This window comes from Lithobates pipiens, unplaced genomic scaffold (assembly GCF_037356315.1).
Source record: "Lithobates pipiens isolate NorthernLeopardFrog02 unplaced genomic scaffold, aLitPip1_a1.2 Scaffold_18, whole genome shotgun sequence".
Classification (NCBI taxonomy): domain Eukaryota; kingdom Metazoa; phylum Chordata; class Amphibia; order Anura; family Ranidae; genus Lithobates; species Lithobates pipiens.
This window is the reverse complement of record NW_027507758.1, coordinates 252,391,271-252,535,449: the sequence shown is the minus strand read 5'-3', so window position 1 is coordinate 252,535,449 and position 144,179 is coordinate 252,391,271. Positions and strand designations below refer to the sequence as shown.

General features: G+C 44.5%; 3 protein-coding genes across 4 annotated transcripts in view; 2 read left to right on the top strand and 1 right to left on the bottom strand.

Moving 5' to 3' along the window:
- The window catches only part of PDE7B (phosphodiesterase 7B), a 473,856-nt gene extending 471,725 nt beyond the window's left edge, over window positions 1-2,131 (top strand). For both annotated transcript variants that reach the window (XM_077486808.1, XM_077486807.1), the window contains one exon: window positions 916-2,131. In XM_077486808.1, coding sequence (XP_077342934.1) covers window positions 916-1,136 — 221 coding nt within the window. In that variant the 3' untranslated portion in view covers window positions 1,137-2,131. The remainder of the gene's footprint in view (window positions 1-915) is intronic.
- Window positions 2,132-72,459: 70,328 nt separating this feature from the next.
- Window positions 72,460-106,482, bottom strand: MTFR2 (mitochondrial fission regulator 2). Its single transcript, XM_077486806.1, has 9 exons — window positions 106,380-106,482; window positions 105,589-105,713; window positions 99,374-99,472; window positions 91,546-91,650; window positions 86,651-86,775; window positions 86,347-86,576; window positions 85,923-86,238; window positions 83,903-84,083; window positions 72,460-77,458 (listed from the first exon to the last, which is right to left on the bottom strand). Exons 1-9 carry the CDS (start codon window positions 106,468-106,470, stop codon window positions 77,384-77,386), a joined length of 1,347 nt encoding a protein of 448 aa, XP_077342932.1. The 5' UTR covers window positions 106,471-106,482; the 3' UTR covers window positions 72,460-77,383.
- A 68-nt stretch (window positions 106,483-106,550) lies between these two features.
- On the top strand, window positions 106,551-143,483 carry LOC143987785 (armadillo repeat-containing protein 1-like). Its single transcript, XM_077486805.1, has 6 exons — window positions 106,551-106,804; window positions 110,772-110,863; window positions 113,456-113,636; window positions 119,987-120,103; window positions 134,413-134,487; window positions 142,934-143,483. The coding sequence occupies exons 1-6, from the start codon at window positions 106,655-106,657 to the stop codon at window positions 143,123-143,125; spliced, it is 807 nt and encodes a 268-aa protein (XP_077342931.1). The 5' UTR covers window positions 106,551-106,654; the 3' UTR covers window positions 143,126-143,483.
- Window positions 143,484-144,179: the final 696 nt, after the last annotated feature.

Sequence of the window (144,179 nt, the reverse complement as noted above, 5' to 3'; positions counted from 1 at the left end):
GTCCGGCACACAGTGGGATCTGCGCAGGAGATCTGAACTATGGGAGCTACTAGGAGATAAGCTATCACATGTAAACCCAGAAGCTGGACTTCAGTGTTACCAAGTGTTAGTGGTGAGCAGGTAGCAGAAGACCTGAGCCAGAGGTGGTGGAACTGAGTTCCCCCTAGTTCCTGCTGAAAAAAGCCCCGGTCAACACATAACTGGTATTTTAGCAGCCTGATTAGCAAAATGGGATTTAGTACAATTGGGCAGTATGGTAAAAGTTGCAATAGGAAGACAGTTTTTTTAATAGAAAAGGTAGCAGCTATGATGTTGTTGAATCCTTAAATAAGGACTACGGCAAGGTCAGTAAGCAATATATATTTGTATGATCATGCTGTAAATACTTTCAAATTGATTGTAGTGAAAATGTGCTTAATCTTTAATATGTAGATAGGATCCCCCTTGCAAACCTGACAACCAAAATAATACGTTGTTGGCATATGAGTCATGATGTCTCTTGGCGTTATGTGAATCCCAGCACCCCAGAAAATCTAGGATGTGTTTTTAGTCCAACTGATCTGCAGATCATTTACTTTCTATATGCACAGCACCATCTGGTGGCCGAGGCAGAGTAGCGAAGACATGTCAAGTTTCATCTGTTGGTATATGAGCTGCCTGCAGTGATGTGCGAGAGGGGGGGGCACAGAATCATCTTAGACTTTTATGTTTCCTCCATCTCATTGAGCTATATAAATCCCAAAAACAGTATGCGTTTTTAGTGTGTTGGCATTTTTCGAACATTTCAGTGGATTGTTGTTAAGCAGATGGTATATATTTAAACACTGCTTCTATGCGTTTATTCTTTAACAAGTCCTACACTGTTATATATAAAATTCGAAATCACAGACTCTTCTTACTATTCATTGTCCACAGGCTTCATAAACTACATTGCAGAGCCATTGTTTTTGGAGTGGTCAAGATTTACTGGACAGACTCCCCTATCTGAAAAAATGCTAAGTCACCTCAGGAAGAACAGGGCCAAATGGAGGGGTCTCATACACAAGCATTGCAGCAAGGACAATGACCACCTGCTACCTGTAACCGACCAAGAAGGCAAAGAAGACCAAAAGATCAGTGAAGGTGGAGCCCTCTAGTGATCATCTCTTACCTGTAGCATTGCTGTTCTTTTTCTTGCTGCTTTCAGTGAAGAGGGATACATATAATGCTTAGATGGGCTGCTGTTGCTTTTTACAACAGGCTTAAGGAAAGTCAGAAGGAGGCAGAGTATAGATATCTAAGTGCGTTGGGGATCCATTGCTCACCGCTTGGTATACTGCTATATCAGCCCTTCCAACATTTCTGTCTTATCTCAGTATGAGCAAGACCAGCAACCCTACTTTCCAATGATGAAATCGACAGATGGAGAAGGAGGACTCAGATGTCTGGATATCCCTGAAAAAACTTTAAAAGCAGATGGTGTCATGCACAGAGTTATGTAGCAGGGTTGGTACTTTTTACTACTTTTCACAGCTTATTGCAGCTGCTCCCATCCTCTGGTGGACCGTCAATCCATGTTGCAACAGCGAATACATCACATTAAACAAGAACCACAGAAAAACACCAGCATCAACTGGACTTAGAAAAGATCTGTCTGAGAAGACAACTTGGTATTGTTGATACCTAAAGGATCACAGACAAGATATTCTTTTATTTTTACATTTTGTACTCGCTAGATAAGAGCAAACAATTTGATTGAAGCACTACCCACACTATACTACAAAACTTGTGAACAGTTTTACACCACTTTGGATTTAACAAGTAGAGTGATCCTAAAAAAGGGTTCACAGAGACTGTTGGATGGACATATTTGGTGCTTAACCAAACATAACCACTGTCTCCTTGCTGTGACAGAGGGTTCATAAATGTATTTGGAACAGATTTATTGTTGCATCTGTACATGTTCTGTAAATATTAAGCTACTGACTCCATGCCAAATTACTGACGCGTTGTGGTTCTTATACCCAGATATTGGCACTGTGAACAGAAAACTGTTACTTTTAACTATAAAAATACTATAGCATTTGTAAATATGGTTCATAGACTATTTCTAAAAGAGTGCTCATTTCCAGATAAAGGCCTTAAATTTTAACTTGTCATGTTTCAATTGTATTATCAACATAATTCACTATGCCTTTTGTCAAGTCATCACACTTTCTATGACAATAGTCACTATGAAAACGGACAGAGGGTATATAAATTTCTATACTTCACAAGCATTCCTAAAGGAATACGATCCACAGCTCCCAGGATTAAAAGACCTTAAATAACTCCAGCTGATCATCAGTCTACGTTGTGAATAAAAATAAACTTTAGTTTTATCTCTTTTGATTAGCAATGCAATGCAATCTACAAGACAAACAGATATGAGCAACTCTGCAGAATCTGTATATCAGGATATACTGCAGGTACTGTGACCTGCTAATAGTATAATTTGTAATTTCATAAACATCCGTTCCCCTATAGCTCACACCATCATTTTTGTGAGAGCAACCAAAGCCAGTGTGTTCATACTATGTTATGACATGAGCACGTTGAGCCATATTCGTTAGTGGAAAAGTGGTGAAAATCAAGCCACAACAGAGAATAGAAAAAAAGTCAACTGTTGAAGGGTATTTCTACGATATGCAGTTGGTTTATTATTTCATAATCAGTTGCATCATAGGTCCCTTATTTGGCAAGCCATACCAGCCATTTCAATTTTTAATGACAATGCAAACAAAAAAAAAAAAAAATGATTTAGTGTCACATACCATATTGTGTTTATTTTATTTTGTGATATGGTTTCTGGTTACTTTTTGCTTTCAGTGGTAGTAATATAATACTTATGTACATTAACTAATTAGAAGTCACAAATTATGTTTCTGTCATTTGTGTGTGGCTTAATTGTATGCATTGTTTGGAAGGTAATAATTGGAATATTGTACTAGATGTTTTAAGTGCTAAGTTAATGATTTTTGTGTCATTCACCAAAAGAGGAAGGACATTATTCTAAACAGGCCTTAAAATTACCGCATTTAAAGATATTTTAGTTTTCCGTACGCCTATCCCCAAATGATAAGATGTTTTACAAATATTTATTACTATTCTTTTAGCTATGTTATCAGTGGAAAAGCAGCCAGAAGACTGCATAACTTTGAACGTTACAGGATTACAGTGTAAAAAAACATGATTTCTCTTTTAGTGACCTGTAAACAATGTTTAAATTGATAGACCAGAGCTAATAGAGTATGAACAATGGGTACAAAAGTAATGATTTTATTTCACAAATGCATTTGATAAAGTTGGACTGTTCTAGGAAGAAAAATGTGTAAAGGGCACTTGTTTAGACATTTTTTCCATCCATAGAGGAATTCTTAGTATTGGCTGTCAGGTTTTAGTACCACATACACAAATGGACACTGGAAACAAAAAAACATTGGCTAGCACAGAATATCTCCATCTGCAACCATCATGCCTTGGTTTTTTCTTTAGATCTGCTGTTCTTTGCTGTTTAGAAGATTTTTTTCTACTATTAAAGGCCTGTACACACGATACGAAAATCAGATGGAAAAATTTGTACGACGAGCTGTCTGATGACTTTTCGATGTTTTTTCGCCAGACAAAAGCTGGATGTGCAGACTATAAAATTTTTGTCGAATGTAAACTCAACGTCTGATTTTCGTTTCTTTAGTACGGTTTTCATACGAAAAAAATTGTAAGAGCAACACTACGCATGCTCAGAAACAAAAGAACACATACAAAACGATTCAACACTTTACGTCACTCCTGACGTTGTATTCTGTCATACGAAAATATTCGGATTGTGAGTAACCACTTCACTTTCGACATGAGACTAGCATGCCAAAAAAAATTATGTTTGGTCATTCGAAAATCTAAGCTTGTGTATGAGGCTTAACAGTTGCTGGTAGATTCATGTTGGATGAGATAAAACTTGGAAGTCTCTCCAGTCAGTTAAGAAGCACTGGTAGATTTATCCCAGATAAAAAAAATCCCAGAAGTCTCTCCAGTCTGCCAATGAAGGCAGGTTTTCCCAGTTTTATGCTGATGTTTTTTCTCTCACTTTATCTTTATTGATGCATTATTGATCCATACTGTATGAGACAAAACTTAAATCACCATTTTTATCTGGTTTTCCAAAAAGCCAGATTAAGAGATAGCACCCAGTGTCATGCACTCCCACAAAATCAATAGCCATAGAGAACAAACTGTCAGCCATCCCAGAAAACATGAATTGAAACAAACCAATAAGGGGAGGGGGGAGAAAAAACAAACAATACATCTAGTATGGCAAGGATTATCCATTTCAGGACTATGAGAGTGATGCAATGGGAAGACCAATAGAAAACCACCACTAAAGTCTATGCACTTGTGAGCCCCTGGAGGAGGGGCATTGGTGGTTTGTACCACCATGCTGGTGTTTTTTCTCTAGTCTTCTAAAGCTAGGCCAAATATGAAAATCCAGGATAAGGTCACTAGTTAGCCAAGCGGCACAGATTCCTAGTTTTGGATCTATACTGTTGTTCTCTATTTCAGGTGGAACCTGAACCTTCACAAATCTTCACTGGAGCTGACTCATAAGCCCACGTTCGCATTGGGTAGATTTGGTATGCGATTTGACAAATTGTCAGCTATTACGGGCAATGCCACCATCCAAAACGGTGTATTGCCGACTTTGTGGCGCCTCACCGATTCCCAAATGTAGTTCCTGTACTACCATTAGCAAAGATGTCTGTCAAAACACCCTTGAAGTCAGACTGCATTGCCAGTTTGAAATTGTGCGAGTTCAGTTGAAATTGCACGATTTCAAACCCGTATCAATGTGAACCTAGGCTAAGGGTTGATTTGCTAAAACTGGACAGTGCTAAATCAGCTTCTAACTTCAGCTTGTTCAACTAAGCTTTGATTAAAAAAACTTAGAACCCAAGGACCATTTTTCCATCCAACTTCATGACTGATGTCCTTAACTTACATGGCTGCTGAAGCCCTGTTTTTTTTATTTCTTGTTTGATTTATTGAATCTTTGAATTTGTGTGTTCCTTTGATGCTAGCAGCTAAGAAGGCAACTTTTTGCATGGTCTCTCATCAGACATGGAAAGTGTCATTAACTTAGTGTGAGTCTCAGGGTATACAACCTAGGAGTTTCTCTATGACACAAATCCTCTCCTTCCTGCAGCTGTCTCTGGACCAGTGTTTAGCATTCAGCACTTTCAAAGGACAGGTTTTTCTTTCAAATCTATCTTAATTGGTCTTTCGCTCCTTCATTTGGACCTTTGTAGAGTTAATCTCCCACAAAGCTCCCTCTGTTCATTATTACCCTGCGTCTCTATAGGATGCAATTCTCTCTGGAAGTTCTCCCTCTTCTACTCCTACCTACAAGGAGGTGTTTCTCATAGCCATCTCCTTTAGAAGGCAAGTGTCTGAACTGGCAGCCTTGTTCTACAAGGAACCCTTTTCTAGGTTTACATAGGGACAAGGTGGTGCTGAGGTCTTTTTTCCTCCATTGTCTGGATGTTGTTCAAGCTGCGAAAGTCTCTTAGATGCTGCTTCTTCAAGAAAACAGATTTTTTTTTTTTTTTTTGTTATCCTGGATGGTCCCTATAGCTGTACATTGGCTTCTCATTTCACCATCTCTAGGTGGCTTAGTCAGGCCATTATTCAAGCTTAAAGCAGTATTAAACCCCCAAAAAAAGTAATATAGTGTGGCTTACCAATCCTTAGATGTGGTGGTTGCATCAATGTTAATTTTTATGCTTTTTTTCACCTGGGGCTCAGTCCAGTAACACACTTTCTGTATTGGAGTTCCCCCACTCTGGATGAAGGAGCACATGGGAACCTTTGGACAGTAGAATTGTTAATCTGGGGGGCAAGAGTGGAGTGTCAGATATACTAGCAGATTTAGATACACTAACAAATTAAAGCTGAACGCTAGCTAACAGTTTATGAGCAGATACAGCACGTTGTTTGTTCCTTTGGGGATAAAGGTTTTACATAAAGAATAAATAAAAACATGATCATTACAAGCACCTCTGTCAGTAGTAGGTTCTTTGTCTCAGACCTCTAACTGCTACACCTATAGAACAGCTTGTTCCGTTGACAAAAAGCAGACAGGCAAAAGCACCAGGTGAATATAAAGGAAAGGAAGCTTAGAAAAGAAAACCAATGCAGCAATCACATCTTAGAATTGATAAGCTGCAATTTAATAAATGTTTGTTTTTGGGTTTAATACTGCTTTAACTTCTCGAGGATCATGTTCCACCCTTTTCTGCAATTACATACTCTGTTAGATCTGTGAGTGCATCATTCGGCATCATGCAACCTATCCAAGTTTGCAAGGCTACAGTCTGGTCTCCTGTTTTATAAGTTCAAGCTGTCCCCAGGCATTATGGTTGTGGGAGGGGTTATGTGCTGGACAACATGTTTTCGTTATCAATGTCCATGCCTCCCATAGGCAGCCTTATAACCTGACAGTCTAATGCCCTGTACACATGGTCAGATTTTCCAGCGGAAAAGGTCCGATCGGATTATATTGTCAGAAAATCTGATCATGTGTGGGCTCTATCGGACTTTTTCCGTCGGAAATCCCGACGGAAAAAGTTTGAGAGCTGGATCTAAAATTTTCCGTCAACAAAATCTGATCAGACTTTTTCCGATCGTTTGTAGAGAATTTCGATGGACAAAGTGCCACTCATTCTCAGATTAAATTACGAGACCAAAGCTATTGGCTACTAGCCTCTACCTAGTCCCGTCGTACGCAACGAACGTCACCACGTTCCAAACGATCGGATTTTCCGACAACTTTGTCCGACCGTGTGTATGCAAGACAAGTTTGGCACCAAATCCGTAGGAAAAAATGGATTTTGTTGTTGGAATGTCCGACCATGTGTACAAGGCATTCCTGTGCCCCCAATCAAATTTATGGTCAGTACAAAACTCCTATTATTTCTGTCAAAGTGAAAAAAACATTGCTGAATGGTAAGTTCAGGATGATATGACCTTCCTAAGTGTCTGTTCTGATATTCAGATAATTGTCATTATAAAACAACACATTAATCTTAATGCACACTTCATAAAGATCAAACAATTCCAAAGATCAAAGATACTTGGTACTGTCATATACACTTATTTCTGATAGCAAGGCATACAAAAAAAAGATATCTTAAAGTGGAAGTAAACCCATCGATTTAAACAGTTTAAAAAAAGGCATGCCGGGAATGCTAACTGCACATTGGCTGTGCTCTCAGCCAAACTATCAAACCATCCAATGGCTGGTGTCATAATGAATCACATGTGCAGCACCATAGCAGTTGAAGATTAAACAGAGGCAAAGATGGCAGCTTCCTTGGCTGAAATAGGGGAGTTTACTTCCACTTTTCTCCCCGTCACTGAATGCAGAACAAGATGAAGTATACTGCTTCTTGGATGATTCTGTAAGTGTTATAGTGAATATTAGTAAATTCTCACTGTACAGATGGCAGTTTGTTTATGCAAAACAAAAAGATGATTCTGCTGTGGGCAGTATCATCTGAACAATATTCCAGATGTTTATATGGTACATAACATGACATAAAACTTCATTTTAACATGCATATTCTTGATAGAGATCAAGCCTCAAATTTATTTTTGTTGTAAGTGTGCTTTATACATTTCTACATGCACATCAAAAAAAAATAATGGGGACCTAAGTTTGGTTCCATGCTCCCTAGAAGTAGTATATTGGAGAGAAATTGTAACATTTAATAAAAAGGGAAAGCGCAGCAGAGTTTTATATACAAATTTTAAAATGCTTCTTCTAGTGGCCTTCTGTATTTAAGGTAAGATGATTAGCTTGACTAAACAAGAATTTAAGTATTCTAGGCCCCCAGTAGCTCTTGCCATAATGTGCAAATATGCACAAAACTATTCTTAGCTGCCCCCTTTCCATGACTGCGTTCAAAATACCTTATACTTGCCTAAATATCAGCTCCATAGAGATCTTCCCTTTGTGATCTGGCTAGCACCGCTCAATCTCCCCTCCAAAGCCTTCCCAGTCCTTTATCACAAATGCATTGCCCAAATTCCATTAACTTCATCAAAATCCTATCTACTGCGTGGTAACCTACATTGAATCCAAATGGGAAACCAATCTGTTGAAGTTACAGTGCAGAGCTAGGTAGCTTTTGGAGCACTAGCCAGGCTGCACAGCAAAGTTCTCCATGGAGCTGCTGTTTAGGTAAATATAACCTACTGCAAAAATGTTTAGCATAAGGATGGGAAGCCAGCAAAGTATAGTGGACTAAAGAAAAGTATTATTGTGGTAATATTGGTGCATTTGAAAAAAATTTAATGTCTAAAAATAAAAAGAAAATCTTTGAATTCCAAATGTTTATAGGTCACAAGTGATCATTAAAGCCTAACTCTAGGCATACAGTTAACATACCTGTTAATGAAGATGATCATGGAAAATATTAAGTACAAGATGTAACACATTGGGGTTGATTTACTAAAACTGAAGAGTGCAAAATCTGGTGCAGCTGTGCATGGTAGCCAATCAGCTTCTAGCTTCAGCTTATTCAATTAAGCTTTGACAAAAAACACATGGAAGCTGATTGGTTTCTATGCAGAGCAGCACCAGATTTAGCACTCTCCAGTTTTAGTAAATCACCCCCCATATGTACTGGTGGTAATTGTAACACTGTACTGGTATTCAGGTTGCAGCTACCACGTACTAGAGTACAGCTTCTTATGCAAGCAAAAAAGAATTACTTGTTTGCTCTCATGGTATGCGAATAAAGCAGTATGTACAAACACTGCAATTACCAAGGAGCTTTGTGATAACTATAGTATTATCAGGTAACTGAGCAATCATAACTAGGTGGCTGGGACCCATATTCTAACTAACATATGTAGGCTAATCCATATTGGAAAATAAAGGCTAGCTTTGTTTTAACTAAAGCATCCAATTTCTAGTAATCATGCATTGATCAGGCTAGAAAATAAGTGTATCTTAAATTGCTGTAGGTGACTACAACCAATTGCTTTAAAAGGGAAAATATAGTGTGCAAGAAATTTAGATGTAAAGCTTTATTAAAAAAAAATACTGTTATTTACATCAAGTCAATGCACTATATATCTTATAGTATATATCAGTATATCTGAAAAAGAAAAGACTACACATTCCCGTTCAGTCCTTAGTACAGGTTTTGTTATGTTTGGCTAACAGATAGGATATTTCATATTTGCTGATTTCCATAAGACTTTAAAAGGGAATGATAAGATAATAGGGATCACAAATATGGAAAAGTAGGCATTAGTGGCTTGATTTCATTCACAACAATTATCCCTGGCCCAAAAACAAATTTGAAGTAATGAAATGATTACTATTGCTTGACATTTGATTTTAGAATCATATTCAATTATATATTTCAATATATAAAAAAGAACTTCTAAATTATTACATTGTAGTAATATACCTTAGTAACTCTATTTTTTAGTAGGGAGACTGCTAGCAATTGTAATTGAATTTTACAATATACACATACTGTATAATTTAGGGCAAGAAGTATTACCTAGGTTATAAGGAATAATTACACTTAAATTGAAAATGATAAAATCCCAGTACTGAACATTTCCAAAAAACATACTGACAAATTTAAAGTAACTAAGACCCAAACTTTTAATTTTGGATGGAGTAGGGAATAGTGAAAACTGTCAGTTTTTTTCCATCTGTAACTCAATAGGAAGGTTTTCCTTCAGTTCCCTTCTGTAGACAGAACAGGTAGTGATAAAAAAATCTCCCAAAAGTGAGGAAAATCCTTTGTTGACCATTGTCACTGGAACAGGTGTCTTCATTGGAAGATCTCCCCTCTATTCCTGTTCCAGTGGCAGCTCAACATTTTGGTTCCCCCCCTCATTTTTAGTCCTGATGACAAGGGTTTCCAGGATAAAGTGAGAGATTGTATTTCCCTAATGAATGAAAACAGCAATAAAAACCTGACAGAGCTTCTAACTATTCTTTAACAAAAACTAAAATAAAAGTTCTGGTCTTAGATACACTTTATGGTTTCTTTGGGTATTTGTTAACTATGGACCTCTAAATGTGACTATATGTGTCCATAGCTACAGTATACAATCACTTGGGCTATTCGTTACTGGACAGCTACCAAATTGGACAAGTGGGGGGATTACCTCCTTGGGGTCCAGTTGCCCCCCCCCCCCCATCTTCTATAGGAACATTTATCTGTGACTTTAACAGGGACTTTATGGGAATATACATGCACATTATAGACAAATCAACAATACTGTAGATTAATTATAGGCAGTGCTTGCAGTTGACACTGTAGTGTGGGAACTACCAGTCTCAGACCTTGAAAATCTAGGTAAACTATACATGCACAGCATTCAACCCCCCACATTAGTCATATTAAGTAATTCAGCTCAATAAAGAATAGGAACAGAGCATAATGTACTGAGTCGAGATAAATGATATCCAGCATAATGTTCCCGTGATTTCAGTGGCATTATTACAGCAACGTGGTTCTAACAGGCAGATGTTTTGTTATTGGAAATTATAATGAAAAGGGCTATGTTTGTTTCACATTAGAAATGTGCTTTAACAAAATGTGTGAAAGGTTGAGCTTAAATCCATGGACTGTGTTTAAAATGGGTTTTAGGCAGCTTTAAAAAGAAATTGTATTTTCCTAATTATTATATATTACAAAAAAAAAATCATTTGCACATAACGAAATATAAACTATATTTCTTCAGAGACTTCAAAATATATTAATAAACTGTGGTTTTGCACATTTACATATCACTTTCTTATGACGACTTTCATTCTTTGTTAAACATGGGCATTCAATGTCTGTAAAGAAAATAAATATTCGTAATATTAAAAAATAGTTTTCATAAATCTTGTTTTATAACGCTGCAGTTTGATGAATGTAAAATATAATCAATTATTCATGCATATGCACTCATGGCTGTCACTTAAGTATGTCACTTGCATTAAAAATGTTGACAGATATCTGTATGGAAATCTCATACCAACACAAGGATCAGTACTGTCTTTGATGGTGCCAGTGATGGGGGCTTTATTAGTGGAGTGCTTTTTCTTTAAAAACTATAGAGTGCCAGTTTTAAAAAGTAATGGAGTGTCTGTGTTGTACATAGCTGAAAATAATATTCCTGCTGTCTGTATCAGAGAAACTAGTTCAAATAAACAATATGACTGATTGTTTTAAAGAATACAGATTTAACAGTATAGGTAATCGGCCAAATGATCAGAGAGAAACTGTAAGTTGCATTTTACTAAACAGGTGCGTGCAACGTTAGAAGCAATAATGCAAAACAGGTTCAGCATGGCAAAACCAATGTATACACTTCAGAATAATGAAAGCTCCACAGACATGAACACTTCACTGCAATGTCTCTGTGGCTCAATCAGGGTAACGTGGCTGCTTAACATAGTCACTGTAATGCCCCATACACATGATTGGATTTTCCGACAACAAATGTTGGATGCGAGCCTGTTGGCGGAAAGTGCGACTGTGTGTATGTTCCATCGAACATTTGTTGTCAGACGTTCCGCCAACAAATGTTGGCTAGCAGGTTCTCAAATTTTCCGCCAACAAATGTTTGTTGTCTGACTTTCCGATCGTGTCTACACATGCTCGGAATCAAGTACGAGCCGAAAGCACTCGGTCTTGTAAAACTAGCGTTCGTAAAGGAGATATCACATACGTCTTGTACGTCACTACGTTTGTAATTGTTGGCCAACATTTGTGTGATCATGTGTATGCAAGACAAGTTGAAGCCAACATCCTTTGAAACAAAAATTCACAGTTCTGTTGTCGAAAAGTCAGATCGTGTATACGGGGCATAAGACTCTATAACAGAGTCAAGCTGAGAATCACTACTTTATAAACAGCATCCCTCATAATATAGTCAACTATAACTCTGCTAACACAAGTGAACAGCTGGAGGGATCCAAGGACACCACACTGAAATTAAAGTACTCTGGCAGCAATCAGGGAGGGGCGCCCCAGAGTAGCTGGGTCTTCTGTAGAAGTTGCATTATATTATGCTCCACCCTGGCTGCCCGCACGCCATTTCTGACATTGGAGAGCCTCTCACCTGGCTGCAGATCACTTGTCCTCTGCCCCATCAGGTGTGGCCTCTCTGAGCTGCTGAGGGAGGGAAGCTGAGAAGTTGTGGGATATGGAGGTAAGGGGGACTGCACCTGCATCTGAGCATGATGAGTGAAGTTTGTCAAAATCCCTTTGAATGCCAAGACTCCTGGAAGAAAAAGCTGCTTAAAAAATGCCATGTATTGGACACTCATTTAGGTGCATACCATGTTTTTTCTGCTCTTCAGACCCTCCCCTGAACATACCTTTGGTGGGGGTTATTTTTCAGCCTGTAAATGCCCTGTTACACAGACACTTTACCAGGGGCGGACTGACAACCCATGGGGCCCCCGGGCAATAGGGGATCATGGGGCCCCCTTTGTCACCATCCACCCACGCACAAGCCACACCCTCACAAAGCCCCACATATATATTGCACTGTTACATTACATGCATTGGTCACAGAATTTCTCTACTGCATGTTCAAAATATATGTTTAAAGAGTTAAGAAGATAAAGAACAATAAACGCACATATAACCACGTCCATTTTCTGTGGGGCTGCGTCTCCTGTGAGCAGAATCACGCACAGGTATGGTACTTCTACACTTGTGGGTCTGTGCGCTGTTTGACCCACTGCTGCTTTGATTGGACACACCGAGAGCTAATTAGTGGGTCTGGTGGACCAGATGTCCACTGGGTCCAGACGATCGTTTCCATCAGAGGCAGAACGGTGGTCTGCCGATGTAAACAAGTTAGATCGCCATTCTATTAGTAGGGAAGACCGATATCCTGTGTGTCTGCTAAACAGGAACACAGATCTGTCTTCCCACATTTAAAGTACCTCCCCCACACAGTTAGAAAGCACTTTCTAGGAACACATTTAACCCTTTGATTGCCCCCTGGTGTTAACCCCTTCCCTACCAGTGTCATTAGTACAGTTAACCATTACTAGTAACAAAAAAAAAAAATTCTATAAAAATATCCCATAGCATATTGGGATTTTTACCAACATGTAGAAAATACATATAGGCCTAAACTGATGGAGAAATTAGATTCTGAGGCCTATAGCAGCAAAGTAAAGAAAGTATATAATATACATACACACACACACACACACACACACTGCAAAGGCTGCAGACAGGGTACAGGGGTCAGAGGCTGCAGACAGGGGTCAGAGGCTGCGGTCATGGTACAGGGGTCAGAGGCTCCGGTCATGGTACAGGGGTCAGAGGCTGTGGTCATGGTACAGGGGTCAGAGGCTGCGGTCATGGTACAGGTGTCAGAGGCTGCGGACATGGTACAGGGGTCAGAGGCTGCAGACATGGTACAGGGGTCAGAGGCTGCGGACATGGTACAGGGGTCAGAGGCTGCGGACATGGTACAGGGGTCAGAGGCTGCGGTCATGGTACAGGGGTCAGAGGCTGCGGTCATGGTACAGGGGTCAGAGGCTGCGGTCATGGTACAGGGGTCAGAGGCTGCGGGGTCTTACTAGGCTGTGATGAGAGGTGCGCGCCACTCCTGAAACCTCACAAAGTGCCACTGCTGCCTTACATTTAAAAATGGTGCTGCCCGGTGCCATTATGTCACTGCGCATGCATGTTTAAAAATGACTGAGCGTGTAAGGGCTTGCACACGCGGCAGCGATGCATGTGCAGAGGACACTCCAGCCCCCCTCATCATACCATACAGGGTTAATGTTACTTTATGGTATGTGATGAGGCTGGGGTTTTAGAGGAACAGAGCAGTGCAGCTGGCTGGAGCATGAAAACAGGTAGGTGAAAAAGGCCCCCCACCCCCCAAACACACACACACTGCAAGAATGAACTTTATCTTAATTTTCTGGAGATGGGCTGTATTTTGGCACCACATCCTTTGCTGTTATTGCGCAAATTCATGAATATGTTAGAAATATACACATTGGACTTTTCAGGTGCTACAGAGATATTCTACATACACATATATTAAAAAGAATTATTTTGTGAAAATACATCTGATGTATGTAGTAGGTGAAAAGTCCCAGTATATTCTTAACATATTCAAGAATTTTACTTTCACCAGGACCTGTCCTGCTGATGTACAGGACAAGTTTAAAGCACAGATTTATACAGCGTGGAAGGCAGAACAATTGTAACTCACAGAAGAATGCTGTCTGCCATCCGTCCTGTTATCTTGTCTTGAGCTCTGTTGACTACTTTATGGGTAGCAATGATCACTACTTTGTTATCCTGCTTGCTCTGTTCTCCCCCGGCAAGGGAGGGGGGGGGGGGGGGGAGGCTCGGGTGCTGCCTGACACACACAAGCATGGAAGAGATCGAGTTTCTCCTTTATCCATAGACTCGAGGGGTATCTTATATGAGCAGTGACATTGTCCAGGCTCCTGGGGTGGTGCTCTCCCCCTCCCTCACTCCGTCGGCTCAGCTCAGTGTCCTATGTGCGCTAGTTGTCAGCGCTGACATTTCCGATGCTTCCTCCAGCTAGCTCCTCTCCTGCTCAGGACTCAGATTTGGCGCCACAAATTCAGCTTCTCTGGAGCCAATGATAGATGAGGGGTGTGGATTGAAGGCGGAAGCCTCCTCCCCCAATTGGAGAATAGCGAGCGATTCTCTCTTTTGCATTTTCACACAGCCACAGCACCCGATAAGAAACTCGGGGCTATGAGCTTCTCACGGCCCCCTACTGGCCACGGGCCCTCGGTCGGCGCCCGAATGACCTAATGGTCAGTCCGCCCCTGCACTTTACCCAAATTTGTTCTTGTACTTATTTTTCAAATACTTATATAGTTGGCTTTAACAGGAACAGGAACATATTAGGGCAAGTGTATGAACTTCTGTCTAGCAATAGGTGGTAATGTGGTCATGTTCCTAAAAAAAAAAAAAAAAAAATTAACCAGTTGGCATTTTTGTTGCATCTTGCAGTAAAAAATGAATACTTTCCTCTCAGGCAAGCATTATTATCAACCTTCACCCTCTTTAAAATCTATAGTCACTAAAGAGTCCCCTACGTTGCCAACCATCCAGGAGTTCCCCCTGGACAATCTGGGTTTTGAATCATGTGTCTGAGTTTTTAGGCCGCATAAACCCAGTCACATTATTCAGACCATACTGTGGCTCAGCAAGTAACCCAAGGGCTGCACGGAAATAGCTGCAGATTGCGGATGACACTGGAGTTGTGAGGAGATGCGGTTACACTGCAAAACCACGTTAGAAGTTTGCTCTTCCCTAATCCTGTGTGTGTCCTATGGATTCCACAGGCAGTGTGGAAGGATACATAGACACACACACACACACAGAATTAATATTCTGTGTGCAGCCGGAACGTCTCCATTGGCAGAGTGGCATTGTGTTAATGCACAGAGAATAGTCCTGGCTTTGTAATAATGCTCAGGCTCTCCTAACTCCCCCTCATGAGGTGAGACTGCCTTAGCTTCTCTATGTGTGAACCCCCTAATGCCTCTGTATGATGCCAAGTGTAATAATCACCCTATCACCACACATGTCCTGTACACCACCGCTCCATAGGCCACCCAGTCACATGACTCCAATGTCACTGTCACCCTTTTCGATGCTGGTTGGGAAATGCCATAGAGATAAATGACAAGGACATAGTGCGGGATGTGAGAGGGTGAGTACTGGGGAGCTCTCAGCCTGAGCAGCGCTCACTGCCACACAGCTTGGCTGGTTAAACTACCATTGTGGTGTAGGAACCTAATATCTAGTGAGGATTGTTTATCCATGGTGCATTGTGGGAGTATGGCTGGGAAGAATCAGCATTGTTCACAATTAGAAATCTTCCGATCCCAAGTATGTCCAGGGCCACTTTACCCTATGCCTTAGGGTTGCCACCCATCCGGAATTCACCTGGACAGCCTAGGTTTTGAATTATGTGTCCCAGTTTTAGACTACCTGAAACATGGACACATTATTCAGACCGGACTGTGGATCACAAAGTAACTGAGTGCCACAACCATAGGCGTGCCCACTGGCACACCTTAATCAATTGGCAACCATCCGGAGGCCTTCCTGCAGTTGTCTAAGTGTCTATGATACTCTCTCCTACACTACCAAGAGCCAGCACAATTTCCCCCATGCACAGAAGAGAAAGGAGAAATGGATCGATCTGCTCCTTGTCCTCCCACCCCTACCCCTCTGGGACTTCCTGTGCACACTCCAATCCCTGGTGTGCTGTGCTTCAGATACAGCATCAGCCGGCAGATGCATTATGGATGAAAGGTACCGATGCCTGAGCCTCCATCCTCAGCTGAGTGAGCTCACCATCCACTGTCTGTGACTTAAGTATTCTCTTTCCTGTGTCAGAGCCACTAAGGTAAGGGGACTCAGATGTAAGGGGTGCTCTGTAGACTCTGATGTAAGGGGGGGCCTTTGGGAAACCTGATTTAAGGGGGAATGCTGGGAACTCTGATATAAGTGAGGGCTTTGGTGAGCAGAAACCCCCTTACATCAGAGTTACCCTTTACACCATAGCGTTCCCCCTTAAAAAAAAATTGCTGTGCACCTTTAAAGTGTTTGGGTTTGGCTTGCAGAACCCCTGCAGGTGGAAACCCTACCCCTACTGAGTGCAGTGGTTTTATCCACCAGCTGCTACACTACTTATGTGACTGTAGTCATATAGAAGCCAGCAGAAGCAACCCCAGAGTGCAGATGGGGACCAAAAAACTTTTGTGGCTGTAGTTCTTCAACAGAGTGAATCAGAGGTATTTAATGCATACGGTATATATATTTTGTAGTGTGATCTCTACCTCTGTAATAGACCAGTGCAGACACACTGACTTATATGAAGTGTCTGGTTGTCTGAAAAAGCCTTTCTTTTCATACACACACAGTATTATTATTTCCTTGCTGTACCCTCACATTTCCATATTAATTAGTGTCCAATTCAAGAAAAAATAAATGTAGTGCAATTTTATGCTCATGTATTTTTTTGTAGGGCCCTCTGCCTATCCCAGTAGTGGCTAAGCTCATCATTGCTGGGCTAGGCAGGAAAAGAGATTGAGTAAAGAAGAATTACGGAAGTAATTTCTTAACTGGTGTCTGACTTCCACACAATGTGTGTAGTCTCATGTAACCAAACAACAATCAAATGAAAAAAAGGAAAATTGTATTGGGTGGATATAGTATCCACCCCCTAGGAAAGTGGTTACTTACAGAGACTGTGCAGCATAAACCAGGTCTGTATATGAAAAAACGATTTTATTGATCATTTTAAAACATCACAGTATGCTGAATCAAATTGCAAAATATAAACCTTACATCCATCACCATCTAAAAAAAGACACTGTTGTCTTTCCCACACCTTATCTCCCCCCTATGATGTAAAGAAAAAGGACACACCTAATGAGTGGATGGGTCAAGGACGATGGTACCTAGACCTAAAGCCCATCAACACTCCTGTGGTAAAACACCTTCTAGAAGAGCAATTAAAGCAATAAGAGCTGCTATGGGAGGCTCACAAGCCCGTTATACGTGGCGTTCTCATAAAGCATGGGGCAAGGATTAAAAGGGACCGGAATGCACTTTTGACCACTTTATTCGACAAACTGTCCTTAGCGGAAGCTCAACACAAACATGCCCCCACGCAGGCCCTAGAGTCCGAGTTGAAGACCCTCCGGTCCCAAATAACGGACCTACTACAATACAGGGCGAAGGCAGCCCTGCAGTTCTGCCGCAGGCTGTCATACGAAGCAGGGGATAAATGTGGGAAGCGGTTAGCCCAGTCGGTTGGAGAGGTCAAGGCGGCATCATACATACCACAGATAACACGACCGGACGGGTGAATGGCCACAGCACCGACACAAAATTCGGACGTATTCGCCGAATTCTACTCTAGCTTGTACAACCTACCGAGCCCCACCTCCACCCAGCTAGCTATAGATAAATATGTCAATGACTCGCAAATGCCAACACTCTCATCAGAGACGAGCGCCATCCTGGAGGAACCCATAACTTTGGCCGAAATCCAGGAGGCGGTTGACTCCTTGAAGATTGGCAAAGCCCCGGGACCGGACGGCTTCACCGCTCAGTACTACAAGTCCCTGCTCCCTATTCTAGGCCCACGTATGGTGACACTCTTTAATGCTCTGGGTTCGGGGACTGTTTTCCAAAGGGACACTCTTAGGGCCCATATTGCGGTACTCCAGAAGGAGGGGAAGGACCCGAACCAGTGTGGCAGTTATAGGCCCATCTCCCTGCTGAACACAGATTTGAAGAACTTCTCGAAGATCTTAGCCAGGAGACTGACACAGCACATGCAGGACATAATCCACCTGGACCAGGTGGGGTTCATGCCTTATAGGGAGGCCAGGGACAATACCATCAAGGTGCTTAATCTACTTTGGGTGGCACACACTACTAAGACATCATGTGTCTTTGTGAGCACCGATGCCGAGAAGGCATTTGATAGAGTAAGCTGGGAGTATATGTTCTCTGTCCTCCGTCATTTAGGCTTGGGTGACAGGATGATGAGTTGGATAGGCAGCTTGTACTCCAACCCCTCAGCTCAAGTGAAGGCTAACGGGGTCCTCTCTAGCGCATTCCCTATCGGGGGGGATGCCCGCTTTCCCCCCTACTTTTTGCCATTTCACTAGAGCCATTCCTAAACACTGTCAGGTTACACCCGGACATCTCGGGCCTTGTGGTCAGTGACGCCGGCTACAAGATCTCGGCGTACGCTGACGATCTTCTCTTCTCCTTGACTAACCCCAGAATCTCTCTACCGAACCTGCTCCGAGAATTTAAGATATACGGCGCATTATCCCATCTTAAAATAAACTTCTCGAAGTCAACGGCTATGTGTGTAGCAACCTCTCCCCAAACGCAATGTGACTTACAGAACAACTTTAGTTTTCACGGGACTGACACAGCTCTACCATATCTGGGCACACGACTCCCTCCGGATCTGAACCGCACTTTTGACCTCAATTTCCCACCCCCTTTTGACAAAGACCCGAGGACTGTTAGAGAAATGGCATTCGGGATTTCACTCCTGGTTTGGTAGATGCAACCTTATCAAAATGAGCATACTCCCCAAGTTCATCTACCTTTTTCAAGCACTACCCATTCAGATACCGCCCTCCTTCTTTAAGCAAATCCAAGCCCTTTTTACCAGGTTTGTGTGGGCTCATAAAAAACCCAGATTACGACGATCACAACTGACGCTCCCCAAACATTGCGGGGGTCTGGCACTGCCCGACATCCGCCGATACTACCTAGCCTCACATTTGGGGCGCATACTGGACTGGAGACGAAATGAGTCTACCAAACTGTGGACAAAGGTTGAGCAAGCCCAATCCCAAATACCGCTGAAAGGAGCGCTGTGGTGTTATGACGACCTCCCCCCTGACCTGAAAACGCACCCGTTACTGGGGGTTACTTTGAGACACAGTCACCAGATTGCTATTCAGACATCCCTGAAGTCGGAGTGTTCCCCACTGTTTCCCATCCTGGGCAATCCAAAATTTACACCGGGTCTACAACCCACGGCTTACCCTACTCTCAGGGAGGGCGGACTTGACTATGCGGGCGGGTTTGTGGAGGACGGGCGGTGGCCATTACTAGCGAGACTGACCGACCCTGCGGGGGTCTTCTGTCTTCCTTTTTGGAAGGCACTGCAACTGCACCATTTCCTACATTCACTTCCCACCCCCCAGGCCTTTGGCCGACAACCAACGACGTTCGAGGACCTGTGCGCGGACGAGGGCCCTCTGACCCACATTCTGTCTCAAACATATTCTATGCTCAATACACCGAAAGAACAGCCACATTTGCTGTGCCTCGCCAACTGGGAGAAGGATTTATCGTGTAAATTCACACCAACGCAGACACAGCGTATTATCTCATTTGCCCTAAAGTCTTCACGCTGCTCAAAGACGCAGGAAACTAACTTCAAGCTGCTTACACGCTGGTATCTAACACCAGCCAGGCTGCAGCGGTGCTTTCCCTTGGCCTCGAATTGGTGCTGGCGCTGTGACGAGGAGGAGGGAACACTGCTCCATATTTTCTGGTCCTGCCCTAGACTGAGGGAGTTTTGGGGGGAGGTCCGTCGCATCTCCCAGCAATTCACGGAATATATTATACCTGATGACGCGGCATTCTTCCTCCTGCACCATTCCACAATCTCTACTAACATCTACAAAAAGTCGTTACTGCGACATTTGCTCAACGCAGCAAAAGCCTGCGTCCCCTTGCGATGGAAGCAACGAGCTCCCCCAACCGTGACACATTGGCTGCGGAAGGTGGAGGAGGTAAAGAAAATGGAGGACTTGGTCCTAACCGCACAACATAAACAGGAGGCCCACAAACAGACTTGGGACGTCTGGAATGCCTTCATCTACTCAGCAGAGGGTCAGCGACTACTGGGGCGATAGTGAGACCTACCCCTATTAGGGTCATTCTTGCTTATTCCTTGTCCATGCGCCCTCCGCCAGTCAATTTAGTGATTGATTACCACCGCCGTGTCTCAGCCCCATCCCCCCTGTCTGCTCCTTCCTCTTCTCTCTTCTGAACTTTGTCATCTTTTTCCTTCTCTGTCTCCCCCCTCCCAACCCTCCTTCCCCCCCCCCCACTTGCCTTCCTTCCCCTCTTGGTACTCCCCAATATGTCCTCCCTGTGGACTCACACCCACCTCCCTCTGGGGAAAGGGTGGGGATTGGGGAGGGTAGACCCCGGAATCTTATTCTCCAATCGAAGGGTTCTTTCTCCTTCATGCGGTATAATTGCCATGCTTGTGGGTCCATATAACATAGGAGATTGTTACTGACAGTTAAGCTGTATCCTGCAATGTACTTACCTTGCATATTTGATTTGATCTGCATTTGTTTTTGTTTTGCTTTTTGTTGATAACTGTTCCTCTGTCTGTATTGCGGGGTTCCCTCCCCAGGCTTGGGAGAATAATAATAAAATTTATATTTGAAAAAAAAAAAAGCAATAAGAGCTTGCCAGAACCATATCCAACTATTGTGGTTAGGATATAAAGACATAATTGCATCAATGTAGGATAAGTTATTGATTGCCAATGCACAGCTCTTGAAACAGGAAGTGTACACTTACTTTGCAATGTGATGGGCAAGCACCAACAGCTTCTGTGTCCAGCATTTAACCCAGGAAACTATATTTTAACAAATTGCTCAGTGCATTTAAAACTACTGGGAACCCTTGTTAAAAGGTGGACTTATGTGGCCTCCCCATTCCTGTCTGTCTCTAGGGAAAATACTACTCTGTTAGCACTGAACAGTTTGTTTGGAATTCTGCTTATGGATATGCATATGCCTTGAAAAGGTATTCATACCCCTTGACATTTTCCACATTTTGTCATGCTACAATCAAAAACGTAAATGTATTTTATTGGAATTTTATGTGATAGACCGACACAAAGTGGCACATAATTGTCAAGTTGAAGGAAAGTGATAAATGGTTTTCAAAATTCTTTACAAATAATTATCTGAAAATTGTCAGCCCCCCTGAGTCAATGCTTTGTAGAACCACCTTTGGCTGCAATTACAGCTGCAAGTCTTTTTTGGGGGTGTCTCTACCGGCTTTGTGCATCTAGAGAGTGAAATTGTTGCCCATTCTTCTTTGCAAAAAGCTCAAGCTCTGTCAGATTGAATGGAGAGCATCTGTAAACAGCAATTTTCAGGTCTTGCCACGGATGACTGGGCCATTCTAAAACATGAATATGCTTTGATATAAACCATTCCATTGTAACACTGACTGTATGTTTAGGGTTGTTGTCCTGCTGGAAGGTGAACCTCCACCCCAGTCTCAAGTCTTTTGCAGACTCTAAGCCAGGGATCCTCAAACTACGGCCCTCCAGCTGTTGTGAAACTACACATCCCATGAGGCATTGTAAAACTCTGACATTCACAGACATGACCAGGCATGATGGGAATTGTAGTTCCTAAACAACTGGAGGGCCGTAGTTTGAAGACCCATGCTCTAAGCCCTTGTACACACGGTCAGACATTCTGACAACCAAATCCGTTGGATATTGTCCGACGGATTTTGTCCGACGGATTTTGTCCGAAACTGTTGCATACACACGGTCAGACAAAGTTGTCGGAAAATCCGATCGTTCAGAACGTGGTGACGTTATTTCATTACGACGGGACTACGTTCAGGCTAGTAGCCAATAGATTTGGCCTAGGAATTTGATCTGAGAATGTGTGGCACTTTGTCCGATCTGAATTCTCTACAAACGATCGGACAAAGTCCGATCGGATCATGTTGTCGGAAAGTTTTAAAGTCCTGCTCTAAAACTTTGTTGGTCAGATATTCTGACAGAAACAGTCCGATGGAGCCCACACACGGTCGGATTATCCGACAACACGGTCCGATCGGACATTTTCCGTCGGAATGTCCGACCGTGTGTACAAGGGCTTACAGGCTTTCCTCTAAGATTGCCCTATATTTGGTTCCATCCCTCTTCCCATCAACTCTGACCAGCTTCCCTGTCCCTGTTGAAGAAAAGCATCCCCACAACATGATACTGCCATCACCATGGATGGTGTGTTCAGGGTGATGTGCAGTGTTAGTTTTCCTCCACATATCGAATTTTGCTTTTGGGCCAAATGTTCAGTTTTAGTCTCATCTGACCAGAGCACTTTCTTCCACGTGTTTGCTGTGTCCCCCACATGGCTTTTGCACACTGCAAACAGGACTTCTTATGGCTTTCTTTTAACAATGTCTTTCTTCTTGCCACTCTTTCATAAAGGCCAGATTTGTGGAGTGTACCACTAATAGTTGTCCTGTGGACAGATTCTCCCACCTGAGCTATGGATCTCTGCATCTCCTGCAGAGTTACCATGGGCCTCTTGGCCGCTTCTCTGATTAATGCTCTCCTTGCCTGGCCTGTCAGTTTAGGTTGACAATCATGTCTTGTTAGGTTTGCAGTTGTGCCATACTCTTTCCATTTTCTGATGATGGATTGAACAGTGCTCCGTGAAATGTTTTTCAAAGCTTGGGTGATCTTTTTATAATCTAACCCTGCTTTAAACCTCTGCAACTTTATCCCTGACCTGATGTTCCTTAGCCTTCATGATGCTATTTGTTCACAAAAGTTCTCTAACAAACAGAACAGAACAGCTGTATTTATATTGAGCTTAAATTACACATGGATGGACTCTATTTACTAATTAGGTGACTTCTGAAGGCAATCAGTTCCACTAGATTTTTATTTTTTTTGCAAAATCTTTTTTATTGAATTTTTCATTAGCATACAAAATTAGCCCATGCAGGGACCAAACCTTTGCCCACGCAGGGGCGAATCCTCTGATGCGGCAACAGACCGTAACAGGGCACAACATACAACATAAACAAACTAACTTATACTATAACCCCAATGTGGGGAGAGGTTCAGTTCAGGAGAATCTGTGCTCAAGTTGGTAACGACAGAATAATGCAACATGAGAACAGTTGGGTCAAAGTACTAACAGACTAGTAATACATTGTTAATCTAGAATTGGTTACTGCATCGGTTGCCATGATACTATCATCTAGCTAACAGGTCCATACCTTTTCAAATTTTTGTGGGCAGCCCCTGTCCGAGTAGGTGGCTGTATAAAGAGGCAAACTGGCATTCTCTATGCTTTTCCAGACTCTTACAGAGGGGGGAGACAATTGTTTCCAGTTCATCGTAATGGCCTTTATAAGTATGAGTATTTTCCTAGCTCTGAGCATTGACATTTGTTCCACTAGCCCCAGCAGACAAAACTTAGGATCATAAGGAACATGATTCTTAGTGACCTTAGCAATCACCTGGAGTACTGTTTTCCAATAATGTTCAATTGCTAGGCAAACCCAAAAAATGTGGAAAAAGAATGGTACGCATAGAAGGAGTGAGATGGTGTGGCGTTTTAGGCCCCCTGAATAACAACCCCTTCAAGACCTCTAGAGACCCCTCTATAGCCACCTCCAGCACTGTCGCAGAGTTGCTCAGGTCTGGCTGCAACCACCAATGGGTGGTCACGAGCTGAGTGGCCAAAAAATACTTGTGGCAATCAGGGAGAGCCAAGCCCCCACTGTCCACAGGCCTGGTCAGAGTGCTGTATTTGATTCTAGGTGGCCTAGACCCCCAAATAAAGGAGAGGACGAGTTTAGGAGAATTAAAGATAGTTTTGGTCAGCCATTGTTGGGAGTTCCAAAAATTGTACGTAAATTTAGGAAGGACTTTCATTTTGAGAAGATTGATACGCCCAATGGGGGAAAGGGGAAGATTGCTCCACTTTTTTAGTTTTGTTTTAATTGCTACCAAGACAGGGTCAAGATTGAGCCGCACAAAGTTCCTACTCTCTCTTGAGATGATAATACCTAAATAGGTAAACTGATCTACCCACTGGAGTGGGAAAGAGGGGGGTGAGGAGGACCTGGCACCCTCATCCACCGGGAAGAGTTGAGACTAGTGCCAATTCACTCTCAACCCCGTGAAGGCGCAGAAGGCATCCAAGATACCAAGTGCACCCCGCAGAGAGTCACCAGCATCATTCAAAAACAGCAGCAGATCGTCCCTGTAGAGAGCCACTCTCTCCTCCAGCCAGCCCACCCTAAGACCACGAACCTCGGTCGAGCCCCTAAGGGCCTCAGCAATAGGCTCCATGGCCAGGGTGAACAGAGCCGGGGAGAGAGGACATCTTTGTCTGGTGCCCCTCTGCAGGGGAAATGGAAGAGACAGGGAGCCATTCAGTTTGATGCATGCCATGGAACCGGTATACAGTGTGCATATCCAAGCAATACATTTCAGTGGGAAACCCATTCTTCTAAGCATCTCCCACAGATGTACCCACTCCACTGTGTCAAATGCCTTTTCCATACCTGGGGTGGCAATGGTCCTAGTGCCCTGGTTAGTATGGGGGGCATGAATATTAGAAAATAGTCTACGTATATTAATGCCTGTGGACCTATGGGCATAAAGCCTGTTTGAACAGAGTCAATCAGGGATTTTTTTACTCTATTAAGACTAGTGGCCAGTAACTTGGTTAGTATTTTTAGGTCGCAATTGAGAAATGCTATTGGCCTGTAGGAGGTGCACAGCTTAGGGTCTTTATTAGGTTTTGGAATGAGAACGACATGGGCCTCCCTCATAGAGGATGGTAAGGAGCCCTATTGTAAACAGGCTTGAAACATCTGAGCTTGTTTGGGGGCAAGTAGTTCCGTGTGGGTTCTATAATACTCTATGGGCAGGCCATCTGGCCCTGGGGTTTTACCTGCCGCAAAAGACTTAATGGCCAATGCGACTTCTTCTGGAGTGATCTATGAGACAAGGAGTTGCCTCTCTGTATCAGAGAACCATCCCAGTGCTAGCGTGTCCAACATGGAGATCATAGGTGTAGGGTCAAAACCATCAGGGCGTAGGGAGAGATACAGAGAGGTATAAAACTTGGTAAATGCAGACAGAATATCCTCCTGAGAGGTGACTAATACGCCATCTGCCATGAGGATTTCCGATATAACCGCTAAGGGCCTATCCTGCTGTGCGAGCAGCACTAGTAGTTTGCTATTCTTGTCTCCATGCTCAAAGTATTCCTGTCTGCTATGTTGTATACCAAGCTTGGTGGTGCCTGAAACATGGAGGTGCAGTTCTCACCTAAGCGATGAAAGGTGCTCAAAGTTGGGGACCATTGCCATGGCCAATTGCCAAATATTGATTCAGAGCCTCTTCAACCTTGGGCTGCAGGTCAGAGATCTTGTCCCCAAGCTCCGCCCTCACTGCCGCCACAGCCGAGATATATTGATCCCCGCTTTGAGCTTTGGAAGCGTCCCATGTCATCTCCGGGGAGGCTGACCCCTGATTATGCGCCCAATAGACCTGCAAGGAAGGAGAGACCCTGTCATGGACTGCCTCGTTATTAATCCAATGGGGTTGTAACCTCAAAAGGGCTTTGCTCCGCGACCTGTTGGTCCTAATGGTCAATTTAAGTGGGTGGTAGTCAGAGAGGCCAGAGTGAAGGTAACTTGCCTCCTGGATGCTGGCCAGCAGGACAGCATTGGCAAAAGCCTGATCAATTAAATTGTTTTAAAAGTGGTCGAAAAGCAGGAGTACTTTCTATCATGGGGGTGAAGCCATCTCCCTGCCTCCTGTTGCCTGAGCCCACGTTCCGAGATCAAAATTAAAAGTAGATGGAGGGGAAGGCCTATCCAGGTCATGGGACAGTTTGCATTAAAATCTCCCGTGAACAGGACATACGCTTTGTAATGCGGAGCCAGCCTCCCATAGAGTGCATACAGAATCTGTATCTGGCTCGGAGGAGGCAGACATTCACAATGGCATATTTCTTATTATACATGTTCAACACTACCATAACAAATTTCCCCTGGGGATCCAAATGAACATCATGAATTACACATGGAACTCATTTGCTGATCAGTATAGACACCCCTTGAGAATACGAAGAATAGGTCGCATGAAGCGCCCTTTGCACCCAGGGCTTTTTCAGAGCCAGAACCTTACTACCAGTTAAGTGCGTCTCCTGCAACAGCACTATGTGGGGGTTACGCATTTTTAAATGTTGGAATAACAGTGATCGTTTGTATTTGGAGTTAAGCCCCTGACATTCCACGACAAAATGGTCAGTAGCTCAGCATCTGAGGGAGTCATTATGGATCACCAGGGGGCAACAGGAACAGGATGAGTCTAATAACCCAACAGATGTAGGTAAACCTAATATTTGCACATGTATTCATTAGAGTCAGAGACCAATGAAGCATTTGAGCAGCACATTGTGTAACCATATCTTCAAAACAGAGGAACTCCTCTCTCCAGAACACATAACTCCCTACCCAGACATAATACCTACCTAGCTCAGAGGCCAAAAATATAGGCCAGAGAGCCATAAAAATTGATGCAGGGTTTTGTCCCAAAACTGAAAAAAACATAGAATCCTTAGGTCACTGGGACCTCTAGAAGTTAGGCCACAGGGCCGGAGGTGGATGAAGCACTCCTCGGTGGAAGTGCATTTTGGCTCAGGGAGGGGGATCCAAAGTGTGGGGAGGGGAACAGGGGACAACAGGGGTCTCTTCTGATCAAAGGTGGGGTGATTCAGTGGTAGCTGTTGGAGCTCCTCAGGCAGGAGTGAGCAGCCGTCTAGTCGTCAAAAAAAAAAATATCTGATATTCAATTAGGGTGAAAGTGGAATGTAGCAGGGAGAAAAGGTCTGGGGACAGAGCGTGAGGAATGCTGGGAGTCCCCAGGACACAGTCCTGGTGACTACCTGATACTTAGCTGTTCCCTGCTGGATGTACTTGGCCATGGTTCCTGAACCATACGTAGTTAGCGGGTATCCAGCCATGCCGCTGCAGCCTCCGGGGTGTCAAAAAAAAAGTATTGTCGCCATCAGTGATTCGTAGCCTGCTGGGGTACAAAAGTCCAAAGTGTATTCCCTTTTCTCTGAACCAGTATCTCACGTTAGTAAAGGACTTGCAGCGTTGTTGTACTTCCGGAGAGAAATCCGGGAAAAAGAACAGTCTGGTATTCTCGTATTTAATTTCAGGCATGGCACGTGCCGCCACCAGGATGCATTCAACAGGAAAGGGCGCGGAGGGGCCCCAGGTCTCGGAGGGAGTGGTGGGATCCTGCGGGCTCTTTCCACTACGAAAGTGGGTGGCATGTTATCCAGGTTAAACAGAGTGGACAGTAGCTGTTCCGTAAACTCAGCGGGTCTATGGCCCTCAGCTCTCTCAGGCAATCCAAGTAAGGTGTTGTTCAGCCTGAGGCAGTCCTCTGTGTCTATTGCACACTCCTGGAGCGCTTTCACTTGGAGCCGCAGGGCCCTCACCTCCCTGGAGTCCGACCGGACCGTCTCCTCTACTGTGGAGACCCTGTCCTCCACCTCTGTGATGCGGGACCGAAATTTGTCCATGTCCTGGCGGATGAGACCGACGTCCACTGTCAAGAAGTCAATCTTAACTGTCAGGGCTTCCTTGCAGGATGTGATGACCACCAGAATCTCCGCTCCTGTGGAAGCCACCACCGCCCCCGACTCCACGGCCGCCTGCGCACCGGGTGGCCCATTCGAGGTTCACCCTGAGATAGAGAAGGATCTTGGGGAGCCCCTGGGCAGAGAACCTGGGTCCGGGGGGCAAGATGAGTGCTGCGTCAGTACTGATGCATTGGCACAGGAGCAAAGTTCCAGTGGAGTGCGTCTTTCCCCTACACATGCTATCAACCCCACTTTGATATGTGGCTGTCTGCTCCCCCCAGGACGCCGTCTCAAGGGAGGGAGGAATGGGTGGTCGGCTTACTGCGCCTGGAGGATGTAGCTGGCTCCAGAGACCTCAAGGCGGCAGTGGGCCGTGGGCGTGGGGAATCAGCCCTTACGGATCCTTTGGGGGTCCTCCGTTGGCTCACACCAGGTTCACCCTCCCTGAGGAAGCTGCCACAGATGGACGAGCATGGGGCTGCCACTCATCCCACGGATCGCGTCACCCAAGCGCAGAGGATGAGGAGGCTACGTAGGCTGCAAGATAGCGGTGGGCTTTGGCTGTATGGAGCCAGCCGCAGGCCGGGTAGTGAAACAGCTGGCCTGCCGGGATCCACAATTTAGGTTGAGGCCGAAGCAGGGGCTGTGGAGGGACCTGGATGGAGGTTTTGGAAGATCGCTGGGTAGGGTAAAGCTAGGGGTGGGGGTGGATTGAGACAGGATCAGCGGAGCTCCACAGAACGACGTCCTTTTCGGCTTACATCTGGACACACCCCCACTAGATTTTAGTTAGGGGTATCAGAGTAAAGGGGGCTGAATACAAATGCACGTCACACTTTTCACGTATTTATTGGTAAAAAAAACTTGAAAACCATTTATCATTTTCCTTCCACTTCACAATTATGTGCCACTTTGTGTTGATCTATCGCATAAAATCCCAATAAAATGGTTGTAACATGAAAAATTTGGAAAATTGCAAGGGGTATGAATACTTTTTCAAGGCACTGTATTTGAATTAGGCATGTGCAATCAATTTCGTAACAAATCGAAAATTCGGCCGAATTTTGCATCTTTCGGACATTCGGATGCATCCGAATGTCCGATTAAAAAAAATAACGAAAGTTCAACTAATACGAAAGAAATGATAGCGGCTATAACGAATGAATTCAACATGATTCAGTAATTCGTTAAAGATCTAATGAAACAAAAGGTCAATTCAAAGTAAATCTTATGCCGCGTACACACGAGTGAAATGTCTGACAGAAAAAGTCAGACGGGAGCTTTTCATCATATATTCTGATCGTGTGTATGCCCCATTGGACTTTTTACGTCGAAAATTCTGACGGACCTAGAAATAGAACATGTTCTAAATATTTCCGACGGAACCAATTCCTATCGGGAAAACCGCTTGTCTGTATGCTGTTCCGACGTACCATAAACGATACATGCTCTGAAGCAAGTATGAGACGGAATCGCTTGGTGTGGTAAAACTAGCGTTCGTAATGGAGCTAGCACATTCCTCACGCAGCAAATTCTGTGATCTTTTAATACAGCGCATTCTTTTCTTCTTTTAATGCTAGAATAATGAAATTGTTTTGCTGCTCATATTCACACAGAGTTCTCACAAACTTATTTCCTCCTGGCTGCCGCTTTCCAGACCCTCCTCCTGGCTGAGCTCACCCTGTGTATAAAAAAGGGACATAGTTTTAGTTTTTGCTTCATCAATCACACAAAATTTTCAGCTCATGACTTGCAAATTGAATGTTAATAAATAGAAAAGACTTAAGCCGCGTACACACGGGCGGACTGTATGGCCAACTTAGTCCGTCATACAATCCGACGGACAGTCCGTCATACTTTCGAATGAACGGACTTGACCACACACACCACTTTTTGAGCGGACTAATACGGCGTACCAAGTCCGCCATACTATCCGCCCTACTTTTGTAATGAACGGACTCGCCCACACACGCGGAGGAAAGTCCGCTCATTTCGAGCGCGTCTCCAGGTAGGCGGGGCCCGCGAAGGAGACGTCGCTGACCCCGCCGCCTGGAATGGACTTAAAGGGGAACCCCAACGCCGAAAAAAATCGTCGTGGGGGTCCCCCCCAAGTCCACAACAGACCCTTGTCCGAGCACGCTACCCGGCCGGCCAGGAAAGGGGGGCGAGCGAGCGCCCCCCCCTCCTGAGCCGTACCAGGCCGCGTGCCCTCAACATGGGGGGGTGCCTTGGGGAAGGGGGGGCCGCGCGGCCCCCCCACCCCAAAGCACCTTGTCCCCATGTTGATGAGGACAAGGGCCTCTTCCCGACAACCCTGGCCGTTGGTTGTCGGGGTCTGCGGGCGGGGGGCTTATCGGAATCCGTACCCATTCCCCTGTAAAATAAAAGTACAAAAAAAAACACAACACACGAGATAAAATACTTTATTGCACAGCTCTGGGGGTCTTCCGTCATCGGGGGTCTTCTCGCCGGACTCCTCCGCTATCTTCTTGTAGCTCTTTTACTAGCGGAGGAGTCCGGCTTTCTTCCTCGCCGCCGGCCTCTTCTCCCGACTTCGGGGGTCTTGTCCCCCTCTTCGGTTCTTCTGCCGGGCCACCGCGCCTTCTTATAGCTCTTTTACAGGCGGTGGCCCGGTCTTCTGTCGCCGCCGTCGCCGCTGCCGCCTTCCGTTCTTCTTCTTCTTCTTCTTCTTCTTCTCCAGGAGATGTTGCCTCGACGATCTCTCCGGCCGGAATGCCAGGGACGCACTGCGCGGCCACTTATATAGGGACAAGGGGCGGTGTCACATGGCTTTATGTCACATGGGTTGATGTCACATGGGGACTATGACATCGTAAGGGGGCGGGGTCACCATGTGACACCAACCCATGTGACATAAAGCCATGTGACACCGCCCCTTGTCCCTATATAAGTGGCTGCGCAGTGCGTCCGAAGAGGGGGACAAGACCCCCGAAGTCGGGAGAAGAGGCCGGCGGCGAGGAAGAAAGCCGGACTCCTCCGCTAGTAAAAGAGCTACAAGAAGATAGCGGAGGAGTCCGGCGAGAAGACCCCCAAAGACGGAAGACCCCCGGAGCTGTGCAATAAAGTATTTTATCTCGTGTGTTGTGTTTTTTTTGTACTTTTATTTTACAGGTGAATGGGTAGGGGTACATTATACCCCATACTCATTCACATAGGGTGGGGGGCCGGTATCCGGGGGCCCCCTTATTAAAGGGGGCTCCCGGATTCCGATAAGCCCCCCGCCCGCAGACCCCGACAACCAACGGCCAGGGTTGTCGGGAAGAGGCCCTTGTCTTCATCAACATGGGGACAAGGTGCTTTGGGGTGGGGGGGCCAAGCGCCCCCCCCCCTTCCCCAAGGCACCCCCCCATGTTGAGGGCACGCAGCCTGGTATGGCTCAGGAGGGGGGGGGCACTCGCTCGCCCCCCTTTCCTGGCCGGCCGGGTAGCGTGCTCGGACAAGGGTCTGTTGTGGACTTGGGGGGGACCCCTACGCCGATTTTTTTCGGCGTTGGGGGTCCCCTTTAAGTCCATACCAGGCGGCGGGGCCAGCGACGTCTCCTTCGCGGGCCCCGCCTACCTGGATACCCGCTCGAAATGAGCGGACTTTTCTCCGGGCGGGAAAAGTCCGCTCATTTCAAAAGTACGGCGGACTGGCACACACACGGGCGGATTGTCCGCCGAAATGCGAGTACGACGGACAGTATTACGGAAATTCCGAAATACTTAGTCCGCCAGACTGCACGCTGAAAAAGTCCGCTGAAGCCCACACACGAGTGGACTGTCCGCTGGAATGTGTTTCGGCGGACTAAGTAGGCCATACAATCCGCCCGTGTGTACGCGGCTTAACATTCTGACCCCAGCATTTTTCATTCTTGTCACAAACATTTTTGGCCACTACTGTCTATTGATATGTAAATCTCTTTGTTTTAAATCATTAATTTGTTATCAATTATAACATCTAGTTAACATCATTAATATTAGGACAATAAATATGTCTAAAAATAATATACCTGGCTCCAGCTGGGCACATCCACTTCTTCCAGGATATAAGGCCCGGGTTGTTCCTTGTCAGCCTCTGCTGGGTGGAGGGAAGGCTGCAGGTAAGGGTAGAAAGTGATTCCCTGCCTTCAGTCTGGTCGTCCAGAAACCGCAGTTTGTTGAAGTACCACAGCCTGGGTACATACACTTGCGCTGCTGATGCTCCTGATCAGAGTGATTTCTGGATCTTATTATGCTCCTTCTTATACATGTGCCTCAAGATCCCAATTTTCTTTTCCAAGAACACGATGGTTGCATCTGGGGACCCGAGTCTTCACAAATTCCAGAAGTTTCTCCAATGTTGACCTCCTAGCTTGTTTTTTATAATATAAGCTGTGTTTCACCTTCCACAAATTCCTCATCTCTCTGTATTTGTCTATGAAACTGGCCATGAATTCTGGGTCTTTAAAGTGATTCATATTTGCTGTAAGACAATACATAAGCCTAAACTCTCATAATCTTATCCCAATATAGGTCTCAATCTTGAATCAGTATAGGCCACTGATGTCCCAAGTTAAAATGTTACCTTCATTAGAACGTTCGTCCTCCTTCCTCCACACACAGAACGTACGTATGACACACTCGTGTTAACTTTATATACACTGTGCATGCATGAAACTCCGCCCGCGTCGCCCGCCCCTGACGTTCTTTCTAGAATATTCCCCGCCCCTTCTCTTCGGTGCGCAGTAGGAGTGACATGGCGGAGACACAGCAGATGTGTGATTGGAGTCAGAAAGAGGAGGAGGAAAGCCCGGAGGGCGAAACGTCACGATAACGGAGGCGAAGATTTAAGGCTTCAAATATGGCCTTTCTTGAGATGGTGGAGATGGTGGACATCTTGAGGAGGAATAACTATGATGGCAAGAATGGACCGTACACCAACCCAAATGTGAGAAAGGACAAAATCATGACGAAATTTGTGAAGAGTCTGCACACAAATTTTGGGATATGATATGATCAAAGGAGCAAATAAGGAAACACTGGTCAGACCTGAAACTGAGGGAGCAGGGTCAGTATAGAAGGATCAAGAAAGTTCTTCTATAAAGTAAGTAGTTGTTGTGTATTCCAATTATTATTACGTGCATGCTGCGCCATGTTATTTTCGTTATTGTTGTACAGTTGAAAATGGCGACTTTCATGTTCGTGGGCACATTAATCGGTCGTAGGAAACATATTTTGCTCATTAAATAAGATGTTTTCGGCAGATACAGGGTAAATACATTTGGTCATGCCCATCTGTCTGAACTTAAGTTTGGAACAATGATGTCCAGATGTGTTTGTAACTAGACACATCAGTGTAATGTAAGGAGAGGACACTCAGCAGCTGTTTACACAACTGGACTCAGGAGCACTAGTGTGGGACACCAGAACAAACTTTTGAAGGTGTCCCACACAGGTGCTCCAGTGGATACTTGGGGTGTCTCCATCTGTGAAAAATGACAGAAAAAGATAAGTATTCCAGCTTGGTTAAGATAAAAAAATCAGATCTTCAGCTTGGAACTGCCCAAAACAGGCAATTGTACCCCACCTCCCAGCAATGTTTCATAATCCTATTTCTGGACTCAAATATCTGTGTGCTAAGTATACCTCTTGTTTATTCTCATAGGGGAGAAAAGACTCAGAGGACACCACTCAGAGGATGCCAGGAACCCCCCACATGAGAAAGAAGGGGAACTCCAAAAAAAAACACACCCTGAGGATCTGGAGGAAGGAGAGGTAGAGGAAGTTGGTGAGATTGTCACCACAACAGGTGAGTGTCTGACACCCCAGCTTCAGGTACTACTATATGTATGCCTGCATATTTCTAAATACATGTTTTTACTCAAATGTTTAGGTGATGTGCTGGTTGTTGAAGAGCAAGCTGAACATTTCACAAGTGCAAGTGCACAAAGGCTAATCAACGACATCATGGTGTGGAATGGGGAAATTGACAGCATAAGGAAGAAACTCAATGTTATGGAACAACAAATGAAGAACATGATTGATGTGTTGGGTAGAATCTGAATTTCTTCCAAATGTCACCATTTTCACTTTTTGTGGATTTTCCTAAAACTTTTTTTTTACATTTTAAAAGCCAAATTTTGAAGATGCACACAGTGTGTCAACATGTGCTATCTGCCATCAGGGGATATCAATGTACACGCTTTGTGGGTGCAATCACTTCCTAGTAACTCTAGTAAGTGAGAGGAAAGGGTTGCACCCCTAAAATACGTCCATTGATTCCCCCCATGATGGCAGATAGCACATGTTGACATTAGGCATGGGATCAGAAGGAAAGACTCATTTTGATTCCCAAATTATGCGCATCTTTGAAATTTGGCTTTTATAGGGGTGACATCACACCATCTGATGAAGGTAATATCAATACATTTTTGACACTATAATGTCTGATATTGCCTTCAGTTTTTCTACGTTGAACTTTGTAAGTTCCAGAGTTTGGTATGTTATGTTTCTAAACATGCATGTTTATACCAAAAAAAACAAAAAGTTGTAAAAACTTGAGAAAAAAAAATGTAACTCAAAATTTTATAACGCACATGTAAATGTGCACAGAGAAAATACTTTGCTAATCAACAATGTGTGGCTTCTACTTTCAATGCGCAATACCAGTTTTTGAAGTAATTTTGTGTTTACACTGACAATGGGGCTTATTTACTAAAGGTAAATCCACTTGGGCAAAGACTCCTCCATCCGGACATTCTTCCCCACGTCCACATAGAGGAACTCATATTGTGCCGACACCACTGCCATTAACATTATACTATTTAACCCCTTATAGTTATAATAGTAAGACCACGAATGGGACAGTGGCACGATGTGGACGTGCTTCCCATCTATAGCCCCTCCACAGTTGGGAAAGTCCCAACAGACGGCAAAATGGGATGGTACAGTCTGCCATTCCTGTGGCGTTGAAGGAAACCGTGGAGTCAAAACAGAAAAAAAAGATAAGTACTTTTGGACATAACATTGCAAGCAGATTAGACACAAACATTATTGGCTGACATCAGTATAACATTTATTTTAAGGAGTATTTCAAGACAAAAATCTAAGGATTGAGAAAGACAAGCTTTCCTTCCTGCAATGTCTTGTATAAATAGTGACTGGTTCACTTCCTGTGAAAATTCTACCAGAAGTCCCTGCTTATTAACAACTTCCTTAACTACACCTAGTAACTCTAGATAAACAGAACAACTGCAGCAATACCAAAAAGGAACGAATTGTCTTATGTAAATTACACACTTTACATGTAAATTTAACAACACAGGTTCAAATAATCAGTATTAACCTCTGATGGACAGAACAGTAATAACTGTGTGGGATGTGCTGATGGAGAAAATAAATGTACAGTTGTTAGGTGGGGGCCAGATAGGCTTCTCTGAAGAGATGAGTTTTCAGGGATCGTCTGAATCTGGACAAAGTAGGAGAAAGCCGGACAGATTGGGGTAGAGCATTCTAGAGGATGGGTTAGGCTCTGGAGAAGTCCTGAAGATGAGCATGGGATGAGGTAACAAGGGAGTTAGAGAGCAGGAGGTCTTGGAAGGAGCGAAGAGAACAATTAGGTTGATATTTTGAGATTAGGTTAGTGATGTAGCTGGGGGCCAGGTTGTGGATAGCTTTGTAAGTTATTGTTAGTATCCTGAATTTAATTCATTGGTTGAGTGGCAGCCAATGGAGGGAATGGCAGAGGGGTATAGGGAAGCTGAGCGGTTTGTGAGGTGGATGAGTCTGGCAGCAGCGTTCATAATGAACTGAAGTGGGGATAACCTATTTAGAGGTAAGCCAATGAGGAGGGAGTTGCAGTAGTCAAGGTGAGAGATGACCAGGGTGTGGATTAGAAGCTTTTGTGTAGACATTGGTTAGGAAGGGGCGTATCTTGGAGAAGTTGCGGAGGTTGAGGCGGCAAATTTTGAATACTAATAGGATGTGGGGCCAAAAGGTTAATTCAGAGTCCAAGATTACACCTAGGACCTTGGCGTGGGGGAACAATTTGATAGTTGAGCCGTTGATATTGACAGAGAAATCAGGGAAAGTGGCACCTGGGGGAGGAAAGCTTGGTTGAGCTTGGTTTTGGATAGGTTGAGCTTGAGGAAGTGATGTGACATCTAGGCTGATATGTCTGCTAGCAAGTTGGTGATGCGTGAGGAGACAGGTGGAAAGAGCTGGGGCGTGGAGAGATAGATTTGGGTGTCATCAGCGTAGGGATGGTATTGAAAGCCATGGGATGCAATCAACTGACCCAGGGAGATGTGTAGATTGAGAAAAGGAGAGGTCCAAGAACAGAACCTTGGGCGACCCCGAGAGAGAAAGGAAGAGGAGAGGAGGAAGTAGAGTTGTAAGTAAGTGACACTGAAGGAGCGGTGGATAGGTAGGATGAGAACCAGGAAAGAGTACAGTCACAGATAGCAAAGTTTTTTGAGGAGGAGGGGGTGGTCCACTGTGTCAAAGGCAGCAGAGAGGTCCAGAGAAGTAGTACAGAATAGCGTCTGTTGGTTTTGAATGAATGAATGACTTGTATCTGCGAACTGAATCACCTCAGGGCGCTTTCTTGCCACCAGTCCATCTGCAGCTTTTTATGTGGTCCTTAACCTGTAGGGCCCCGACACACTTACAACACACACAACATTGACATACACATATTATGGACAATTTTTTATTTTTTTTTGGACAGGGTCTAATTAACCTACCAGCATGTCTTTGGAGTGTGGGAGGAAACCAGAGTACCCGGAGGAAACCCACGCAGGCACAGGGAGAACATGCAAACTCCAGGCGTGTCGTGTCGTGGCCCCATACTTTGTCTTGGTAAGAAGAATATATTATAATGAAATCAGAAGCTGGTAAAAGGAGTCTTCTCATCTTGTAAATGTCTGTTCTACTTACTGAGCAAACTTTTACACAAATGGATAATGGCTGATGGATTTATGCAGCACATCCTGTTATTCTTTTTACAAAGAATCACTCACTTGTGTAAAATGTTTATTGTAGAGCTTTTTGATGTCACATAATTCAAGTCTGAAGAAAAAAATATTGTGTAACAATGTGGTGACAACTATGCAGTGATGCCAAGAATTAGATCGGGGACTTAACTGTATCTTTCAACAGTACTGCTGTGTAGTTTCCATCAAGCCAAGAGAGGACAAGTACTAAAAGTATGACAACTTCTGTGTGGGCTTTGCCCTTCATTTGTTAATAAGCCTAACAGGATTTATGTTTTATTTAGTATCTCACTTTCATCAAATAAGATTAATGCCGTAATTTGTTAATATAAACCCTCAAGCAGTTCAAGATGGAATAGACAGTTATACAGAGCACTAACTGATAATTACAAACATGCTGAGTAATACTGATACATAAATTCATACATGTGTACAGCAAAACATTCCATGCATTAAGATAAAAAAAACTTGTGTGTGCAGCAGCTCCCCTAAAACTTACCTGAGCTCCATCTTGATCCAGCGATGTTGCATGAGAGCCTCAGCTGTCTGGTAGTCTCCCTCCTGATTGGCAGAGACAGCAGTGGCTGCCAAAGTCAGCGAGCCAATAAGGAGAGAGAGTGAGTGGGGTAAAACCTTAACTCTGTGTCTAAATGGACACACAGAGCAGCAGCTTGGCTTAGCAGCTTGGGGATACTGTATATTTCCCTGGTAAGATTTACTGATCCGAACGACTGTTATAGATTAACTACCTCAAGTTCTTTATCAAAAAAACATCCTAAAGATACAACTAAATGTGCCTATAGACACTTGATAGTGGCTGGTTGCAAACACATGATGCTGGTGTCAAACAACATCAGTGCCTGACCTCACAAATGCACTTCTGGAAGAATGGTCAAACATTCCCATAGACACACTCCTAAACCTTGTGGACAGCTTTCCCAGAAGAGTTGAAGGTGTTATAGCTGCAAAGGCTGTGCCAACTCAATATTGAACCCTACAGACTAAGACTGGGATGCCATTAATCTCTTGCCAACCAGCTGCCATCATTATACTGCGGCAGGTCGGCTCTCCTGCTCAAACTGCCATAGGTGTACGTCGTTCTGTGCAATGAGGATAGCGGGTAACCGCCCGCTGCGGGAGAATGCCCGCGGGTCCCACGGACTTGATGTCCATCGGCGACCCGCAATCTCTGTGTACAGAGGTAGAATGGGGAACTGCCTATGTAAACAAGGCCATTCTCCGTTCTGCCTAATGAAATGTCAGAGATCTTCTGTTCCCGGTGATTGGGAACAGTGATCTCTGTCATGTCCGTGTGAGCCTATCCCCCCCCCTACAGTTGGAACACACCTAGGGAACACACTTAACCCCTTGATCCCCCCTAGTGTTAACCCCTTCCCTGCCAGTGTAATTTTTACATTGATCCGTGCATTTTTTAGCACTGATCAATGTAATAATGTCACTGGTCCCCAAAAAAGTGTTATTTGAGGTCAGATTTGTCCACCGCAATGTTGCAGTCCCACTAAAAATCTCAGATTGCAGCCATTAGTTTGTAGACATGATAACTTTTGCGTAAACCAATCAATAAACGCTATTGCAATTTTATTTACCAAAAATATGTAGAAGAATATATATTGTCCTAAACGGATGAATATTTTTTTGTTTTTGGGATATGTATTATAGCAGAAAGTAAAAAAAAAATGGAAAATTGTATCAGATACTTACGGTCATCTTCATTTCCTAATGCCAAACCATGGCAGCGTAATAGTGATAGAGCTCCGCCTCTTGATCACTCCCTCAGGACCAGTGAATAGCATAAAAAAAGCACTAGAGTTATCTGCCCCCCCCCCCCCCCCCATTCTTTGTAACAAGCTACATACCGAAACGTACAGGGTGGGTCCATATGCTGCCATGGTTTGGCGTCAGGAAAGGACAATTACGGTAAGTATTTGTTACAATTTTCAGTTTTCTTGATGCCAACATGGCAGCATACTAGTGATAAATACCTAGCTGACAAGGTGGGTTTTACTTGCCAAACCAATCTTCTAATTAGGATGGGATAGAGGACTGAATAGTTCTTCCTACAAAGTTCCCTGATGACAAGGCACCCAGGTCTACTCCGTAAAGTTTGAGTAGGTATGCTGGGATGACCATGATACCTCTCTACAGATGGACACCATAGCTGCTCTCGAATGTTTTGCTTATGAGGCTGCAAATGCAGGGCCGTCTTTAATTTTGATTGGGCCCCGGGCAAACATTTTCTTGGGGCCCCCCCCTCCATTCTGAGACATACAAAAAATAGCAGGTAGACTCAAAATCAGTTTACTGCAGCAGATCACGCAGTGATTGCAATTGTTTGCCAGAGGTTACAGCCTATCCTTACTGCTCGCTGGGTGGTTACTAGAGGTTACAACACATCATTTCTGCTTGCCGATTGGTTGCTAAAGGTTAATGCACATCATTACCACTTACTGATTGGCTGCTAGAGATTAAAGCAGATCACTACTGTTCGCTGATTGGTTGCTACAGGCTAATACACATCATTACCTCTCACTGAGCAGTGGAGCAATCCTAAATAATTGAGCAAGTAAAGGGGCACATTAATATACATACTACAGGAGAGTGTCAGAGAGTGCAGACATACTACAGGAGAGGTTCAGAGACTGCAGACATACTACAGGAGACAATCAGAGACTGCGGACATACTAAAGACTGCGGACATACTGCAGGAGACAATCAAAGACTGCGGACATACTGCAGGAGACAATCAAAGACTGCGGACATACTGCAGGAGACAATCAAAGACTGCGGACATACTGCAGGAGACAATCAAAGACTGCGGACATACTGCAGGAGACAGAGACTGGGGACATACTGCAGGAGACAATCAAAGACTGCGGACATAATGCAGGAGACAATCAGAGACTGCGGACATACTGCAGGAGACAATCAAAGACTGCGGACATGCTGCAGGAGACAATCAAAGACTGCGGACATACTGCAGGTGACAATCAAAGACTGCGGACATACTGCAGGAGACAATCAAAGACTGCGGACATACTGCAGGAGACAATCAGAGACTGCGGACATACTGCAGGAGACAATCAGAGACTGTGGGCATACTGCAGGAGACAATCAGAGACTGCGGACATACTGCAGGAGACAATCAGAGACTGCGGACATACTGCAGGAGACAGAGACTGAGGACATACTGCAGGAGACAATCAGAGACTGCGGACATACTGCAGGAGACAATCAAAGACTGCGGACATACTGCAGGAGACAATCAGAGACTGCGTACATGCTACAGGTGATGGTCAGAGAACTTTTAGCAAGGCACAGCTAGACAGTTGAATAATACAGCTCAGGGTTTAAGCAGTCAGGCATTTTATGGGTGCAAGGACATACCCGAGCAGCCAAACACACTACATACATTTAGAGGTATGTGGGCGGGGCTTCCATTCTCTGATCTCACTACAACAGCCGGGAGCTCCACTGATGCTTTGTAGGGGGGCCCCTTTACTCGTGAATTGTGGCCCCAAATGAAGGTTTTGCAGAGTGCACAGAGGACACGGGAGGCTGTATTCCCGTGCTAGCCAGCGGAGTGGGAGCGTCAGTGGAGCTCCTGGCCCCGCCCCCTCTATACTGGCTGGGGAATACAGAGGTCCAGGGGCGGGGCCGGGAGCTCCACTGACGCTCCCACTCCGATCACTGGCTCTCACTACAGCCGCTCTGTTCTGAGCATACAGGCTGTACGGGGGCGGGGTTAGAGCGTCAGTGGAGCTCCTGGCCCCGCCCCCTCTCAGCTGGCTAGCACGGGAATACAGCCTCCCGTCCCGTGTCCTCTGCGCACTCTGCAAAACCTTCATTGGGGCCCCAATTCGTGGGTAGCAGTGCGGGCCCCCCTACAAACATTGGGCCCAGGGCAGGTGCCCCGTTTGCCCTGCGCTAAAGACGGCCCTGTGCAAATGCTCTGGTAGAATGCGCTGCCGACGCTGACGGAGGCTCGCGACCCCTTGTCCTTAATGCACAACCAAGTCTGAGTCCAGGCAGTAACCTCTTTTCCTGAAAGATTTCCAGCTGGAATGACAAAATCTTTATTAGATGACCTGAAAGGAGCAATTGTGGACAGGTACTTCTTTAAAGTTCTGAAAACTACCAGTTTGTGTGACTTTCCTGTGTGATGTTCTGGAAAGTTAGGCAATGTCCAGATGTCTGTTAAATAAAGGGCTGTTGCTACTTTTGATGCAAGATTATGTACAAGATCCAACTCTACTCCTTCTGGAAAGAAAACAATATTTTTTTTTCTTTCTTTGAAGCTCCAAGAGCTTGAATCTCAGACAATCTTCTGCTTAAAGAGGAAGTAAACCCTGATGAGTTTACTTCCTCTTTCATTCCCTGCAAAGGCAAAGCATAATGGACTACTATGCATCGCATAGTAGTCCATTATGTGTCACTTACCTGACATAGGAGCCAGTGAAGTCGCCGCTGTCCCCTGTAGTCCGCCGCATCCATCTTGTTGGTGGGGTCTCGCAGCTCCGCCGCTGTCATTCGGCGAAGCCGCGATGACGTCACTCCCGCGCATGCGAATGGGAGCCGACATGCGCGGCACCTCCGTCGCTGAGAATGCCGCGCTCAGTGCGCCTGCGCGCCGCTGTCTACGGCGCATGCGCCGTAGACAGAGGTGCCTCTTTTCGGGCAAATATCTCCTAAACCATATAGGTTTAGGAGATATTGCTTGGACCTACAGGTAAGCCTTAATCTAGGCTTACCTGTAGGTCAAAGTGGTTTGTAAGGGTTTACAACCACTTTAAAGTTCTTGCAATAGATACTGGCTTGTCGGTAATGGCCTGATCCGGACACTGCTCTGTTCGAACAAACGCTTGAACTGACATGAGATCCAGCAACACCAATTGATCTCTTTTCCTTGGTGACCGAATTCTCACAACTGCCTTCAAAAGTTGTGCAAACTGAAGGATTCTTGGCCCATTTAAATTTGTTATTGCCGATATAGCCAACACTTGCAAGCTCAATGAGGATAGGGTAAGGCTTATGTTCAATACAGCCTAGAGGAAGTATAGAACAGCTGTCACTGGAGGGGCAGTAGGATCAATGTCTCGCTCTACTGAGAAAATGCAAACTTGTTCCAGATCTTAGAAGTTGTAAGTAGAGTGCCTTCTCGCACACAAAAAGGTAAAGATCACTCTGAAGCAAATCTGGAGTTGCACAGCCTCCCCTTTTTGCGCCCCTGCTTGCATCTTGTGGAGGGGAAATGTCTTCTGTATCCTGAAATGAATGGCCAGGAAAAACCGAGGGCTTCCTGGCCAAAATGGAGGATTGGCTATGACAACCATGTTCTTCCTTGACAGACTCAAGAGGAATCTCATTACAAGAGATGTTAGGGGAAAAATATATAGGCTAGATTGCAGCCCCAAGGAGAGACCAGAGCATCTGCTCCCTGTGCCTTGGGCTGCGGAAACCAGGTCAGACATACCCAAAGTTTGTGATTACTGTGGGAAGAAAAGAGGTCTGTCTGTGGTAGGACTCACCTGTGGACCAGTTCAGAGAAGACCTGGGACGTAGACCCACTCATTGTGCTCTGGAAAGCTTGTACGATAGTCGGTCTGCCTGTGTGTTCAAAAAGGTAAATTGCTTCCAGAATTTGCTGGTGATCTTCCGTCCCAGACGTTATGGGTTTCACCTCTCTCAATAGCATATTGCTGCAAGCTCCTCCCTGGAGCTGAATATAGACAACTGCTGCCCTGTTGCTCAACTGCAAGGAGACTGGTCTTCCGTTGATTCAGTGTAGCAAGGCCAAAGTGCTAAAAGGGCTGTTTGAACTTCCAGGGCAATCGAGACTACCCTCCCTTGCTGGGAATCTCCGCTTGCCTTGCCTGACAGTCCCTCGTAGTGCACCTTCCAGGCTGTCGTGTAGACACGATTCATAACATTTATCCAGTCTAATGGTTCTAACGGGCCATGACTTCCTCAAGGTCTTTCCATCACCGTGGACCGCTACTCATACTGACTGACACTGTTGTAGCGCTTGGCTGCTACTAGTAACTAACATCTACCATGTCACCCCACTGCCAAACCTCCACCTATCACTTCGGAGACAATGAACAGTCATTTGCATTGTTTAGTTTTATTTATTGGGGGACATAACTTGGTTGGGGGAAAGGAAATATGGGCTGCCCATAGAACAATTGCTTTGCCATTATATTTAAGAATTAGAACAAAGGGTTAAGCCTTGAAGCACTGATGTACACATAATATCTACAGTCACTTCCCCTGCATAACACCATGCAGACTATTTCTCCTCCTCTGCATATCTCCTGCAGATTGTGGCTCCCAGGACTTCCACACTTCTGCACAAACTTCCACTGTAGATCATTACTCTTCCTGTTACATCATCCTCTTTTGACAAAAGAAACCACTCTGAACAGTCTTAGTTCCTGGCTAGAATTTGTTGCACTGTTACTAGGCCAGAGGTCTGCAGTACCTCTCTCCGGCAGCCTAGTAATTTAGTAGCGTGTGCTGTTTGGTGGACTACTGCTAGTCTGACCTGCAAATCCTGTACCCTCAGGCCACATCGATTTGACACTTTCCCCACAGTCTCTCCTCTGGCCTCGCACCCAGCTCCCCTGGCATGCCTCATCCATAAATCCACTGTGGCCCACTCACTGACCTTCTCCTGCCCTGAGTTCAGGATGGAGAACTTTAAGCCCTTGTACACGCGAAGGTGTCCGATCGGACCGTGTTGTCGGATAATCCGACTGTGTGTGGGCTCCATCTGACTTTTTCCGTCGGAGTATCCGACGGACCAAGTTTTCCAACTTGTCTATAAAATTTTCCGACAACATGATCAGATCGGACTTTATCCGATCATGTGTAGAGAATTCCGATCGGACAAAGTGCCACTAATGCTCAGATCAAATTCCTAAACCAAAGATATTGGCTACTAGCCTGAACGTAGTCCCGTCCTAACGAAATAACATCATCACGTTAAGTACGATTGGATTTTCTGACAACTTTGTCCGACTGTGTGTATGCAACAGTTTCGGACAAAATCCGACGGATTTGGTTGTCGGAATGTCCGACCGTGTGTACAAGGGCTAACTGGACATACATTCCTGACAGCTTCTCCAGCCCCTCTGTTATAACCGTATAAAGATGAAGCTTCTTCCCAGCTCCCCCGGACTCCTCCGCTAGGCCTCGCACCCTCCCAGATGGGGATAGGGTTGCCATCTGTCCGGGATTCACCCGGACAGTTCGGGTTTTGAATCATGTGTCCAGGTTTCTGACCACCTGAAACCCGGACACATTATTCAGACCAGACTCCCAGCAGGGTTGCTGTCTGTAGCTGTCTAAGCCAAGAATGTAATGTGTTCTCAGTGTCCTCCATTAAATCAGGGTTCTCAGGGTCCCCCTTATGCCCCATACACACGGTCGGACCTTCCGACCACAAAATCCGTCTGATTTTTTTCTGACGGATTTTGTCCGAAACTTGTGTTGCATATACACGGTCGGACAAAGTTGTCAGAAAATCTGATCGTTCTGAACGAGGTGACATCAAACACGTACGTCGGGGCTATAAATGGGCCAGTAGCCAATAGCTTTTGTCTCTTAGTTTATTCTGAGCATGTGTGGCACTTCGGAATTGTCTACACACAATCGGAATTTATGCGATCGGATTTTGCTGTCGGAAAATTTTAGATCCTGTGCCCAAACTTTTTGCGTCAGAAAATCAGACGGAAAAAGTCAGATAGAGCCCACACATGATCGGATTTTCCGACAACATGATCCGATCTGACTTTTTCCATTGGAATTTCTGACCGTGTGTACAGGTCATTACAGTGTAAGGAAACTCTGCAAGTTCAGATGTACTGTATAAGGGGAACTCTGCGGATTCAGGTTTAAAGGGGGAACTCTGTGGACTCTGATGTAAGAGGGGACTCTTGTGATTAACTTCATATGATTAGAAATGTTATTTAATCACAAAATATATGTACTGCATAGTATATGCTGTAAAAAAAATAAAAGATTGCTGCGTGCCGCTAAAGTGTTCAGGTTTGACTTAAAGAAAAGGTGGCAACCCTAGATGGGGATGGGGCCCCTGCTGCTGCCCAGTACTCCATTCTCCACATCTCCCCTGGCCGACAACTCCTGCCCAGTGGGCTGCTACCTCAGCTTATATGGGAGGCCTGCCCCCTGCCAATTCCAGTTGGGGATTGGTCAGGGCTCCTCACATGAGCTGCCTGCCACTCCAGTCCTAGGCCCTGCCCCTCTTCCAGAACATTCTCCCTGGAAGCAGGGGAAGGGACTCAGGACTAAAGCACAGGTGGTCACACCCACTGCTGCACTAACCACTCCCTGCCCCCAGATCAAAATGAGCAGACCTAGCCTGTAGCATAGGCCTCCCAAAAATTACCTGCACTGACAGTTTCCCTCAGAAAATACTCACTCTAGCACCTACCTATTGTAGAGGGTGCTACATTGTTATTAACTGTGCTAGATCCCTTGCGCTAAGAATCCTAGTTGAAACTTGCGCAGGTGCCCATGGAATCATCTGTATGCATGACAATGTTGTGCCCAGATGACTGAGGCACTGAGAAGCCGTCAAACAAGTATCTGTCCTTAGAATTCTGTTCCTGATTGTCACCACTTTCTCTGATGGAAGTCAAACAGAGAAACTAGCAAAGCACCCCAAGGTCCACTAACCGTTGGGTTGGAGAAAGTTGGCTTTGCTTTCCCTTTTTTTTGGAAGTTGATAACTCAGCCATATCTCTGCAGGGTATATATGAGGACCTCGTGGTGTGACAGCAATTGTTCCAGTCCTCTGGATAGAAGAATGACATCCAGGTAGTGGCAAACCAGTCTCTGAGTGGAGCTGACATGGCACTGAGACCCTTGCAAAAATTCTCAGAGATATTTATAAGCCAAAAGGTAGGCTGTTAAAGTGGAGATGCATATAACCGACCACCAAACTTACTTATTTTGGAAGGAAAAGGAAAGAAAAAAATTGGGGATATGAAGATAGGCATATTGACAATCTAGCGGTAGCATCCAGACATCTGTTTGTACTATTTGAATGGACTCCATCTTAAAGATCTCTCAGAGGGCCAAAAAGGTTCAACCTCTTCCAATCTGCAGCTGGACGCTAGCCACCGTCCCCTGCAAACTACAAACAGGGTTGGGTAGAAAACATACAATCTTTCCTGTGAATGAGACCGGGATGAGGACCCCCTAAGTCTGAAGTGTCTGTAAGTATTGTAGCAGCCCACCCGCTTTTGAGGTGGATTTGGCAGCTCCATGGGAGATAAATAGTCTGGAGGAGGAGCAGTGGATTTCAGTGATGCTATATCCAGTCTCTGACAGGGATAAAACTTGTAAAGACAAGCAAGCGAGACACTCTACCCTAATTTGCCATCCCTCTGATTACATTTCTTCCATAAACGGAGGAGGGATTGCCATTTTAAAGAAAGGGTAAATATGAGTTTGTCTATTTACCCATGTAATGGCCTGCATGGCCACCTGGATACACTGTTCCACGAAGGAAAAAAAAAATGAAACCAAACAGCTCCGGGTCTTCCTCTGATGAAGAGGAGCTACTATTATCTGCAGGCTGCCCACTCGCCAGAACTGAGTGGTTGAGCGCCACATGCCAAGGTGCCAGGTTGCTCTTCTAGTAGCAACTAGGAGGGGGCTGCCTGGCCGGGATAATTGACATGAGTTCAAAATAGAATCTGGCACCATAAATAATAAAGACATTTGGTGTTACCTGTTAACTCCTGTGGGCAGTCTTTAGTCCCCAACCTATTGGGTACAGGTGCTGCGACACAGGTCCTGCAGGACTCTTGCTGGGGCACTGGCATTGCTCTGGGGAAGAGGCGATAAGATGTCTTCCTTGGAACTTTTTCCCTTGAGTGGGTGCATCATCTAGGGCTATGCTTTTCTGAAGATCATCTGCCTTTCCCTGGCTCTTGATCTTTGAGAGCACGAGCATGCGGGGTTGAAAAAACTCAAAGCAATCCGCATAAGGAGGCACTCTTTTCCTGCAAAGTTACCAACACGGTGATCCCGTACCTTTGAATTTGAGGGTCTTTTTGAATAAGCGGTGACTGACTCAAGGCTTGAGGAAAAATAGGATGGCCAACTGAAATGAGGATAGTCAGAAAGGAAAATAACACTAGAGAGAGAAGGGCTTTTGACATGAAAGAGAGAGGCAAAAAAATAAATTATGCCTTCATAAAAAACAGAAAATTAAAAAAAAAGATTTTATTTAATGAATTTTTTTAAAATATATATATATATATATATATATATATATATATATATATATATATATATATATATATATATATACATATATACACATACACACACACACATTTCTATATTTTTTTTAAACCAAAAGATATAAATTTATTTATATATATGCATCTCTCTTTCTTTTTTTTCTACCTGTTAAAAAGCAGTAGGGGACGCTGAGAGAGCTCTTATTGGCAAGAGGGAGCTTTTGCCCATACGCAAGATGGCGGTCGGAACTCACAATGGCCGGCACAGCCCGATGATGTCATCAAGGGCACGCTGGCCAAAGATCATTCTTTCCCTATAGGGAGGCCTGGGACGCCCCAGGCAGCGTGGTCTAGATCCCCACATGGGAAAACAAGAGGGGAACAGAACACTAACAAAGATGGAGACATGGGAGGCAGAGAAACAGACCAAGGTAAGGGAGAACACATATGAGGAGACAGAAATAATAAAAGGGATAGGCAGCCCTGTATGGTGCAAGGAAACAAAAAGAAAAGGAAAATGAATGAATTAGCTGGCCCCCCCAAGCCTCAGGCCACAGACACTTACATGATGGCAGATTTCGTTCCTAATGAGGAAACACTGCAGGGCACCATCAAGACCCACAGAAAGGGTTCCCAGGCTATTAGCACATTTAGCAGCCTAAGCACTGGGACTTCGCACTGGGAGAGGGTAAACCTAGATGGCTACTGCACAGAGGCAGAGGTGGGTACATGGAACTATTTACTCTTCACTGGTGCAAAAAGAATGGGGGGGGGGGGCTAACTAGTCCTTTTTTTATGCTATTCACTGGTCCTGAGGGAGTGGTCAAGAGGCGGAGCTCTATCACTAGTATGCTGCCATGTTGGCGTCCGGAAATTTTCTTTTTTTTTTTCAAAATTGACTGTCTTTTTTTGTTTATAGCACAAAAAATAAAACTGCAATCAAATACCACCAAAAGAAAGCTCTATTTATGGGTATAGAAGGACGTCAATTATGCCGTCTCGCAAAAAATGGCCTGTCATTAAGGGGGCAAATCCTTTCCGGGGCTGAAGTGGTTAAAGTGCATGTGCGTGTAAAGGCAGGTATCCCAATACTTTTTGCAATATACTGTATATGTTTGTATATTGTACTTATGTACTATAACTAATCTTTTATCATATTAGGTTTGTTTTACTTTAATGCTTATAAACCTATGATTACTGTTAAATGCTAGGTATAATAGTTCCTCTGCTCCCAATTACTGTGCTTAGATTAATAGTTAATTTCCTAGGGGAGGAACCCCCTCTGTCTTTTCCTGGGTGGAGACACTGCCAAGTTTATTATCAACCCACTCTTCTACTTAGCGAAGGTTCTGGTTCATCTAATTACCTACAGATTGAATGCTTTAGTCTGTTTGTAGAAATCTATTTGCTATAACCCCCCTTCCTAAAAACAGGGCTACAGTAGCTTTGCTGCTTCTACAGTTTACATATTAGCATCTTTCTTCTGCCCAGCAATACAACTTAACAGAACCTTTCATGTTTAGGTTTATGAGAACATAAAGAGAATCTATAAGGACAAAAATATGTAAGCTTCAATTGCTGAAAGCCAAGTTATAAGCAAGTTGCCCAGCATCTTAAAATATAAAAAGCAGCATTCACTGAAATATTCACCCCCTCGCCAACACTCTGAAATCCAGTGGTGGTCCTATTCAGGGTTCAGTGATGCCCAGGGTCATACACCCCCCTTTCTGTACAACCAAGACCTCTATGAACACAACCCATGTGGGTGTCATCATGCTGGCATAAGCTCACAATATTCATATATCGATATGAATAAAGGGGCGAGGCATCAGGGAGGGTGGTATTTAGTGCACAAATTGGACTTAAATTGTTTCTATGGATTCAGACTTTGTGTTAGCATTGCGATATTAACCACCTAGGAAGTCACAGACCTGGAACAATTATATATTTTTTTTATGCTTTATAAGTACATACAAAGTATAAGTAAACGGGACATAAAACACAAAGGGAAAAGGCCACAACCAGCCCAATTAAAGGGGTTGTAAACCCTGGTGTTTTTTCACCTTAATGCATCCTATGAAAAAATAATATAAAAATTTCTGGCAGTGACCGGCCTCATAGACCCACATCCGGGATATTGGGCAGCACTTGCGGGTGTTCAGGAGCCGCCCCCTGAAATGCAGAAGGCTCCCGCACCTTGCGGGAGACTTGGGATGTCTGAGTGAAGTGAGAATCAAGGAGACAGCACCAGGGTTTTCCCTTCTTAAAACAAGTCAAAGTTCCCATATTTCGGTCCTCATTGATTCTTTTTAAAAGAAGAAATGTATCCCGGTCTTTCACTAATCAGCAATTTCAGGATTAGGTAAAGGCAGAACATCTCCAAGCTCATTTTTAGAACTGTGTTTTCATAGGGTTAAAATGTCAGTGACCAGACATTTTTGAAGATTTATTTTTTACATTTTTTTATCCAGCACAGGACCTTTCTGAGAGAACAAACTTGTATGAATTTTACCTAAATCTATTAAACACCTGTTATGATTTTATACTTACGCAGAACTACTAACTTCCTTGGGATAGGATAAATGGTCCAACAAACTATTTGAAAGAGAGCCAAGTGGTAAATTCCATGTCACACGTTAATGCTGGCGTATGTAACACATTGTGCAAGAAGCACTACCACAGACTTGAAAACATCTGTGTTTCCAGCTGCTTCACAGACTCTTGGGATGTTATTTTGTGGGAACGTTAACTTGATTTCAAATAACTTTACAACGTGGAGGTCACTGGGTCTAGACCATAGAGCAGGTCCAGATATAATTAAAGGAAAATAAAACATAGGTTTGCTGTAGAAATGAGATATACAGAGTTGGCTTACGCACAAAACATATAGATTACCATGAAAATACAAAGAGTTAGTGTTTTAGACAAATTTTCTATCTATCTATAATATTGCTTCTACTAGTTGTTTTCTATTGGGTATCACCAGTCAAGAAGCCATTCTGTGAATAAATGAAGTACTACCTTCTTCCATAGCTTTCTTTTTTTTTTTATTCCATTTTTTTTTTTAAACAACTTTCCATACAAACAAACATGATACAATTGTGTGCGTAACACGAAATCTAGATAAATATGAAACACGGTTCAGTTTTGTTTTTTGGTAGGCACACAAAATCTTGAAAGTCATATTTCTTATATTATGGTTCTAGTGGTAACAGACTCTTGGAGTTCTGCCATCCTGACTGTACAATAATCTTAAAAACAACAGTACAAAAAAATATATAGGATAGTTGAGAGAGCCTCTATTCCCCCTCCATTAGTGCAAGGCCATATTCCCTAGATCAGACAAAAAGGAACCACTGTGTCCATTTTTTATATATTTCTCCTCTTTACCTTGCATAGTTGTGATACCTTTCTCCATGGCATGTATGTCAGGTATTTTTGTGAGCCACAGCGAAATCGAAGGAGGCGATTCCTGCTTCCATAGGGCCGGAACGCATGCTTTAGCCGCAGTCAGAAGATGGATGACCATTGAATTTTTATATTTACGCTTTGAAAATTCTGAAAGATGAAGAAGATATCTGGCCGGGTCAGATCATAGTCAGTGGTATTGGTGAAAAATTAGCTAAAAATATTTTATCCACTAAAGAAGTCAATTTGGCTCCTAAGTATGTCAGGTGGGAGGATGCCCATGAAAAAAAGAATGGTGATTGGAGGGTTTGCACATGCACAGGGGCCAACATAATATTAAGCAATTTCCATTTTTGAATATTGATTTTAAAGTTCGAAAGTGTATTATACCGATTAAACTCACTTAATAAATTTGGCAACGCAGTTTCCGGGGATGCAATAAAAAACAATATGTCATCCACAAAGGCTGCAGTTTTATGATCAGACTTGCCAAATGGAAAGCCCTGGATATCAGCGCTTCCTCATATATGTAGCAAAAATGGTTCTAGAGTTAATATGAAGATCAATGGGGATAAGGGACATCCTTGTCTAGTGCCGTTGGTCAAAGTAAAATATGGAGAAGTCACCTTATTAATTCTAACAGCTGTAGATGAAACCAAGTATATAGCCTCTATCCATTTACTAAAAGCTTTTCCTATCCAATACAAGTTAGCATCTCCTTCAGAAATGTACAATCCACCCTGTCAAAGGCCTTCTGTGCATTGGAGGATAACAAACATAAGGGTATTTTACAAAGATGAGCCAGATAAATAATATCCTTGGCTCTAGTAGTATTATGCTTTACCTCCTTAGTAGGCATAAACCCGGCTTGACCAGGGTATTTGACATTCTGAAGGTGAGGTTGTAGTCTAGATGCGAATATCCATGTGAAAATCTTTAGGTCCATGCTGAATAGGGAAATAGGTTGATAATTCATACACTGGGTATGGTCCTTACCCTCCTTAGGGATCACTGTAATATGTGCCCTCAACGTGTTGGCCAGTATGGGCCAATCTTCCAGAAGAGAATGAAATGCTTTTGTAAATCTGGGAGCTAGAATTGGGGCAAATGCCTTATAGTAGGCTATCATATATCCATCTGGAGCTTTGTGAAGCTTAAGTGGCTTGATCGCCCTCAAATATTCCTTAGTTGAAATAAGAGCATTCATTGATTCATTGCATCGGCAGATATCGATGGTAGACCTGAAGAAGAGAGGCATTCCCGAATTAACTGTTGCTTTTGTACCAGATGATCAGTAGATAGATTTGTCGACAGATTAACATAGGGACGAGTAATACTCTCGGAAAACCTCTGCCACATCCAGGGATATAAAGGAGCGCTTTCCTCTGTCAGAATCAATATGTGGGACATTTCTACAGGAAGTTTCCCTAAGCAAGTGAGCCAGCAGTTTACCCGATTTATTCCCATGTTCATAGTATATGTTTCCGGCCCTTTGCGTCCATATATTAGTGTCGTGCCTGAGCAGTGAATCCAGTTTTTTTCGCTGAACCCCAAGATCTGCTGCTACAGCATGAGAGAGGGATTTTTTTATGCTTGGATTCTACGCTTGCAACCAAGTTTATCTGGGTTTGAAAGACAGCTTGCCTATTTTACCGCAGTTCCGTTGCCTTTTGAATCAGCAAACCTTGCATGACACATTTATGCGTTTCCCATAATGTTAATGGAGAAATGTCCTCTGTATCATTATCCATAAAGATTCTGGACATAGACAAAGAGAGGAAATTTCCTAATGGACCTTCCTTTACCAAGCATTTATTAAGTTTCCACATCCATGATCTAGTTGTGGACGGGCCCAAAAAAAGGTCTATAAAAGACAGGGCATGGTCAGACACAGTCTGTATGCCAACTGAGGAGCTCACTACCTCTGGTAAGAAAGACTGGGATACATAGTCAATTCAAGAGTAGCTGTCACGTGGTACAGAATGGAAAGTGTAGTCCCACTCACTTGGATGCTGGACCCGCCAGACATCTACCAGATGTACAGATTGGAGGACTTTTTTCCCTCGTATAAGATAAGAATAGGACACATGTGTGGAAGACCTGGAAGCGTCTAAGCCCCTGTACACACGGTCGGAGATTTCCACAACCAAATCCATCGGATTTTGCCCGGATTTTGTCCGTCGGATCTTGTCCGAAACTGTTGCATACACACGGTCGGACAAAGTTGGCGAAAAATCCGATCTTTCAGAACGTGATGACGTAATTTCGTTACGATGGGACTACATTCAGGCTAGTAGCCAATAGCTTTGATGTAGGAATTTGATCTGAGCATGCGTGGCACTTGGTCCGATCAAAATTCTCTACACATGATCGGAGTATGTCCGACTGGCCCAGTTGGTCGGGAAATATTTCCAACATGTTGGAAAATTGGGTCCGACAGATATTCCGACGGAATCAGTCCGATGCATACCACACACAATCGGATTATCCAACGACATGGTCCGATAGGACACGGTCCGATAGGACACATTCCGACGGATTCTCCGACCGTGTGTACAAGGGCTAACAGTGGATCAAGAGCTATGCTCAGATCTCCACCTAGAATGAGTCCCCCCTCCATAAAGCCTTGTAGGGCATTAAGAAATTCATCTAAGCAACTCAACTGTGCTTGGTTAGGTAGATAGAGGCCAACATTCCTGGTCACTCCTCTGGTCAAAAAGAGACCATGGGACTGTCCCAGAAAGCAGGATACTCACACCCCTCATCTTAGAACCAGGGGCTGTGCTATAAAATACATGTAGACAGCGATCCTTCTGAAATTTTGTAAGATACGCTGATTATAAATGGGTTTCTTGTATAAATACAACTTGTGCCCGCATACGCCAGAGTTCAGGTAAAACCGCTGTGCACTTCTCCGGAATATTCAACCCATTAACATTTAAAGATAGACAATGTACATTAGTCATAGTAGGTCCCAAGATTTACATCCTATGCACCAGCAGAGAGGGAATAGAGAAAAAAGAAGAGAAGGGGGAAAAAAAAACACAATTTACTAAAGTGTCTCTCTATTGAGTCTACCCACCCATGTGGTCCCTTCCCAAATAGTATCTGGGGGGAGAGCACAGGGAGGAAAAAACCTAATGTGGGGAAAATAGAAACGTGACCCCAGAGGAGGAGATGCTCAGACCATATTGCAAGTCAACAGTATGGATCATCTGCACTAGCACCAGAAAGGCTGGAATATCGAAGCATAATCAATTACGGCCATGTTATGGTTATGTACCTCGGGGAGACCAAAGGTGGGGACTGACTTAATCCGTGTGATATACAGCTTTTTGCCACCACCTAGTGACATGTTCCCTGTAGATTCACTGTGGCAGGCCCTATAGAAACACCAAAAAATAAATAAAAAACTGGAGTTAGTACTTACCGGTAACTCCTTTTCCGGTGGTCTTCCAGGACAGCCCTTGAGAGATGGAGCTCCTCCCATCGACACAGGAAACACATTGCCACAGTTCAAAAGGCGGTCCCTCAGGTCCCTGGTCAGTCATTCACCAAGAACCGAAGGATGGAACTGAAAAACACATAAACCATAACAGGTAACAACATTAGTACATCACTATAATCAAATAAAGGGTGGGATCGTGCTGTCCTGGAAGACCACCGGAAAAGGAGTTACCGGTAAGTACTAACTCCAGTTTTCCCAAGTGTTCTTCCAGGACAGCCCTTGAGAGGATCCCCAAGTACTTACCAGATTAGGGGGGGACCACGGCCTGGAGGACTTTCCTCCCAAAGGCCTGATCCTGACTAGACATTAGGTCCAGTCGGTAATGCCTTGTAAAGGTGGAAAAGCTTGACCATGTGCTGCTTTACATACCTGCTCCGGGGTGGCACCAGCTCTTTCTGCCCAGGATGCAGACAACGCTCTTGTTCAGTGAGCTTTAACACCCTCAGGAGGATCTCTATTCAAGGCCTTATACCCCTCTGCTATAGCTAGCCTAATCCATCTAGCTATGGTTACTTTTGAAGCTTTTTGCCCCCTACGCTGCCCGGAAAAAAGGGAGTCAGAGATTCTGAAAGGATTTGTTACTTTAAGATATTCTAGAATACACCTCCTCACATCCAATAAATGAAAACGTTCTTCTTTCTCATTTGCTGCATTTTGACAAAATGAGGGGAGGACAATATCTTGGGACCTATGGAAGCTAGAAGCTACCTTTGGTAAGAACCCAGGGTCTGTCTTTAGTATGACTCTGTCTTCTAGGATCTGTAGAAATGGTTCCCTGATGGAAAGGGCTTGGATTTCACTGACCCTACGGGCTGAAGTGATTGCCACCAGGAGTACTGTCTTAAATGTAATAAGCCTTAGGGAGGCCTCTGAGATAGGCTCAAAGGGTGACCCCAAGAAAGCTTTTAGTACAACTACTAAATCCCAGGATGGGACTTTGCTGACTCTGACCGGCTTACGTCTAGCGACTGCCTTACAGAACCTAGCGACAAAAGGATTTTCCTGTAAGCGTTCATCTAGGTACACACTTAAGGCAGCTATCTGAACCTTAATAGTACTTAGGGTTAATCCTTTGTTTACACCTTCCTGTAAAAACTGTAGAATATTAGCCGTATTTATGTCAAGGCTATTCAGCCAGCTATTAAATTTTTTCCAGACTTTTTTGTAAATAGCCCTCGTGACTGGTTTGCGACTCTGTAGTAAGGTCGCAATTACCTCATCTGTCAGGCCCTTACTCCTTAAGATTTCCTCCTCAGTAACCACGCTGAAAGCTTCAGTGTGGCCACCTGTGGATGATAAAGAGGTCCCTGCGACAGGAGGTCCTGTCTGCAGGGAAGCCTTAGAGGCGGACAGTCTGTCAATTGTAGCAACGTTGTGAACCATGGTCTCCTGGGCCAGAATGGTGCCTCTAGAATCAAACAGGTTTTTTCCGTGAGGAATCTTGCTAGGACCCTCGGAATGAGATGAAGAGGGGGAAATGCATATGCCAGACTGAAAGTCCATGGAGTTTGCAAGGCATCTACAGCCAGGGGCTGATCTCCTGGGTTTAGCGAGCAAAAATTGGGAACCTTTGCATTCTCTTTGCTCGCAAAAAGGTCTACTTCTGGTTTTCCCCAGTGAGTTTTTATGAGATTGAATGCCTCTGGGTGTAAGGACCACTCTTGGTTCGAAACTTTTTGTCGACTCAAGAAGTCCGCCGTGCTGTTCAGCTCCCCTTTCAGGTGAACTGCAGAAATGGATTCCAGATTGGCTTCTGCCCACTGAAAAATGCGTCTGGCTACCCACATCAAACGAGGACTTCTGGTACCTCCTTGTTTGTTTATGTATGCTACAGCCGTCAAATTGTCTGAACGGACTTGTAGATGGTGACCCTGTATTGTGGGGTGAAAGGCTAAAACAGCTCTTAGGATCGCTGTTAGCTCCTTCCAATTGGAAGAGAAACATTTCTCTTCCGGGGTCCACTTGTCCTGGACCCAGCTTGAGCCGAGGTGCCTCCAGGTTCCTGGCAACATGTTCCTCCGACGGAGGAAACACAAATGACTGACCAGGGACCTGAGGGACCGCCTTTTGAACTGTGGCAATGTGTTTCCTGGGTCGATGGGAGGAGCTCCATCTCTCAAGGGCTGTCCTGGAAGAACACTTGGGAAAATTAACTCTCTAGCCGCCCCCTTCTAAAAAAACAAAACCTCATTCATATATACACACCAACATACATATATTATATATATATATATATATATATATATATATATATATATATATATATATATATACACACACACATATATACATACATACACACAGTGCCTTGCGAAAGTATTTGGCCCCCTTGAACTTTTCAACCTTTTGCCACATTTTAGGCTTCAAACATAAAGATATAAAATTAAAAATTTTTGTGAAGCATCACCAACAAGTGGGACACAATTGTGAAGTGGAACGAAATCTATTGGATAATTTAAACTTTTATAGCAAATAAAAAACTGAAAAGTGGTGTGTGCAAAATTATTCGGCCCCTTTACTTTCAGTGCAGCAAACTCACTCCAGAAGTTCAGCAAGGATCTCTGAATGATCCAATGTTGTCCTAAATGACTGATGGTGATAAATAGAATCCACCTGTGTGCAATCAAGTCTCTGTATAAATGCACCTGCTCTGTGATAGTCTCAGGGTTCTGTTGAAAGCGCAGAGAGCATCATGAAGACCAAGGAACACACCAGGCAGGTCCGTAATACTGTTGTGGAGAAGTTTAAAGCCGGATTTGGATATAAAAAGATTTCCCAAGCTTTAAACATCCCAAGGAGCACTGTGCAAGCGATCATTTTGAAATGGAAGGAGTATCAGACCACTGCAAATCTACCAAGACCTCGCCGTCCCTCTAAACTTCCAGCTCAGACAAGGAGAAGACTGATCAGAGATGCAGCCAAGAGGCCCATGATCACTCTGGATGAACTGCAGAGAACTACAGCTGAGGTGGGAGAGTCCGCCCATAGGACAACAATCAGTCGTACACTGCACAAATCTGGCCTTTATGGAAGAGTGGCAAGAAGAAAGCCATTTCTCAAAGATATCCATAAAAAGTCTCGTCTAAAGTTTGCCACAAGCCACCTGGGAGACACACCTTACATGTGGAAGAAGGTGCTCTGGTCAGATGAAACCAAAATCAAACTTTTTGCCCACAATGCAAAACTATATGTTTGGTGTAAAAGCAACACAGCTCATCACCCTCAACACACCATCCCCACTGTCAAACATGGTGGTGGCAGCATCATGGTTTGGGCCTGCTTTTCTTCAGCAGGGACAGGGAAGATGGTTAAAATTGAGGGGAAGATGGATGCAGCCAAATACAGGACCATTCTGGATGAAAACCTGTTGGAGTCTGCAAAAGACCTGAAACTGGGACGGAGATTTATCTTCCAACAAGACAATGATCCCAAACATACAGCAAAATCTACAAAGGAATGGTTCGCAAATAAACGTAACCAGGTGTTAGAATGGCCAAGTCAAAGTCCAGACCTGAATCCAATCGAGAATCTGTGGAAAGAGCTGAAAACTGCTGTTCACAAACACTCTCCATCCAACCTCACTGAGCTCGAGCTGTTTTGCAAGGAAGAATGGGCAAGAATTTCAGTCTCTCGATGTGCAAAACTGATAGAGACATACCCCAAGCGACTTGCAGCTGTAATCGCAGCAAAAGATGGCTCTATAAAGTATTAACGCAAGGGGGCCGAATAATTTTGCACGCCCCACTTTTCATTTTTTTATTAGTTAAAAAAGTTTCAAAAATCCAATAGATTTCGTTCCACTTCACAATTGTGTCCCACTTGTTGGTGATTCTTCACAAAAAATTAAAATTTTATATTTTTATGTTTGAAGCCTGAAATGTGGCAAAAGGTTGAAAAGTTCAAGGGCGCCGAATACTTTCGCAAGGCACTAGGTGTCGCTAGGTAGCTAGTTATTTTGTTTAGGTTCACCGCCAGGTTTTTATAGCGCTAGGTACCCCGATATACTACCCAATAATGGTTTTAACCCCGATTGCCCTAGTTAACCCTTTCACCCCCTTTTGCCAGTGTCGCTAAGCGATCATTTTTCTGATCGCTGCATTAGTGTCGCCAGTGTCGCTAGGTAGCTAGTTATTTTTTTAGGTTCACCGCCAGGTTTTTATAGCGCTAGGTACCCCCATATACTACCCAATAATGGTTTTAACCCCCTGATTGCCCCTAGTTAACCCTTTTACCCCCTTTTGCCAGTGTCACTAAGCGATCATTTTTCTGATCGCTGCATTAGTGTCGCCAGTGTCGCTAGGTAGCTAGTTATTTTTTTAGGTTCACCGCCAGGTTTTTATAGCGCTAGGTACCCCCATATACTACCCAATAATGGTAGTAACCCCTTGATTGCCCCCTAGTTAACCCTTTCACCAACAATCACAGTATAAGTGTCACTGGTGACGGTGGTTAGCCAGTTAGTTATTTAGGTTCCCCGTCAGGTTTTTATATAGCGCCAGGGACCCCCATATACTACCCAATAAAATTTTGAACCCCCTGATTGCCCCTAGTTAACCCTTTCACCAGTGATCACCGTATAAGTGTTACGGGTGACTCTGGTTAGTTTACTTTTTATAGCATCAGGACACCCACCATTTATTACCCAATAAAGGTTTAACCCCCTGATCACCTGGCGGGTGATATCAATTAGGTTTTAGGGTCAGGGTTTGAGTCGCCCCAGGCAGCGCTAGGTTAGTTCCAGTACTGCTAACACCCACGCGCATCCCGTAGTGATATAGAATCTGAACAGATCAATATCTGATCAGATGTATACTAGCGTCCCCAGCAGTTTAGGGTTCCAAAAAAATGCATCGTTAGCGGGATCAGCCCAGATACCTGCTAGCACCTGCGTTTTGCCCCTCCGCCCAGCCCACCCAAGTGCAGTATCGATCGATCACTGTCACTTACAAAACACTAAACACATAACTGCAGCGTTCGCAGAGTCAGGCCTGATCCCTGCGATCGCTAAAAGTTTTTTTGGTAGCGTTTTATATTTAAATCCGGAAGGCAGTGCTTGGTTTTCGGGGTCCCGTACATGGCTAGGCTCCCAAAAAGTCCCCCACATGTGGTATCCCCGTACTCGGGAGAAGCAGAAGAATTTATTTTGGGGTGTAATTTGACTTATGCTCATAGAATGTGTGAGCAATATATCATTTAGTGACAACTTTGTTCAAAAAAAAATAATATTTTTTAATATTCCTGCAACTTGTGGCAAAATATAAAATATTTCATGGACTCAACATGCCTCTCAGTAAATAGCTTGGGGTGTCTACTTTCCAAAATGGGGTCATTTGGGGGGGGGGGGTTTTGTGTTATTTTGGCATTTTATGGCCTTCGACACTATGATACGTAGTGAGGAGTGAAATCAAAAATTTGCACCCTTAGAAACCCTGAAGGCAGTGATTGGTTTTCGGGGTGCCGTACGCGGCTAGACTCGCAAAAAGTCCCACATATGTGGTATCCCCATACTCAGAAGAAGCAGCAGAATATATTTTGGGGTGCAATTCCACATATAACTATGGCATGTGTGAGCAATATACCATTTAGTGACAACTTTTTGTAAACTTTTTATTTTTTTTGTGTCATTATTCAATCACTTGGGACAAAAAAAAATATTCAATGGGCTCAACATGCCACTCAGCAATTTCCTTGGGGTGTCTACTTTCCAAAATTGGGTCATTTGGGGGGGGGGGGGGTTTGTACTGCCCTGCCATTTTAGCACCTCAAGAAATAAGATAGGCAGTCGTAAATTAAAAGCTTTGGAAATTCCAGAAAATGTACTCTAGTTTGTAGACGCTATAACTTTTGTGCAAACCAATAAATATACGCTTATTGACATTTTTTTTACTAAAGACATGTGGCTGAATAAATTTTGCCCTAAATGTATGACTAAAATTGAGTTTATTTGATTTTTCTTATAACAAAAAGTAGAAAATATCTTTTTTTCTCAAAATTTTCGGTCTTTTTCCATTTATATCGCAAAAAATAAAAATCGCAGATGCAATCAAATACCATCAAAAGAAAGCTCTATTTGTGGGAAGAAAAGGACGCAAATTTCGTTTGGGTACAACATTGCATGACCGCGCAATTACCAGTTAAAGCAGTGCAGTGTGAAATTGTAAAAAGACCTCTGGTCCTTAGGCTGAAAATTGGTCCAGGGCTTAAGTGTTTAAATTAATTTTTTTTTTTTTTTTTAAACAGCACTAGTGACAGTATTTACCACGAACGAAGCGTTTCCTGTTGGTTGCTGTGTTAGGTTAAATTGTGAAGTCCTCTGCCCCTGGATACCCCCACAGAGGTGATCTTCTAGTGCTGCGGGTGTAATATGAGTGGCTGCACCTGTGATGGGCACACATCAAGTTCCGACTGCGCCAGCCTTTCCTGCTCTAATGTTTCATTATATAAGGCATACAATTGGTTCCTGCAAAGTAAAGTATTTTGTGACTGGAGGAGAGACCTTTTATTCATCTGGTAATCCTCCATTCATAGAGCACTTTTCATTGGTGGTAACAGATAGCACAGCTTCTATGAATGGATCACAGGGGAAGAGAGGGCAGGCACAGCCAGTACTAGATGAGTGCCTGGCACAGGTGCAGCCATTCCTGTTAACTCTTGCAGCACCATGAGATCACACCTGTTAACCCTTGCAGCGCCACTACAGAGATATCCAAGGGCAGAGAAATTAGGATTGCAACTGAACACTATAGGACAATCTCAATTTATGGCAAGTACCATCCCTGACGCTGTTTAAAAAAAAAAAAAAAAACACTTCACTAAACTTCAGGTTTAAATATCTCCAACAGGTAAAAGTACATGGTCATTGTACATGAATGCACAATCTAATAGCAATAATCTGTCAGTAGTAATGCTTATATTCTGAGTGGTTATTGATCACTTTTATATGGACACTGCCCTCTGCTGGAATTTTTTCTTTAATATTGTGTATAGAGGACAAAATAAATGTTTCTAGTTATCTTTTAGATAAAAGCAGTGATATTTAAAATTATATAAAACTTTTTTTCTATTTTCTCATGTTAAAGGTTAAAAAAAAAAATTGCAGTGGCAATTCATCAAATTAACCACTTGCTTACTGGGCACTTAAACCTCCCTCCTGCCCAGAGCAATTTTCAGCTTTCAGCGCTGATGCACTTTGAATGACAATTGCGCGGCCATATAACACTGTACCCAAATTAAATTTTTATCATTTTTTTCCCCACAAATAGAGTTTTCTTTTGGTGATATTTAATTACATCTGGGAGTTTTATTTTTTGCTAAACAAACATAAAAAGATGCAAAAAAAAAAAAATCATGTTTAATAGTTTGTTATAAAATTTTGCAAACAGGTCATTTTTCTCCTTCATTGAAATGCGCTGATGAGGCAGCACTGGTGGCCACTGATAGGCTGCACTGGTGGGCACTGATAGGCACGGTTAAAGGTGGCAGCGATAGGCACAGATAAGGCGGCACTGATGGGCACAGATAAGGCGGCACTGATAGGTACCACTGATAGATGGGACTGATGGGCACTGATAGGTGGCACTGCTGGCCACTGGTAGATGACACTGATGGACATGGATATGTGGCATATGAGGTGCAGCACTGTTGAGGCAGATTGTGGGCACTGATAGGTGGCACTGTGGGCACTGATGGGTGGTACTGATGGGTGGCACTTTTATTGTAAGTAGGTTGCACTGGCAGGGGGCAGGTGGGCACTGATGACTTGGCCGTGATCGGGACTGAAGTCCCTCTCACGGCCGCCGGTGATCGGCTTTTTTTTTATAGCCAATTACCGGCTCTGTTGTGATCACATGATCAGCTGTCATTGGCTGACAGCTGATCACGTGGTAAGGGGTCGGGATCGACCCCTTGCTCCGATCCGTGATCGGGCGAGTCTCAGACTCGTTGATCAGAGCGCGCCGCGCGCCCCTCAGGGGGTGCGCAGGCCGCTCGTGCACGGGACGACGTCAATAGACGTAGTCCCAGCAAAGCAGGTCCGCGCTGTAGCCGTCATTCGGCTATAGCGCGGATCTCAATCGGATAAAGGTAAACTTTAGCCAGATATACTGGAAGGCATAAAAAAATATGTAGCTCTGTAATCAATACATCGTCAAACCTATTTTCTAAATGTAAGCAAGCGTACTTTACTGTACATCAAAGAGGAGGGGGGAGAGAAGCAGCAACAGAAGCCACATTGGATGATCTGCAGTGCAAGTGCTGATACCAGAAGGTAGTAGAGAGAGATGAGCAGATCAGTGTGCTATTTTTCCTTTTACTGACCAGTTACAGGTTGGGGGGAGGGGAACAAGGAAGGTGGGACTTTATATGAGGCACATGATAGCAAAACATAATACCAGTTGAACAAAGGAATTTTATTCACATAGCAATATAATACATTGTTATTATCGAATAAGATGTATAACATGATAACAAAAAATAGCAAAGATGACAACAGGGGCATCAAAAGACATAACCACTGATATTCATGGTAAATAATTATGTCTTTTGATGCCCCTGTTGTCATCTTTGCTATTTTTTGTTATCATGTTATAAAGCTTATTCGATAATAACAATGTATTATATTGCTATGTGAATAAAATTCCTTTGTTCAACTGGTATTATGTTTTGCTATCATGTGCCTCATATAAAGTCCCACCTTCCTTGTTCCCCCTCCCCATTGACTTTAAAAGGGATGGAAATACATGACCTTACCAGCTCATGGTTTCATATAAAGTCCCGTAGGGATGGAAATACGTGACCTTACCAGGTCTTGGCTTCCTTAAAGTCCCTAAAATTATCCTTCTTTTCAGTTACAGGTTGGGAAGAGACCTGTAAAAGAATGATTAAAAGAAGCAGAGAAAAATCAAGTCCTATAACCAGCTAGACAGGGCTGTGCCCTGCAGCAAAGCTGTGAAAAATTTCAGGACTGAATGGACATAAATACAAATCCTTTGGCAGGTAAAACAGGTCTGATATATGCATTTTATTTGTATATTTAGTTGTTCAGATTTAAGGAATACCATACACAAAAAGAAAAATGTGGAAAAAAAAAAGGGAACAAGTAAGAGTTTGCTTTTCTAGTGTGCAACAGTACTGGATTAGCTAGGATAATTCTAACTAGTTGATCATTAATTCTCTCAAAACCGATTTGCTAATACTTTTTACATATCTTAGTAAATCAATTATTTACATTTTTAAAAATATATGCCAGAAAGTAGATCTAGTAGGGCTAGTGGGTGGCCTGCAGCTGGAGTGCTCGCTGCACACCAACAGTTCCTTGTGCTATCCTTCACATAGAGCTGCTTCTCCTCTTTGATTTTTAACCATTTTTAAATAAATTAACTTTCTTGGATACTACACCATGGGAGCCAATTTCTCTTTTTCATGAGGAATATTACTACACATATTTGCCATGGATTGGACATCCAAAGGCTTTCTCAGGAACTGTGGATGCTGGAACCCGAGACCATCGGCCTAAACTGTGGATTTTCAAGCGCATTACCCCTGCAGGAGTTATAGGAGCTGGTGAGTGGGGACCCATAAGGGGGAGCACGCAAGTCACCTGTCAAGTATTGTGAGCACCAAAAGTTGCCTGCAACAATCTACTAACAGCACAAACTATTATTCATATTAGAATGGATGCACATGTGTGTCTTTAGCAACTGGTGTGATTTTTGCTTTTCTGATTTTTTTTGCATTTTTTGTTTTTTGGTACTAATTTTCTGCACTTGATTGTGGAACATCCACATGTTTACTAGTCATCTGACTATTTACAAACATTTTTAGCCTTATTGTATACACATGGGAGTTCACTTATGGACTATTTTTGGATATATATCATAATTACTTTTACAATTTTTGTTTTTATGTTATGTCATAATTATTTTGGGATATCACATAGTTGATTTCACTATTTACACCTATTGGTTTATCACCATTTACTAGACCACTGTGTGGATATAACACTCCTTGAGGGCGTTTTTTTATGAGGAGGCTCTTGACACTTCATTGACCCTACAGGATACAGGTGGTTATTATAGTGTTGGGATTTAACCCCTTGCCGCAGAGGGTACGCATATGTGCGGCCTCGGCTTTCGAGGGTTATACCGGGATGATGCCTGCAGTTGCAGGCATCATCCCGGTACGTTTTTTTAGAGCCGGCAATCGGCTTTCCAGCTATAACAACCGATGCAGATAAAAGCCGCCTCGGCTGTTATGCCCCCCCCCCCCCGCCGCTCTTACCGGGGCTCCCGTTCCATCGGTAGCCCCGATCAACAGTCCGATGCCTCCGGCGCCTAGGGACAGACTGGAATGAAGCCCTAAGCAGCTTCATTCCAGTGTCCTGATCGTAAACACGGAAGCAACGTCATGTCGTCACTTCCCGTTTACTCGGCTGCCAATGGCGCCGGTTTTAAAAAAAATATACAGCATTCAGAATCGCCAAAAAATGGCAATCTGAATACTTAGAAGTGCAAAGGAGGGATTGGAGGTCTTTTAGATTCCCGATCCCTCCATAAAGAGTACCTGCCACCACCTATTACTGTCACAAAAGAGGTTTACATTCCTTGTGACAGCAATAAAAGTGATCCAATTTTGTTTTGTTTTTTAAAAACAATTTATTAATTTTAAAATAAATAAGAATTTTTTTTTTTAAAGAGCCCCCCGTCGCCGCAAGCTCGTGCAGTAAAAGTGCATACGGAAGTCGCGCCCACATATGTAAACGGTGTTCAAATCACACATGAGGTATCACAGCGAGAGCAATAGTTCTAGCACTAGACCTCTAACTAACCTGGTAACCGTAAAAAAAAAAGGAAAAAAAGGAAATTTTTAGGTACGTAGTTTGTCGTCATTCCACGAGTGGGTGCAATTATAAAGCATGGCATGTTTGGTATCTAGTTACTCGGCGTAACAATCTTTCACATTAAACAGTAAAGTTAGCCCAATTTTTTTGTATAGTTTTTTTTAATTCATCAAAGTATCCCTTTTCCCAAAAAGTTGCGTTTAAAACACAGCTGCACAAATACCGTGTGACATAAAATATTGCAACAATCGCCATTTTATTCTCTAGAGTCTCTGCTAAAAAATATGTATAATTTTTGGGGGTTCTAAGTAATTTTCCAGCAAAAAATACGGATTTTACCTTGTAAACACCAAATGTCAAAAATAGGCTGTCATGAAAGGGTTAATTTGATATACACCATTATACATTTATTATTTAAGGAGCTACTAAAAAGTGACTGCTAGATCACTCTTTAGCACATAGGTAGCGCCACTAACCGTCAGTTTTTTTGAGAAAGTAGATCCGGAGTTAGGTTTTTTGCAAAAAAAAAAAAAGATAAAAAGGCGCCTTAAAAAACAAATGCACTTCTCCTCTTTGCCCTGACTTAACTAACCCTACCTTTCCCCTCCACAGATTCATACTTACCAGATCTAACAGCCACGGGCTCTGGAAATTGTTTACATCTAGCTTCACAAGTCCCATCTATGATGGCCTTTCCTGCACATTACAGCCCCATAGACTTCTATTGTGCCACCTCTCTAGGCCAGAAACAAAGGTAGATTAGCCCCGTTGAAGTCTAAAGCTGGCAATACATTCATCTTCTTTTTTGTTGTTCAACCAGCAAGTCTAACAAAAAAAAAAAAAAAGACCCAAATCCTCCATCCACACATTTAAGGTGGGTGGGGATCACACTCTGTCTGCTATTGTATTCTGATTGTGGAATGGCCTTCACTGTCATCAGAACACACCGATCAGTGCTGCTGGCTATAGCCGGTGGCACTCATTGCTGGGGAAAAACCCGACAGGCTGGTTGTACAGAAGTTGATCCTTAGATCGATTTCTGTACAACTAGTCTGCTCATACATGGATCCAGTCCCTGATGAATCTGCTGAATTTTGATCCGTGTATGACAGTCCAAAGGGGTTAGAAGGCATACGTGCATCCAGGACAGGGTGAACTTGCAACAATAGATGTAAACAATCCCAGGAAAAATAGGATGTTTTGTACTCACGGTAAAATCCTTTTCTCTTTAATTCACTGACTGACACAGCTCCTCTCTTAGCCATTGGGTTGTTACGCCACCTTTAGGAGAAGACTAGGCATAACATGTTATGAAAAACACAGAACTTTTAGATCCGCCCAAGGGGCGGTCCCTTAGGTAACAACCCCCCAGCCTGCCATGCAGCCCCAGTACGTCAACAAGCAGTATAACGTAAAGAAAAATAGGAGGGGCGGTGCTGTGTCTCCTCAACAGAAAGACTACCCTCAAATCGCACCAAAACTGCGATAACAAATGCAACAGTGCATTAACTTAAAGGTACTGCATTTTTTTATCCCAAAAAAAACTGGAAAACATTTGATGTGCAATTGCAACTATACAGCCGCCTGCAAAACTTTGCGGCCAAAACAGGCATCAGCCAATGCACTGACATCTACCTTGTAGAATTTTGTAAAGGTGTGAACAGATGACCAGGTCGCCGTTTTACACACTTGAGCGACAGCTTGATGTCAGAAGGCCCAAGACGTTCCGATTGCCTTTGTGGAGTGGGCCGTGACCGAAAAGGGGGGCACCTGCCCTTCAAGGCGTAGGCTTGTACTACAATCTGTCTGATCCACCTGGAAATGGTGGCAGACGAGACCGCCATGTCTTTCTTCCGGAAGGGAGCCATGACAGACAAATACACCCTCAGAGCCCGAACCACGTCCAGGGAATGGAGGGCCACCTCCTTAAGATGTGTCAGCTTAGAACACAGAGATGGTAACACAATGTCTTCATTGATGTGAAACGCCAAAACCACCAATGGCAAAAAAGAAGGTTGCGAACACACCACCGCCTTATCCTTGTGGTTAACCAGGTAAGGCGACTTGCAGTTCTCCACTCCCGGGATGTAAATGGCCGACAGGGCCGGTACATGTCTCTCTGCCCACCGAAGTATGTGCGCGACCTCCCGTGCGGCGGCCAAGCTTCTTGTTCCTCCTTGGTGATTGACGTATGCCACCTCCGCGGCGTTGTCTGACTGGATCCTGATCAGACGCACTCACAGTCTTATCGACCATGTGGAAAGGCATAGCTTGTTCGCTCTCAGTTCAAGCAGATTGATCGGCAACTTTGATTCCTCTACCGACCAGAGGCCCTGGGTCGGCTGAAATCCCATTACTCTACCCCAGCCTGATAGGCTGGCATCTGTTGTGAACACTGTCCATTTCAGAGGTAGGAACGACTTCCCGAACAGAAGTGGCGGGGACCTCAGCCACCAGAGCAAGGAATCCCTGACTAACTGGCTCACCTGAATCAGCTGATCAAGGGACAACGGAAATTTGTCTCATTTGGTCAAAATCTCCTTCTGCGGGACTTTGGTGTGGAACTGGGCATACGGTACTGCCTCGAAGGATCCGTGGGATCCTTAAATGCAGGAGTCCCCTCTACAGGAAACGTAGTTACTTTATTTAACCTGGATACTGGGGGATCCATGACCGGAGGAGCCCACAACTTCTCGAGAAGGCTTTCCTCAAAGGGGTAATGCACCGCCATGGATTTGGGGCCCGAAAAGGTCCGTTGCGGACAACCCCATTCCTTGTAAATGAACTTGTCAAAATAAGTCAGATACGGGAACACCTTAGGTGAACGTGCTGGCTTGTGGGACCCAAAGGGGACCGCTACATCAGCAGAGGGATCTGCTGGCTCCTGAATCTAATCTTCAGGGTATCACGCACAGCTGTGACAAGTCCTCCAACAAGCGCTTTGTCGCGCACGGACCTGAACGGGGACTCATCCTCCCTGTCCCAACGGTCCTGGTCAGCGTCATCCGACAAGACAGAGCAGGGGTCACCAGCCTCAGCAGGACCTGAGTCTGTGTCAAAGCTCTCCCCAGAGGGGGGGGGGGGGGGCAGGGGCTGCTTTTCTGCACCCTTTTTCCCCATGTGCCGCCTCCATCTTGGCAACAAACTAATTGAGGACTGCTGTCAGGGTGTCCATGGGCACTGCGCAATTTGCAAGCGACCCTGTTGCAATTGCCTGGATTTCGGGGGAAGAAACACCAGTTTCTGAAGCCATGCTGGCCCTACCCTGTCTGCCACCGGAAGGGGACTTAGGACAGTGACAGTCCCAACCTCCTTACTGCCGCTGGCTGAGGGGCTCTTTCCCGCCGGACTCACCATCCTGAGGAGTTCTGCGCTATTCAGCAGGTAGTGCCTGTAGTCCCTGTCGGCTCCCAGGTGCAGAGGAAACAGTGCTGTGTGCGTGGAAGCAGCTGCAAATGGCGCTAAAACCGATCTGAAGTGTGCTCAGGCTTCAAGAAAATGGCCGCCCAGCGTCCAGCACAAGGACATAAAACACAGGAAAAATGGCTGTGAGAGCACATGCTGCCATTAGAGAACACTAAAAATGTGTTCAGGCTTCAAGAAAATGGCCGCCGGTGTCCTGTATAGGAAGTCACCAGGAAAATGGCCACTGAAGCCCAGGAGAGCATGCTGCCCTTGCCCACACCTAAAATGGCCGCAAAAGCTTCAAGAGGTACAGGGAGAAAACAATGGCAGTGAGCACAGCGCTGTGCAGGACACCAGCATGGCCTCACAGACATTCCAGGGGCATGAAGAACAGGACCCAGGACACAGCTAGCCAGTGCAGCCCCCCCCAGGTGAGAGCCCCCCTGGAGAGCCCCTTCATAGACACACACACACACACACCGCTCAGCAGCATCCCCAGATGGAAGGGGGGAGGAAGAGGGGGACAGGGAGAAAAGAGGGAGGTGAGGGAACCCCAAATCGACCTCCCAGGGAATGCCCAGCTGCTCAGCCCCGCCGAGGCAGAGAGAGCTGTACTTACCAGTCCTGAAGACCTGGGAGACATTCCATCACAGACCCACTCACTGATTAGTACAGGGTGGCTGCTGGCCTGGCATACTGTGACGCAGACATAAGTAGCCCGGTCATATGTATGCCCCAGAGCATAAAAGCTCACCGACCACCTCTGGAGCTGAGGTTTCTTTGTGGCCTGCCTAATGTGTAGCTGCGGCCTGCAGACGCTCGATGGCCGGACTGGGTCTACAAGGATAAGAGTATCCAGCCTGTCACCCAGCGAGCTGTTGATAGTAGATCACAGGATCAATCATCTTGTGCAAAAAATCACGCTTCTGCAGAAAAAAAAGCACGGACCGATGGGACCGCAGGGTTCCTAGGTCCTTCTCCTTCACTAGGCAAAATAAAACTGATGACTGCATGGCAGGCTGGAGGGTTGTTGCCCGAGTTCTGAGTGTTATATAACAACAAATGCCTAGTATTCTCCTAGTGGTGGGCATAACAACCCAATGGCTAAGAGAGGAGCTGTGTCGGTCGGTGAATATAAGAGAAATAATATTTTGGGGGGGGGGGGCATTACATATAATAAATGTTCAGGTAACCTTCCTTTGACAGTGTCCAATGTCATCTGAAGGTTACTACATATAACCCAGTCATAATTATTTGAAGATGAAGTTAAATTTACTGGGACCCACCATCTCCTCTTCCCTTATCCATTAAGAAATGCCCCCGAATACAGTACACTGCAAATAACATGCTTTCCGAAGAGATGGATGAATGACAGGCTTTTCTTTTCCTTTGAGTCAACCTGTTACATTCACACAGGCTTTTCTCAATGGATAAGAGGGGATGAGGGGGTGGGTCCCTGTCTGAACTCTTTCACTGCTATGTCCCACTAGATATATTTCCCTTTCAGTGGTCTTAGAGATGCAACAGGAAGTAAAATCTTCCCAAAGTAAGAGTGGGATTAACATTTTAGTTGCTACCAGAATAATTGTCTCCGATGGAAGATTTTCCCTCACCTCTCACAATATCTTAAAAAGCCTTCTGTGTGCAGCAGCTGCCCCAGCACCCCCTAATACTTACCTGAGCCCCATCTCTAGTGATGTCAATGAGTGCCTCGGCCCTTCTGGTTGGCTGAGACACAGCAGCGGTGCCATTAGCTCCTGCTGCTGTCAAATTCACTCAGCCAATGAGGAGAGAAAGGGGAAGGGGCCGAACCGGGGCTCCGTCTCTGAATGGACATGCGGAGCTGCAGCCCGGCTTGGGTGCCCCCATAACAAGCTGCTTGCTGTGGGGGCACTCGACAGGAGGGAGGGTCAGGAGAGCCAAATAGGGACCTGAGAAGAGGAGGATTTGTCCAAAACCCCTGTACAAAGCAGGAAAGTAGAACATGTATTATTATTATTATTGAGGAAAAAACACTTCACAGTCACTTTAATTTCTTACTGGTTGACAGTGGTCAACAGTACAAAAAGATAGGCGACTTGTCCCAGTAGGGACAAAGACCTTGGTAAAAACTTGGCACAGGGCCTAACCCCATCCCCATGCTATCCAAAACACAAAGTACACAGTACTGTATTTAAGAATTTTTTTTATGGAACAAGGGCTGCAGAATATGTGTGCATTGTATAATAAAATCTCAGGCTGTTTAAAGTGGTTGTAAACCCTTACAAACCACTTTGACCTACAGGTAAGCCTAGATTAAGGCTTACCTGTAGGTCCAAGAAATAACTCCTAAACCTATACGGTTTAGGAGATATTTACCCGAAGACAGCCACCAGTGTCTACGGCACATGCGCCGTAGACAGCGGCGCGCAGGCGCACTGGGCAAGCCGCAGATCGCGGCGATACTCTGCGAGTGTCGGCTCCCGTGCGCATGCGCGGGAGTGACATCATTGCGGCTTCAGCAAATCACAGTGCCGGAGCAGCGAGACCCACCAAGAAGATGGATGCTCGGAACTACAGGGGACAGCGATGACTTCGCTGGCTCCTGTGTCAGGTAAGTGACACATAATGGGCTACTATGCATTATGCTTTACCTTTGCAGGGAGGCAAAGAAGAAGTAAACCCATCAGGGTTTACTTCCTCTTTAAAGCAGAACTTCAGAAATGAGACAAAATCTGCCCTTGCAGTGACCCCCGAGCTGCGAGCAGTAAATGCTCATAAAGACTATGAGGTGCACGGATAAGGTGTATTAACTACCCTGTCCCTTGGTCTGGCAGGCTCCAACATTGTCCTCAAATTGTAGGCAGTCCCTCTGTGTCTTCATGCACAGTACAGGGCTATTAATTCTATGTTATAAGGAGAGCATGCACTGCAGCCTGAATCTGTTTAGAGAGGATGCTGCAGGGGACCATGTGCATGGATTGAGGAAACCTGTCAGAGCCAGGCTTAAGGTAAGGTATTACACCTTATTCTGCACACCTAGACTAAATGAGCCTCCACTTCAAGGGTAGCTTTAGTCTCATTACCACAGTTCAGCTTAAAAGTGATTCTAAAAGGCAATATTTTTTCTTTTTAACAACAAACATGTTATACTTATCTGCTCTCTGGTTTTGCACAGAGCAACCCCATTCCTCCTCTTCTAGGCTCCCCCGCCGATGATTCTGCCCCCCCCCCCCCCCCCCCCATAGCAAGCTGCTTGGATGTGTGTCCACTGACACACAGAAGTGACAGAACACAGCTTGTTCTTGCCCCCTCAACTCTCTTCTCCCTGCCTGTGATTGACAGCACCAGAAGCCAATGGCTGCCGCTCTCCGTAATGAGCACAGGATGTGCTCTGGTGCACATTGCTGGATGCAAGCAGAGGGTTTTTTACCTTCATGCATAAAAAAACAAAAAAAAAAAAACAAAAAAAAAAAAAACAAACAAACATGTACCTTTCAAACTACTCTAACCATACCTCTTTAAGCGAAATCCAGTATTCAGAACAATTTAGCCAAGCCCAAAGCAAAGTTTCTTACTTCAGTGCACGTCTATGTGCCTGCACATGCCTGCTGCAGCTGTCAAAACCCTAATGTCAAAGCGGGGTGTCAGGCCTTTCTGGCAGACAACCTTTTTTGTTAGTGTAAATGCTACAGCTTTCGCAGTCTGAATCCAGAACTACAGCAGGCCAATGCAAATACATATTGAGGTGCTAAAAAAAACAAAAAAAACAAAAAAAAAAAAACACACAACCACCACAAAACGTTAAAAACAAACCATGTATAAAACTGCATGCATGTAGCTCATGAATACATAACTATATTAGAAGGAGGTATTTGTCTGCCACACATCTGTTGTAAAGTCTTAGAATGAATGTTATAACTGACAAATTTAGGAAACAAAATATATACTGTATGAAAAACATAAAAAACAGCCAACAAGGTCTTAAAAGGGCAGACATTTGTAAGGCTTTATTTTAAAACTATTTACAAAATGGTTTTATATACAGCACTTTTCATGCAATAATGAAAAACTATGAACATCTGTTAGAGAGCAGCATAATTACAAAAATCAAAACATTACAGGGAGAAAAAAAAAAAACATACAGAAAAGCATACAAACAGCTGTACTAACTCTTCACATTAGGTCTCAAAAGTGCAATGGAAAAAGCACATTACATACGGCCTTGGGAAAAAAGAATTTTTGACATACCTGTAAAATCATTTTCTCGGGATACACAGGAAATGGCTTTTTAGACCATTGGGTTATGTTTCACCTCCTGGTGATTGGACATTAGCAAAACAGCAAAGCTTAAAGTGGTTCTAAAGGCAAACTCCAACAGAAGCAATCATGGGCTGCATAGCTGCACCCACCAAGGTCCTTAAACACCAGAACATCATCCACTGGAATTTTTAGCATTTTATTTAGACAAGGCACCGTGGGGTACTTTTTTTTTTCCCCATTAGTGGCCATCCATTGGATATTATTGTGAGAACTATTTAGGATAAGCAAAAACCTTATCCAGGTGAGGCCAGTCCATGTAAACTTCCTCCACCGTATGAGGGTGTAGCAGAAAGATTTAGTTGCTTTGGAGTGCCTTCCATGACCCAACCCGAATGCTCTGGCAATGACAGTTTCAAGTTCTTATGCACCACCTTGCTTAGGAGTCGCACTGTAGCTTTTCGGGCCTGGGAAATAGTCAAAGCTACAGTTTATTCTGTGAAGATTTGTCTGCTTCAGAGGAACATGCTTCCTCAGACTCTCTCCTCTACTTCCAACTCTTGGAAGTTTGGAAGAGGTTATTCACAGGACAGCTGCTGTGGAGGTGGAGATCTGGAACACTTATATAATAAATCCCTATGGCTATCTGCCAATTATCCAACACATTGGGAAAAAGAAGTAAAAGTATGTCCTGAGCAAAACACTATCCAGAGCCAGCCTTTTACCCCATGAAAGAATTTGTAGAACGAGCATCCCCAGGCGTGCCACACCACCTGGAGACCCAAGGTCACAACTTGAACTGTAAAAGGAGACGTCCAGCATATTCCATATCCCAGATCCAAAGGGCTAATCCAAAATGGCACAAAGTTTTTCTAGAACAGTGATGGCGAACCTTGGCGCCCCAGATGTTTTGGAACTACATTTCCCATGATGCTCATGCACTCTGTAGTTGAGCATCATGGGAAATGTAGTTCCAAAACATCTGGGGTGCACAATAAAAAGGAAAACTTTCTCAGCAGAGTGAGGTGCTGTATTGTCCATCAACTGAGGACACTAGCAAAAACTGAGAAAATGCTGGGTGCGGGAGAGGTTATGCAAGATTCACTTACTTACTGTCCTGGTCTTCACCGTCACCAGAACATAAAAATTAAAATGTAAATATCAGAGGTGGGATTTCTGCACTTTGGGAAGATTTAATTTACCTCCTGTTCTTTTTCAGACAGGAAGTTAAGAAAAATCTCTCCACTCAGACGAGCAATAAAATATCCAACAAAGCCTGCCCAAAACTAAAAAAAAAAAAAGTTTTGGCTGGAGTTTGACTTAAAGAAGAAGTGTGAAAAACATAAAATAAAAAACGTACTCACCCTCTTGCTGCAGCTGTCCCTTGCAGTTCTGTCTGCTCTGAGCAGAGAATGGTGACTGTCATTCAGCGCTCTCTGCTCTGCCCCTCCAGCACTTGCTGGTTAATGCTCTCAGCGGCTCACCAAGTGGCTGAGCCAGCAGCCGATCAGGACTCTGCGTGGATTCCAACATTATTTTTGGGACCCTTCCAGAACCTGGAGCCATTCTGTGACATCTTTAGCCAACTGTCAGCTGAGTCTAGGTCACAGGAGAGCACAAGTACATTCCTAGGGCCCACAGGAGAAGCATCACCAAAAAAAAAAGCTTTGGCTATACTCTTAACCCCTTGCCGACTGGCTCACGCCAATATACATCGGCAGAAGGGCACGTACAGGCATATTAACGTACCTGTACGTTGACCTTTAAGACGTGCCATTGTGGGCGTGATCACAGGTCCCGCAGACTCGTTGTCTGCGGGGATACCAGCGATCATTTCCCGGAGAGGAAGAATGGGTAAACAAGCATTTCCCTATTTTTCCTAGTGACAGGACACTGATCACAGCTCCCTGTGATCGGGAGCAGTGCTCCGTGTCGTGAAACGCATAGCCCACCCCCCCCCCAGTTAGAACACATCCCTAGGACACAATTAACCCCAGCAGCGCCCCCTACTGGATAACCCCTTCACTGCCAGTCATACTTATACAGTAATCAGTACATTTTTAATTGCACTGATCGCTGTATAAATGTGAATGGTCCCAAAATAGCAGCAAAAGTGTCCGGTCTAAAAAAATAAAAAATAATAAAATCGCAGATCGCCACCACTACAAAAAAAATAAAAATGCCATAAAACCATCCCCCATTTTGTAGATACTATAACTTTTGTGCAAACCAATCAAATGCTTATTGTGATTTTTTTTTTTTTAAACCAAAAATATGTAGAAGAATACGTATTTTTGTTTATAGCGCAAAAAATAAAACCCGCAGGAGGTGATCAAATACCACCGAAAGAAAGCTCTATTTGTGGGGGGGAAAAGGATTTTCTTTGGGAGCCATGTCGCACGAATGCGCAATTGTCAGTTTAAAACGTTGCAGTGCCGAATCGCAAAAAACACTCTGGTCATTGGCCAGCCAAATGGTCCGGGGCTGAAGTGGTTAAAAAAAACTTTTTTTTATGCTAAAACTACACTTCAAACAGTCAAAGCCTATAAAACGGGACAATAAAAATTAGCAACACACTAATAAATTCATCACTCTGTACCCTCTCCTGTCAGGAAACTTTCAGTGTTAGATGAACAGCAATGCACTAAAACTTAAAGTGGTAGTAAACTCAATTTTTATGTTAACCTACAGGTAAGCTTTTACGATCACTTTAAAGTGGCTTCTTGTGCTGTCACCTCTTTCTTTCGGATTCGTGGCCCTGCTGTGCAGAAGATTACAGTGGGCCAATATCAAGACAAATTCAGGTGTGTATCCTAGTTTTATGTAAACACAATTAAAGCCTAACTCAAGCAGAGACAAAACCACATTTTGCGTAGAGTGAGGAAGGGTCAGAACTTCTGACATTTTAATTGCTGTTCATGCCTTCCCATCTCTGTGATTCCAGTGCCCCTCACTTTTTGTAGACGTGTAAAGTAAGCATCTGAAAATTATTGGTCATACCTGAACTTGTTAAAAGGGACACTATACTCCGATTTAAAAATGATATTTAAGTATGCATTCTTAATTTAAAAACGTACATTCTATTACTCTCAGCCTCCTCCCTATTTCTTTGTTTTCCTGCTGTGATCCGACTTCCCGGAGGGTGCTTATGTTTGTTCTCCATGGTCCCACTGAATGTAGGAACGTGGCCACCCTCCAACAGGATATTGGATCACAGCATCATAAAAAAAATAATTGAATTTGGGGATATGGGGGAGGCGCAGGGCAATGAAAAGTACATTTTTAAATTAAGCATACACATTTGAATAGATGTCTTTCTATATAAACTAGAGTTTAGTGTCACTTTAAATCCTCTTCCGCACGCCCCATGGAACTGTCACTTTCTTCACATTCACGAGTATCCCACTTTTTCCTATATCCCCCATCATTCTTTGCTTCCTTGCAAGTAAATAGCACTCTTCCATCGTTTTTTTTTTTTTTTTTTTGCAAAAACTCTTAATCAGTTCTTAAAGATTGATAAGTGGTATAGAAGAACCATCTGTAGAGAGTGTGATGCAAAAACAGTCTTTTCCTGCCAGTGCACTCTTCTGCTTTGAACTGTAATATAATTGAAGTAGAAGCACATCAAACTCCCAAGAACTAAAAGATAGGATTTAACTCCACAAAACTCCCTGGTTTATGGGTGCATAAGACATTTAAAACTCTTACGGAGTTATGCACAATGAGCGAACAGGTCTGGCACAAAGGGATAGGTGGAAAGGGATGGGAGGGTAACACACATTAAGCGGACTTGAAGCAAATCTCTAATATATACCTATAAAAAAGGCAAAATAAGAGATTCATTTTACAATAGGCTGAACAAGTATGTTTCAATTACCAGACCCAACCACCCACCCACCTTAGATGGACACAGATCTAATCAGGTTTCCCTACAGCCCTCACAAATTATAGTAGGTCTTTTATTCTGGGCTCCCGGGGAAGCACTGGAAAGTTATAAAAAAAAAAAAAAAAAAAACAACAACATTTACTATGCTTACTAAGAAATACTGTCATTTTGCCTTCTATGGATAAGATGCACTTTAAAAAGGAAATACATTACCAGGTACAGTGTACAAACATCTAGCTTTTACATTAAAATACCATAAAACCCAAAGGAAGATTTCTTTTGCAATGTCCGAATGATATTTACAGCACTATTAAGCAGGACATTCCCCATGCCAACATTACCAGCCATAATAACCATTGTCCCATGTACAGAAGGCGGCAAACACCTATACAAAGCAGATAATATGTGAAGTGAGGAGTGTAAACATATATAAACAGGGATACCAGATATATTTGGGGCCCAAGGAGAACAAAACAGTTTGTATAATCCTGTGACATAAATGGGAGCATGATATGATGAAAATGGCAAGGGACATTGTACTGGGAAGGTTTCATGACAGTTGTATTTTACCAATAATTACTTAAAATTTGGACATTTTGTAGACCAAAAAAGTCATATAACCCCACATCACATAAAACCAACAAAACTGATAAACTCTTACAGTAAAGCAGTCTTTTAAAACATGTCCAAATGGAAGACAATCCATAGACAATCTTTTTTTTTTTTTAAGTTCAGTGCAATTCATTGAACATAGGGTGCAGATTAATTGAATGCCGGTTTTCTTGGAATTTCTTTCATAGCTCTCTGCCCTTTTGGCTTCAGTAGATGGCGCCCAAACTATGGATAAAAATTAGAGATTGTAAAAATTACATAATAAAAGCAAACCTGGATTATATAAACTAATATAGCGTGACTTGTACTAAATAGTTCATGACAGACTTTGGATCGTTATCCATTTTAACTGCCAAAAGAAGACCCCCACTCAGGCCAACAACATCCAATGAGTTGGATGCCACCGACTAGTGAGGCATGCTTGACTGTAGGGATGGTGTTCTTAGGGTCATAGTCAGCATTTTTCTTCCTCCAAACATGGCGATTCAAGTTAATGCCAAAGAGCTCAATGTATGGTCTCATCTGACCACAGCACGTTCTCCCAATCCTTCTCTGAATGATTTAGATTTTTGTTGGCATGAGTTTGCATTTGCCTTCTTGAGGAGGGGGAAATCTATGTATTTGGAGGAAGAAAAATTGCTGACTATGACCCTAAGAACATCATCCCTACAGTCAAGCACAAAGGTGGAAATATGCTTTGGGGCCGTTTCTCTGCTAAAAAGGTACAGACTGAATTTACCACATTGAGGGGCCAATGGACAGAGCCATGTATCGTAAAATCTTGGATGAGAACCTTCTCCCCTCAGCCAGAACACTTAAGATGGGTAATGAATGGGTCATTCAGCATGACAATGACCCAAACATACTGCCAAGGCAAAGGAGTGGCTCAGGAAGAAGCACATTAAGGTCATGGAGTAGCCTAGTCAGTCTCCAGACCTTAATCCTACAGAAAACTTATGGAGGGAGTGGAAACTTCGAGTTGCCAAGTGACAGCCAAGAATCTTTAAGGATTTAGGGCCAGTTCACACCAAATGCAGTTCCATGCAGTTCCGTTTTTTCTGCATCAATACACTCAGTTCCGGTCAGTTTCTGCACCAGAAACTGACTGCATGGTGTGAACTAGAGCCATTGGAATACATGGAAAACACTGTGCATGCATTTTATTTTCAGGGGCAGTTCACACCAAACACAGTTCTGTTCAGTTCCGTGTGCTTTTTTTCTGCACTAAAAATGCTTGCACAGTGTTTTCCATGTATTCCAATGGCTCTAGTTCACACCATGCAGTCAGTTTCTGGTGCGGAAACTGATCGGAACTGACTGTATTGGTGCAGAAAAAACGGAAATGCACGGAACTGCATCTAGTGTGAACTGGCCCTCCCGAGAGGTGTGCAAACTAGGGCTGAAACAACTAATCGATTATGAAAATAATAGTTTATTATTTTCATAATCGATCAGTAACATAATGGGGGTAAAAAAAATAAAATGAGCCCTTTATAATTCAAAAAGAGCAAACTACTGTAAATATTACTTTCACTGTTCTACAGTAAAAAAAAAAAAAAAAAAATTATGTTACAAACGTTTTAGGCCTGGTTCACATGTGTTTTTTGGTGCTTTTTGCAGAAATACACTACAGTTCATTTACATGGTTTCCTATGGGACACGTTCATATCTGTGCTTTTTTCAGCTGCTGGGTATTTAGAAAAGATTTGATCTCTGAATCTGATATTTACCAGATTCACCCTAATAGTATATACAGTATATATCCTCTAATAGTATATACAGTATACTTACCATATAATTGGTTATTTTTTTACCACTGCATACAGAGATATTTAAGAATAAATTGCCATTTTTTAAAAACTTTACATATTAACTAAATTATACACCACACTTTTTCTTAATATTAATAACTGATTAATCGAAACAATAATCGGCCAACTAATCGATTATGAAAATAATCATTAGTTGCAGCCCTAGTGCAAACCTGGTCACTAACAAAGAAACGTCTTACCTCTGTGCTTGCCAACAAGGGTTTCTCCACCTAGTGCCAAGTCATGTCTTGCTTGGGGATCAAATAAATACTTTACTCACTGAACTGCAACTCAATTTATAACATTTGTTTTATGTGTTTTTTTTTTCTGGATTATTGGTTGATATTATGTCTGCATCATTTAAAATGCACCGATGATAAAAATGATAGACCCTTCATTTCTTTGTAAGTGGGCAAACTTAAAAAATCTGCAGGGGATCAAATATTTCTTTTCCCCACTGTATAGCATGTTTGTAATGTAAAATTAATGCATGTTTTTGCTGACACGGTCTACATTTAAGTGAATGTCTTTGCTGGCACGTCCCCGACACATCCGTCAGTGGGAGATGCCAGCTCACTGTGTCAGCGGCGGATCCCTTTGGCATCAGCTGGTCTCCAGAGCAATGACATAGGCCAGCAGCGACTTAACTGCATGCTACGTCATCGTGATGCACATGCACAGCCAGGGAGTAAGACCGCCGCCATCTTCACTACATCTGACTGCCAAGAGGACAGACCCTGGATGGGTGTCCACCCAGCAGACTCCCACACACTAGTCATTAGCCATTTAAAACACGGTCTGGCGTGTGTGTGTATATATATATATATATATATATATATATATATATATATATATATATATATATATATATATATATATATATATATATATATATTCTCAGACTGTAAGTACAAATATATCCCTATGGGAACCCTAGAGGCTTAAGTAGATAGCTTTAACAATGAAGTATATCCCTTGAATGAGAGATTTTATATAATGAATATTTTTTTATATATAATAGTTTGCTCTACTGAGTTAAGGACCCTGGCTTGTGGGGTGACTGAATGCTCCTTGTGTTCTGCGTTTTGAAACCTCGGTGCTGCCTGTATACACAACACTTTCGGAACGGCATTTTTGACAAGATAGATAATACTCTGCAAGTTCACTGTGAAAGATATGATACAAAATAATGCCATAGAAGAGTTATGATGATTCTAAAAAAATGATTTATGTTGCAGAGTGGAACATAATCCTTGAAGAAGACATCTTTTGAAATGCATTGGATTTCTCCAGCTTCCTAATGCCTGGAATGTGTTGCCTATGGTGCAATACGTACGTCTAGCTAGGAGACACCACTGTAAAAACTTTCTGTAAAAAATAATTTGTTATTTTCCATAAGTGGATCTGTCATGTATAAAAGGTGATATGAAGCACAGATCAATGTGTCCATTGAGAACAGAAGATTACTTGAAGCCAGAGCCAGGAATTAGCTCTGCATGCAGATATGCTGACATAGATGGATTATCAGGAGGGGAACTGAATGGGCATCTTTTGCAAAACTACTGGATATCCATTAACTACTTGGGACAACATACATATGGTATTCATTAAGGTTAAATAAGTCAAATTATATCAATGTGCTAGTCTGGTATGCTGCCACTCAAATCTTGGAAGGGATAAAATAATAGAAATGGGTAATGGTGTGCTGTTCCTTTAAATGGTGAACTAATGTGATGATGAACAAAATACAGTGATTAGGTTAACCACTTCGCGCCCAGGCCAATTCTGACATTTCTCTCCTACATGTAAAATTCCCAATTTTTTGCTAGAAAATTACATAGAACCCCCAAACATTATATATGTTTTTTAAGCAAAGATCCTAGAGAATACAATGGCACTCGTTGCAACTTTTTATCTCGCACGGTATTTGCGCAGCAATTTTTCGAACACTTTTTTTCAGAAAAAAAAAAAACAGTTTCATGCTTAAAAAAAAAAAAAAAAGTAAAGTTAGCCCAATTTTTTTGCATAATCTGAAAGAGGATACGCCGAGTAAATTGATACCCAATATGTCACGCTTCAAAATTGCACGCGCTCGTGGAATGGCACCAAACTTTGGTATTTAAAAATCCCCATAGGCGACGCTTTACATTTTTTTACTGGTTACATATTTTGGGTTACAGAGGAGGTCTAGGGCTAGAATTATTGCTCTCGCTCTAACGTTCGTGGCGATACCTCACATGTGTGGTTTGAACACCGTTTTCATATGTGGGCGGGATTTACGTATGCGTTCGCTTCTGTGTGCAAGCACATGGGGACAGGGGCGCTTTAATTATTTTTTTTTTTTTCGTTTTACAAAAAAAATTGATGACTTTTATTCCTATTACAAGGAATGTAAACATCCCTTGTAATAGGAATATGGCATGATCGGACATATTTACAGTGAGATATGGGGTCAATAAGACCCCATATCTCACCTCTAGGCTGGGAAGTATAAATTTAAAAAAAACACGATCCTGGCTTCCTAGCCAGATCGGCGCCGTTAATTTGAATACCGAGGCCGTCATAACATCGCGCCCGGCCTCCGAACGATCATAGAGACTCCGGAGACAATCTAGTCCGCCGGAAATCTCTATGGTTACTTGCTGGGGCTGGCGGATCCTGTGACCGACTCACCGATGGAAACGGCGAGTCGGTAGAAGCACCGGAGGGCGGCGGGTGTCCCATCCCGCAAGAACGATCAAGCGGCGGAACAGCCGCTATGATCGTCCTTATGGTGCAGGGAATCGCCGGCTGAAAACGGCAATATCTGAATGATGTCTGTGGCCTCAGGCATCATTTAGATATAACCACTGAAAGCCCATGACGTCAATAGACGTAGTGTGGGAACCAAGTGGTTAAAATAAAAAAAAAGTTCAAGTCCATACAAAATGCCATACACTTGATAAAGGGTGTGACAAGTGAAAATAGTATTCAACTCCGTGGCTACCAGTGTTCAATAAAAATGGAAAATTGTTTCATCCACAAGAGAAGAGTGTGTCCTCTTACCAAATCTGATAGATCCCTATTACAGAGATCAAGAAAGCTTTTGCCGGGATGATTACAGGTGTGGAGATTTCAAACAGAATGTGTTACTATAGCTCCATGTGTTCAAAAGATCATATATGAAAAGTGAGAAGCCCCAGTGTAAAATCAGCCAATTTTTTGTGTCCATATGTTGTGGATAAATAGGTTATATGTGAGTATAACATTTTTTTTTTTAACAACCATTTTAATTCTTCATGTTTGATTTGTATTATGTGTCTGGTTCTAATAATCAGACACTGTGCATTTATATTCTATGGGTGAATGGGTTCTATCTAAGATTTACTAGTTTTGTCAATATTAGGTCTTTGGTTATAGCCTCTTTAATAAAGGTATATAGCTGGTCTACATGTAGTTATGTGCCCTTTAGTCTTCACCTCAAGTGTGTGTGTCCCTTTTTTTTTTTTAGGATATTGACTAAAGGGTTGTACTGTGAGAGACAGAGATATATATCTCTATATCTAACTATCTCTATCTACACACACCTATTAATTTTTAATATATATGCATTTGTGTTTTATATAATCTTTATAGTTTAATTCATCGTTGATTAGCATATTTGTATGGTTTCATTTTTTACATCTTCTAGACAATAATTTGGAAACTGGATGACTCAATTTATCTAGTTGTAATTTTATATTTGGTCCACTAGATGGCAACGGTGTGTACTGCACACATACAAAAGATATGCTTATATGCTATTTTTCCCTCTCTTTTTTTTTTTCATAGTACAGGCATTTAGACCTGCAGGGAGATTTTAAATGAAGGGATTAATAGATTGAGAATGATGAATCATTGCAAGCAGACACATTTTTGCTAATTTAAAAACATGGAAGTAGTTTTGAATTACTTCCGGTGCCACCTCTTCTTTATAAGCCCTTGGCTGGCATTGCATCTCCATTTTCCAGTAGAAGTCAGTTGTGTGGAAACGTGTTGGATTGGAGAGTACTTGCAACACTATCTGATCTAGTTGGCAGACTGACACAGCCACTAGAGATATCATTCATGCTGGAATTTTTTAACCTCTATGCAAGTTCATCATACATTTTTTATAAATAAAATTGGCTGATTTACACTCTGAGGCTTCTCCCTTTTCATATACGATATATTTTCATATGTCAACACCTGGAGCTCATCCCTGCAAGTGTATCAAGACATTCCGTTTGAAATCTCCACACCTGTGATCATTCCAGCATAAGCTTACTTGATCTCTGTAATAGGGATCCATCAGATCTGGTAAGAGGCCACTCTCTTTTCTTGTGGATGGAACACAGCCATTTTTCTTGAACACTGGTAGCCACTGAGTTGAATACCATTTTCACTTGTCACACCCTTTATCAAGTGTATGGACTTGAACTTTAATTTAACCTAATTTTGCAAAATTTTTTGCACATTGACAGTTTAAATAATGCACTTATGATAATTTATGTGCATCACCAAGTTGCTATCATATTTATACACACACACACACACTTTATGTTTGAACACTTTGGTAGAAATTTTGTTTATTCACTATATTTTGTTCATCATCACATCAGTTCACCATTTAAAAAAAAAGGAACAGCGCACCATTAACCAGTCTATTCATTAAGGTTAGCACTGTGAACAATAAAACTAGTGACCTGCTGGTGTCCTCAGCCTCGGCATTCCCAAAATATACTGAAAGGAATGTGCCCTCAAGTGGTCATGTTTTAAACCAGAAACTTGCAATAAACGGATATCAAGCATCATTGGAGCAGACAAACAAGTATTCTTGGATCATATTTTTATACTGTACCATTGGTGTCTCAGGACTGGAGAACGGGGACTCCTCATGAGATCTATTCTCCTTGTCAAATGACTCATTTTTATGTCTATGTGCAAACTTTTGCTTCAGTGCATGAGCTATAATAGCTGCAGGGTCATTAAGAGAACGCCTCTTCTTATCTTTTCTTGTTAAAGGTGTGCCCCCTGGGGACCTAATGGGAAGAAAAAAGTAATATTAACACACACAAAAAAAAAAAAAAAAAAAAAAAAAAAAAAAGAAGAAGAAGAAGGGAGCCATTTGCATTATGCATGTTTGAAGGACAAACTGCCAAAATGGCCACAAACATCCTACACGACACTACAGTTCTGGATCATGGTTGTTCACAGATAGCATATAATGAATTTACTTTCCTGGTCATTTGATAAGAAAATAAAGAACTACTGCACAAAGGAATTGTCCACTCCTCTTACAAGTGCAATTATCAGCAGATGAAACCCAATTTGCCCAATAACTGTGCTGTACATGTCTACAAAGCTTGACCCCTGCCAAAACTATTTTTCTAATTTTAGTAAAACATAGAAACAGCCATAACTTTTTTCAGGTTTTATTGCAGTCTGTGTTGCCATTGAACAAGTTAAAGTGATTCTAAAAAGGCAATTTTTTTTTCACTTCAATGCATTCTCTGCATTATGGTAAAAAAAAACAGAAGAGGAGGTTCTCAACCACTCTGTGCAATTGTTTTCTAACCAGTGTATGGTGTGTTTGTAAAAGGTACATTTTTTTTTAAAATAACAATTACCGTATATACTCGAGTATAGGCCGACCCGAATATAAGCCGAGGCCCCCAATTTACCCCCAAAAAAACTGGCAAACTTATTGACTCGTGTATAAGCCGAGGGTGAGACATGCCTGTCCATCCCTGTGTGTCCGTCCATCCCTGTGTGTCCGTCCATCCCTGTGTGTCCGTCCATCCATCCCTGTGTGTGTGTGTGTCCATCCATCCATCCATCCCTGTGTGTGTGTGTCTCCATCCATCCATCCCTGTGTGTGTGTGTCTCCATCCATCCATCCCTGTGTGTGTGTGTCTCCATCCATCCGTGTGTGTGTGTGTGTGTGTGTGTGTGTGTGTGTGTGTGTGTGTGTGTGTGTGTGTGTGTGTGTGTGTGTGTGTGTGTGTGTGTCCGTGTCCAGCCTACCTGTGTCCCGAGCCTTTGTCCCGAGACTCCGTCCCGTGCCTTGCCTCCTTGCCTCCGTCCCGTGCCGTGCCTTGCCGCCGTGCCTTGCCTCCGTCCCGTGTCGTGCCTTGCCTTGCCTCCGTCCCGTCCCGTGCCGTGCCTTGCCTTGCCTCCGTCCCGTGCCCTCTTCGTCGGCGCCTCGGCGGCCATTGTAAAATTCAAAAGCCTCCGCCTTCGCCTGTGATAGGCGGAACACTGAATTTCCCAGCAGCCTGTGTTCCGCCTATCACGGACATCGTATCATCCTCGTCCGTAGTACGAGGATGATACGATGTCCGTGATAGGCGGAACACAGGCTGCTGGGAAATTCAGTGTTCCGCCTATCACAGGCGAAGGCGGAGCCGGAGGCGCGGCTTTTGAATGATAGAATGGCCGCTGTCTGTCTGCTCGACACGCTGATCGAGCGGGCAGACAGCGATGACTCGAGTATAAGCCGAGGGGGGCACTTTCAGCCTCAAAAAAGAGGCTGAAAATCTCGGCTTATACTCGAGTATATACGGTACTTTAAAATGTAATGTAAAATGTCAACTTCCTGCCTAGTGACCATTGTAACCAAGTAGAAATCTGGAATTCCATAGTTGAAACCAGTACAGGAATAGGGGGGTAGGTAACTAAAAAGTTCATCTGTTCTGGTACTAGCTGTCAAAAGGTAGTATTTTATCTTGAGTAGAGTTCCTCTTAATTTGTATGTTACAGGGAAAAGGACAGTAATTAAAAAAAATAAAATAAAAACGTTTTAATCCTACACCTTGCTTTCAAAATTGGAAAACACGTTTTGGCTATTCTACGTTAAAAACACTATAGATAATCTTTACCTTTCAACAGCACGAAGTCTAATCAAATTTATGTCCTTCAAAACATCCATCATACTGGGCATCGCTTGCAAATGATCTTTTTCTGCTGCATCTACCTCTTTTGGACTTTGCCTGTGAGCTGCCTTACGTTCTTTGATGAGATCAATTGCGGACTTTGCAGAGTTAATCTTAGCAGGTGGGATAGGTGGTGGTGGAGGCGGTGGAGGAGGGGGTGGAGCAGGTGTAGACAGCAGGATCTGAGCATTAATAGGTGTTGAGGTGAAAGATGGAAGTGGAAGAGCATTACAAGGGCTATCAAATGACAAGGCTTCAGAACCTGCACATGAAAGGGAAGAAAGAGTTATCAAGTTAATACCCAAGAAAAAATAAAAATAAAAATAAACACACAACACTTCTCTCCCAAAAATGACTGCAAGTAACTTACAAGAACGTGTGCTTCTTGTTTCTTGCATGGCGACAATAACAGCAATCTGTGCTCTTAGCTGTATCAGTTCATCTTCCAATGCTGCTATCTTCTGAATTGCATGTTCACTTGATGCTAAAGAAACATTTTCTAAAGTATTGCTGCTCTGAATAATCATGGTCATTCCTGGGTTCACTTCACTAGGTCTTGCCAAGGTATATTCTCCCACTGACATATTTGATGAAAGATGCCTGATGAAAGATGTCATTATTATAGTCTGAGAAACACAAGTGCTGTCCACATGAGAACAGGACATAAAAATTACCTTAATCTTGCGTAAGATGTAACATCATCATCCACCAGAAATGGGGCATCAGCCAGAGATGGGATATCAGGCCTACAGACCATTTCGTTTTCTCTAGGTTGCAGTACTTTGGGGCCTAAAACACGCTTCAGGAAGAGATTGGCAAAAAGGGGAACATTATACATGCATCTATAGATTTAATAATACATACAGTATGTTAAGAGAAATCTATAATGTACTTTTAATGAAAAACAGTTATCGTAAAGTTTATAAAGTCACAATTTGTGCTTGCAGTGACAATGTTTAGAACTTTGATATTCCAGTTAGTAGTATATTTATTTTAAAGTGTATATGTGGGCAAAAATCTAAGAAAAAAAATATTTAGCTCGGTTTTCCAATGCACTCAAAGTTCTCCATGTTATGCAAGTGCAGAAATATAAGTGAGGGTAATAACTAAAATGTGCTAACATAATCAAACAGAGGAGAATCTAGTCATATGCATGATTGTTTTCTCTTGTTCAGACCACAGGCTGAGCAAGGGAAAACAATTTGATTTATAGAAATCTCCCCTGACAGTTATTGTATTCACACAGCTAGCACCCATGGTGTCAGAATACCCAAATAGTGACTGCAACAGATTAGATGCAATCACTGTTCCATCTGACATTTTTTCACCCAGCAATCTACTTTTGTCAAGCTGGATTGTGATGAAATGGCCACCCACACACCTTTCAAAATTTGGGCCATCTATGGCAGCCTCAAAGTGAAACTAAAGGCAGTAATACCTCCGCTTCAATTGCCCAATAGATACCTCGACCTTCAGCTGTCTTAATTGGCCAGCGTAGGATGAAATCACTTCCATGCATGTTCTACAGTGCAGTTATCCTGGCACACATGCAATGTGACCAAGCGGTGTTTACTACTGCTTTTAGTTCCGCTTTGACAATACTGCTTAGGAAAGTTATGGTTGGGCTCTCACTCGACAGGGAGATGGCAGCTGTGCAGGGCTTGGCTGACAAAAGTAATATAGCCATCATCTTGTGAAGTCTGCACATGATATTTATGTTTAACCACTTTGGCTCTGGAAGGTTTTACCCCCTTCATGACCAGGCCATTTTTTTTTTAATACTGCACTAACCAACAGACAATTGCATGGTCATGCAACATTATACCCAAATGTGCGGTATTTGATCACCACTGCATTTTTTTTTTATTATATAAATAAAGAAAGAAAGAAAAAAAAAAAAAGAAAAAAAAGGCATACATTTTTGGAAAAAAAAACAAAAACAAAAAACACATAAATGTATAGTAAATTGGTTTGCATGAAAGTTATAGTATATAGTCTACAGAATATGGGGCATATACTGGAATTTTTTTTTTATATACACCAGTACTTGCAGAGACTTCTAGCAGCACTGTGATAGGGCAAATCTAACACCAACATCACCAGTAAAACCAATACAGTGATCAGTGCTAAAATATACACTGCCACTGTACTAAAAACACTGGCTAGGAAGGGGTTAACATCTAGGGGAGATCAAGGGGTTTGTGTGCCCAGCAAGTGTTAATGTGTTTACTGTGTGCTGCTTTGTAATACAGATCAATTTTATTTATTTTCTCTGCTTAGCAGGGAGAACAAAACAATACAATTGCTCCCTCTGTATTGTTTACCAACACAGAGCTCTAGGCTATGATTTGACACAGCTGATCAGCAGGTCACGGCCATAAACCATCACGCTGATATACGTCGGCAGAAGGGCAGGTGCAGGCAAAATCACGTACCTGTACGTTGCGCTTTAAGAGGCGACAGGGGGCGCTTTTGCTCGCCCGTGGGAAGCTCCGTGAGTCCGGTTGCGGATCCCGCTGACTCGATCGCCGGTATACGCGCGATCGTCTCACGGGGAGATGCCGATGTAAACAGCATCTCCCCGTTCTGCCTAGCAACAAGTGACACTGATCTCTGCTCCGTGATTGGAGCAGAGATCAGTGATCTGTAAAACATAGCCATGCCCCCCACCGTTAGCAACACGCCCCTAGGACACGCTTAACCCCTACACTGCCAGTGTCATTTACACAGGAATCAGTGCATTCACCAAAAATATGTAGAAGAATACGTATCGGCCTAAACTGAGGAAAAAAAAAATGTTTTTTTATATATTTTTGGGGGATATTATAGCAAAAAGTAAAAAATAATGTGTTTTTTTCAAAATCGTCGCTCTTTTTTTGTTTATAGCGCAAAAAACTAAAAACCACAGGGGTGATTAAATACCACCAAAAGAAAGCTCCATTTGTGGGAAAAAAAGGACGTCAATTTTGTTTGGGTACAACGTCGCACGACCGCGCAATTGTCAGTTAAAGTGAAGCCGTGCTGAATCGCAAAAAGTGCTCTGGTCAGGAAGGAGGTAAATTCTTCCGGGGCTAAAGTGGTTAAAGAGTAACTCTATTATTGCTGAGAAAAAAAAACAATCCCCTCCAGGAGATCAATGTACAGGTCCTTCTCAAAAAATTTGCATATTGTGATAAAGTTCATTATTTTCTGTAATGTACTGATAAACATTAGACTTTCATATATTTTAGATTCATTACACACAACTGAAGTAGTTCAAGCCTTTTGTTGTTTTAATATTGATGATTTTGGCATACAGCTCCTGAAAACCCAAAAATCCTATCTAAAAAAATTAGCATATTTCATCCGACCAATAAAAGAAAAGCGTTTTTAATACAAAAAAAGTCAACCTTCAAATAATTATGTTCAGTTATGCACTCAATACTTGGTCGGGAATCCTTTTGCAGAAATGACTGCTTCAATGCGGCGTGGCATGGAGGCAACCAGCCTGTGGCACTGCTGAGGTGTTATGGAGGCCCAGGATGCTTCGATAGCGGCCTTAAGCTCATCCAGAGTGTTGGGTCTTGCGTCTCTCAACTTTCTCTTCCCAATATCCCACAGATTCTCTATGGGGTTCAGGTCAGGAGAGTTGGCAGGCCAATTGAGCACAGTAATACCATGGTCAGTAAACCATTTACCAGTGGTTTTGGCACTGTGAGCAGGTGCCAGGTCATGCTGAAAAATGAAATCTTCATCTCCATAAAGCTTTTCAGCAGATGGAAGCATGAAGTGCTCCAAAATCTCCTGATAGCTAGCTGCATTGACCCTGCCCTTGATAAAACACAGAGAACCAACACCAGCAGCTGACATGGCACCCCAGACCATCACTGACTGTCGGTACTTGACACTGGACCTCAGGCATTTTGGCATTTCCCTCTCCCTAGTCTTCCTTGATTTCCAAATGACATGCAAAATTTGCTTTAATCCAAAAAAAGTACTTTGGACCACTGAGCAACAGTCCAGTGCTGCTTCTCTGTAGCCCAGGTCAGGCGCTTCTGCCGCTGTTTCTGGTTCAAAAGTGGCTTGACCTGGGGAATGCGGCACCTGTAGCCCATTTCCTGCAGATGCCTGTTCACGGTGGCTCTGGATGTTTCTACTCCAGACTCAATCCACTGCTTCCGCAGGTCCTCCATGGTCTGGAATCGGTCCTTCTCCACAATCTTCTTCAGGGTCCGGTCACCTCTTCTCGTTGTGCAGCGTTTTCTGCCACACTTTTTCCTTCCCACAGACTTCCCACTGAGGTGCCTTGATACAGCACTCTGGGAACAGCCTATTCGTTCAGAAATTTCTTTCTGTGTCTTACCCTCTTGCTTGAGGGTGTCAATGATGGCCTTCTGGACAGCAGTCAGGTCGGCAGTCTTACCCATGATTGCGGTTTTGAGTAATGAACCAGGCTGGGAGTTTTTAAAAGCCTCAGGAATCTTTTGCAGGTGTTTAGAGTTAATTAGTTGATTCAGATGATTAGGTTAATAGCTTGTTTAGAGAACCTTTTCATGATATGCTAATTTTTTGAGATAGGAATTTTGGGTTTTCATGAGCTGTATGCCAAAATCATCAATATTAAAACAAGAAAAGGCTTGAACTACTTCAGTTGTGTGTAATGAATCTAAAATATATGAAAGTCTAATGTTTATCAGTACATTACAGAAAATAATGAACTTTATCACAATATGCTAATTTTTTGAGAAGGACCTGTATATTACAAGGATGTTAAAGTGGTTGTAAACCCTTACAAACCACTTTGACCTACAGGTAAGGCTATCACAGAGACGGAGCAGCGAGACCCACCAAGAAGATGGACACTCGGAACTACAGGGGACAGCGGTGACTTCGCTGGCTCCAGTGTCAGGTAAGTGACACATAATGGACTACTATGCGATGCATAGTAGTCCATTATGCTTTACCTTTGCAGGGAATCAGAGGAAGTAAACCCAACTTTGTTGCAGGTTCCTACCCAGTTCTTCTAGGTCTTTTGGATACCGAATCTGAATGGAAGTGGCTTTTTCATTATGGATCAGCTGATGCACTTGCAGTGTTTTAATGAGGAAAGATGCAAGGTCTGCATCCGTTTACAAGTTATTAACCTTTTAGAAGCATTTCACCAAAATTACTTATTTGTTGGGGAGGACATCAAAAATTTTACTTGTATATTAGTGCAGACTAGTGGGGAAAATTAGTAAGCCAAACATACAAACAGAAAATAACTTTTCTGGAGGCGTTTTGAACACCAACTGTTCAAACCACAGCGCCTAGAGGCGATTCAGTTCGCATTGTGCGCTATATAAGTATTTCATTCATTCATTCATTCAGAACGCCTCCATGTTGCCATACTGCAATGAATATTGCAGAAAATTACAGTGCAGCAGATTGAAAAGGAAAGGTAATTTTTAATAATATTCAATTACAATACAGCTTAAAAGTAGCTGAAAGGCTCCATTTTAGGCAGCATCTGAATTTATTTTTCGGTTAAAAATTTAAAACGACAGGCTAAATTTTATTTGCATTGCTTTATTCTGTGTAAATGACAAACCTGGAAATGTGGTCTAGGGCAGGGTTCCAATGGCAGTAAAGTTCCAATGATTCGAACCACACTGCGAGTCCAGCCATAGTCTTTGCGTTCGAGTAATTGTAGATCCTATATTAGAAACAGGAGGTACAGCAGGGTTAATTCTCTGGGTTAGATTATATGTTTGAAAAAAAAAAAAAAAAAGTACCAGTTACTTACCGGTAACTGTCTTTCTGGGAAATCTTCCAGGACGGCACACCTGAGAGATGAGAGGCTCCTCCCTACAGGAAACACAATCAATCGACAGCTGTTTTAAGTCCCCACCCTTCCCCTTGATCCTCAGTTTGTAGAGAAGTAACTCCTGAACCAGGTTCACAAGGGAAATCATTCCTCATAGGTACTCACCTTCTAGTGTTCTAGAATTTTCCCTCCTCCAACGGGCGGGAAGTAGGCCTGCCGTCCTGGAAGATTTCCCAGAAAGACAGTTACCGGTACTTTTCTCAAGTCATCTTCCAGGACGGCACACCTGAGAGGATAAACAAGTACCTCAGGCCTACCTTAGGGTGGGGCCACTGCAAAACCCTCTTGGCGAACCTTGGCTCTGCAGTGAGCTTTACCTCCATTCCATACGCTCATATGCTTGATGAAGGCATCTTAGCTGGATCATGCGGCTGATCTGCAGGTCTGCTCCACAGATGTTCCTGCCTTTTTCGCTTCAGATGCAGTATCTAGGTGAAATGGGCTCTTAAAAATGGAATCAGAAAACATGTTAAACTTGTAGGTTAGCAATGTTGCCTATCTCACACATCTAACAACCATGGCCTATTATGCCTGTAGGTGCTACTTAGAACCACTAATAAGATAAATAAGAGACCTGTGTAAGACAAGGACACTACATTAATCAATAAGAGGGCCTGTCTTAACACTATCCTGTTGAGGGAAATAAAACTGCTTCCTTTTTATCTTTATGTCAGCAAAAGACCAAAGGGAAGCCTACTTAAGGGAAATAGATTAACAGAAGCTTGAACCCTGGGTTTAAGGCACGCCCAATCTATGTCCTTACTTACGCCTGAGAGCCTTCTTCAGGAGATTAAAGTCCCTAGCAGGAGTAGACTACCCATATTGCTATGTCTAGTTTTGCTAAAAGGGCAAAATGAAGGCCATGCACCGAGCCGAAACCTATTCGATTGGGTATACATCTTTATACTTCATCCTTAGGCCCTAATACTCCTCTGAACAGAACTCTCCAAGTTCTTACTAAACAGGGCGATTCATTATCCCCTTCCTCCAGTGTCCCATAACCCTACAGGGCTTCAACCCTAGGAAATGGTTCTGGCATCCCTGAATGCAAGTGGTCAAGGTTTTCTGACATGTGGCAGCTGCAGCCCGAACTCCTGGCCCCTCCATGGAAAAGAAGGCTGAAATACAAAAAGGTGATACATGCATTATTAATATCACAAATAAAATGATCATAGATTGTGGGCACGGCACAATAGATTTAGACAGAAAGGACACAAGCATAGACAACAATGTTGTGTGCCTGAGTGTGACTAGCTAAACCAATATATCAAATATGGGAAGAGACCCAAATCTGAACCTCAACGTAGACAAACAGTCCTCATAGTCTGGTTTTCTGATGTGCTGCCAAGACGTAAAAACATTAAGACTCAAGCAAACCCTAAATGCTGCGTATTTCTTTAGTGCAGCTAGCTAGGTCATAACTGATATATAAATACGGAAAGGACAGGAACCCCCTTTACTGTTGTGCTTTACCTATGTACAGCAAAACAAGGCTATAAAGACAGAAAGACCCAAACTTCTATGTTGTGTATTTCTGACAAACCACCACAGTTATAAGATTAATATGAACACCAACTCCCGTGTTGTGCATTTTTGCTATGCCACAGGGAAAAATATGGAACACAAGACAATCCTTTCTGTCATGCACTTCTGTAGTGTAGTTCAGATAGAACCAACACTGAGAAAGGACACAAGCAACCTGCAGCATTGTGTTTTTCTGAAACAGAAAGCACCAACAAGCTTCAATCTTGAGTATTTCTGCTGTGCAACAACATAAAAGCAGACACTGAGGAAAAAGACAGACAGCCTTTACAGCTGCAATCTTTCTGGTCTGCTGCAAAATAAAACAATAACGTCATGATGAGTATTCCTGCTGTGTAGCAAAACCTCAATCAGAAGGGACAGATAAGTTTAGGGTTCCCACACCCGTGCGACCCAACCTGCGACTTGGGACTGCAAGACGCATGAGAAGTCATATACTATGGCTTCCAATGGGTACCATTTGTGTCTGTGCGACACCAGCAGTCCCTGATTCCTGGATCCACAGACCTCAAGATTACACAGGTCGCAGGGAAAAAAAAACAAATAGCAATTTTCAGGTGGAACAAGTAAGGGGTCCCCAATGCTGTGACTCCCTGGAGGATTGCAGCCAACAAACCCCTGCTGTGTATCCCTAAGATGCAGAAAGGTAGATCCATGAGAAACACTGCTTAGCCTGATATACAAACGATAAGGCAGTAAATATAGGACATACAGGACACAAACATTCAATCTTTGTGTATGTCTGATCTGTAGTAATATACCAATACTGAGCAGAGAGGCCACCATCCTCAATGTGTCTCTCAGCTGAGCAGCAAAAACAAAATCAGAAAAAGACAAGCAACCTTCACTGCTGTGTCCTTTCTGATATGCAGCCAATAAGGCAGTATATGCAAGACATAAAAGGACAGACAACCTTCAATCTTGTATATGTCTGATGTGCAACAACATAACAATTCTGAATAGAGATAGCACATCCATATTGAAGCGATTTGGCCTTGCGACTCAACATGTCAAATCGCATGGCTAAAATCAGCACAACACCACTTTGTGGTGCTACATGGATTACCAAAGGCAGTATATGTACTACACCTGGCAGGGGATCAATTTGTATTTCTACTATGTAGCCCAACAAATTCGAACCATCAATTTTCACTGCTGCCTTTCTGATAAGGCAGTAATACAGGACACAAAACCTCACAGACCTTAATGCTGTATAAATCTGATGTGCAACAATAAAACACTATGAATAGAGATAGCACATCCATATTGAAATGATTTGTCATGCGACTCAACATGTCAAATCGCATGTTTAAACTCGGCAGCCATTGCTGTTAATAGCACTGTCTGAATCAGCACAGCGCCACGCAAATCAGGACCATCAGACTTCACTGCTGCCTTTCTGATAAGTAACCAACAAGGCAGTAAAACAGGACACAAAGCCCCACAGACAGACCTCAATCTTGTGTATGTCTGATGTGCAGCAATATAACCATTATGAGCAGAGATGTCACCAGACTCAATGATGTGCATTTCTGCTGCGCAACACAAAACCAGAAAGTACAGACCACCTTCACTGTTGTATTCTTCTGATCTGTAGCCAAACAAAGCAGTACCTTTAGTATATAAAGGACAGAAAACAAGCTTCAGTGCAGTGCATTTCTGATGTACAGCAATATAGTCCTTATTAAGCAGAGATGTCACAAATCTCAATGTGTATTTCTGCTGTGCCACAAAAACATCCCAGCAAGCACAAACCTTCACTACTGAGGTCTACTGGTGTGCAGCCAATGAGGAGTCATGGTCTATCCCTTTATGAAATAACCAACAGGCAATTTATTTCATAGGCATAGCCTGGGCTGTAGATACTAAACCTTCACCACCAGAGAAGGAACAGATCCTAAAATGGTTGGACACCCTACTATTAGTAGTAGTTGTTGTCCTACCTTACCTCCATAGACTGAGCAAACGCTAGCCAGCACATATCCAGGTGGTGCTGATTAGCAACTAAAGTCTCAATGAGCCCAGCCCTAGAGACCAATTTAAGACCTCTCTAGAAGAGGTGGTTACCAGTTTAGCCTGGGAGGTAAATAGCTATTTGCAGGCTTCAAACAATCAATTATGTAGCTCTTGCATAGGTTTGCACAGAAAATCCTCAATTAAAAGGATGTAGGGAGCGATCTATGGTGAATCGCCTTTAGATCTGCCACTGAGTGGATTGTAGCCCAAACCAATAAAAAAAAAAAAGTTTCTTCTTAACTCCTACACTATAATATAAACACAGTGTAAAGGTGGAGTGGGAGGTTGGAGCTTATGAAAGTTAACTATAGCAGGCAACCCCCAAAAGGAGGATCTGTGACAAGGGAACCCCTACTGTGCCACACAGTAGCTTGGTCTCTGCCCATCCTTGAATGTTAGGTCAGCTTTTAAACATTGTGAAGCAACTTCAGATTCCTAGCAGCTGGGCTAATAGGGCTGGTAACCTAGTGCACCTGCTGACCAGGGGAGCTTCTGAATCCATCAACCACTGCCCAATTAATAACCTGTTCAGTGGTATACCTGGCCTGTAAGTAACTTTGTATCTACCAGGTCCCCTCTGTACGCTATATTCATCCCTACTAATGTACCACAACTGGGCATGTAGGGAGAGGCTGGCAACCTACTGCTGCGATAACCACAGTGTCTCTGCTGTAAGAGGGAGCTGTGGCTGGTGGTTTTAGCAGTGGCGTCTGCGCTATTTGTATCCCGACCCCAAGTTCTGCACTGCACCAGTCAGTATATACACGGGGAAGGGGGAGCAATGGCCTACCTACCCCTTTCTCATCTGAGGTGGTTTAGGCACACTCGTTCCTCTGCACCACCTGTCCACCATACAGCTTCTCTGATGTAAGAGGGGCTGCAGCTGGTGTTTTTAGCAGAAGCTTAAGGGCTATTTGAATCCAGACCCCAGGTGAGATCTCAAATGCCCAGAAACCCTCTGGCTGGAATTGGGGATTTTGCAGCTAATTTCCCACGGCAAAAGGAAAGTAAAGTACTCACCGTTGTCGTCTTCCTCTTTTTGCCACAGCCAGCGGGCTTGCTTTTCCATCCTTATGGTCCACACGCAAGGAGGATAGCCGCCAAAGTGCTCCCCCCCCCCAACTGCTGTCCCCATAGGGAGGTGCTAGGTTAGGCTGTGTCCTGCACTGTACCAGTCAGTCAGTCAGTCTATATACATGGGGGGGGGGCAATGCCTTCCATTCCTCATTCCCATCTTCATACCTGAGGTGGTTAAGGCAGACATCCACCGTAGTAAACTGGTGCCTCCTCGCTCTAGAGAAAGGAGGATGTGGGCGCCTGCTCCTACTGACTCTCAGCCTTCCCTCCTGGGTAAGAACGCCGCTGCCATTTTCCCGAAGTTTGAAAATGACGCGGGTGCTTGTTGCCACGCCCTCTCCGGCAGCCCACGCGAGCTACCGGGGACCCAGGAGTCGGGGACAAGATCCCCCTGGAAAGAACCGATGGCCAGCACCCCCGTCTGAACAGCCACCTGTACAGGTAAGGAGGGGGGGGACAGGATAATGGCCCCTGAAGTTCTGGGTACACCACTGTACCCAGGGTCCTTCAGCTCTCAGGGGGGCTCTTCCAATTTCTGCTGCCCGCCCTGAGGAAAAGATAGGGGAACCCCCCAGGAAGGACAAGAATATCCTACCAGACCCAGAGGCTTCCCAGGCTTGTGGTCCGGCTCCCAGGGGGAGACCACCAGCCCCAGGCTTCGGGTCATTTGGAAAAAAAAAAACAGTTTCGCTGTGTAGGGAGAAACACAATCAAAAACTGAGGATCAAGGGGAAGGGTGGGGACTTAAAACAGCTGTCGATTGATTGTGTTTCCTGTAGGGAGGAGCCTCTCATCTCTCAGGTGTGCCGTCCTGGAAGATGACTTGAGAAAAATAGTGTTTTGTAGAGATTCTCTTATTTATCTTCCTGTGCTGGAGAAGGTTTTTGCATTATTCCATTTTTAAGTTATAATTATGCAGCCATATATATGGATGATTTACATATTTACCTTTTCTCATTACATAAGGATAAATCTTGACCCAAGACTCCATTCACACTTGTGCAACTTTAGAGTGCAACTTTGGATGGGTGCGACTTGAATGCAACTTTGGCTTTGACCAATGATAATAGACAACTGATGCATAACTGTTAGAGGTCGACCGATATAGGTTTTACTCGGGCCGATGCCGATATTTAGAAATCATGGCGGCCGATATATGATGCCGATTTTTTTTATTTAATTTTTTTTTTAATCCCCCTTCATCTCATAAAATCTAACAGACACCTTTCCCACTGGGGCGTTTTTTAAGGCACTTTTGGGCTAAAAATAGCACCTGTAAAGTGCCTGCAAAACGGCTCGCCTGCAGTCTGTGTGGGAGCCCGAGTGCTTTCACACTGAGGCGATGCGCTGGCAGGATGTTAAAAAAAGTCCTGCAAGCAGCACGTTTGGAGTGGTGTATGCCGCTCCTCCACATCTCCTGCCCATTGATATTAATGGGAACCACTGCCAAAGCGCATGCAATGCGATTTGGCAGCGGTGCTTCACGGGCGCATTTAACCTCTTCCTTGGCCGCTAGCTGGGTTATATGCGCCCTACTAGCAGCCGAATAGCACCGCTAAAATTATGGTAAAGTGCCGCTAAAACTAGCAGCGTTTTACCATCAACACCTGCCCGCTCCAGTGTGAAAGCAGCTTTCATAAGTGATACAGAAAATTTCTTACATTTAAACAAAACAAACCTCCAATCAGTTTACTTGTATGTATGATTTAGATAAAAAAAAAAAAAAAAAAAAAAAGGGCTAACTTTACCGTTTTAGCTTTTTTTTTTTTAAATCATTCGCGTATTTTTCCCCCCCAAAAAAATGCATTTGAAAGGCCTCTGCGCAAGTGCCGTTTGACATAAAATATTGCAACAACCGCCATTTTATTCCCTAGGATCTCTGCTAAAAAATATATATATAATTTTTGGGGGGGTCTAAGTGATTTTCTGGCAGAAAATACAGGATTTTTACTTGTAAGCAACAAGTGTCAGAAAAGATTTAGTCTTTAAAATGGTTTAACCTGAGAACTCTACACACTGAGTTCATTCATTCAAGTGTAAACATTGTATCTGCTCTTTTCTTGGCAGACTGCCCAGAGAGGAGGAAAGTCTTGGCAACTTGCATTGACTTCTATTACAGAAGTCATTTGCAAGTCCAGCTGTAGTTCTAAATCGGCTTTTTTATCAGTACAATCAGCCGATGCCAATTAAAAAAAACGGCAAATATATTGGTCGACCTCTAATAACTGTCACATTTATAACCTTCTGATACAACTTTCATGCGGATTTTGAGGGTTTATATTGCAGTCTATGCCGCTCAAGTTGCATGAAAGTCAGACTAAAGTAGTGCAGGATCTTTTAAGTCGCACATTTTTGAACGGTTGTCAATGAAAAACATAGGATGCGACTAATGTCCAAAGTCGCATGACAAGTCGTACAAGTGTCAATGGAGCCTAATGCTGACAAATTATTTTTTTTTTTTACAGTATCATGCACAGAGCCCTACTATTATTTACCTTCTCTACTGCTACTGTGTAAAAAAAAAAAAAAAAATATTCTGATAAAAGGTTATGACATAAATAGATATATCTCTTTTATAAAACCTTTCATAGGTGAGCCAATACATTTAAAAAAGTTGAAGGCTTAAATTTTTTTTTTATATATATATATATATATATATATATATATATATATATATATATATATATATATATATATATATATATATATATATTAATGTAAAATGAGATCCTCCTCCTGGGCTGAGGGCCTCCTACTGTAAAGCATATTACATATAAAAGAATCTGATCCCAATATTTCAATAACATATGCACCCTTTTAGGGTCTAACACAAAGTGAAATCTTACTAAATTGTTCTAAATTCTGTGTTAGATTAAACAAACTGCACCCAGGGATTACATGAAATTATAACAAATACCTGTATATGAATTCCTTGAAATAACACTGGAGGAAGGCGATTTGCTAGAGCGCGAAGAAAATTACGTCTGCCGATATACCTTTCCCATATTGGCTCAAGCTGTCAAAAAAGGGAAGAAATATTACTTAAGGTTAAAAAATTAAGATTTTTGTACTCACCGTAAAAGCCTTTTCTCTGAAAGTTCATTGACACAGCTCCAGTAATTTTGACCATAGGGTTATTACGCCACCTTCAGGAAAGGACTAGGCAGAACATGTAATACATGTAAAAAACAACAGAACTTTAAAGTTTCGGCCAGGGGGTGGTTCCGGACCCCTTGTACAAAGGTGGTCACTAGAGAGTGATATGCCAGGCGTCGTTAGAAAAAGACAGCCAAGGCTGATATCTGGCCCTTGGTGGTGCTTAAGGCCAGATTCTGGTCCACGCCTTGCTGTAGGAACAGCCGGATCCTGGAAACGGAATAGGTGCGCAGACGCCACCCCATCTCCTCACACATGGAGATATAAGCCTTCCACGTACGATGATATATCTTCCAAGAAGAAAATTTTTGTGCCCTTAAAGCGGTTCTGCACTCATAATAAAACATTTGCCCATTCTGTTGCCTCTAGACCATACATTTGATAATGCCACATGTTTTTTTTTTTGATTCATCTACCTTTTGTAATCCGTAGTAGTTTATTTTCACCCCCTGCGGCGATGGGCGGTCTCTTGCGGGGATCAGCATCACTTCCTGCTGAAGCCCGCACTGTCTCCTGGGATCTCATCCAAGTAATCCCAGGAGACATTGCGGCTATTACAGCCGAAATCTCGCGTGATTTCGGCTATTACAGTGTATTAGCCGAAATCTCGCGAGATGTCGGGTGCATTAGCCGCAATGTCTCCTGGGATTACTTGGACGAGATCCCAGGAGACAGTGCAGGCTTCAGCAGGAAGTGATGCTGATCCCCGCAAGAGACCGCCCATCGCCGCAGGGGATGAAAATAAACTACTACGGATTACAAAAGGTAGATGAATCAAAAAAAAAAAAAAAACATGTGGCATTATCAAATGTATGGTCTAGAGGCAACAGAATGGGCAAATGTTTTATTATGAGTGCAGAACCGCTTTAACATAGTGAAAATCACAGAGTCAGACAGACCTCAGTTCCTTAGCACCTAGCTTTCAACAGCCATGCTGTTAAAACCAGCGACAGTAAAGCAGGATGGAGAATCGGGCCTTGTGACAGAAGGTCTTCTCGCATCGGTAACCGCCAAGGAGCGTCCGCCAACAGGCGTAACAGGTCGGCGTACCAAGGACGCCGAGGCCAATCAGTATCACTGAGATGCCTTTGGGCTCCACTCTGCGGAGCAGATGTGGTAACAGTTTGAGCGGAGGAAAAGCGTAAATCAGCCGGTCCTGCTCCCATGGAGCCACCAATGCACCTGACGCGTCCGCCCAAGGATCTCTTGTCCTAGACATGAACCTCCGCACCTTTAGATTGAGCCGAGAGGCCAGGAGATCCACATCTGGTGTGCCCCACTGCAGGCAAAGAAGCCTGAACACCTCCGGATGCAATGACCACTCCCCTGGGTCCAGCATCTGGAGACTTAGATAGTCCTCCTGCCAGTTTTCTACTCCCAGGATGTATATGGCCGACAGGGTCTGTACATGCCGCTCTGCCCACCGAAGGATGTGAACGACCTCCCGTGCTGCAGCCAAGCTTCTTGTTCCTCCTTGATGGTTGACATATGCCACCGTCGTGGCGTTGTCTGACTGGATCCTGATCGGACATCCTCGTAGTCTCATCAACCATGTGGACAGGCATAGCCTGATCACTCGAAGATCAAGCACATTGATCGGCAACTGGGATTCCTCCCTCGACCAGAGGCCCTGGGTCGACTGTACTCCCAGTACTCCACCCCAGCCGATCAGGCTGGCGTTCATTGTGATCACTGTCCAATGAAGAAGTATGAATGACTTCCCGGACCGAAGGAGAGTCCCTGACTAACTGGCTCATCTGAATCTGTCGATCCAGTGATAACAGGGATTTGTCCCATTTTTCCAATATCTCCTTCTGCAAGACTCTGGTGTGAAATTGGGCGTACGGTACCACCTCGAAGGAGGACACCATGAGGCCCAGGACTTGCATGCAGAAGCGACCACCTGTGGTTCATCAACAGCTTCACCACGGCTCTGAGAGTCTTCAGTTTGTCTGAAGGAAGTAACACTCTCGCTTCCAGGGAGTCCAGCAGTAAGCCTAGGTACTCCAGGCATTGTATCGGCACAAGAACCAACTTTCTGAAGGTTCAACACTGACCCAAATTCCTGCAGGGTTTGCATGGTGATCGCCACATTATCCCTTAATTCTGAGGCGGAAGCTAATCTCAGGAGATCGTCTAGATAACCCACGATTGCGATCCCACCCACGATTGGGAGCCAATACCACCTTGGTAAAGACTCGGGGGTGCTGAAGCGAATTCAAAGGGGAGAGCCACAAACTGATAGTGGTCTTCCCCCACTGCAAATCGCAGAAACCTCAGATGTCTGAGGTATATGCAAGTACTCGTCCTGGATGTCCAAAGATGCCAGGAGTCCCCCTGACGGATTGCAGCGACTACGGAGTAAACTGATTCCATTCTGAACCTCTGTACTTTCACAAAGCATTTGAGGCCTTCAGGTCCAAGATTGGACATACCCCCTTCCTTTTTGGGACTACAAACAGATTGGAATAGAACCCCTGAAACCTTTCAGTTTCTGGAACAGGCACTATCACCCCACGGCTTAGCAGGTCCCTTACTGCGCCAAACAGGGCCTCCCAGCGAGCCGCGAGTAAGGGTATGCTGGAGGGGAAGAATCTGTTTGGTGGCCAAGAGAGGAACTCTATCTTGTAGCCCGATGAAATCAGTTTGCAGACCCATTGGTCGGACAGCTGAGAGGCCCACTGGGCTGCAAATTCCCAAAGGCGACCCCCCACCCGAGTGACGGGCAGAGGCAAACCTTCATGCGGTAGCACTTTTGCTCCGCTTGTTAGGCTTGCAAGTCCAGCAGTAGTTGCCCTGTCGGACTGGGAGCGTTTTGCTGAAGTCCCGGGTGGACGAAAAAGCCTCTTTTGAGCGGAAACCGAGGGCCCTTGCCTGCGGTGTGACTCCTTACTCTTCCTGAACTGTGGGAGCAAGGTTCTCTTCCCACCTGTGACATTCTTAAAGAGGAAGTAAAGTAAAAAAACAAAACAAAAAAAAAAAAAAACACACCCTGTAAGGCAAAGGCATAATGAGCTAGTATGCATAGTATACTAGCTCATTATGAATAACTTACCTGAGAACGAAGCCCCCCCGAAGCGGTCCTCCATCTTCCTCTTCGCCGCTGCCATGTATCCCGGAGCGACTTCTGGGTCTCACTGCTCCGGCGCTGTGATTCGCTGGAGCCGCGATTATGTCACTCCTGCGCATGGGAGCCGACACGAGCGGCATATCGCCGCGATCTGCGGCCTGCCCAGTGCGCTGTAGACAGCGGTGGCTGTCTTCAGGTAAATATCTCCTAAACCGTATAGGTTTAGGAGATATTTCTTGGACCTACAGGTAAGCCTTAATCTAGGCTTACCTGTAGGTCAACGTGGTTTGTAAGGGTTTACAACCACTTGAATAAAAAAAGTAATATAAAAAAAAGGTAAAATAGGGTCAGGGAGAGAAAAAAGGGAGGAGAGGGACTTCCTAACAGACTTCCCAGGGAATGCCCAGCTGCTCTGTCCCACCGAGGCAGGAAGAGCTGTACTTACCATCCAGGAGAGCTGGGGACATCCCATCACAGAACCACACCCAAGCAGTACGGGGTGGCAGCTGGCCACGGCACACCGTGACAAAGACATCTATAGTCCGGTCATATGTGTGCCCTAAAACATTGCGCTCACCGGCCACCCCTAGAGCCCGAGGGGCATGTCGTGGCCGACCCAGCGCGTAGCTAGGGTCTGCACAGACTCGATGGCCAGGCTGGGGAGACTACAAGGATCTATATTATCCAGCCTGTTACCCAGCTGACTGTTGATAGCAGATCACGAGATCTTAAGCTCTTGCACAAAAAGGCAAAAACAGAAAAAAATCCCCAGGACCGATGGTCCCGGCAGGGAGCCTAGGTCCTTCTTCACTAAGCAGAAAAAAACAGAGCTGCAGGAAGCAGGCTGAGGGGTTATTACCAGAGGGACCGCCCCCTGGGCGGAACTGTAAAGTTCTGTTGTTTTTCACATGTATTATTACATGTTCTGCCTAGTCCTCTCCTGAAGGTGGCTTAGTAACCCTATGGTCAAGATTACTAGAACTGTGTCCATCAATGAACAAAAGAGAAAGATTTGTTGAATAAAAGATGAACAATAAAATATTGTAGCAGATATAGTGGGCTTCACACATGTCCCCAGATATTAAAAAAAAAAGGGCCACACACACACACACACACAATATGCTTGGTTTACTAAAGGCAAACAGGCTGTTCACTTAGCATGAAAATTGTTCTTTAGCTTACTGAATAGGGTAGAAACCAATTTTCCAAAGGATACCTAATCACATGCAAGGAAAATCTTTAGGGAAAAAACAAGTTTTACTTGTACGTGATTGGATGATGGAAGTCAGCAAAGCTTAAAAGGGGTTGTAAACCTTCAAAGTTTTTCACCTTAATTCATTCTATGCATTAAGGTAAAAAACCTTCTGTGGTGCTGCAGCCCCCCAGAGCCCCCGTTTTACTTACCTGACCCCGATCCTTCTCCGGCCAGTAACGAGCACACCAGCTCTAGTTGGTGTCTCGTGACCTGATCGGATAGATAGCAGCGCAGCCATTGGCTCCCGCTGCTGTCAATCAAATCCAATGATGGGGCACCATGTCCTGCATTCTGTGTGGATGGACACATTTGTGTGACTCGGAAGCGTGCCCGCACAGGTGTCCACCAAGCAGAGTGCTTCTCCAATGTGGACCTTAGATGCAGGGAGGAGCCAGAAGCGCCACTGAGGGACCCCAGAAGAGGATAATCGGAACTGCACAGTGGAGGCAAGTATGACCGGTTTATTTTTTTTTAAAACACAAAGGTTTACAACCCCCTTAAAAAGGATTATTTTAATAATTATTATTTTTTATTTGAAGCTTTACAAAACATCTCATACTTGCCTGCTCTGTATAATAGTTTTACACAGAGTAGTCTCAATCTTCTTCTTCTGGGGTCTCCCGCCGGCACTCCTGGCTCCTCTTCTTCAGCAAGTGCCCACCAGAGAAAAACACTTACTATGGAGGCACTCATGTGGGCTAAATCTCCAACTGCCCTGTCTAAATCTATAGACACATCACATAATTTTATTGATAGCAACAGAAGCCAATGGCTCCTGCTACTATCAATCTGACCTGTGGGGAGAGAGAGACTGGTGCTACTTTTGTGTACAGCACTAAAATGAGGCTTACGTAGGTATAAAGGGGGATGCTCTGGCACAGAAGTTTTTTTTTTTTTTTTTTTTTTACCTTAAACCGAAGTTCCACCCAAAAATGGAACTTCAACTTTTCCAGTCCCCCCCCCCTCCGGTGTTACATTTGGCACTTTCGGGGGGGAGGTAATACCTGTCTAATATAGGTATTTTGCTCCCACTTCCGAGCATGGATACCCGAGCCACCCACAGGTATCTATGCCACCCCCGCTGTATTCTGGGATACACACAGACCCATAAAACATCAGGGACCAGTGGGATAGCGCAGTGCGACTTGCCAATGTGCAGTAGGGAACCAGGAAGTGAAGCTGGAATGCTTCACCTCCTGATTCCCTTACCGAGGATGGTGGCAGCAGCACCTGAGAGCCAAGGGATAGATCAGCTTCGGGTGCCGACATCGCGGGTGCACTGGACAGGCAAGTGTCCATATTTTAAAAGTCAGCAGCTGCCGTATTTGTAGCTGGTGACAAAAAAAATGAATAATAACAAAAACGCTGGAACTCTGCTTTAATACATAGAATCATCAGATCCCCAGTAATTGGGGTGAGGAGCTCTAACATGAAGCAGCAAAGCTCTACCTCTACTAGGATGGCTACTTACATACAGGGACACACTACAGAACAAGGAGTCCGCAACAGGGAAAAGATCAGCTGGAGGGAGCCCACAGGGATTGGTGATAAGCCCTCTGCTTGCCTTATCTGAGCACAGCTTACTTTGTTTAGGTAAATGTTTAATATACAATTGCAGTCATGTTTACGTCTTTGAGAAAACTATACTTACCCTATCGGATGGAATTCCCAGGTACTCTAAAAGCTGTCTAATAAACTCCAGAAGAAGAGACATTTCATTATCTAGAGGAAGACTTGCCAAAAAAACTTTGAGGGTCTTCACATTCTGTGTTTCTTCTGAAAAAATGTCAATAGTATGAAACGTTACAAATTACTGAACACCAACAGTAGGAGCAGACAGAGAATAATGCATAATCAAGGCTGAAAGAAGTCAGTTATTACCCACAGCATGCATTAAAGAGCACAGACATAAACCCACATCTGAAAGATGCTAAATGTGGCACCAGAGAGGGGAAGGAGACAGATAAGCGAAAGTCCCACTTTCGAGCTTTAACATACACTCTGCAATTGGTTTGCATGGACAGGATGTGATTTAGATGCGGTGCTGACACTGCATCTAGTATGAACCTAGGCTACCCCCCTTTTTTTTACCACCTGAATTGGATTGTATAGGTGTCTCCGATTCTGCAATTCAAACTGCGTTTTGCAAACCGATTGCATGGTGTTATTAACTTAACATACACTTTGCAATCGGCTCACGTGAACGGGTTGCGATTTTGATGCGGTGCGGAATCGGTTGTGAATTTGCACTGCATCTAATGTGAACCGAGGCTAAAAAACAACATTCAACCCCTGCAACCTTGGGGAGGGGCACTGCAATTTTTGTCACAGTCCAGCTTTATAAGCTGGAATAGAATATACTAGAAGGTAAGTGTGCTGAGGTTATCAGAGAAGCGTATAGTGCGGCCAGTGGAGGACACATACTGTACGGTGACCACTTACCTGCACTGGCAGCTCCCCCTCGCTCTGTATATGACGGACCCTCCGTGCTGCTCTCAGCTCTCTGCAGAACAGGAAGTAGCACGAGACCCATTCAAACTCAGCGCCGCGAGATCAAATGCTGAACCCTGATTGGGTAGCTGAGCTCTGGGTGATCATGTGACGGCGGAAGGAACCAATCAACCGACAGTACCCTCGCACATTGGGACAGGTAACGGTTGGTGTCGCTGTACGGGTGCAGAATTACTGATACCTGACAGGACAGTTCTATCCGTACAATGGATCCTGTGTCTGTGGTCAGCCATCTGAGGAGCCTGGCGGCCGAACCCCGGAATAGAGCCGGTATCGTCAGTGATAAGAGCTGCCTGGCGGGGCTCATCCTCCTTCTCAGTCACCAGGATGGAGCTGTTGTGGAGGGCGCTTTGCAGGTCAGGGAAGCGGCATGGTGCGGGAATAGGGGATATTTTTATATACAATGTACAGTCACATCACTCCTTGTCCCCAAGGTTTGGGGGGTGGAGCCAGTCACCCCAGTGCTACAAGTCAGGAGTGCAGATATCATTGTGGTGACTAGGGATCAGCTCAGATCACAGCTTCAACCTACCTAAGTGAACCTACCTGGGAGCTGTCACCTATACTAGGCCAATCGTGAGTGGTCAAGGCATGCCACACCCCCCAGTCAGCGCTGGACTGTAACAGAAATTTGGCCCTGGACTTCATCCAGACTGGCCCCCTTACATTTTGAGTGTCCCATGAGCACCCCCTTACATTTTGAGTGTCCCATGAGCACCCCCTTACATCAGAGTGTCCCATGAGCACCCCCTTACATCAGAGTGTCCCATGAGCACCCCCTTACATCAGAGTGTCCCATGAGCACCCCCTTACATCAGAGTGTCCCATGAGCACCCCCTTACATCAGAGTGTCCCATGAGCACCCCCTTACATCAGAGTGTCCCATGAGCACCCCCTTACATCAGAGTGTCCCATGAGCACCCCCTTACATCAGAGTGTCCCATGAGCACCCCCTTACATCAGAGTGTCCCATGAGCACCCCCTTACATCAGAGTGTCCCATCAGCAGCCCCCTTACATCAGAGTGTCCCATCAGCAGCCCCCTTACATCAGAGTGTCCCATCAGCAGCCCCCTTACATCAGAGTGTCCCATCAGCAGCCCCCTTACATCAGAGTGTCCCATCAGCAGCCCCCTTACATCAGAGTGTCCCATCAGCAGCCCCCTTACATCAGAGTGTCCCATCAGCAGCCCACTTACATCAGAGTGTCCCATCAGCAGCCCACTTACATCAGAGTGTCCCATCAGCAGCCCCCTTACATCAGAGTGTCCCATCAGCAGCCCCCTTACATCAGAGTGTCCCATCAGCAGCCCCCTTACATCAGAGTGTCCCATCAGCAGCCCCCTTACATCAGAGTGTCCCATCAGCACCCCCTTACATCAGAGTGTCCCATCAGCAGCCCCCTTACATCAGAGTGTCCCATCAGCAGCCCCCTTACATCAGAGCGTCCCATCAGCAGCCCCCTTACATCAGAGTGGCCCCCTGAGCCATCGGCCCACCGGGAAACTCCCAGTAGTCCCGATGGGCAGTACATGCCTGCCCCCAGCCATACATATATATGCTCCTTGTATACATACTTTGTAGGTCTGCAACTATTGATTATTTTCATAATCGATTATTTGGCTGATTATTGTCTCGATTAATCGGTTAATAACCTTAAAAAAAGTGTGGTGTATAATTTAGTTAACGTGTAAAGGGGTTTTTTTTTTTTTTTTTTAAAGGGAGATTTATTATTAAATATCTCTATGTAGTGGTAACTATAAACAACCAACTACATGGTTAGGGAGCAAAATATTGAATTCACTCTGAGAATAACAGACAGAAGAGATATACTGTATATACTATTAGAGGAGGTGTACTGTACAGTATATACTATTAGAGGAGATGTGAGCAGGGTGTCACTGGCAGAGTTTGAGGGCGCAGTGGCAGAGTTTGGGCACAGTAGCTGCAATTTATTATTTTCCTATTCATGGATTCCTCCTTTCCATTCCTTTCCATGGATTCCTCCTTTCCATTCCTTTCCATGGATTCCTCCTTTCCATTCCTTTCCATGGATTCCTCCTTCCTTCTTCCCTATCCCCAGACTCCCTTCCTTCCTACTCATGGATTCCTCTTTCCTACACATGGATTCCTCCTTCCTTCCTTTCCTATTCATGGATTTCTCCTTCCCTATCCCCAAACTCCTCCATCCTTCAGTTCTCCTGACTGCTTGAATTTGTTGATGAAAACTATCGGCAGTAATCATGATGCATCGTGGAATCGAATCGAACCGTTCCCATGATAATCGTACACAAATCGTGAGACCACTGAAGATGCGCCCCTCCTAGCTGCCACAGGAGACAGCAGTCCTACACATGCAGATGTGGCGTATTGCTGGATGCCTTTCCCTGCATGGCTGTTCTCCTATTGAAGTCGCTGAGTCTGCCAATTAATCTTGCAACTACCTAAGGGTGTCCTGGCCCTAACCCTCTCTCCCCCCAAAAAAGGTCTGTTAACCGTTTGCCGACCAGCGCACGCCAATTTACATTGCCAGAATGGCACTGGAAGACAAAAGGGGGTACAGGTAAGAAGTACCTAGCATGCTGGGTGTCCCCAATTGTGTCACGGAGAGGAAGAATGGGGAGATTCTTTTGTAAACAAAGCATTTCCCCGTTCTGCCTAGTGACAAGACAGTGATCACAGCAATCTGTCATCGGGCGCAGTGATCACTGTCCTGTGTGTTGAAGCCCAGCCTCCTAACAGTTAGAATCACTCCCTAGGACACACTTAACCCCTTCACGGCCCCTAGTGGTTAACCCCTTCACTGCCAGTGTAATTTACACATTAATCAGTGCATTTTTATAGCATTGATCGCTGTATAAATGACAATGGTCCCAAAATAGTGTAAAAAAAAATGTCCAATGTGTCCACCATAATGTTGCAGTCCCGATAAAAATCGTAGATCGCTGCCATTACAAAAAAAAAAAGGAAATAATAAAAATGATATAAATCTAGCCCCTATTTTGTAGACGCTATTACTTTTGCGCAAACCAATCAATATACGGTTATTGCGATATATATATATATATATATATTTTTTTTTACCAAAAATATGTAGAAGATTACATATCGGCTAAACTGGGGGAAAAAGTGTTTTTTTTATATATTTTTAGGGGATATTTATTATAGCAAAAAGTAAAAAAGGATGCGTTTTTTCAAAATTGTCGCTATTTTTTTGTTTTATAGCGCAAAAAATAAAAACAGAGTCGATCAAATACCACCAAAAGAAAGCTCTATTTGTGGGTAAAAAAAAGAACGTCAATTTTGTTTGGGTACAATGTCGCACAACCGTGCAGTTGTCAGTTAAAGCGACGCAGTGCCGAATCGCAAAAAGTGCTCTGTCAGGAAGGGGGTAAATTCTTCCAGGGCTGAAGTGGTTAAGAGAAACTTTTGCATCCAAGAAGTGTCTGGCGCCTTATAACTTTACCAACTACCCACCATGCCTCCCAACCCTCTACATACAGAAAGATGTCGGCTATATCTGGCCCTGGAGGTCCTCATTAGATCAAAGGAGGCCTGGGACCTTGCTACATATTTTATTTCACTCCATTAAATGCAAATCAATTTGACTTTTTTTAAATGCGTCTTTCTGGATATTTTTGATATTATTCTGTCTCTCTCGCTGTTAAAATAAACCTACCATTAAAATTATAGACTGATCATTTCCTTGTCAGCGGGCAAATGTACAAAATCATCAGGGGATCGCATACTTTTTTCCCCCTCACTGTATCTGAACTTCTCTGACTGCTTTCCCCTATTTCATTCATTTAATTACTTACCCCGAGGCAGTCTTATGCTCGGTTCACACAGGGGTGGCACGACTTGCAGCGTGACTCACAGACGCGACCTGCAAACGACTTCAGCGGCGACTTGCAAAACGACTTCTGTATAGAAGTCAATGCAAGTCGCCTGAAGTCGCCCCAAAAGTAGTACAGGAACCTTTTTCTAAGTCGGAGCGACTTGAGTCGCTCCTATTAGAACGGTTCCATAGTACAGAACGGAGCGCGACTTGTCAGGCGGCTAAGTCGCCTGGACAAGTCGCCCCTGTGTGAACCGAGCCTTATGGAGAGGGTAATAGGCCTAATTCTGTTAGAAATGACGTATCTTTGCTGCAGCTCAAATAAAGGCATCCAGTTCTGTTCTTTCCATGTAGTCAGTTCTGCAAACACTAGTGACCCAAATTTTAGACCTTAAATGCAGATTTTTATTATGTGCTATAAGACCTTTTTCACATTAGTGCTTTTATTTAAAATGTTGTCTTTTATTTTATTTTTTTCACAAAATAGACTATTCGCTATTTATGTGAGAATACCAATCACTGTGAAATTATGAGGCGTGAACTTGGTATGATGGTGAGTTTGGAGAATATAAGAAACCGGTAAGTTGGGTTGATTGTGTTTTTATATTCAATTAGTTCTGAATATGCCATATAGTTTTAGGGCTGAAACAACAAATCGATTAATCAACAACTAATCGATTATGAAATTAATTGATTACTATTTTCATAATCGATTAATCGGCCAGTAATATAATGGGGTTAAAAAAAAAACTAAAATGAGCCCTTTATAATACAAAAATATAATCACTACTGTAAATATTACTTTCACTGTTCTACAGTAAAAAATTAACCCCTTCCAGTAGTGATTATCTGCTTTTTTTGTACTATAAAGGGCTAATTTTAGTCTTTTTAACCCCATTATGTTACTAAACGTCTTAGGCCTGGTTCACATCTGTATGTTTATTGGTGCTTTTTGCAGAAACGCACTACAGTTCATTTTCATGGTTTCCTATGGGACACTTCAAATCTGTGCTTTTTTTCAGCCGCTGCATATTTGGAAAGGATCAGGGACTTTTAACGCAAAACTGTGCTTTTTTTTTGGTTCAATATACTTCAATGGAGAAGCTGCAGAAAAGAATGTAATGCGTTTTTTGCAGCAATTTGTGTTTTTTAATCTGCCCAAAAAAAAAGCCAAAAGCGCAAATTGCCGTATAATCACGTGCGCAAAAATCAAAACGTACAGCAAAAAAGCACTGCAGAAACAGATCAAAAGCAAAAACTGCATAGGCGTGTACCGAGCCTTAGCTGGCCACACGGATCAATTTTCAGGTGAGAATATTCAGATGAAAAATCTTTGTACATTCGCTGAATGAAAGAATTTTGTTTGAAATTTTATACTTCATTTCTGAACAAAAAACACATACACTGTCTGAAAATTCCTTTGACGAAGACGTTTTCTATTATTTCCAAATTTTCCCGTCACTGTGGTTGAAAATGAACGTCAATTTGACCCACTTTTTTTTTTTTTTTTTAAGGTTATTAACCGATTAATCGAAACAATAATCGATTATGAAAATAATCGTTAGTTGCAGCCCTGTATAGTTTAGAACATTTCTGTAGAATATTTGGTGATATACTACAAAGGACGACTCCATCTTATTGGCAGCTTTTTTTTGGTGGCACTTCATTGCACAGATATGACAATCCAAAATCTTCATCCCCGGGCCCTGCATTATTTCACCCTTCTCTACCAGTGTACAGTAATCCAGGGAAGTGATTTTATTGGTAGGGCAAAAATCCTTAATTTCCCGAGTCCATTGTGGGACACAGGAAGGCATTTCTGTTAGATTTTAGGCTGCATTCACGCCTGAGCATTTCGTTCTCAGGCAGATATTTGCGTGTTTTTTGCTGCGGTTTTGCACAGGTCAAAAGGTCACCAGTATAAAAAGAAGAAAACTGCCTGTAATCTACCCAAAAAGAAGCTTGTGTACTTTTTTGAGCTTCATGTGTTTTTCTTCAGGCTACAAAATGCTCAGATGTGAACAGGGACCATTTAAATTATTGTTATTATTAGTAATAAATTAATGGAAGCATGTTTGAAGCCATTTACTGTTGACTGGCTCACTACCTCTACTGGAAGTTTATTCCAAGCATCAACTACTCTTTCAGTAAAATAATACTTTCTAAGATTAGTTTTGAACTTTCCTCCAGTTATTTTGAGGTCATGACCCCGTTTTCTTGATTTTATATTGAAAAAAACTGCCCTCTTGAACTTTGTTCATCCCCCTTGATGTATTTAAAGGTTTCAATTATGTCTCCTCTTTCCCTTCTTTCCTCCAAACTGTACATATTAGGTTCCTGAAGTCGTTCTCAGTATGTTTTATCCCCCAAACCTTTCACCATTTTTGTTACCCGTCTCTGGTCTTTTATTTTATCAATATATTTTTGTAAGAGAGGTCTCCAGAACTGGACACAGTATTCTAAAAGAGGTCTCACTAAATATCTATATAGAGGTTTCGGAATCTCCTCCCTCCTCCAGGTGATCCCTCTAGTGATGCTTCCTAGAATTCTAATCGCTTTTCCCACTGCCTGGTCACACTGTTTGCTCATTTTGCAATCATCTTAAAAAAAGGACCCCCAAATCTTTCTGTGTAAGGCTGCTTTCACACTGGGGCGAGAGCGGCGTCGGCGGTAAAGCAACGCTATTTTTAGCGGCGCTTTACCGTCGTTTTAGCGGCGGTCTGCGGGCGCTAGCGGGGTGGTTTTAACCCCCGCTAGCGGCCGAAAAAGGGTTAAACCCGCCCACAAAGCGCCGCTGCAGCGGCGCTTTGCCGGCGGTATTGCCGCGGTGTCCCATTGATTTCAATGGGTAGGAGCGGTATAGGAGCGGTGAATACACCGCTCCAAAGATGCGGCTAGCAGGACTTTTTTCACCGTCCTGCCAGCGCATCGCTCCAGTGTGAAAGCCCTCCGGCTTTCACACTGGAGGGAAAGGGGCCGGTTTTTTTCAGGCGCTACACAGGCGCTATTTTTAGCGCTGTAACGCCTGAATACCGCCCCAGTGTGAAAGCAGCCTAAATGTTCTAGTTAGTGGAAACTTTACAAATCTTTTGGCAGTTAGCAGTTCGCATTCATATGTACAATGGGGTATGAAACAGAAATAATGCTTAGTCCTTTTTTTTTCCCTTTCAGCGGTGATGTCGATAATCATATCAAACTACTTGCACAGACCGTTTACATGTTGCTAAGTGCATCTGTTCAAATGTATACTCCAGAACAAAAGAGTAACAAAAGCAAACCCCAGTTCTTCATTACAAGTTCCAACAAAAGAGCAAAAACTATAACACTCCATATCCATGGGCTTGATAATCTGGTAAGTACTCTGTCCTAAAATGGATCTCCTTTATAGAAACCTAGAAGATTCAGATATAGCTCCAGCCAAAACTTCTTCAGCTTTGGATAGAGTAAAAAACTCATTCCCTCACTGAGATTTTTAATCTTCCTGTTGCAATGAACGTGTCCTAGGACAGGAAGTGAACAGATATCTCTAATAAGGACTAACGTTTTGTCTGACGTTAATCTTTAAAGCAGTATTAAAATCCAAACAAAAACCTTTTATATTGCAGTTTACCAATTCTTGGATGTGGTAGCTACATTCGTTTTCTTTTAAGGCCTCATGCACACTGGCGTCTGCCAAGCTCCCCTGAATGCCTCTACTGGCAGGTAGAAAAGCAGCATGAAAAACAAGCCAAAAGCTGCATTTTTTTTATTTTTAATGCTTTTAGTTGCATCAGTCACATGGGCATTAGTTCATTTTCTAGAATAGTGTATTCTGGTCATTGAAATAAATTACTGCTCGAGTGCTAAACATGCCTTGAGTTAACACGCATTTAGGCATGACAAGTGTTTTTTCTGACAAAACACTGCTGCTCTTGAACGTGCTGGCATTTTTTTTCCTGCCTCTAAACGCCCTTGCCTCTAAATGCTAACATCTAGGCTAACATTGAGGGGAAGTATTAAAAAAAGAAAAAAGTCAATGTGCCTTAGTCTTCCAATGATCTTTCCTTCCTTCTTTCCTTCCTTCTTTCCTTCCTTCTTTCCTTCCTTCTTTCCTTCCTTCTTTCCTTCCTTCTTTCCTTCCTTCTTTCCTTCCTTCTTTCCTTCCTTCTTTCCTTCCTTCTTTCCTTCCTTCTTTCCTTCCTTCTTTCCTTCCTTCTTTCCTTCCTTCCTTCCTTCCTTCCTTCCTTCCTTCCTTCCTTTCCTTCCTTCCTTTCCTTCCTTCTTTTTTTCCTTCTTTCCTCCCTCCCATCCTCCCTCCACTTTAAGGAGCTCTAACATACCCAAGGTTGTAGGCAGCAGGGTGCTCCTTTATGTGCATGGTAGTAGGCAATGCACAAATAAAAAAAAAACCTCTTGTAATTCTGTGGTGACAGCAGGAGACCGCAGTGCCTCAAAAATCTCCCAACAGTCTCCAAAGAGAGATTTTTTTTTACAAATAACGTGGGGGTTTATTGAAAACAACCAAAAAGGATGTACAGACAATGGTTAGTACAGATATTATGACAGCGAGACAATTAAGGAGAATACATGCTGTGTGGCAGGGGGGGCGCGGGTCCCCAATATATCAACACGAGTAAGAAACAGAAAAACTAAGAAAGAAAAAAAAATATAGCAGGGGAAGCAAGTCCACAGGGGTAAACTAGTGGAGCATTACATCAGGGGACCCCCAGTTCTACCAAGAAAATGCACATTGCAGTGCCATCGTTTCGCAGTGCAGTCCCGACCCCCTCTGGATCAATTATTCTGGATCACCTAGCTCCTACGAGGGAAGCTCATTGCACGTGGCGGCATCATTCAACCATGCGTCCCAAACTTTAGCGTATTTAGACTGACAACCCCTATGGGCATAAAGTTCTTTCTTATATGGGAGTACATTATTAATCGCAGCCACCCACTCCTGAGGCGTGGGGGGCTGGACTTGTAGCCACTTTCTCGCCCCCAGTAACCTAGCCATAAATAGAGATTCGTGCAAAAATATCTTGTGGTACTTGTCCGAATCCGGATCGGGAAAAACTCCCAGAAGGCATTGTTTGGGGCATAACGTCAGAGGCGATCCCATTTTGTCGTGAATAAATCTGACAATGTGAGACCAGTAACACTGGATCACCAGGCAAGACCACAGGATGTGAAAAAAGGTGCTTTGTGAGCTGCCGCATCTGTGGCTCCAAAGAGAGATTTAGAATCAGAGTTGGCAATGGTCAAAGGGAGCAGTGCCTAAACTGAAGGCAGATCAGAGATGGACTTTGCAGAGGATGGTGCTGGAGCCAAAAAAGACCCTAATTGAATATTCAGTAGTCTGGGCAGTAGGAGATGGGATCAATAGCAGCGGGGCTGTCTGCTCCGTGTTTATGTGCAAGCATGTTACTTCCATGTAGTGGTATTGGAGCTAGTCCCAAGGTCCGAGGCAAGGCTTTACGTACCTGCGCACCTAGGCAGCTAGTGCTGACAAAGCGACTAAGTGGTGCTTGCAAACAGGAGCAGCAATGGGACTGTGCTTTCACTACACCAAAAGGCAGGATCCGGGACACACAACGTTTCACCCAGTGAGCAATAATGAGGTAGGCTGCTTCAGCCTGAACGACCTTACAAAGTGAGCTTTTAGAGAGCAGGCAATACCCTTGGGCTATGGCACGGCTCTGGACCTGGAAAGCACTTTAGGAGCACTACAATACAGAACCCAGTGGCTGAAGGTCACATATCAGGCTATCCCCACACGTTCAGTCCCGTAGGCTTTGTTTACAACAGTTCAAAATTATGTTAAGAAACAGTCTATCCAGATAAATGCTATGTAGAGAGTAGCTCAAGCAACGGTGCAGTAAGCAATCTTAATTGAAGCCAATAAAAGAAGTCCATAAACAAGGTCGAAGAAAAAAGGCTAGCAAAAAATTGGTTTAGACTCCCAAATAAAGCAGAACAGCAGGTGTAAATCCTCCTGGGACAGTAGAAAAAAACTGAGACATTGGTCAGAGGAGGGGTTATATGGGGGCTAACTTACAGTTTTTCTGTTTGCTAGTGGTCAGTCCTCTTGCAGATGTCTGAATTCCTGTGTCCTCCAATGGATGAGAGAGAAAATAATTCACACCACTGTACGTGTTCCCATAGATCGGGGATTAGCAACCTGTAGATTGCAGTCCGGGCTTGCTGACCCACCATTCCAGAGCATTAAACAGAGAGCAATGCAGGGGGATTGCTTGTAAAGCTGGGGCTGTAGTAGAGAGCAAGAGCCACATAAGCCAATGCCTCCTCTGTAGTGCTGGCTCCTGTCCCATGTTGTGTTTCCAACTGTACTCCACCTCTTATCCCACCTAGTGGTCTCCAGAGTGGTGCCAGCAGCAGGAAAGAAGAGATCTTCAGGTCAGTGTGAAGCAAAACACTTGTCATAATAGTATAGGACTTCTTTCGCATTAATGTGCTGTGGTTTACTCAAAACTGGGTTTGTTCAAAATTCCTGAATGCAGGGGTTTTGGTGTGCTTTCAGAAGCGTACCACACCTACCAGATATCATAATAATCTATGGCGAAGCTAACCGAGGAAAGTTGCAGATGCACTGCAGTGCAGGTAAACCATAGTACATCAGTGTGAAAACGTTGTTATGGGGAGCTCAGAACGGTAAGGGTTAATTTACATTTGCAGTTTGGGGGGCGTGGTAAAACCTCAGTTAAGATGTATTTTTTTATCACCCGTGCTCCAACTTCCTTTAGCTGCAGTGGCCAGGGGCGTACACGTGCTGCAGCCACAACAGGAGTTCCACGCCCTGTAATGGTTAGTGGGTGTAGCACTGGCCAAGCATGACTTATTCAAGTGAATGAGGGCACTCTGCAAATGCCTTGCAACCTTGTGCAGTACAGAAAACAAGGGGTTAAAGCAGGCAGCGTTGTGTTGCTTTCTCACCACCTGCTTTAGGCTCTTGGACTCTGCAGAAGTATGCAGTTTTCGGGACACTTGCAGAGTCTCCTCATTTACTTAAATGGGTTGCAATTAGCAGGCGGTAACACCCACCAAAAGCAACAAGGGACTTAATTCCTGCTGCGACATGTGTACACTCTTTTGGCTGCTGCCTCAGCAGCTAAAGAGGGTGGGGAATAGGGGGTGGCAAAACCACGACTCAACCGCAGGGCCTTGCCACCCCCCAAGTTTGTGTGAACGAGCTGGGTTCTCCCATGTTTAGGTAGATCTCCACCTCCTTTAATGCCGCGTACACACGATCAAACAAGCGGGTGGAAAAGTCCGGCAAACTCAAGTCCGCCGGACAATCCCCCCCCCCCCCCCCCCCCGTGTGTAGCCTCCGGCATACTTTTTTGACCCGAAAGTACGGCGGACTTAGAAAGTAGTTTTGCACTCCAATCTTCCCGCCGGACTCGCATTTCGGCGGACAATCCGGCTGTGTGTGTGCCAGTCCGCCGTACTTTTGAAATGAGTGGACTTTTCCCGCCCGGAGAAAAGTCCGCTCATTTCGAGCGGGTCTCCAGGTAGGCGGGGCCCGCGAAGGAGAAGTCGCTGGCCCCACCGCCTGGTATGGACATAAAGGGGAACCCCAACGCCGAAAAAAATCAGCGTGGGGGTCTCCCCCAGGTCCACATCAGACCCTTGTCCGAGAACGCTACCCGGCCGGCCAGGAAAGGGGGGGACGAGCGAGCGCCCCCCCTCCTGAGCCGTACCAGGCCGCGTGCCCTCAACATGGGGGGTGCCTTGGGGAAAGGGGGGCTGCGCGGCCCCCCCACCCCAAAGCACCTTGTCCCCATGTTGATGAGGACAAGGGCCTCTTCCTGACAACCCTGGCCGTTGGTTGTTGGGATCTGCGGGCGGGGGGCTTATCAGAATCCGGGAGCCCCCTTTAATAAGGGGGCCCCCGGATACCGGCCCCCCACCCTATGTAAATGTGTATGGTGTACAATGTACCCCTACCCATTCACCTGTAAAATAAAGTACAAAAAAAAACACAACACACAAGATAAAATAGTTTATTGCACAGCTCCGGGGGTCTTCTCGCCGGACTCCTCCGCTATCTTCTTGTAGCTCTTTTGCTAGTGGAGGAGCCCGGCTTTGATCCTCGCCGCCGCCCTCTTCTTCCGACTTCGGGGGTCTTGTCCCCCTCTTCGGTTCTTCTGCCGGGCCACCGCGCCTTCTTCTAGCTCTTTTACAGGCGGTGGCCCGGTCTTCTGTCGCCGCCTTCTGTTCTTCTCTTTTTCTTCTTCTTCTTCTTCAGATATTGCCTCGCCGAGTCCTCCGCTCACAATGACGGGGACAGCTCACGCGGCGACTTGTATAGGGACATCGCCGGATGATGTCCCCGCCTATTATGGTGTCACAGTCCCAGCATCCTCTTGGACTGTGACACCATAATGGGCGGGGACATCATCCGGGATGTCCCTATATAAGTCGCCGCGTGCCCTGTCCCCGTCATTGTGAGCGGAGGACTCGGCGAGGCAACATCTGAAGAAGAAGAGAACAGAAGGCGGCGATGACAGAAGACCGGGCCACCGCCTGTAAAAGAGCTAGAAGAAGCCCGGCAGAAGAACCAAAGAGGGGGACAAGACCCCCGAAGTCGGAAGAAGAGGCCGGCGGCGAGGAAGAAAGCCGGGCTCCTCCGCTAGCAAAAGAGCTACAAGAAGATAGCGGAGCGGAGGAGTCCGGCGAGAAGAACCCCGGAGCTGTGCAATAAACTATTTTATCTTGTGTGTTGTGTTTTTTTTTTTTTTTTTGTACTTTATTTTACAGGTGAATGGGTAGGGGTACATTGTACCCCATACTCATTCACATAGGGTGGGGGGCCGGTATCCGGGGGCCCCCTTATTAAAGGGGGCTCCCGGATTCCGATAAGCTCCCCGCCTGCAGACCCCGACAACCAACGGCCAGGGTTGTCGGGAAGAGGCCCTTGTCCTCATCAACATGAGGACAAGGTGCTTTGGGGTGGGGGGGCCGCGTGACCCCCCCCCCCCCTTCCCCAAGGCACCCCCCATGTTGAGGGCACGCGGCCTGGTACGGCTCAGGAGGGGGGGCCACTCACTCATCCCCCCTTTCCTGGCCGGCCGGGTAGCGTGCTCGTACAAGGGTCTGATGTGGACTTGGGGGAGACCCCCACGCCGTTTTTTTTTCGGCGTTGGGGGTTCCCCTTTAAGTCCATACCAGGCGGCGGGGCCAGCGACGTCTCCTTCGCGGGCCCCGCCTACCTGGAGACGCGCTCGAAATGAGCGGACTTTCCTCCGCGTGTGTGGGCAAGTCCGTTCATTTCAAAAGTAGGGCGGATAGTACGGCGGACTTAGTACGCCGTATTAGTCTGCTGAAAAAGTGCCGTGTGTGGGCAAGTAGCCCGTTCGGAAAGTCCGACGGACAGTCTGGCGGGAAGTCTGCCAGACTAAGTCCGTCGGATAGACGGCTACGTGTGTACGCGGCATAAGGTTGCCTAACCCTGACTTAGATTGATGGAAAGTATTCCTATAAGCATATGTGTTTCAGGTCAACATATGCAAATATAAAATGTAACATTAGCCCTATTGGCTTCCTGAATTGCAAACATGCTCACTGGATGCCTTGCCCTGTAAGAATGTTTTAATGCTATTTGGAGTGCTGTGAAAGTTGTGGGTCAATTTATCAGGCCAAGTAGAGATCCTGTTTAGCATTGCAAAATTTAGACTGAAGTGTTTCTCCCGACTTAAATCGCAGGATAGGAAATCGCTGTGTGAAGAAGCATTATTAAAGGTGAAAGGCGTCATCAGCTTCACTTTTCAGATAGCCCTGAGGAGGTGCACTGTTCGGGTAAAACCAGAACTAGCAACGGAGGTAAGATTTTAAAGCACCAGTCCAGCGAAATAAGTCCAAGAGGCAAGGTAAAAAGCCATCATAAAGGTCACAACAGGTGTGTAGATACCGTTATCATACCAGCAGAAAGTCCCTGGGAGATATAAGAAATAGTGGTGAAAATCTGAACTCTATTTCAGTCAATGTTTTTGTGCTTCAGAGGATATGCATCCACTTTGCTTGTGCCAAATGCTTTTGCAAACCCAGATTTCTTATCGTACATTACGGGACACAGAGCCATAGTAGTTACTATGTGCGTTATAGGCCACCTTCAGGTGATGGACACTGGCACGCCCTAAGACAAAAAGTGCACTCCCTATATAATCCTTCCCACTACTGGGAGTACCTCAGTTTTTTCGCCAGTGTCTAAGGTGTTGGTCACGAGTAAAGATGTGCTGTGCTGAGCTCCACTGGAGCAATCCTTGCTGGGGCTAGCCATGCTACCAGATCCATTCAAAGTGTCCTTTTGGGCCGAATTGAATGGTACCCAGGCCTTGTATCCGAAGAAACGAGATTTTGCCTGTAAACGCTTCTCTTTTTAGGGAGCTGGACCCTGGGATCCAGTACTTTTTGGTAGTGAGGCTATAAAGTTTTACTGGCGGAGGTGCTATTACAGATCCAGGATTGTGGGTTTCCTTGAGGATCCCCAGCTCCTGAAGGTTTAAGGGAACCCACCATGAAGGGTGAAGATTGGGTCTGTTGGTTTACAACAGAAAACCCTGTGGCGGGAAATGTAAGTGGAGTTTCTCTTTCGTTCATTGAAGGACACAGCACCTTTAATCTTGACCTTAGGGTTATATCGCCACCATCAGGAGAGGACTAGGCAGAACATGTAAAAACAGCAAAACTGCACACTACCGCCCAGGGGGTGGTCCTACTGGCTATAACCCCTCACTCTGCTTCCAGCAGCTCCGTTTTTTTCTGCCTAGTGTAGGAGTAGGATCTGGCTCCCTGTGGGGACCATTGGTGCTAGGAATTTTTTCTGCTTTTTGATTCCTGTGACCTACAATCAACAGCCAGGCTGAATAATATAGATCCTGGTAGTCTCCTCAGCCTAGCCATCGAGCGTGTGCAGACCTTAGCTACACGCTGGGTCGGCCACGACATGCCCCATCTGATCCAGGGGCAGCCGGTGAGTTATATGCTCCGGGGCACACATATGACCAGGCTACTGCTGTCTGTGTCACAGTGTGCCATGGCTGACAGCCACCCCGTACTGCTCGGGTGATGGGTCTGTCCATGGAATGCATCCAGCAGTCCCTGCAGGAGGGGTAATTAGGGTTCCACCTGTCACGGCAGGATGGAGCAGCTGGGCATTCCCTGGGAGGTCGACTGGGGGGTCTCCCTCTCCCTTTCTTCTCTCCATGTCCCTTTCCCTCCTCCCCATGCTGGTGGGCCACTGTGTGACTGGGCATAGTGGGTGCGGTGCACGTACTTGGCCAGGGGTCCTCTGGGGGCTCCAGGCGGTTGGTGGTCCGCTCATCTTTTTCCCTGGTATGGGGCCAGTTTTATTTTTTTATTTTATTTTTTGGGGGGCATCTGTGTATCGCCATGTGGGGGACTGATGGCCGCGTGAACCGTGGCCATTTTCTTGTAGCCACAGCCAGTTTCTTAACCATGGCCGTTTTCTTGAAGTCCTGCGTCCATTTTCCCAGCGCTCTCAGACGTTTTTTGCTGAGGCAGCCGAAGGCCATCTTCTGGTAGCCTCAGTTTTGTTTTACCCTAGCGCTGGGCGGCTGGTTCATTCTGGAACAGCGCAAAATTGACACAGAACACCTCATGGCTGGCACAGGGGAGAGCGGATGGCAGCAGAGCAGTACCTGGGTCAGGGTGGTGAGGCCTTTGGGGGGCCCCTCCAGTCTGTGGCAGCTAGGAGGGAGGGCATTTTGTATGGCTTGCCTTAGGTCCCTAGTGGTGACAGGCGAGAGTGGGTCAGCATGGCATCAGAAGCTGGCACTTCTTCCACAGACCTCCATGTTATTGAAACTGGTTCCTCTGAACCAGCGGTCCTAGAGTCCTTTGTTGCCAGGGCGGTGTGCGGACGCAAGGGAGTCAAAAAACGCCCCTCCCCCACTGTCTTCTGGTGAAAGCTCTGATTCAGACTCGGGTCCCACTGTGGCAGGCGGCCCCTGTTATGGCGTTTCAGAGAATGCGGGCCAGGACCGTTCGGACAGTGAGGATGACTCGGTGTCCAAGTCAGCGCAGGAAAAGTGCTAATAGGAGCACTTATTACAGCGGTGCAGGACACCCTAAAGATAGAGGATACGGTGGGGGCATCTGCAGAGGTGTCGGTCCCTTTTGGGTCCCACAAGCCGGCCCGCACTTCTAAGGTGTTTTCCTACCTAACTTATTTTGATAGGTTTATTAACAAGGAGTGGGGAAGCCCGCAGCGGGGCCATTTCAGTCCTGAGTCGGATGGCGGTGCGTTAACCCTTTTGAGGAGAGTTTCCTGAAAAAAAATGTACATCTCCTCTGGTCGTTGACCCATCCCCCCAGGTATCCAGGTTAAATAAGGTAACCACAATTGCGGTTTAAGGAACCCCTGCTTTCAAGGACCCTGCCAACAGAAGGGCCGAGGCTGTCGCCGGATCCATGTTCACGGTGGTGGGGTCAGCATTGCGGCCAGTGTAAGCCACGGCCCTGGTGTCACAGGCGCTTACTGAATGGGCTAAGTTGTTGTACCGTGAGTTGGAGACGCAACAGGTTTCCCCAGTCTACTTGGAACTGGCAGATCAATTGGTGCAGGGCCTGAAGTATGCCTGTGATGCGGCCCTAGATACGACCCCCTTACTTTCTAGAGCCTCAGTATCGGCTGTGGTGCTACGTCGCCTGATTTGGCTTAAATACTGGTCTACGGACCAGGCATCTAAGAAAGCACTGGTGGATTTGCCTTTGCAAGGTGAGAGGCTAATTGGAGCCTCCCTGGATGACATTATTAAGAATGTTACTGGGGGAAAGAGTACCTTGCTCCCACAGCCCAGAAAGGGTAAGGAGCCATGCCGTAGGCAGGGGCCCTCTTTCTCCTCTCAGAAGCAGATTTTTTGTCCGCCCGGGTCGGCAGGTAAGCGCTCCTAGTCCAACAAGGTGCCCGCTAAGGGACAAAAGCGCCCCTGGTTCCGCAAGCCAAACAAGCCTGCAAACAAATCTGTTGCCGCATGCAGGTTTGTAGCCCGGTGGACCTCCCTCCTTTCCGACCACTGGGTCTGCAAACTGGTTTCATCAGGCTGCAGGATAGTTTCTTTCTTGTCCACCAAACAGATTTTTTCCATCCAATCTTCATCTTCTTCTGGCTCGTTGGGAGACCCTGTTAGGGGCAGTACAGGACCTGCTGCGGTCTACGATTTGCGGTCGGGGACGAGCACTGTCAATTTGTAGCTTTCCCTTTTTGGCCTAGCGACGGCACCAAGGGTCTTCACCAAGTGCTAGCCCCAATTCTAGCATTGCTAAGACAGCGAGGGATCGCTATCATGGGTTACCTGGACGACCTCCTCCTGAGAGCAGCTTCCGCCTCAGAATTAAGGGAGGATGTTGTGATCACCATACAGACTCTTCGGGAGTTTGGTTGGGTGTTGAACCTCCAAAAGTCGGTGTTGGTGCAAACGCCTGGAGTACCTGGGCTTCATTCTGGATTCCTCAGAGGTGAGAGTGTTTCTCCCTTCAGACAAGCTGCAGTGAAGTTATTGGTGTCCTGCAGGTGGTCGTCGCTGCCTTTTTACATGCGAGTTCTGGGTTTCATGGTAGCCACTTTTGAGGCAGTATCGTATGCTCAATTCCACACTCGAGTCTTGCAGAAAGAGATCCTGTCCAAATGGGACAAATCTCGGACATCCCTAGATTGTCAAATTCGGGTGAGCCAGCTAGTTAGGGATTCCCTGCTCTGGTGGCTGAGGTTGTTCCTTCCTCTTCATTGGACGGTGATCACAACGGACGCCAGCCTGACCATCTGGGGGAAGTTTGGGGCTTATATTCGGCTCAGGGTTGCTGGATGCAAGAAGAATCCTGCCTGCCGATCAATGTGCTGGAGCTTCAGGTGATCAAGCGGTGCCTCTCCACGTGGTCAGAGAGGCTGCAGGGGAGTCCGGTCAGGATCCAGTCGGACAACGCCACAGCGGTGGCGTATGTCAACAATCAAGGAGATCTGCTGCAGCACTGGAGGTCGCTCACATCCTGCAGTGAGCAGAAAGGCGCATGCCAGCTTTGTCGGCCGTGTGTATTCCGGGTGTAGAAAACTGGCAAGCGGACTACCTAAGTCGTCAGCTGCTGGACCGGGGGAATGGTCACTGCATCCCGATGTATTTCAGCTCCTTTGCATAAGGTGGGGAACACCAGATGTGGATCGCTTGGCCTCTCGACTCGGAAGGTACAGAGGTTTGTGGCCAGGTCAAAAGATCCCTGGGCGGACGTGGCAGATGCGTTGGTGGCTCCATGGGGGCATTATCTGCTGATTTAAGCCGCGTACACACGGGCGGACTGTCTGGCCAACTAAGTCCGTCAGACAATCCGACGGACAGTCAGTCCTACTTTTGAATGAACGGACTTGACCACACACGATGAACAGACAGTCCGCTGAAAGCTTGCGCAATGACGTGTACAGCACGTACGACGGGACTAGAAATACGACGTCCAATACACTGCAATGCAACCTTCGGCCGTGTAAATCCTTTCTGAGCATGCGCCATACTTAGTCCGTCCAACTTGCCCACATACGAGCGGACTGTCCGCTGAAACCAAAGTTGGACGGACTGTATTACGGAAATTCCGAAAGACTTAGTCCGCCAGACTGTCCGCTGAAAAAGTCCGCTGAAGCCCACACACGAGCGGACTGTCCGCTGAAATGTGTTTCAGCGGACTAAGTTGGACAGACAGTCCGCCCGTGTGTATGCGGCCTTATGCCTCTTTCCCCCCCACTCAGACTTCTATCAAGTCTGCTACGCAGAGTGGAGGCCGATGGGTTTCCGGTGATTCTGATTGGCCTCGACATCCTTGATACGCCAACATAGTACGAATGGTGGCGGATGTTCCTTGGCGGTTGCTGATGCGAGAGGACCTTCTGTCGCAAGGTCCAATAGTTCATCCTGCTTTACCGTTGCTGGTTTTAACGGAATGGCTGTTGAAAGCCAGGTGCTAAGGGACCGAGGTCTGTCTGATTCGGTAATCTCCACTATACTGAGGGCACGGAAGTCATCTTCTCTGAAGATTTATCATCGTACGTGGAAAGGCCTACATCTCCATGTGTGAGGAGATGGGGTGGCGTCCGCGTACATATTCAGTTTCCAGGATTCTGCTGTTTTTGCAGCGTGAAGTGGATCAGAAACTTGCATTAAGCACCATTAAGGGGCAGATATCAGCTTTGGCTGTCCTTTTTCAGTGACCTTTGGCGACTCATTCATTGGTGAATACGTTTGTTCAGGGGGTTCGACATGCGTCCCCTCTGGTTCGACCACCGTTGCCTCTGTGGGATCTGAATCTGGTGCTCTCGGTGCTTCAGAAACCACCGTTTGAAAACGTTAGGGAGATCCCCTTATTGACACTCTCTCAGAAAGTAGTCTTTCTAGTGGCTATTACATCTGCCAGGAGGGTTTCTGAGTTGGCGGCCTTGTCATGCAAGTCTCCCTACTTGATCCTCCACAAGGATAAGGCAGTGCTGTGTCCGCAGCCTTCATTTCTTCCAAAGGTTGTTTCTGCCTTTCATCTAAATGAGGACATTGTGCTTCCGTCCTTATGTCCTCGGCCATCACATCCCAAGGAGGTTGCTTTGCATTCTTTGGACGTGGTCCGGGCTCTGCGGGTGTATCTGTCTGCTATGGCTCCTTTCTGGAGATCGGACTTGCAGTTTGTATTGGTGGCTGGTCCGAAGAAGGGCCTGGCGCTCTCTTCAGCCACCATTTCTCTGTGGATCAGACAGATCATGGTTCAGGCTTATGCCATAAAGGGGCGGTCGCCCCTCTTTCCTGTTACGGTACATTCGACCAGGGCAATCGGTCGTCCGTTCACTAAATTTTACAAGGTTGATGTGAGCACATCTTCGGATGCTTACTTCGGCCGCAAGGTTTTGCAGGCGGCTGTTTTAAGGTTGCAACTCCTCTGTTCTGGAGTTTATTTTCTTGCTGTTCCCACCCCTCGTTTTATTTATTTTTTTATTGTTGTTTTTTTTTTTTTTTTTTTTTTTTTACACCGCTTGGGGACATCCCTAAGGTCAAGGTCAAAAGGTGCTATGTCCGTCAATAAACAATAGAGAAAAGGGACCTTCTCGGTCCCTAAAAGAATGGCGGTGCGCTACCCCTTTGAGGAGAGCCTTCTTAAAAAATGGTCGGCTCCTCTGGTCAAGGACCCCCCAGTATACAGGTTAAACAAAGTAACCACGATCCCGGTAGAGGGGACTCCTGCGGTGGGGCACACCAGACGTGGATCTCCTGGCCTTCCGTCTCAATCAGAAAGTACAGAGCTTCGTATCCAGGACAAGAGATCCTTGGGCGGACGCGTGAGACGCGTTGGTGGCTCCAAGGGCTCAGTACCAACTGATCTATGCCTTACCTCCGCTAAAACTGTTACAACGTCTGCTCCGCAGAGTGGAGGCCGAGGGGATTCCAGTGATACTGATTGCACCAGATTGAGCTTGATGTCCCTGGTATGCCGACCTAGTACACCTGGCTGCGGACGCTCCCTGGCGACTACCGTTGCGAGAAGACCTTCTGTGTCAAGGTCCGATTCTCCATCCTGCTTTACCATCGCTGGTTTTAACGGCATGGCTGTTGAGAGCCAGGTGCTAAGGAACCGAGGCCTGTCTGACTCAGTGATTTCAACTATGTTGAGGGCACGGAAATCTTCTCGTAAGATATACCATCGTACATGGAAGGTCTATATCTCCATGTGTGAGGAGATGAGGTGGCGTCCACACACACCTATTCCATTTCCAGGATCCTGCTGTTCCTACAACGAGGAGTAGACCAGAAATTGTCTTTAAGCACCATTAAGGGACAAATATCAGCTTTGGCAGTTTTTTTCCGACCCCTGGCGTCTCATTCTCTCTAGTGAGCACTTTTATTCAAGGGATCCAGCATGTAGTCCCTCCGGTGCGTCCACCTTTGCCCCATGGGATCTGACATTACATTGGCCAGGAGGGTTTTGGAACTGGCGGCCTTGTCTTGCAAGTCGCCCTATCTGGATATCCATAAGGATAAGGTGGTGTTGCGTCCGAAACCTTCTTTTCTGCTGAAGGTAGTTTCGGCTTTTCACATCACTGAAGACGTTGTGTTACCATCTGTGTCCTAAACCAACACCTCCTAATGAGGTGGCCCTTCATTTCCCTGGACGTGGTCCTGGCTCTAAGGGTATATTTGTCTGCCATGGCTCCCTTTCGGAAATCTGTCTCTCTCTGTTCGTTTCGGTAGCTGGTCTGAAAAAAGGTATGGCGGTCTCATCGGCCACCATTTCCAGGTGGATCAGACTGATTGTGGTACAGGCCTACGCCTTGAAGGGGCAGATGCCCCCCTTTCCTGTCACGGCCCATTCCAACAGGGCAATTGGAACCTCTTGGGCTTTCCGACATCAAGCGTCAGTCGCAAAAGTGTGTGTGTACCAAATTCTACAAAGTGGATGTAAGCGCATCTTCAGATGCATGCTTTGGCCGCAAAATGTTGCAGGCAGTCGTGTAATGTTGCAATTCTGCACTCTTTCCAATACTGCACTCCCCTGTTAGGGACCACCGTTTAGTTGTGGGTGAATTTTTATTGCTGTTCCCACCCCTCGTTATGACACTGCTTGGGGACATCCCTACGGTCAAGTTTACTGGAGCTGTGTCCGTCAATGAACAAAAGAGAAAATAGGATTATTGTACTCACCATAAATTCCTTTTCTCTGAAGTTCATTGACGGACGCAGCATCCTCCCCTCCTATTAATTTACGTTCTACTACTTGTTGACGTACTGAGCTGCAGGAAGCAGGTTAGAGGGTTTATTACCTGAGGGACCGCCCCCTGGGCGGAACTGGAAATTTTTGTTTATTCACATGTATTACATGTTCTGCCTAGTCCTCTCCTGAAGGTGGCGTAATAGCCCTACGGTCAAGATTACTGGAACTGTGTCCGTCGAACTTCAGAGAAAAGGATTTTACAGTGAGTACAAAAATCCTATTATTTAGTATTTTTTTTTAAGAGATTTTTTCTTATGAATGTCTCCTTTAAAATCAGTAAATGCTGTCATGCCTATGTTTCACCGCTGGGGGCTGTATTGAGCACTCACTGCCTCACGCTCAGAGCACACTGTGTCTGGAGAGCTGGGATGCCTTCTTCCTCCAGCAAACAGAACCTCCGTTAAGCTTGGAGAGGGGGTTCTTCTCCCCACCAGTCGCCCCTGTGGCCAATTGTCTTTCCCTCTTCTTGGGGAAGAGCGCTATAGGTTTTTTTTTTTTTTTGGGGGGGGGGGGATGCGACGGCACGCCGCTCGGCGGCTTACAGCCTTGTCTGCGCCATTCTGCTCCATACCATGAGTCCCATAGGACCTGGAGTCCACCGCTTGCATGGGAAAAGGATTCCTTTTAAAAATAAGGGGAGAGCCGTAGGCAATTCCGGGGGGGCGGAAGCTTAGCACGGCAGTGGCGTCCTCCAATGTCCAACATGAGTGGGCATGGTTTAAAAGGCACCACTTGTGTTGTTGCAGGCTGTGGAGGGACACGAGGGCAAAGGTGGCGTTAAGTGGTTTGGTGACGCAGGTTTTTACCTTTGACAAATTTTACTATTGCAGCAGAGCTGGACTATCTCTCAAGCAGTGAATGTATTCCTTCTAGTAGTACCTCTGCTTTGTGCATCGGGCTATGAGCGGAAGTGGGGTAAAAAAACACCTCAAAGGGCTCTAGAACATCTATGGTCTATTGTCACACAACAGCCTAGAACCATCTCAAAAAAGATGGCATCCTCCTCCGAGAGTGATGTGGCCGGTCAGAATGAACCATCAGGGGGGGGGGCTGGTGTTGCAGCTACTCTTGACGCTGCAGCCCCTGTGTATATCACGAAGGAGGTTTTTTTTTTAATTTTTTATTTTTTTCCTTGTACCATTTTAAGTTTGGAGCAAAAGATTGATGCTTTAATCGCATCCCAGAGTGGACTTAAAGCCCCATGCACACTATCCGATTTCTCTTTCGTTCATTGACGGACACGGCTCCTTTAATTCTTGACCTTATGGTTATCACGCCACCTTCAGGAGAGGATTAGGCAGAACATATAACACATGTAAAAACAGCAAGACTGCACAGCACCACCCAGGGGGCAGTCCCTCTGGTGATAACCCCTCAACCTGCTTCCTGCAGCTCAGTTTTTTTTCTGCCTAGTGTAGGAGAAGGACCTGGCTCCCTAAGGGGGCCATTGGTCCTGGGGAATTTTTTTTTTTTTCTACAATTTTTTTGATCCTGTGATCTACAATCAACAACCGGGCTGGGTGATAGGCTAGATAATATAGATCCTTGTCTCCCCAACCTGGCCATCGAGTGTAAGCAGACCCTAGCTATGCGCTGGGTTGGCCACGATAGGCCCCTTCTGCTCCAGGAGCAGCCGGTGAGCTATATGCTCCGGGGCACACATGACCAGGCTACTGCTTTCCGTGTCACAGTGTGCCGTGGCCAGCAGCCACCCTGTACTGCTCGGGTGATGGGTCTGTGGTGGAATGCGTCCCGCAATGCCGACAGGAGGGGTAAATATGGCTCTCCCTGTCTCGGCAGGATAGAGCAGCTGGGCATTCCCTGGGAGGTCGACTGGGGGTCTCTCACTTTCCTCTTTCTCTGTCCTTCTTTCCCTCCTCCCAATGCTGGGGCCGCTGTGCAACTGGGCATGAGGTTCAGTGTATATACCTGGCCGGGGGTTCTCGGGGGGGGGGGGGGGGGGCTCTGGGCTTTGGCAGGGGGCTGGGCTGGCTGTTAGGGTGCTTTTTTGTCTCTTCTGCCCTTTTTTCTTCACTGTGAGGTGCTTGGGCTGTTTGAGCATGAGGAGAGGCCACGGACATTTTGCTGAGGCTGCTGCCATTTTCCTGTAGTCTTATGCAGTGTTTGTGCCATCAGCCATTTTCTAGAAGGTTCGTGGCCATTTTCTTAGTGATTTTTTTTTATTATTATTTTTTGTTAGGACAGCCGGCGGCCATTTTCTTGTAGTCTCAGCACAGTTTACCTCTCGTGCTGGTGTCTGTTTACCTCACAACAGCGCGTTTTTTACTCTGGGCACTTTGTGACTGACACAGGGCAGAGTGGTCAGTGGCAGCACAGCACTCAGTCAGGGTGGAGAGTCCTGCGGGGGGCCCCTCAGTCTGCTAGGAGGGTGGGATTTGTGTACCTTGCTTTAAGTCCCTAAGTTGTGCCAGACGAGTGAGGGTCAGCATGGCGTCAGAAGCTGGCACCTTTTCCCCAGACATCACTGCTATTGCAACCGACTCGCCTGCTAAAACTGTGGTGCCCATGGATGCTCTTTCGGCGGTCCTGGAGACCTTTGTCGGGTTTGAAGCGGTGTGTGGGCACAAGGGAGGTAACCCCCCCCGTTTTATGGTGAGAGCTCTGATTCAGACTCGGGCCCTGCGGTGACTGGCGGCCCCTGTTCTGAGTGTCAGAGGATGTGGACCAGGACCGTTCAGACAGTGAGAAGGATTCTGTGTCCAGGTTAGCGCAGGAAAAAGCGCTAGTAGGGGCACTTATTACTGCGGTGCGGGGTACCCTGAAGATACAGTATGCAGCAGGGACTAATACTGAGGTGGCAGTCCCTTTTCGGTCCCACAAACCGACCCCCACGCCTAAGGTGTTTCCGTATTTGACTTATTTTGATAAGTTCATCTACAAGGAATGGGGAAGCCCGCAGCGGGCCTTTTCAGTCCCAAGAAGAATGGTGGTGCGTTACCCCTTTTGAGCAGAGCCTCCTGAAATAAATGGACGTCTCCTCCGGTCGTTGACCCCCCCCCCCCCCCCCGGTATCCAGGTTAAGTAACGTAATCACGATTCCGGTAGAAGGGACTCCTGCCATCAAGGACCCTGCCAACAGTAGGGCCGAGGCAGTGGCCCGGTCCATGTTCATGTTTACGGTAGTGGGGTCAGCGTTACGACCTGTGCTGGCCATGGTCTTGGTGTCGCAGACGCTTACTGACTGGGCAGAGTTATTGCACCGCGAATTGGAGAAGCAACAGTCTCCCCCCAGTCTGCGTAGAGCTGGCAGATCGGTTGGTGCATGGCCTTAAGTAGGTCTGTGATGCGGCCCTGGATACAGTCTCTCTGCTCTCTAGAGCATCAGTATCCGCAGTGGTGCCTACGGCATCTTATTTGGCTGAAATGGTGGTCTGCATCTAAAAAAAAAAAAACAGCACTGGCAGATTTGCCCTTTCAAATTGAGAGGCTATTTGGAGCTTCGCTGGGTGACATTATTAAAAAATGTTATTGGTGGGAAGAGCACGTTGCTCCCAGAGTCCAGGAAGGGTAGGGAGCCACACCGTAGGCAAGGGCCCTCTTTTTCTGCTCAGAAACGGCTTTTTCCCCGCCCGGGTTGGCAGGTAAGCATTTCCATTCCGACAAGGCGCCTGCTGAAGGACAAAAGCATCCCTGGTTTCACAAGCCAAACAAGTCTGCGGGCAAAAATTTTTACCGCATGAAGGTTTGCCCCTGCCCAACTCTCGGGTAGGGGGGTCACCTTCGGGAGTTTGCAGCTCGGTGGACCTCCCTACTGTCCGACCAATGGGTCTGCAAACTGGTTTCATCGGGATACCACAGCAGTAAGTTACCTAGAATTCTTAGGCTGGATTCTCAACCTAGAGAAATCCTCCTTAAAACCATCAAGAGATTGCAGTACTTGGGGCTGATCGTAGATACAGTTCTGAAAAGGGTGTTCTTACCCCAAGAAAGAATCAGTTCCATAAGGGAACTGATTCAGCTTGTCAAAGCAAAGATGATGGCTTCTTTTGAGCCCGTTGCTTATGCACGGTTTTCATTCAAGACTGCTGCAAAACAGTATTCTGTCAACTTGGAATAAGACGATCCGAGCCTTGGACTTTCCAATGCTCTTATCCCCCAAAGTGCATCAGATCCTCAATTGGTGGTTGAAATGCAGGAACCTTCAACAAGGGAAATCTTTCTATCAGTCACCTGGAGGGTGCTAACGACAGATGCCAGCCTTCTGGGCTGAGGAGCAGTCCTGGAAGAAGCATCTGTCCAAGGGAAGTGGTCCAAATCAGAAAGGATCTTGCCCATCAATATTCTAGAGATTTGGGCAGTATGTCTGGCTCTAAAGGCCTGGATGCTCGCACTACTATTCTCCTGTCAGGATCCAATTCGTCAATGCCACGGCTGTGGCCTACCTTAATCACCAAGAATGCACGCAAAGTCGTGCAGCCCAAAGAGAGGTGAATCATATTCTATCTTGGGCAGAAAACAACATTCCTTGCCTATTGGCGATATTCGTTCCAGGAATAGAACATTGGCAGACGGGCTACTTGAGTCGCCAACAATTGTTTCCGGGAGACTGGTCCCTTCACCCCGACATCTATCTGTCGATATGTCAAAGATGGGGTGTTCCAGATGTGGATCTATTTTAAGTCCAGATTCAACAACAAGGTTGACAACTTTGTGTCAAGGACAAGGGGTCTGCTGGCATATGGAACAGACGCCTTGGTTTTTCCATGGGATCAGTTTTCTCTGATCTGTTCGTTCCCTCCTGTTCTGCTGCTTCCGCCCCTTCTTTGCAGGATCAAGCAGGAAGGGAAGGAGGTGATTGTTGTGTCTCCCTCCCTTCAGTTGCCATTGCTATGGGACATCCCACGTAGTAACTACTATGGCTCTGTGTGCCATGATGTATGATAAGAAAATAGGATTTTTATAACCGATTACCTGTAAAAATCCTTTTCTTTGATGTGCATCACGAGACACACAGGTCCCTCCCTTCTTTGGTATACACGTGTATTGCTTGCTACAAAACTGAGGTACTCCTAGTAGTGGGAGGGGTGTTATATAGGGAGTGCACTTTTTGTCTTAGGGCGTGGCAGTGTCCATCACCTGAAGGTGGCCTATAACCCACATAGTAACTACTATGGCTCTGTGTCCCATGATGTCCTTCAAAGAAAAGGATTTTACAGGTAAGCTGTTATAAAAATCCTATTATTATCCTGTAAGTAGCAGTGACCTTTACTGTGTGTCACATAGCTTGTGTGGGAGCCACACAATAAATCCAACTTCCACAGGCTGCTTGTAGAAAACTACTGAGGGTGGATGCAAGACTGGTCACACTGCACTAGAAGAGAGCAGCAGCAGTGACTGGTCTTGATTACAGGGAGCGCCTGCACAGAGGAAATGTTTCAGACTGGATTACAACACCTGCTTCCTCTTTCCTATCTATAAGAGAATTTTCTGACTTAATTTCAGATTTTATGGGTAGAATTTCTGGCTTTATCCAGGCCATAGATAGGGATCACAGCTGTACCTCTTCAACCTCTCCTCCTGAATCAGTTTTTGATTTGCTAGACACACCTGAGGAGGTGGTAGATAAGTTTGATCCCTCTCTTTCTGAGGAATCAAATCAGAATGACGTGGCTGTAGCGGAGATTCCATTCAAGCTTGAGGATATCATTTTCTCTGGCTTCTCTTCCCCATTTACCTGTAGTACATTTTTTTTATGTCCTAAAACATTTCTGGAAAGAGGGTTACTTGTTAGGAGATCTTAAAACTGAACAATCTAAAGTGAGGGGTACATAATTGTGCTTCAAGACTTTGAAGGCTACGTTCTTCTTTAGGAACATGTTACACGTATATTTAGGGTGTAACATGTTCCTAAGCAACCCCAACCCCTGGTAATCGGTGCACTAGTAGTCTATTAACCACCCCCTCCCCCTGCTTTTTTGTAACTGAAAGCTTGTACAGACAGAAAGCTGGTGGAAGTGTCTGCAGGAGCTTGACATTGCACCCTTGATCCACTGTTTGCATGGTGCAATGTTTTTCCTGCATTGATGTGCATTTTTGTGTTTTTATTATTTTAAAGATTGTATGGCATGCTTGGCCTCCAGGATCAAAGGTGCAAGTCTCTGTTCCCAGAATATCACCAGCTTGAAATGGTACTTAAACTACACTGTGTTCATTGAATGTATTTACAGGATACATTTATGTGTTCAAAAGAAATGCATCTGGCTGAGTTGTAGAGAACACATTTGTTTTATTTTAGGGCTGTCCATAAAGGCTTGTTCTATTTTTTTTTTTTTTTTTTTAAAGCTTGGATCCTGCAAAAAAGACTAGTAAAGGTAGCTGTACAGTACTGTCTCATTTATTGTTACAATTGTTTTTTACAGTGTTTAACGTCAGCCATTGCAGAAACCAAAGTGCTGAAGGCACAACAAGTGATAAAGAATGAATCGGGCAATGAGGTATGGTTTGTAATTGTAATGAATTTCACTTTGTATATGAAATATCTGTGAAACCTTAGTTGCTACATAAATTAGCTACTTTACAGGTTCAAACTCCAAAGTAGTGTGTGTGTGTGTGTATGACTATATATATATATATATATATATATATATATATATATATATATATATATATATATATATACACACACACAATATCCAAATTAGTCATTTTAGGACCTTTTCAGTTGAAAACAACATCACCAATTTGATTGCAACCATTGTTTCAGCGGAGTACAGCATACATTTTATCAAAGTTACAGGATGTGTCTGCCCTACTACATGGCTTTATGTCGACTAGCTTTTTCACATTATGCTTGCATATGTAAAGGTTAAAAATAAAACTTTTTGTCCTTAAGAATTGGACAGAGTTGAGAGGAATTAGAACACCTGTCCGGTTTTAATTGCTGTCTGTGTCCCCATTATGGAGCTTTACCCCCCTGTATTTGTCCCGTTTGCTGTTCTTACCAAAAGTGAAAGCCATTTTAGACACTTGCCGACCGGCGCAAGCCGATATACGATGACAAAGTGGCACAGGTGCGCAAAATCCTGTATGTGGACCCGCTGCGCATGGATGGCCACGAGTGTCAGCACGGGGATTTGTGTGTGTAAATACAAAAATCCCTGTGCTGTCAGGGGAGAGGAGACATGTCGTTTGTTCCTAGTAAATATGAACAATGATATGTCTCCTCTGTTTTGGGTGGAACTCCGCTTTAACCCCTTCCCTACCAGTGACATTTACACAGTAGTCAGTACACTTTTATAGCACTGATCACTGTATAAATGTCAGTGGTCCCAAAAATGTGTCAAAAGTGTCTGATCTGTCTGCCGTAATGTCGCAGTCCCGCAATAGTGAGAAACAGAATAACAACAAAAATCTAGAAAAAACACATTTCAAAAAAGTTATAAATTGATTTGCATTTTAATAAATGAAATAATTATTTGACCCCCCTTCGCAAAACATGACTTGGTACTTGGTGGCAAAACCATTGTTGGAAATCGCAGAGATCAGATGGTTCTTGTAGTTGGCACCAGGTTTGCACACACCTCCAGGATGGATTTTGTCCCACTCCTCTTTGCACATCATCTCCAAGTTATTAAGGTTTAAAGGCTGAGGTTTGGTAACTTGAACCTTCAGCTCCCACAACATATTTTCTATGAGATTGAGCCACTCCTTTTGTTCCCTTGGCTCTGTGTTTTGGTTTATTGTCATGCTGAAATGCCCATCCACGACCCATTTTTAATGCCCTGGCTGAGGGAAGGAGGTTCATGGCCCTGTCCATCGTCCCTTTAATGCAGTGAAGTTGTCCTGTCCCCTTAGCAGAAAAACGCCCCCAAAGCATATATTTGACGGTGGGGATGGGTGTTCTTGGGGTCATAGGCCGCATTCCTTCCTCTCCAAACCTGAAGAGTTTTGATGCCAAAGAGCATGATTTTGGTCTCATCTGACTGCAACACTTTCACCCAGTTCTCCTTTGAATCATTCAGATGTTCATTAGCAAACTTCTGATGGGCCTATACATGTGCTTTCTTGAATGGGGGGACCTTGCGGGCACTGCTGGGTTTCAGTCCTTCATGGCATAGTGTGTTACCAATTGTTTTCTTGGTGACTATGGTCCCAGCTGCCTTGAAATCATTGACAAGATTCTCTTGTGTAGTTCTAGGCTGATTCCTCACCGTTCTCATGATCGTTGAAACTCCACGAGGTGAGATCTTGCATGGAGCCCCAGACCGAGGGAGATTGATAGTTATTTTGTGTTTCTTGCATTTGAGAATAATCGCACCAATTGTCACCCTCTCACCAAACTGCTTGGTGATGGTCCTGTAGCCCATTACAGCCTTGTGTAGGTCTACAGTCTTGTCCCTGACTTGGACAGCTCTTTGGTCTTGACTATGGTGGAGAGATTGAAATCTGATTGATTGCTTCTGTGGACAGGTGTGTTTTATACAGGTAACAAGCTGATATTTGGAGCACTCCCTTTAAGAGAGTGCTCCTAATCTTAGCTTGTTAATAGTATAGAAGATATCTGGGAGCCAGAAATCTTGCTGATTGATAGAGGGTCAAATACTTATTTCACTCATTAAAATGCAAATCGATTCATAAATTTTTTGAAATGCGTTTTTCTGGATTTTCTGTTTTGTCTCACTGTTAAAATAAACCTACCATTAAAATTATAGATTGATCATTTCTTTGTCAGTGGGCAAACATACAAAATCAGCAGGGGATCAAATACTTTTTTTCCCCTCACTGTATTTGTGTATGCATTAGGTGTGCGCATCTTCGCTGGGCTCACGATTCGATTTGATTATGATTATCTGGTCAACGATTCGATTCGATTCCGCAATGCATCACGATTACCGACGAGCTCCCACTTCCGCTTGGGCCGCCTAGTGTCTTTTTAAACAAACTGAAAAATATTGAACCTCCCCCGTCAAACGCAGCCAGCGTGAGGTGTAAGTAGAGTACAAACCCATTTGTACTCTACTTACTGTTACATTGCATGATATGCCCAGCTGTATTTATTAAAAAAAGAATGTACTTTTTTAAAAAAATGTGTCACTATACCGCATTTTACAGTAAATACATCCCGATCATAGGCCGTGCCCGGTGTTGTGCCGAGAATGGTTTCGATGCCGAATCGGGGACACCCGAATCCCGATGCAACGATTAATTTCAGCACACCTAGTATGCATTATATTAATGGATAAGTTCACTTTTTTTTTTTTTTTTTTAGACGCACTGCTTTTTTTGGTTAAAAAAAGGCGCATTTATTTATTTTTCTTGGGAGACTGCAGAGCATTGCACCAGTGATCAGCAGATCGTAGGTGCAATGCCAGGCTCCTGCAGACTCCCAGTAAAGCTGTCTGCTTGTACCTCCTGTATGGGCAGACAGTTACTGGAGAGCTAGAAGACTCCATGAACTATGAGAGTGCTTATCGGCACCCTTTCAGTTCATTGAAAACTACAAGCAATGTGCCACAATACAGACAGTAACTGTAGTTCATTCATTTGCAGAAATCTGTGAATGAATGACAAAGCTGTGTGGTCAGAGCCTTGTATGGTTGCACTGTTTTCAAATTGTGACAGTGGTTGCAGGGAGAAGATTGCTATTGCAATAAGGGGGGATTTGCGGTACAGGGGGGAATTTGCTGAACATGTTACATGTTACACCCTAAAAATTGTGAACGTCTCCTTTTAATATATAAAAGTTGCCACTTTTTCATTTTACACAGGGTAGGGAATAGTTAAAATCCATTATTCTTAGTCCCATTTAAGAGATGTCCCTTTACTTTAAAAACCTGATGGGGGTTGTGACCCCCTAAACGATTTGATCAAAAACGAAACAAAATTAGATTTTGCTATAGATACTTTTAATTGACTGCAAAGCCTAGTGCAGATCACACTACTGGTATATATGCTGAGGAGGGAGAGGTGTGTTTCCTGAAATGCACAAAATCACTCACTGGACACTGGGTAGCTTTGTGTGCCGGAGTGCAAATCCCATTGATGGCACAGACATCAGGTAGCAAGCTTTGTGTGTCAGAGTGCAAATGTAACTGAAGACAGCTATACAGGGATTGAACGTTGACCAGTTCAGCAGGGACCGGACAAGATTCCATCTATGGGCAGGCTGATTGTACCCAAGTCGACTTGGGTCCAACCAGCCTGTCAGATTTTATACATGCGATTACTGCAGGGGGGCTATAGCCACTAGCAGTAATCATTGTGTTCTGCCAGTCGGAAAGGCCCCAGCCCCTTCCCTGTTGGCAGAACATAATAGCACTGGCTGACTGTTGATGTGATGCAACTGTATTGATGGATGAATCGATCGATTTTGTTTTTTCCTTCTCAACTGCATGGATACTGGGGTGTACTGGTGTCGAGGATACGTGTGTGTGTGTGTGTGTGTGTGTGTGTGTTATGTCCCCCGAAGTGCAAATGTGTCTAGGTGACATGGATGCTGGATTGTGGACAAATCTCTGGACTTTTTCTGCACTTCGGACTCTGTGTGTGGGCAAAAACCCTGAGACTTAACAAATCAAAGACTTCTGATGCAAATATGGATCTATACAAGTAGGGTGGGTAAAAATCAATGATTAACCACTTGCCGACCGCCGCACGACGATATACGTCGACAGAATGGCACGGGCAGGCATATGGGCGTATATATACGTCCCTGCCTTCCCGCGGGTGGGGGGCCCTATCGGTGCCAACGGCGGTCGGTATCCGTACAGGAGCGATCCGGGATGAGGGGGCGGCCATTCGTTCATGGCCACCCCCTCGCGATCGCTCCTGACGAATGGAAGTGAGGCGTGACATCACTTCCTCTCCTGTAATGTAAACACAGGCAGAGGAAGTGATGTAATCTCTCCTCCGTGTCGGTATTTTTCGTTCCGGCACCTAGGAGAGAGGATCGGTGAGTTGCACCAACACGACACTACACAGTAGAACATGCCAGGCACACTCACACCCCCCCTTCACCCCCCGATCACCCCCCCAATTACCCCTGCCCCCCCAGTCACAGTGACACCAGTTGCATTTTTTTTTTTTTTTTGCATTGGTGTCATTTGTGACTGTAATAACTGTTAGGGCAGTTAGGGTTAGCCCCCTTTAGTTCTAAGGTACCCCCCTAACCACCCCAATAAAGGTTTAACCCCGTGATCACCCCCCGTCGCCAGTGTCACTAAGGCTGGGTTCACATTGCAGCGGTTTATGAGAACGGATGTGATTCGCACCGCACTGCAGTGCAAATCACATCCGATCTCTGTGCGATTCGAGTTCAGCCATACAGATAGTATGGCTGAATTTGCGTCGCACCCGCCGCAAATTCGCACGGGACCCTTTTTTTGGTCCGCAGCAGAATCGGATCGCATGGGTGTTCACACCATGCGATCCGAGTTTGCAGATCGCACTGCGATATGCGAACTGATCTGGGGGTGTCATTAACATTTTACTGACACTCCCAGCAGTTCGGATAGGGCAGTGTGAACTGCCGCCGGGAGGCATGCGATGCGGGAACCCGCCGCGGATTCGTGGCGTTCCTGCATCGCTCCAGTGTGAACCCAGCTGTTAGGGCAGTTAGGGTTAGCCCCCTTTAGTTCTAAGGTACCCCCCTAACCCCCCCAATAAAGGTTTAACCCCGTGATCACCCCCCGTCGCCAGTGTCACTAAGGCTGGGTTCACATTGCAGCGGTTTATGAGAACGGATGTGATTCGCACCGCACTGCAGTGCAAATCACATCCGATCTCTGTGCGATTCGAGTTCAGCCATACAGATAGTATGGCTGAATTCGCGTCGCACCCGCCGCAAACTCGCACGGGACCCTTTTTTTGGTCCGCAGCAGAATCGGATCGCATGGGTGTTCACACCATGCGATCCGAGTTTGCAGATCGCACTGCAATATGCGAACTGATCTGGGGGTGTCATTAACATTTCACTGACACTCCCAGCAGTTCGCATAGGGCAGTGTGAACTGCCGCCGGGAGGCATGCGATGCAGGAACCCGCCGCGGATTCGTGGCGTTCCTGCATCGCTCCAGTGTGAACCCAGCCTAATAAGCGATCGTTTTTCTGATCGCTGTATTAGTGTCACAGGTGACGCTAGTTAGGCAGGTAGGTATTTAGGTTCGCTGCAGCTTTTTATAGCGCCAGGGACCCCCATATACTACCGCATAAAGCCCCCTGATTGCCCCCTAGTTAACCCTTTCACTAGTGATCACCATATAACTGTTACAGGTGACGCTGGTTGGTTAGTTATTTTTTTATAGTTTCAGGGCACCCGCCATTTATTACCTAATAAAGGTTTAACCCCCTGATCACCCGGTGGGTGATATAAGTTTGAGGGTCAGATAAGGTCTGCGTCGCCCCAGGCAGCGTCAGGTTAGTGCCAGTACCGCTAACACCCACGCACAAAGCATACACCTCCCTTAGTAATATAGTATCTGATCAGATCTATATTAGCGTCGCCAGCAGTTTAGGTTTCCCAAAACGCATTGTTAGCGGGATCAGCCCAGATACCTGCTAGCACCTGCGTTTAGCCCCTCCGCCAAGCCCAGACCAGCCCACCCAAGTGCAGTATCGATCGATCACTGTCACTTACAAAACACAACACACATAACTGCAGCGTTCGCAGAGTCAGGCCTGATCCCTGCGATCGCTAACAGTTTTTCTTGTAGCGTTTTTTGATACAGTCGCTGACAGCCTAGGTGCTTTTTTACCTGTGAGTCTCACTAGTGTACCCCTAAATTTAGGGGTGTCTACTTTCCAAAATGGGGTCATTTGGGGGGGGGGGGTTTGTGCCATCTTGGCATTTTATGGCCTTCAAAACTGTAATAGGTAGTGAGGAGTGAAGTCAAAAATTTAAGCCCTTAGAAAGCCTGAAGGCGGTGCTTGGTTTTCGGGGCCCCGTACGCTGCTAGGCTCCCAAAAAGTCCCACAGATGTGGTATCCCCGTACGCAGGAGAAGCAGCAGAACTTATTTTGGGGTGTCATTTCACATATGCCCATAGCATGTGTGAGCAATATATCATTTAGTGACAACTTTGTGAAAAAAAAATAAAAGTTTGTAATTTTCCCGCAACTTGTGCCAAATATAAAATATTCCATGGACTCAACATGCCTCTCGGCAAATAGCTTGGGGTGTCTACTTTCTAAAATGGGGTCATTTGTGGGGGTTTTGTGCCATCTTGGCATTTTATGGCCTTCAAAACTGTAATAGGTAGTGAGGAGTGAAGTAAAATATTTACGCCCTTAGAAAACCTGAAGGCGGTTCTTGGCTTTCGGGGCCCCGTACGCGGCTAGGCTCCCAAAAAATCCCACACATGTGGTATCCCCGTACTCAGGAGAAGCAGCAGAATTTATTTTGGGGTGTCATTTCACATATGCCCATAGCATGTGTGAGCAATATATCATTTAGTGACAACTTTGTGTAAAAAAAAAAAAAAAAAATTTTTTTTTTGTCATTATTCAATCGCTTGAGGCAAAAAATGAAATATTCAATGGGCTCAACATGCCTCATCAATTTCCTTAGGGGGTCTACTTTCCAAAATGGGGTCATTTGGGGGGGTTTTGTACTGCCCTGCCATTTTAGCACCTCAAGAAATGAGATAGGCAGTCGTAAACTAAAAGCTGCGTAAATTCCAGAAAACGTACCTTAGTTTGTAGATGTGACAACTTTTGCGCAAACCAATAAATATACAGTTATTGACTTTTTTTTTACCAAAGACATGTGGCTGAATACATTTTGGCCTAAATGTATGACTAAAATTGAGTTTATTGGATTTTTCTAATAACAAAAAGTAGAAAATATCATTTTTTTTTTCAAAATTTGCGGTCTTTTTACGTTTATATCGCAAAAAATAAAAATCGCAGAGGCAATCAAATACCATCAAAAGAAAGCTCTATTTGTGGGAAGAAAAGGACGCAAATTTTGTTTGGGTACAACATTGCATGACCGCGCAATTACCAGTTAAAGCAGCGCAGTGCCAAATTGTAAAAAGACCTCTGGTCATTGACCAGCAAAATGGTCCGGTCTGAAAGTGGTTAAAAAAAAAAAAAAATTCTTAAAAATCTTTTTTTTTTTTAATAAATAAATTGCTTTTGGGGTAAAAACCTGTCTAAAGAGTTTTCTAGTTAAGATACATTTAATAATTTTTGTTTATTCAGCATGAAATGGAGCTTAGTAATGTAGCATGAGACAGTAATATTCTGCAATATTTAAATTTTTGGTAAACTTATTCAATGAATCCAAGCTCTGCAAGCTGAGATAACATGCACTACATTGCGGCGCCTGTTATTGCGTATCTAATCACCTGCTGCCATCACGTCCCTCACCTTGTTGTGTCACTGCTGCATCACCCATTAAAGTGAAGTGGGACTGTCAGTCAGAGGGTCACAGGAGGTGCCCTTGAGGGACAGAGATGAACAGAGTCGATAATTGGCTATTTTTTCTCCTCATGCTGATCAAAGCTGATCACCGGCGGCTGTGAGAGGGACATTAGTCCCAATCGTGGAGAGCCTCTGCAGAGGCTTCACTGACAACAGTGCTACCTATAAATGTCACCAATCAGTGGCATCTTATCAGTGTCGCCCATCAGTGCAGCCTAAAAAATAAAAACCCCAGTGGTGATTAAATGCCACCAAAATAAAGCTCCATTTTGTGGGGGGAAAAAAAAGATAAAAATGTAATTTGAGTACAGTGTAGTATGACCGTGCAATGGTCATTCAAAGTGCATCAGCGCGGAAAGCTAAAAATTTGATCTGGGCAGGAGGGGGGTTTAAGTGCCCAGTAAGCAAGTGGTTAAATCAAATCCACCCTGCACAGAAGTACCTGTAAGATTCCAAACTTTGTAGTGGAGCCATTACATTTTAGCTAACATATGGTATGTGATGCTTTTGTCTATATAGGTATATCTCCCAATGCCAAGTGAAAGTGTTCCGGTTGAAAAGAATTCATGCTTGCCAGACTACTTACCAGAAGAAGAAAGTCCTCAGAAAGATGTAGAGAAAGCTTTAGCTCGGCCAGCATCAAAGGAAGAGAACAGTGGAAGCTGGTTTAATGCTGCAGCAAATTTCCTCAGTAAAACATTTTACTGGTGACTCTCAAATCTTGAAGTTATCTTGTGTCTAAAGTATTTCACTGATCATGTCTTGTCTCTATACATTTCCTCTGATTATATATGTTCTATATATATGTTATGTACACAAAGTCAGATATAACAAAACATCATATGGTATTCATGGGTTTCTAAAAAAAAAAAAAGAGGAACAGCATGCCATTCTACTTGTAAGGTGGTGAAAACCTCTTTACTACTCATAAAGTAACATGGTTTCTGTTATTTAAATGCAACAACAGCCACAGATTAATCAAGTTTAGTGATTTAAGAAACAGGTAGGTTATGTGTTGTAAATGTGGGGTATTTCTGTTAAGAAAAAATAAACTGTGATTTAAAGATAATCTTGACTTCACATTGGTTAGCAAATACAGTACAAAATGGTGTACTAAACATCTCTACTTTATAGATTTATGTAATGCTATTAATAATAGATCTTTAATGATGCCAGAAGAGTTTTGTGAGGGAGATTAAGCAGACCAGGTCTAATCAAGCCAATTTGGAAACTGGTAGTAAATGGTGTTGCCTATAATTATAGCTTATTTAGTATAAGTTTACCTTAAAGCGGAGTTCCACCCAGAAATGGAACTTCCGCAGATCAGATTCCTGTTTCCCTTAGTAAGGATGCTGATGTCTGCACCTGGAGCCGAGAAACGAGTCGGCTTCGGGTGCCGATATCGCGGACTCCCTGGACAGGTAAGTGTCCTTTATATTAAAAGTCAGCAGCTACAGTAAGTTGTAGCTGCTGACTTTTTTTAATGTATTTGTTGTTGTTTTTTCCAGGCGGTAATCTGCTTTAAGGTAGAGAGCTGAATACAGCTACCTTCAGGTGATTAGACACTGGCCAAAAAATAAAAAACCACAGGGACACCCCCCTTTTATAACCTCCAACACCCAGCAAGGCTTCCCTCCACCCCCCCCCCCCCCTTAAAATTCTTCTATCAAGCTCCTAGATGTACCACTGCAGCCTTTCAGGTCAGTTGACATGGAGGACTGTACTTAGTGAAGGTCCAGGGCCAGCCTGTAAAGTTGCTTTAGAC

Coding starts and splice junctions, on each gene's coding strand:
- MTFR2 (XM_077486806.1), bottom strand. CDS start 106,470: ATGGGTCTCGTGCTACTTCCTGTTCTGCAGAGAGCTGAGAGCAGCACG. Junction 105,714..106,379: donor AGGGGGAGCTGCCAGTGCAG/GTAAGTGGTCAC, acceptor ACATTTTTTCAG/AAGAAACACAGAATGTGAAG. Junction 86,776..91,545: donor GCCCTAGACCACATTTCCAG/GTTTGTCATTTA, acceptor CTCTTCCTGAAG/CGTGTTTTAGGCCCCAAAGT.
- LOC143987785 (XM_077486805.1), top strand. CDS start 106,655: ATGGATCCTGTGTCTGTGGTCAGCCATCTGAGGAGCCTGGCGGCCGAA. Junction 113,637..119,986: donor TCCATGGGCTTGATAATCTG/GTAAGTACTCTG, acceptor CTTAAATCGCAG/GATAGGAAATCGCTGTGTGA. Junction 120,104..134,412: donor AACCAGAACTAGCAACGGAG/GTAAGATTTTAA, acceptor TGTTTTTTACAG/TGTTTAACGTCAGCCATTGC.